The sequence below is a fragment of the Calypte anna genome, chromosome 2 (assembly GCF_003957555.1).
Source record: "Calypte anna isolate BGI_N300 chromosome 2, bCalAnn1_v1.p, whole genome shotgun sequence".
NCBI lineage: Eukaryota > Metazoa > Chordata > Aves > Apodiformes > Trochilidae > Calypte > Calypte anna.
In genome coordinates this window covers 122,628,866-122,763,490 of record NC_044245.1, presented here as the reverse complement: position 1 = coordinate 122,763,490, position 134,625 = coordinate 122,628,866, and the positions used below count along the sequence as shown (strand labels likewise).

At 40.5% G+C, this 134,625-nt stretch overlaps 1 protein-coding gene across 3 annotated transcripts; it reads left to right on the top strand.

Moving 5' to 3' along the window:
• Positions 1-13,248: 13,248 nt before the first annotated feature.
• On the top strand, positions 13,249-102,460 carry ZNF704 (zinc finger protein 704). 3 transcript variants are annotated; one of them, XM_030446005.1, is made up of 9 exons: positions 13,249-13,437; positions 30,829-31,076; positions 79,029-79,132; positions 83,881-84,113; positions 87,520-87,620; positions 89,523-89,784; positions 94,743-94,847; positions 100,306-100,400; positions 102,112-102,460. In XM_030446005.1, the coding sequence occupies exons 2-9, from the start codon at positions 30,850-30,852 to the stop codon at positions 102,221-102,223; spliced, it is 1,239 nt and encodes a 412-aa protein (XP_030301865.1). In that variant the 5' UTR covers positions 13,249-13,437; positions 30,829-30,849; the 3' UTR covers positions 102,224-102,460. The 3 variants fall into 3 exon arrangements, with proteins under 3 accessions (XP_030301865.1, XP_030301863.1, XP_030301864.1); XM_030446003.1 differs by lacking the exon at positions 94,743-94,847 and having other exon boundaries at positions 13,356-13,437; XM_030446004.1 differs by lacking the exon at positions 100,306-100,400 and having other exon boundaries at positions 13,356-13,437; positions 102,112-102,202.
• Positions 102,461-134,625: the final 32,165 nt, after the last annotated feature.

Here is a 134,625-nt window from a genome sequence, read left to right as displayed (position 1 = left end):
CCACTTGGTGTAGTTAAAGAATACAGTAAAGCTGAGACTAATTTGCTGTGAATACTGGTGCACTAGACCACAAGGCTGTGTGTCAGTAGAAAGCTGCACATGACACACAAATTACAGGCTATTTTTTGTTGTCAAACTCAATCCTTCATTCAAATGACTACATTGTCAGAATCCTAATTATTTGTTAGAAATGCTGTAGCTTGTTAAAAAAGGGCATCAAGTCTTTCTCTGTAAAGAGAATGTAAAATGCCATTGCATTACAATTCCAAGCCAGTTGTGAAATATTCCATCATTTAATTTACAGCCTGTTTTTCTCTACACGGGCTCTGAATACAGAATCATCAATTGTTATACAGTATTAGCCCTATGATGGACCATGCACTATTTTTTTTAGCCCCAAATGAATGCCATTAGTTTCTTCCTCATTATATCCTGTTTCTCACAGTTGCTGTCAGGCAAACTGGAAAATCTTGTGGTTTATTCAGTCATCTTACTCTTCGTCAGCAGTGGGAATTTTGGGTGGATTAAGTAACAATCCTTCTGGTTTCATCTAGTGCTACCAGGTTTCACTGACATGTTTTAAAATTCTTCATTACCAAGCAAATGTTCAATGCATGTGCTGTAAGCCACTTCCCTGACTTTAACTCTTAATGAAATTTGAGTTTGATCAGTGGAAAAAGCTGAACAGGCCCAGTTCCTGATGGTGCACATCTACATGAAAACTTGTAGCTTAATAATGCTTCCAGGGAACAAATGCACCAAAATAATACTATTTCTTGCCATTGATGGTATCTTCAGGAAAGGTCAGCATGCCAGAATCAAGATATCTGGAGCGTAATCTGATCTCAAGGACTAGAGCTCTGTATTTTTTTTTATTATTATTATTATTTTTTTTTTTTTTTTTTTTTACCTTGGGTGGAAAATATTAACAGCTGAAAGATGTTTTAGCCACAATGTGACTTATGCTGGAAGCTACATAAACCTGTAAAGTTATTTGACCCCAAGGGAGCACAGCCCAAAACAGGTTTGTGAAAACACAGTAGCAAAGTAGAGTCACAAAGAGTAACAGTAACAAAGTAACAGAGTAGAGTAACTAAGACCAGAGATACACTGTGGGAAAATGTCTGTTTGAATACATAACCAAAAGCCATTTTTTTAACACCTTATAGCAGCATGATTATAGATCTAATTGAGCAAGGTTTGGCCCATCCCTGGAAGCATTCAGGTTGAAGGAGGCTATGAAGAACCTGATCTAGATGCACATGTCCCTGCTCATTGCAGGGGAGGTTGGAGTAGATGACTTTTAAAGGTCCCTTCCAACACAAATCATTCTATGATAAGATTTTAGTACATCTGTTAGCAAGTAATGAGGCAGAGGTAACTTCACATTGTGGGTGGCAGTTAAGACACTGCCTTTAGTGAAACCTTGCCCTAGATTGAACAGCCCAAGGCTACAGTATTTTTCCCATCCAGCATCATGAGCAGCAGGTGGAAGTGATCAGTGGCTCACAGCTCAGCTGATCTGGCACTTGAGAGGAGAGAAGTGACAGCAATTCTCCCAGGGAGGCTGCTACCAGTGCCCATGTTTTTCATGGCTTATTGCAGCCATGTAGCATGACACTGACATAGCTGTCTTGCAAGGTTTTTATGCCACTACCACCACCTTTGGTTTTGTGCTGCTGCTATCAGAATGCACACCACGTACAGCAGTGAAGGCCCCGAGTGATTCACTGGGATTCTTTACTGGGAAACAGTACCTAGAGGACAGAGCAAGTGAAGATCCTGAATGGGACAGATCTTCAAAGAGTGGCCTTTAAGAAATCTCTGAAATACTATGAACAAATTGTATCCTTTGCTGCACACAGACTGGGATTAGAATAGCCAAATACCTTCAGAGGTACCACCATCAAGGTCTATTTGGGGGGAGTGGGGGTGTGCTTAGCATTCCTTAACACTTTCTACTTCTTTTACCTATGTTATGTCTGTACTGGTGGATCTGGTGAACTAAAAGCTCAGAACACTTCTTTTTAGCCCTTTGAGAAAGTCAATTTAGTAAATTTCTTTAGTTTAATAAGGAATTCACCATTTTCTGAAATGGAACCTGCTTTAGAGATGAATTGCTGTTCTCATGGAAAAATTGGAAGTTTACAGTTTGACTCGGTAGCAGCACAAGTCTTTTGGGGTCTATCTGCTTCCAAAGATTTAACTTTTTGGAAGGTTTGTAATTTTCTGTTTAATACATAAAGTAAAACTCTTGATCTCAAGAAATTTTTGGAAAAGAGAAAGAGGCTGATGATCCTTCTTCAAGAAAATTTTAAATATGTCAGTCCAGGATCCTGCTTTATTATACAAGGTTGTGTTATATTCATTGACAGAAGTAATGCAATAAACATCAATATAAGATAATGTTTAGCCACATAGTATTTCTTAATAACATGAATGAAAATAAACCTCATATTGCAAATACTCCTTCAAAAAAGCTGAACTCCTGGTTTAACTTCTTTATTACCACCTGGTTCTATACATTGAAATAAATGAGCAACAAAAGGCCTTGTTTTCATGACAGTTTCTTTAAATGAACACATTTTCATGATTTAGGTAATTATAATGGTGATGCCTTGCTGCAGCTGGAGTAAGAGAAATACACAAATGGAAGATTTTTTTTTTTTACACAGATCACCACACCATCATTACCCATCAGGAAATCTTACTTGTGTGACTGTTTTGCAGTGAGTAGTATAAAACAGGGACAGATTTACTAATAATTATTTTATTTTTAAATGTAAGCTATTCAGAGCCACTGAACTCTGACTGCACTAGAGAACTTCACCTGTTAACTACCTCCATTTCACAAAAGAAATACATCTTAAAACTGGGGAAGTAAGAGATTTAATTCAAATGTTCTAGTAGTCAGAAGTCCCTAGAGAAGACTAGGGACTGCAAAAGTAAAAGAAAGCTTCTCCAAGTGGTAACATACAATGTGGCTCATGCTCATGACCTTAATTGGAAAATTAAAAATTAAGATGATTGATGTCTCTAATATTTCTAGATTTCATTCCATGTATTTTGTGATTACTTCATAAAAAATACGTATCCATCTATTCCTAGTATCTCTCTGAGTGACTCAGACAAAGCTGAGGCATGTGCATGGGGTATGAAGACTAATTTGTTTTATTGCAGTGGAATAAAGAGAAACTTTTATAAGAAAACAATGCTGAACAGATGATTATAGATAAATTATGCCAAATTAAAAAGCATACTTGGCACAAATAGTTCAGTCAGACAAGAGCTAAATGAGGTCTGCACATGTTAAGTGCTAACAGGTGTAGAGATTAATGAAGTCATTGTCATAGAAAAATAAAAGAGGATGCTTATCTGATGTCACCTAAGGTTTTACTGTTGTCCAGTCTCTAATTCTTGTGGCCAAATGAGACATATGGCCACATCAGGACACATAACTGTGACTCCCTTACTTTAAAACCACTGACCTCTTTCTGCTCAATTGAAGAACAATTTCTGTTGATCTTGAATTGGGAGAGAGTTTTCTTTATGAAGAGGGAGATAATACATAGACATATGCAATGTATTCACCCAAAATAAACAAAAGAGTGGGGGCTGCATTCATTAATAAAACCACAAACAGAAGTGGTTTTGTATCTCAAGGAAGCAACATAAGAGGAAAGCAGAGTTTAGAATTTAAACTTGATTTTCAATGGATGGAGAATCAAACAGCAACAGAGAGCAGAACTGCAAAGTATTATCCATTCAAAGGCAAGAACACACATGAAAATTACTACTAAATACACTGTCACAAATGTCTTTGAGATCAGTGAAGAGGTGACATTTAGTGAGATGGCATTGCTCAAAACCCACTAATCTCCATGAGCATACAGAGATTCAAAGCAGACCAGAGAGCAACCCTTTGTTAAGCATAATAAAGAATTTGCTGTATTCAAATGAAGCCACAGCAAAGCAGATGCTTGCCAGTGTTCCAAGGGAGAGGAAAGCTAGGAAATTATAGACCCTTCATCTCAATGTCTGCACTTTGCAAAACAAAGAGTACAACTGAGGAGTAAGCTTGCAAAATGCATGTGCAAAGGAGCATCCTTCTCTGTAATCTACTTGCAGATAACTAGCATGGATAGATGGTGTTGGTTAACTAATATCCTTTTTGAAAGAGCTATGCTGTATTTTAGTCATTAAACTTAAAATTCTCACAATAACAATTAATGTGGCAAGCAGCTCACCTAATGCTGTAGCAGAAGAGGTTAATTCTCCTCTAACATCAGTGTCTGTTGTTCAGTAAGAACTTCATGCTACTGTAGGAAAAAAGTAATCTAGGTCTCAAGTCTCCTAAATCTGGGTTTTGCAGACAGCTGAATTTGTGAGCAGCCAAAGGAGCCAAAACAGACAAACAGAAATAAAATTATACCAATTTTTAACAAGAGTTGTATCAAATACCTTCAGGACACTTACCTGTGTCACACATAATTATGCCAAGCCTCCTCCACAAGCGTGTCATGTCAGTTTGAATACTTCTCCCCTGTCTAAATAAACTGCCTATGAAGAAGAGTTGTGTTGAAGGGAAAATTGCAAGAAAATAAATATTAGAAACACAATTCTCGGTTTAATCAACATTTCTGCTACCATTCACTGCCCTGGGGCTACTTTCCTATTCCTACCTGGTCCTCCTGCCCCTCCACACTCTTCTTTGCTGTCCTTGCCCTATGACTATAACAATCCTCTGCTGTTCCTGTTGCTCCTTCTTTAAGATGTTCCCCGGGGCCACTCACTATCTCTTTGTTTTCTGATTTGAGCCTGTGTTTATCTAAGCAATATGTTCCAAATGACTCAGACAAGGCGGTAGACTTTTGATTAAACTGTAGCTCAAGTGAAACTCATTATCTTGCCATATACACCAGACTTGTGCCCTGTGTTATCGTCTTTTCTCCAAGTATCTTTTAACTCCAAGAGGAGGGAAAGCTTCCAGAACTCGAGCTGGCTTTTCCCTGTGCTTTCCTCTTCCTTCTACCACTCAGCTGCTCCATTGCTCCAACAATACCTGGAGTAGCAATTAATTCATATTTTAAAAAATAATAATTTTTAATGCAAAAATAAATTTGTTCTATAAAAACTGGAAGAGAGCCCTTTGTATTTAGCATAATACTTTTGGTATCCTCAAGATGTTTTGTTGTTTTGGTTTTTTCTATATACACAAATCACAGATAATAATGTAACACTTCTACCAGAGGAAACCAGCAAAAAGCCCCCAACCAAACAGGTTTTGTGTTTCCAAAAAAACAAAAAAAAACAACCAACCAACCATTTAGAAACCAAAAAGCTTAGAAATTCAAGCCAAAATATTACACTTAAAAAAAACCCCAGAACACTAGAAAACACTTCATAATTTAGTTTTTCAATTTTACAGGAACTTCTCCCTCAAAACAAAACCAAAGTCCCAACCACCAGCCAGGGAAATAAATGACATTCAGTATTTGCAATGTAAGTGCTTTTCCTGGGGGATGGAGGGAAGTGCTTCAGTTGAAGTGAACTTGCCACAGCATTAACTTTTCTGAAACTTTTTAATAAGTGTATTTTACCTAAAACCCACAATGTGTTTAATATTCCATGCTTACATTTGTATCATGCCTGCACAGTAACTGCTGGAGCAAAAATTGTCCTAACCCAATTCAAGACATAGGCTCCCAGGTAATTAATTTCAGCTCAGCAATAATGAGGTGTAATTGACCCAAAGCTGGGCCATTTTATGTATTTGGCGATTTCTGGGCTGTTTATTTTTATCATTTTGAAACTTCTTTCCACAGAGGAATCTTACAAAAGCTGTATTTGGGTTTTGGTTTGTTGTTGTTTGAGGGTGGTGTTTTGTTTTGTTTTTGGTTGGTTGTTTTTTTTTTTTTTTTTTTGAAGGAAGCTTAAAGCTTTACTCAAGCTTCCGATATCCGTAATGGGGGCTTTAAGACGTTTATTTATAGCCAAGTGTAAAACTGATTATTCCAGACACCGCAGGGCCGGGCCAGGCCGAGCCAGCAGTGGAACCCGCCCGCCATGGCGAAGGAAACACGCAGTTATTAAACCCTGTCGGGACAGCACCGGTGACTGCCGCGTCCCTCTGCCCCCGGGCCCACTCTTGTTCCGGACCAGTCCGGGACAGTCCCGCTGCCCGCCCCCGCCACATTCCCCTCGGCGCAGCAAGCACCGCCTCCCTCGAGCCCCCCCAACCCCGGTTCTTTCCCTTCCCTTCCCCTCCCGTCCCTTCCCCTCCTCTCCATGTTGCTGCGCAACCAGCGCCCCGCCTGGGGGCGGCCGCCGGGCCCTGCATGGCGAACGGGCGAGCGGGCGAGCAGGGCCGACCCCGCTGACAGGGCCGCACATGTTTACGGGCGGCTCTCTGCCGGCAGGAGGGGAAATCCGAGGCAAAAGCTGAACAGGATCGCTGGCGGGGAGCATGGAGCGGGGGCTGTGGGAGCTCGGAGAGCCCTCCCAACCCGGGGGCAGCCGGGCGGGTGGGGCTGTGTGGGGAGAGCGGCCGGTGGGTCCTCCGGTGCCTGCCGGAGCTCATCTTGGGCGTGACAGGCAAAGGGCAGGTTCCTAGGGGGAAAAATTCTTGTATTGCAAACGAGTCCGCTTAATCCCTGTCTGCCCAGCTCCGGGGCCCGGGGAGGGGGGTGTTGGTGTGCCAGGGTTTTTTTATGGGGGAGAGCAAGAAGAGGTCAACCGGATTTCCCCCTGGAGAACAGGGCAGCTCGTTCCCGAAAGGGAACGGAGGAGAAAAGCAGAACAATTCAGATACGTATTTTTTAATGTAATTTTTTTTCCCAGCTTCTTTTTATTAGGGGAAAAACCATACACTCGTTTTTTCTTAAAACTCGTAAGGAGTTGACTGGAAGGAGCACCTCCGGAGAAAGCTGGATCAGGGATTTTACCTGAAACCAAACCAAAACAGACCCCACCAAAATTAGCTTTAACGAACCATCTTTACTTGCTACAAAATAAGAACGTGCATAACATGGAAAATTGCTCCTACATCTCAAGCTATTGACCTTCCTTTCAGATGATTAATGATAAAAATCTCTGAGGTGTGGGCTATGTTTAAATTATCTGCTAATCTGGTATATCCCTTCAATCTTAGTTGCAGCAGTATTTACTTCAAGAGCCTTAAGAGTTAATGTCTGTGTGGCATGCAAACCAAAAAAATCGAGTTCCGTTCAAAGCAGAGTATTCATGTCAAACATTAAGAATTCATGCTAATAAAATGATACTATCTTAGATGGAAAGATGATTAAATTTTTCTTCATTACTTGATATAGTGGACTAAATAATTTTATTGCTGGTATTGACTGACAGCTATATAGATTTTTTTCTTGGTCCCACAAGATTTACAGTGGAGTTTCCAGGTAGAATTTGAGGTTTGAAGTTCTGTTTTATGTGGTCTTGTAATATTTGTGTTTTACTGAGTGCCTGATCTAATTTGTTTATTTTGAAAGGAACAGCTAGTTACTTTCTTTGTAATTGCAACCTCTGCAAATTCATCAGTTTTCTTGGTATATGTTTAATCTGACTTACATGGTAAATTACACCTAAATTAGGACAGTTAATGAATACACTTACTTAAAATAGTATTGCAATTACAGTCTTTTCTGTAGCCTTCCTTTCATTCTGGTGTCATTTTAGGAGTTGTTCACACACTTTGGTGAGCGCAACTTTGAAATCCCCCCCCCCAAAAAAAACTTCTTTGTGTAAAAAAAACCCCATAACCAACCTATGTATATTATTTCAATTATGTGCCCAAGTATTTGCCTTAGAGAGGCCTGTGTTTTTTTGTGTTTCCACCCTCCATGTAGACTGATTTTAAACTTTTTTCTATCCCCTCTTCGTTAAGAAATAGTGTTTTCTCTTTTTTTCTTGATGGTGAGTCTATGCTCATTAAATAAGAAAATGTTAGGTTTTTTTTTTTTTTTCAAATTCATCCTTTTTTTCAGATTCTTGAATTTGAAAAACAAAACAAAAAAGGAAATTATTGTACGTCATTGTATAAGTACTAGCATAAATCTGAAGAGCTGACCTTTTTTCCTGGGAAACAAAGCCTTCTAAGAGATACAAACATGTAAATTGTGTGAAATACCGACAATAGGAAAAACTTACGGGGAGCGGGGAGGGGTTTTAAAACAGCCATGCAGTTCTGGTTCATGATCATTCTCTCACAGGTCAGGGATGGACCATCTGGAATTCCTTGGAATACCTGCGATATCAATAAGATTATTTGGAACTAGTAAATGTTTCAGAGCAGTAACTGAAAAGTGCAGCGTGTAATGGCTTGATGAAATTTGCAGCTTCATTCCGATGCATGGCTGGCAGTGGAACCTTCTTGGAGCAGGAGGCACAGCCTTGTCTGCAGCGTGGCATTTCACTGCACAGCAACCAGACACAGAAGTGACCTTGTGCTCCCTGCTCCGTTGATGAGTGGGGCGAAGGCACGTCTCAGAAGTGATGATTTTGCTTCCTGAGAAGGGGGTCAGAAGGCTGCCACATCTCCTTTTGAACAGCATCTGGTAGACAATTTGCTGCCTAATATTGCCAATCATTCCCTTGTTCTTGAAGGTGCCTGACTGTCCTCCCAGCTGGAGTGAGAACTTTAGTGATCACTATAAAGCAAAACAAATGCAAAGTTTACAAAGGGGGTGTGGAGGAGGCAGGTCCCCAAATAACGAAGTTGGCAGGGACTCAAATGCTTGGGATTATGAGAGAAGTGGAACACACACATGGTTGGTCCACATGCTGGTTTTAATACTAAAGCTCAAATAAATTTGTTGCACACTAAGTGAAAAGTGAGTGACTACTGGGGCAGCTCATGTTAAAGAAGTGTTGTGACTAAATGCACAGAACATTAAAGGTTTCTTTGCTTCCTATTAATGCTTGAATTTTAAAGTCATCAGTTTGCGAGGAGGTAGGAGCAGAGGGGATTGTGTCTCTAGTGATAAAAAGCCAGCTATTTATGGGCAAGAGGAAAAAATATTCGGAGACTAAAGGCAGCAAATGGAGAAATTTTCTCTTTCCTTTCAGGCACATCAGGAAAAAGGAGGGAAAAAAAAGAGAGAGCTAGCCGAGGCAGGATTCTGGGTGGTCCGACAAAATGCGCACTGCAGTGTATCCACCTGTTCCTGTGAGGAAAACTAAAGCACACCTGTACTTGTTAGCCCTGGCTAGTGCTTGTTGCTGCTTGCAGCTGCATTGCTGCATCCCATGTGTCTGATGGAAGCAGTTCTGGGACCAGCAAGCAAGGTGGTTACATGGTAGTGCCTACCTGAGCATTATGGAAGAATCTCGGCTTTTTGAAGCAAAAGGGACTCAAAGCCCAACTTGGTGGCAGGCAAGCTTTGCCTGCAGTCACAATCACAGTATGAAGTAGCAGCAGCTAAATGGAACAAAATGTCAAGGTGATCTGTAAATATTTATATTAAAATTGAGAGGAGCACTTAACTGAGAGATGGACTGTATAAAATTATTGGAAAATGTATCCTAAGAAAACTCCACACTGACATTAATCAGTGTAGACTAGTTAATGCAGTGCCGGGGAAAGCTATATTACCTTTTTTATGTGTCTAGTGCACAGAACTGAAAAGTTAGGCAATAATTATTCAAGATGAACTGCAAAGCTGTCACTGTAATTCACCTTCACAGATTGTTCTAGAAGAACAACTGGTGGGAAATCTACGTGCTCATATACAATTATAATTCAAATTGTCTCCTGTGTTTTTAAGAGTAAGACAGACTTTTTTTTTTGGAAATACAAACTGATGGCTAAGGTTAGAGGCGAAGGAGCATCTGAAACACTTCTGCTGTGTTGGAGAGCTGTATACACAAAGGGAGTGCAAATGTGCACATTAAGTTTTAATAAGCTAGGAAATCACTGACATGTAAACAGTTGTTATTACAGCCAGAGCCTGTACTTTCATTAGAGACATATTATGCTGTGGTACAATCATGAGGTATCTCTGGTTAGCTAAGTGTTACCATATTACCCCGTATATCACTAGAATTTACTTGATGTCAGAATGTGGCTATGGGCCAGAATTGTTCAGCAGTTCACCCCAGGAGTGCTAAGACTGAGTCTCAGAGAAAAAATGTTGATGGGTGATAGCAGATTATGCCTTCTTTTTTTGACTTTTAAGTGCTTGTGAATGTAATACTGAATGTGATACTGAGAAGGACTGGATCTAGGACTCCCTGGCTGTCCTTAGAAGACTTCCACCATAATTCAGCTTCCCTGGGAAGCACTGAAAGGGCAATATGAGTTCAGCTTCATCTTCATTCATGCTACAAGTCAGACAGACTGTAAGAAATGGAGCAAACAGTCATTTCTGTCTTTTGTTTGCATCAAATATTGTGAGAGAAGTTATTCTTACTACATCTCCAATCTGGCTTGCCTGGGAAGTGCTAGAAATTTTTAACCAATCTGTTGTAGAGTTGTCAACACTGGCTTCTCATTGCATTTGATAACTGAGCAGGAGTAAAATCATTAGCAGCTCAGATCACTAATCAAAAATCAGTGTTCTTCTCTAAACCCTTTCTTAGCATTGCCCTGCCCATTAACCCAGTGAACTCTGGACTGCTATTCCTTTTCCCTTCTGATCCCCAAATTATTTTGACTTCTTTCCCTTGACCAGAATCTGGTTCCACTTGTCCGCTGTCATGCTGCCCACATTTTCCAGGGTTCACCTGCTGTCCTGCTCTGCTTTGAGAGCTGAGGGGCCATGACCCAGCATCATCATGGGGGAGAAGACAATGGAACAACCCCTGGCAGGCAGGCCTGGCATGTTTTATCTCTAAGAATCTGTCTGAGCCTCTCTTCTTTGCTGAGTTGTTAAACTGAGAACAGCTTGATTATTGGTTAACAATCTCTGCTTTTATGTTCACTCATAAAAATCTCAGGGCAAGAGGCATCAAGTTATCTTCCAGTGGGTTCCAGAACTAACTTGACAAAAGGGCTGAATACAGAGTTCAAATAAAGGCAGAAGTGTAAAGTATTGCTGAAGTTAACAGACATGTCTGTGCAACTGTCCTTTTCATCACTGTTTTCCGTTTCTGATTATGTTCTTTCTCCAACTAAAACATACAGACCTTCAAAAACCCTAAGAAAGTCTCTCAGCATTTATCTCAGTATGTGGTAGAGAGAGCATTGGGACCTACAGTAAAGTAATCCCAGTAATTGTGAACACAAGCCATGACAGAAGATCACAATTAGATTTAGGTGGTATTCAAATGATACAAAATATTTTAAGTAATTTTAATGCTAGGAGGTATTATTACCTTGATGTACAAGTATGAAGGAAGTGAGAATACCATTTAAAATCACAGTGGAATTCATGTTCAAGGCAAAACTGAAGCAGAACATTTTGTCAAACCTAAACCTTGTTTCTGAACATTCAGTCTAGGAATAAAAAAAAGCTTTTTTTTTTTTTTTTTTTTTGCTTACACAAACCTAACCTTTCTGCAATATCAGCTTCAAAAATCCGTGACAGATCCGCTAACCAGGTATCAGAATCCTAAATACTCGTGCAGCAGCAGGAAGAAAAGACAGGACACCTCGGGGTGGTGCATACCAGGGGGGTTGACTGCTGCTCTGTTCTGCTGTGAGATGGGCTGGCCCAACATTGCAGTGCAGCTGATCAAAGCTGTGGTAAAATGCCTGGAAATGTCACTTTTAGATGGGTGAGGAAATCAGGCTGAAAGACTTCATATGCTTGAATTTGCCAGCGATTCTTTTGCAGATCTTGTCCAGAGATCCAGAGGCTCTGGGAACCTTGCAAAACTGAATAAAAACAACTGAGTTCTGGGGTTGGGTTGAGAAAACTGAAACAACTGGCACAGTTAAGTATGAAAAGTAACATCATTACTTCTTTAAGAATGGGTTCTGTATCTATAATTTCTCGCCTAGAAAGTGCTGCATGCTACATTCCAAAAGAAATAAATATTATTACTTTTAGACCATGACAAATTAACCTTCACCATGGAGGTGAAGCTTGGCTCCATGCTGGCATGTCATGTGTATGTGTGGCCTGTGGCATCTCTATGAAGTAGAATGTGTGTGGAGAAATGTGAACACTGAAAAGAGAATTACTGTAATTTGTGGAAAAAAAAAAAGCCTTTCAAAAAGAGCATTAAAAGGCAGACTTAAAACTTACTTACAGAGGAAGAGGTTAGGAAAAGCACATACCAATCTTAAGTATAACTCAATCTCAGGAGGTTTTAATAGATGGTAGAGAAACTTCTAATAAATTAAAATGGTGACTGTAATTACTGAAAGCTTGGACACTTTTAATTTAAAAAACTTTTCAGAAAGGCATTTAAAAACTTAAAGCACAGAAGTACTACCATTTAAACTGAAAATTACTTCCCTAACCATCCTAGATAGATTGCTCCACAGGCTGTAGATAGCTCTGCTTCCATTTTTCATCTCAAAAGAAATCCCAGACTCTTCAGCTTTTTTTTCCCTGAAAAGTTCCATGTTTTTCCATTTATGTTTTTTTGGGGGGGAGAGGTGAAATAATCTTATTTCACCCGAGACATCTGGCAGCCCGTCCCGTTTGCCTTTTAAGCAGCCCCGGCCCTCCTGCCATTTAAGCATTTAGACAAACCGCCGGCGGGGGTGCAGCGGCAGGGCCGGACCGGTACCCCGCTTCCCGGGAGTACGGGGCGAGGCAGGTGGGCGGCGGAGACCGGCACCGCGCCGCTCCGCAGGGAATCGCGGCCGCGGGCGGAGGCAGCGCGGCCCCGCGCAGCGCCTGGCGGAGCCGCGGGCGGCGGGAATCCAGTCCGGGTTTTGGTGCCGGGGACCAGCGGCGGTGAGGAAGGGCGAGCGGGAGCGGACCCCGCGCAGTGCCCGACAGCCGGGCCGGGCGGGCAGGCCGGCGGAGAAGGAGGAGGAGGGCGGCGGGAGCAGGTGGGGGAGCGGCGGGGCGGCCGTGCCCGCGGGCCCCCATGGCCGCGGCGCTCCCGCCGCACACACCCACCGCCGCCCCCCGGTGAGCGCCGCCGCCGCCGCCCCTTGGGCTCGGTGCTGCCGCTGCCCGCAGCCGGGGCTGAGCGCGGCGGGAGGCGGGCCGGGCAGGGCCGGGCCGGGCGGGCGGAGGCACCATGCAGGCGCGGCGCTTGGCCAAACGCTCTAGCATGGGCAGTCGGCGGCTGAGCGCGGGGCCGGCAGCCGCGCAGGCGGACGGGGTCCGGCCCCCCAAACCCGAGAGCGCCTGGAGGCCGCCCCGGCGAGAGGGCTCCGCCGCGGCGCTGGAGGAAGAGGACGAAGACGAGGACGTGGTGGTAGAGGTGGAAGAGGAAGAGGAGGAGGAGGAGGCCGGCCTGGAAAGCCCCCCCTCGGCGCTGACCGGCCACGGCAAGGGCCCCCTCCGGGGGAACCTGAAGGTGCGTCCCGGGGAGGGGGAGCACAGGAGTGGGGCGGTGGCGCCAACCGCCCGGCTCGGCTCGCTGCCGGCAGAGGGGCCCGAGCGGGGGTGGGGGGGCGGGCCAGGCCGGCCGGTTCCCGGGCTGGGCCGGGGGAGCGTTGGGGGTGGCCGCCGTGCCCCGCCCCGGGCGGGCTGCCTGCGGCTGGCGGCAGGACTCGGGCTTGTGGCGGGGCGGCCCCCGGGGGCGGCAGTGGTGCTGGCGAGCGGGGGAGGGAGGCGGGGGCGGCCGGGCTCGCGTTCAACAAGTCCCAGATGAGACAGGGGCCCGGTGCGGCCCGCCGGGAGGGCGGGGGTGAGCTGCCTCTGGGGGCTCTGGAGCCCTGGGGTGGAGGGGGCCGGTGCGGGCAGCTGCGCGGCTGAAAGGGGGCGTGGATGGGAAGTCACCCGAAGTAGTTTGGGTATCGGGAATAAAGACTTTCCTGGGCGAAGTCAGGGGTGGTGAAGGGTGTCCGACCCGCGCGTTTGCGCGGAGGTTTTTTTCAAGACTGAAGTGTTGGCCGCCGGGTGTGCGGGTTACGGGGTGCTGCTGGGCAGGGCGGTGGAGGGCTCCTGCCAGGGAAGGTGGACGTCGGATGGAGACCTGGACGAGAGGTTTGCGAAAAGTTTCTGAATGCAGCAGTAGTGCTGTGTAGAGGCCCGATTCAAATCCCATCGAAGTATGCTCGGGCAGTCCTCTGAACTCGGTGCGTTTTGGATCAGCCTGCTGGATGCTTGTGGGCTGAGATCCTGCAGGCTCAGACTTAATTACTTTATCTTGAGAGGTTTTCTGCAATTATTTTTCTCTTGGGATAACCCGGACTAGTAACGTTAAGTCTGTGTGTAGGTCTGTAGTCATGTGATAGGTGTGCGCTAGTTATGGAAAGTAAATGTATATCGAAGCTTAAAGGGTATTCATTTGGATAATTATTATTACCTGAGAAAGGATCAGAGTCGACCTGGTATTAGTGCCATATTACCAATGGGGTTTTTCCTGTATCTATTCCTATAAGAAGGAAAAAAAGGAACTAAAACTGAACAACAAAAGATCCTGAAATAAAAGCAGCAGTCAAAGTACAACTTATCCCCATATTGATTCGGAGCAAATTTGGCAAAGCCTTGACAGGATAAATCTGACCCAGTTAGGTTATTGGACCCTGTTCTTGTAACTAACTGTTCAGTCAGTCTTTCAAAGGCCATAAGATGTGGTTATGGTCTGGCTGGGTCAGACCCATCTGTGCCACTGAAGTGTGACAGGCTTGGATAATATTGTTGTTAAAAAACCTGTTCACACTTGACTTGTAGCTGGAGGATGAAGAGTTACCAGAATGGTGGTCTGGCCTCATATGTATACGCAGTGCATCAAAACTTCAAGGTGTAGAAGAGGCTTAGAGAAACTTTCACTCTGTACTTAATAGGTAAAAAATGTGGAATTCTCAAATGGAGCACAATAATCAGATGGATTATAGAGGTATAATCTGCATATAACATGGGTTATTGGAGTGTACTCTTTGTCAGCAGCATATTTTCAAGTAGTAGATCTTTTATAAAATAAATCAAGGTCGTTGGTATTTCTCTCTTGCATTTAGTACCATGTTTGCCTGTAAGAACATTGTGGTCACATGTCTTTACCTACTTGAAAAATAAGTCTGCCTCATATATGAGATGACTGCAATAATGTGTAGACTACTTTCAGTACATGTAAAATCTCAAGTTATCTGCAGCACTGTAGTTCAGTAACTATGTGCAGGCATTTACTGACTATAGAAGAATAATGACCTGCCTCGGTTTTGCTTTCATTATTTATACTGTTAAGTATTACAAATAAAAAAAAAACTTAATTAAATTTTTAATTTACATTTAATTTTTAATTAACTTTAATTTTTAATTAAAATTAAAACCTGTTAGAATTTAACATTTTTTAAACATTGCCTTTGCTTTTTGTGTATTTCTTTAGAGACTGATAAAAAGGAGTATGTGAAGCTTAATCTAAAGATTCTTCCAAGTAATTTTAAAGCAACAGATTAGATGTGAGAAAAGTGTGCAGTAAGTGAAAGCAGAAGACCAAAAGCAAAACTGCAGGAGTGTAGTAGGGATGGCACGATCAGTAGATCTGTACTGTACTGCAGTGGATTTAATTCACTTCATGGAAACTGATGGCTTTGGTGATCTGGAGAGAAGAGAATGAAGTAGGGTTTATCTGGTATGTGGAGAGCAAGCCTCACTGCAAGCTGCAGAGGTAAGCCAAGTTGCATGTAAACCACTAAAGCACTATGATTGAGGATTTGGGATGGTAATGAACATGGGCTTGTGGTAACTTGTCCTCATGGTGCAATGTTTTCTCTACTGCTATAAATATTAAAGGAGTTAGTGCTTTCTTCTGTTTAGTCCAGCTGAACTGCCACTTCATTTCAAGCCTGTGTTCTGCCCCCAGGTTTAGAATATGGACAGAGGACATTCCTAACCCAGCAAAATATGTGGGCTCTTCCTTTTTTTCAAGCATTATGTTTCCCTGGTCTCTTCCCTTCATCTTATCATAAACATCCATTAAATTATCCATTCTGGATACTGGTGTGTGAGCACTTCTTAGTCTTTTAAACATCTCCAGGAATGGTTATTCTGCCACCTGCCTGGCAGCCTGTTTCAGTGTTTGTTCTTTCAGCAAAGCAGTTTCTTCTAATACCCAGTTTAAACCTCCCCAGGTGCAACTTGACACAATTTCTTCTCATCCCGTCTCTTGATACTAAGAAGAAACCAACACCCACTTCACTACAGCCTCCTTTCAGGTAGTTGTAGAGAGTGATGAGGTGCCCATGTGCCTCCTTTACTCCAGACTAAACAAGCCTAGATCCCTCAGCCACTCCTCACAGGACTTGTGCTCTAGATCCATCACCATCCTTATTGCCCTTCTCTGGACTGGCGCCAGCACCACAGTGTCCTTATAGTGGGGGCTGCAGAACTGAACTCAGTACTCAAGGTGTGATCTCACCACTGCTGAGTACAGAGGCATGATCCCTTCCGAAGTCCTGCTGGTCACACTGATACAAGCCAGGATGCTGTTGGCTTTCTTGGCCACCTGGGCACACTGCTAGCTATTTTTCAGCTGGGTGTTGATCAGCACACCCAGGCCCTTTTCCTCTGGGCAGCTTTCCAGCCACTCTTCCCAAAGCCTGTAGCATTGCACTGGGTTGCGGCCCAATTGCAGTACTTGACACTCTGCCTTGCTGAAGATCATACATTTTGCCTCAGCCTATCAATACAGCCTGTCTGGCTCCTCTGTAGAGCCATCCTACCTTCCAGCATATCAGCACTCCCTCCTAACTTCATGTTGTCTGCAAACTTACTGCACTTGATCCCCTTGTCCTTGATAAAGATACCAAAGAGAACTGGGCCTGTTACTGAGCCCTGGGGAACACTGCTTGTGAGTGGCCACCACCTGGATTTAGCTCCAGTCTGTATCGGCTCCATCTAACTATAGGATCATCTTGGGAAAAGCAAACTTTTTTTTTTTTCTTCTTTTTCCTTGATTAGCAAAGTGCTGTTTAATTTAGCTTTCATGTGTGCATTTATATACATTCATTTTAACAGGCAGTTTGCAAAATGCATACTTGGACTACCAGATTCACTTCATGGTGAAGAGATCTCTAAGACACATTAGGAACTTGCATGCTAACCTAAGAGTAAACTGAAGTGTTCCGTCTCAGACTAGAAATGATAAAGAGGTTCTTATAAATACCACTAGTTAATAGAGCACCAGAACTGATGTTCTGATCTTGAAGTAGGGTCTTGTTAGGGTAGGCTGTATACAGACTCAGAACAAGCATAATCCTGCTCTACCCTCTTCTGCAAAGTTGAAGAGTAACACAAGAGATAAATAATTGATACTAGTAGACTGCGTGGAACAACTAGAGGATGAGATGAAAGGCACATAAACATTTGCAGTTTTGTGTTTTTGTAAGCAGATAAACCAAATTTATTGTTAAATTTCAAACTTTATTCGGTTTCTTAGAGTCTTTGAGTGAAAACCTGGCTAGTCAAGTTGGTGTGGAGGCTGCACAACTAAAGAAAAAAAAAACATAGTAAGGATTACTGGAGGCAGAGCTGGGAGTGGTGAGATTAGAAGACAGTATTTTTTTCCACTTTCCAATAATAAAGAATGAATGGGAATAATTTGCTGAGGATTTTTAATGGTGGGTTTTTTTGTTGTTGTTTTCTATTGGTCACAGATGAAGCATAAGCACTTTGTCCTTAAAAGGAATTGTATTAGAAAAATACTTACTTGCTAGAGTGGTTTTAGTCTAGAAAGAGCTCAGCTGAGAATGGTCAGTTGGCTGCCTTCAGCTGTGCAGAATGTACTGGGGCATGGAGATGTGCTGCTGAGTCTTTATCACAGGATGACTGAGGTGAAAAGGGACTTCTGGAGGTCATCTGATCCAACCTCCCTGCTCAAGCAGGGCCACCTGGAGCTGGCTGCCCAGGACTGTGTCCAGATGAGTTTTGAATTATCTCTGAGGAGCAAGACTTCACAGCCTCTGTGGGCAACCTGTGAGGATTCCAGAGTTGGACCCGATTCTCCAGCTGTGGCCTCACCAGTGCTGAGCAGAGGGGCAGCATCACCTCCCTCAACCCCCTGACAGGACTTTCTCTAATGCAGCCCAGGACACCATTTATCTTCTTTGGCACAAGTGCAAATTGCTGGTTCATGTTTAACTTGGTGTCCATCAGAGCCTTTTCTGAACTTCACATACTGGTGCCTGGGGCTGTACCCTGCCGGGTGCAGGACTTTACATTTTCCCTTGCTGAACTTCATGAGATTTTTTTTTTTTCATCTGAAAACAAAGCACTGAGAAAATGCTTTTCATCATCTGGTAATTAACATTTATAATGTGTCCTATGTCAAGAGCAGATGCAAGGATGATCTGTGCCTTTCCTTTCTGCGTGCTCTTCAGACTTTGCTTCTGACCCAAGGTTACAGAGAAGCCTGCCAGTCCTGCAGAACAGCTTTGAAGTCTTGAGTACTACTCTGTGTTTTTCCAGCTTCTAGACAAGAAATTCCAGTGACATGAGAGCACCAGAAAGATCTTAGCAGACTCTGGGATAGATCTGGGCTTCAAACTGTGCCACTTGGCCATCTCAAAGAGGGGAACTTTGCTGCTTGGGCAGTTGGAAGCATGCTGGTCTTGGCTGGTGTTTGCTCTGTAAACACTGCTGTGAATTGAGCAATGATGCTTTTTTATTTTTTTTCCCTCCTCCGTATTAGAATGCCTACTGGCTTTGTAATACTTTCAAGTGATTTATTGAATTGCTTATTTCTAAAAATAGTGAGCAACCTGACCATTCCCACTGCTTGAGGCCAGCCCAAAGACTGCAGAAGGATGGTAGGTTATGAGAGAAACACTTAGTAGTGTTTTGTGGTTTTATTTACCAAAATTGGAACGGGAATTATAAAGTGACTAAAATAGTGTTCATTAGCTCCTATGGTGATAAGCTTCTATTTCACTAACTTGTGTTGATGTTTTTCACTGTAGTGTGTTGCCAGACAGAGCACGAAGGAATTTGTACCGAACAATCTGTGAGGGGATCACTTTCACTGCTCTGGCACCTTGCCAAACTTTCCAATCCCAAACGATGATTGTGGTGACATTTATCTCATTGTATTAAAAAGTACATGTGTGGGTGGTATTTGTTGTCTGACAACAAAACTAATGAAGACAGGAAACTGAACATATTTCTGTTTCTCAAACTTTAGATAAAAATACACATCTTTTATTGGTGTTTTTACAGTACATAAAGATTCAAACTTCCATAAAATCCTGACCCAGCTGAAGCAGATGAAAAAGTCCTGCTAGTTTAAACAGTTTTGAGTTCAGCCCAATTATGTAACTAGAAGGGTGAATCTGTTAGTCTCCTAAAACCTTTCCATAGAGATCCTAATAATGTTTAAGTGTTGCTGCATACTATGGAAGACTCTTATGATCACTGGACTAAGAGTCAGAGGGAAAGCAAAATGCCTCAAATATTCAGTACAGGAGTTTGAAATTACATAGTTAATAATTTTACCATCTTTAATAAATTCTTTAACATCATGGATAGTATGTTGCATGACCTTAAGATAGGCAGCACAAATATGACAGTCGTAAGAATGTTTACTTAATTTTTTTCTACTGCTTTAACAAAAGTAGATAATGGCTGCCTCATTTTGGGATGTATTTTCACTTCAATATGTGTGACCACCACTGTTCTAGGCAGTTGTCCTTACTTTCTCAGGACAAGAGAGAAATGGTTGGTCTTGCAGGTGCTTCTCTTTCCATGCTGGTAGATCCCACTGCTGGAGCAGCAGCCTTTGCAGCACAGCATGCTTTGTGCCCAGGCACTGGCTGAAACCAGATGGTGTTTGTGAAGCCATGGTGAGATGATTTAATACTTCATCAGTTCCAAAAAGGGTCAAGTATTCCCCTCTCCATCCTTCCTCCCTCTCCCAACCATGTGCTAAGGTACCTTGGGCTTTTGTCAGAATTTGCTGTGTGCTTCTGTGGGCTCCTTCAGTAGCAGTAAACTTGTGCAGTGGAGTCAGTAGACTTTGTAACTTAAGTGAGTGAAGGTGACTCAGAGAAGAGATTGTCAAACACCTTGATAGTGCAGAAGAAAAGATGAGACATCACATTTTGGGCACACAGAGGGAGAAAAGGAAGACGAGGAAGGGACCAAGCCTTCCTCCTTTAGAGGTCAGCAGTCATTTGTCTGATTTGGCTGTGCTTTACTTTGGGGTTGTTCTTCATATTCTTTGAAGGCCCTTCTCCCATGAGATTTGCATCCCTCTACTGGTTTGGTCAAGATCTGAATTTTAAGGAAGAGAAGGTCATGTTTGGCCTCTGCAGGTTTCTAGTAGTATTATTCCATTGTTTCCAGGTATAATGAGATGAAATTCTGTCATACTATTTTTCTGCATAGTCAGATCCAAAAATAAACTCCTTTTTTGGCACCTCTCCCACTCTGAACAGGAAAACTGCTAAATGTTTTTGTCTGTAGCCAAAGGTGGCCAAATGTGTATTTGGAAGAATCTCTTAATTGGCAGCAACACTCCTTGCTTGTTCATCTCCTCTGAAGGAAGAGCTTTCTGCTTCCAGGCTCAAGATCAGTTAGAGGAGATAAGGATCTGTGCTTAGTTCTGATCTTGTAGTATCTCCTGCAGGCTCTTTCCTTCAGGGATCAGCACTGGCGCCTGCAGCTTTCACTCACAACCCCTGTTTCACTCCAGAGTTACAGCAGTTGGAAACATCTGTGAGCTGTCTCAGTTTAATTTATCAGAAATCCCGTCATTAAAACAAACATGTGAAATCTCTTTATTCCCACGATGCTAAGGCAAATGGATTACATTTCCATACTCTCATAAAAGTGATCAAGGATCTGCAGCATCTCATCTCTGTCTGACTGCTTCCAAAGTCAGACAATAGCTTCTGACTTTAGAAATCTCACCCCCTCTCTGTAACTTACTTGCATGAGATCTCGAAAACAAAGCTAATCTGTTTTTCTTCTCAGCAGACATTCTCTAATGTATTATCTCTAGACAGAGGAGGAGGTCTTTCAAATGCAGATAAACTGATCAAGGGTGTCTTGCTGAGGAGCAGTGAGCCAGCATTTCCAAAATGTTCTACCAAGTGTGGGCAGTTTCCCACAGCCTCCTGTATACTTTGATTTTTGAGGGCTCTGCTTGCTTGATGATGAATGAGGTGATAGAAGTAGTGATGGTATTTCTCCCTTCTGCTTCCAACCACTGCCATCTTTACTGATCCCAAACCACCAGCAAATGAAGAAAAAGGAACAAGTGGCACTTCTCTTACATGTTCAGCAATGGTCTTGAAATAGTTGAAACCAACTGCACTTGAACTGTACTTTATTTGTACTTGAACTATACTTTATTTGTACTTGAAATTTGGGAAATACAGGCCAGGTTGATATTTCTGTCCATACACAAGGTTGTTGTGTACAACTTCTTAATGTAGACAGAATAAATAAGAGGGGGGGTAAAGACAGTAGATACTTTTCCACTGGCATCTGGGGCCATCTTTGCATCTCTTAAAAGTAGGAAAAATCACCATTTCAGATAAAATAGATATTCATAGCCATGCCATGGAAAATACCCTGAAGTTGAGGTTTCAGAGCCTTGTCTAGTGCAGTACAAAACACCTGGTTTGATGGTGCTCACTGACTACAACTTGTAATTCCAACCAGTAACATAATAGAAGTAAGAACAAAACAAGTTGAACTTCCCTGCTACCCCCATTAGCATGCTTGTCCTTATCTCTAATTCCATTTTTTTTTAAACCTTGCCATGGATGTCTGGCAAGACCCAAGTGTATCTTCCTCTTCTGTCCTTCAGTGCTCCTCAGCCAGCCCAGGGCACACATTTCCAGTCCCTCTCCTGTTTTCTGCATGGCCACAGCTTGCCCCAGTGGCACCAGGCACTGCTCATCACTCTGCTTTGGCCACAGGAGAGGCAAGGGGAGCACACTGCCTGGCAGGCAGCCTTTCCCCATGCTCAGCCAGGCATGTACATTGCTGAGAGAAAATGGGGTAATTGGTTTAGTTCATTTTAAACTCACTGTTTGTGAAACCAATAAATGGGAAGGCAATTACAGCTGCCCATTCCTGGCCAGCAAAGTCCTTTTTAGCCCGGTGGAGCACCTGAGTGTGAGTGTTTTTAGCAAAGCCTGAAGTGCAGCAACAGAATTGCTGAATGGAAAATGAACCTATTCTTTGCGACTGTGATCCTCCCCTTCTTTTCAAGGCCCCCCTTCCAAACTAACTTCTTAATTTTTAGTTGTTGAGAGTCAGTGTGGTTTTCAGGGGTAGTTTTTTTATTTAAGAAAATGAAATTTGGGCTTAAAGACTTCTACTGAGGTGCTTCTAGAGATGCCATGCCTGGGTACCATTATCTAGTTAAAGCCAGCTAACTGCTGACTGCCTAGAAGGTCCAGAATAGAGAGCATGGAGTTATTTCTTTGAGACTGTGACACTGAAAGCTAATTTTGAAGATGCATGTATTCAATGATTAGTATTAAAACTCAGTAATTCTTACTAATTGGTGTCTGACTATCTTACAAGTCTTGTCACATACTTTTCTGTAAGGAACATACTTTTGTGGAATACAGATGAGAAAGGAAATTGCCATACTTTCACATCTTCAGCCTTTTGTTCATGTGATGGAGAAAAAAATGCTGAAAACATCTCCGAATCATTTCTGTTTAGACCTGAAAATGGAGTATGGCATGGGACATGAATTCCCAGTGTTCCTTGCTGACTCCCCATCATCCCATTAACATCTCTCTGCCCAGTAGTTAGTAACTGGTTAATAACCAGTGCAGAAGTTCAGGTGTCAAGTTCATTGTTGTTTTATTTTGGGTTCAATGGGTGCCTGAATGAGTACTGAATCTCAACTCAAATGTGGGAGTGAAAGTTTCTGTCATTCACTTGGATAGATGCTGTATAATTCAGAAACTCCTTAGGCTGCTGCTGGGATACACTGTTTTTTAGATAAGCTGTAATTAGCCAGGTAAGCACTGATGTACATGTGAGGATGAAGGATGGAAACTTCTTGCTGACTCCAGTTCTTGCTGCCTTACACCATATTGTGAATCTCAGCAACATAAATGTTTAATTTGTATTTTAATATCCAGAAAATAGGTTCTATTGACGGTTTTGTATATTCAGTCAAATGGTGAAGATAGGGACTTTGTCATAGCCTGGTTTAAAATGAATACTACGTTATAGTACATTGATGCATTCTGTATATTGTAAGGAACTCTTACAGTGACCTCAAAATTCATGATCTTCCATATTGTTTGAGAGCAGCAGTTTACAAATGCTGAGAGTGATTAGATTGACATGGTTCATGTGTAATGAGCAACTGCTGGTGAAGCAAGTAATTAAATGCTAAGTATACTCAAAAATGTAATAATACATTGAAATTCAAGGCAGATTATTTCCAAGCATCATTATGAGGATCTGTCTTGTCTCTCTGTGTTCCAGTATGAATAGAGATTTCTGGCAAAATGGAAATTCAATATATTCTTTCCTTCCAGTGAGAGCGCTGTTTTGGGATGGTGAAAATTAGAGCCTTTTTACATTAAAAAACCTCGCTGTCATGGGAACTTTAACTGGAAAGACTATACAAAGCAGTAGGAATAAACCAAAGCCTTTGTCCTTCTGGGGATTTAATTCAAATATTTTTTACTTGCATGTTATCTTGGTAGTAAGTTTGGTGTTTCTCATTGCTGCTTGGTGGATTCCTGACTGCATTGTTTTTCAAAAAAGTGTCTTTAGCCCTGTACCTAGATTTGTATCCTAGCTGTTCAGACTGTCCTGAGAAAAGTCTTGGCAGTTACTGAACTGTTTTGGCTGAACCTTTAAAATGTGGATTATTTTAAATATATGTATTTCATTATTGTTTTCCATTAATACACTAGGCTGAAATAACTGATCCTTTCTTTTGCTTCCCCCATTGAGCTGCATATTTTTTCTGTAGTGGATAAAAAAAAATTTTTAAAGCCTTGCTTAAAAAAGAAATCCTGTGACTTTTATTTTGGCACCAGGTGGAAGATTCATTGCCAATCCGTAACACTTAACATGCTTATATCTCTTTCAGAAAAGAGGTGGTTACAGAGTCAGAATGAAAAAATTGTTTATAAAACACCCAGCAGTTATACAGCAGGTTGGCTGGTGCTAAACCATCTTGTAGCTATTGGTGTTTTTTAAATTGGTGTTAAAAAAGCTTTTTTGATAGAACTAGACCAACTGATTACATAGCAAAGTGTATGGAAATAAAGAGTCTTCATCCTTAGCTGTGTCTTCTTTAACAGCTATATAGTGTTAATATTGTGTGTAGGCCTAGGGACTCACAATCAAGTTTTGTTTGGTTTTTCTTTTTAATCTATTGACAAGGTAATTTTATCCAGAACTGTAGCAGTGTGTTGAGTGGCTGTTGTTGGGGAGGAATTTTTTCGTGAGTGTGGTTTAATTAGCATGTTCCCTTTCCCTCCTACTTCCCCTCAGTCTGGAAAGCAGCCAGTGTGGCTTGTGAGGGATCTTGCTGGATTTGGAATGAAGTGACAGGAGGGGTTGAGTCCAGTTAGGGTGTAGCTGAAGTAAAGGAGCGTAGCTTTACTGGCTGAGGGAGAAGTTTGTACAAAAATGGAAACATGGCAGTGGCATCAGGGTTATTGAGATGAGATGGTCTTTTTTTGGATGCAGTCTGCTTTTGTAAAGACACTTCCCTCCACCCTCGTAAAATATTTTTTTTGTGTTTTATAGAGATGCTTGTATTTGTTGTTGTTGTAAAATGAACTATTTTATCCGTATGAACAAAACAGAATGGCACAGAATAGGCCACAGTTGCAGGATTATGCAATTTACCCAGACCTCTAGGATTCAAACAGTGCATACAGGGGACTTTCTCAGGCATCTAAGTCCTTCTAGAATCCCAGTAGTCAAAGTAAGGAGAAATAATTGTTAGCTGGTGTCCCCCAGAAGATCAGGGAAGTGTGCTGGGCTCTTGGTGCTGTTCTGCTGCCTGACAGAGTGACACAAGCCAAGCCTCTGTTTGCTGCCCTGCTTCTTGGCAGGCAGATGCAATCCACGTGTGGCTGCTTCTTCTTCATCAGCCATAAATTGTTCCAGACTCTGCATGGAGTCCCAGGGTTGCATTGGAGGCAATGCTGTTTGGGAGAGTGAAGCTCTGCACTGGGCAGCTGCCTTCTGTTTGTGCACTTCCATCACATCCAGTGCCTGCTGCCCAACTCTTTGCTGGTAAATCATCCCCTGAGTTGTTTATAAAACCACCAGCTAAGTAGGCTTGGTATGTGGCATGGCAGTTCTTTCAATATTTTTTTCTGTTGCCATCTGTCCATGTAGAACATTACAAAACCTATTAAAAATGGGGTCTGTGCTCCTGGTGTGCCCACCAGGATGCCCAGGTGCTGCACAAAAAAAAAAAAAAAAACCCAGGAAAAAAAAGACTGTAAGTTGGAGTCAGGTTTAACATTTGAATTTATATTTCTATGCATTTGACTCGCATACAGGTAAATCAGGCTAATATTCTTGGGAGTTTACTACATTCCATTGAATAGGAAGCACAAATATGTTAATGCCTATTAACTACTAGCAAACTATTTGAAAATCAATAACTTCAGTTTTTAAGCAGCAGTGCACCAGAAACAAGGGAAGATATTAAAGCCCAGTTAGGTCAGTCAAATATAAGTCTCTGTATTTGCATATAAATATGATAGGTTTTATTCTAGTGTTTGCTGATCCTTGACTTGGCAGTTCAATACCTGAGCTGTGTTTTTGATCAATAATGCTTTTTTGCTGCTCAGGACAAAATCCAAGCTGAAATTTAAATGAGAGTGGAGAAAACTGCTCTTTGACTGCAACGTAAGCATCTCATCAGGATGCTTTTGGGCATTTCAGAAATTGACTGCAGATGAGTTAAGGCCTAAACAATTGAAAAACTTCAGTCCACACATTCTCCGTAAAGAATAGAGGAATATTTCTTTAAATTCCTCAAATTTTGTGTCAATGTTGAGTGTGTTTTAATGTGGGTAGGACTTCCATTGCAACATTTAGTCTTTAATGGGGCCTGTGGAGTTCAGCAACTTAGTTATGAAAAAGTACCACTGAATAAAAGTTTCTATAGGCAAGTTAAGATGTCTTTTGCACTGAAAAAATATTAATACACTGCTGAAAATATTAACTGTGGTAACCATGTAGCTGTCATCTGGAGTATTAAACTTTGTCACTTAATAATAATGAATCAAGCAAGAACTTTAACTTAAAAGTAAACCCCTCAACCTAAGTATGTACTATTGTCTTGCCAACTTCAAAACAGAAACTAAAATGCTTTCCTTTTGTGGTTTACTAAGGTTTCTGCTTAGAAACCAAAGCAAGAAATGGCTTTCAGTTTTTGCATGCAGATTACCAAACTCTCCCTGGCTGAAGCATCTCATGTCTTGGTCTGCCACAGCACTGTGCTGCTGCTGTACTGGTTGAGCCAGGATGTTTGAAACTGAGCAAGGGGAAGACCACTCTGTGACACAACTTTTGCCCTTGAAGAAGTTTGAGGAAATGGTTGTGCTATTAGGTGCTGAAAACTAGGGAGGAGAGTGAGCAGGGGAGACACAGTGGTTGCTGATAAGGAACAAAAGTAAATCTGAAGGGACCTGAGCTCCGGGGGGGAAGGTGTGGGTGATACTGGGCTGTTGTTTCCAAGCAGTAGTTGCATTAAAGGTGCTAATAGTGGCTTGGCCAATGGTGATGGATGCTGTTGAAGACAGCTGAGTATAAATGTGGACAGAAACAGAAGTAGTTTTTAGAATTTGCAGATGGGTTATAACTCTTCTTTCTGTGACTGAACTTCTAAGTGATGTTGTGTGCCTGAGGCCAGGTTGCAAAGAACTCAGATGAAAGTGATCTGAAGGTTGCTAATAGCTTGAGGGTGAAAATATGCAATGAATTGCAATGAAATAACAGTTAGACTATTATAAAATTGCCTGTATGAATGATGATTATTTAAGTGTGTGAAAAAAACTGTACAAGTTTTTATCAGCAGTTGATATTGGAGGCAATCAGGTGGCAAATACAGAGGTATACTGACAAGAAAAGCCAAACCATTAGGGAACAACATGGAGTTTGAGAACAACTGAGGAGAGAGGAAAGCAAGCTATTAGAAATAAATAGAAATACAGTGATGTTACAATGTTAACATCTGGTTGTCTTCGAGACAGGCTGCATCTGTATGGACTAGACTTTCCACAAATTTTTTGCTGAAACATATTATAGGACCACCATGAGCCTCAAAGGGTTTAGAAAAATGTGAAGGATCTTTGAAAAAAAAATTCTGATAGAATATGGCATAACAGTTAACTTACTTGGAAAGATATATTTCAGGCTGTCCATATTATCTCTGAACTGTGAGTGATGGTGAAGCAGATCTTGAAAGCAAAGGAGTCCTGGTAGTTAAACATTGTGCTTGCCATAAAGATAGGAACATGATCAGTCAAGTAATTGTGGCCTTCAGCATTCCCCACATTAAAGTCTGCTTGTGTAGATGGTTGAATTCCCAGCAAAAGACCCTGTACTCTTCCACATCAGTCAGATGTCTGAAGTGGAAGTGGCTCACATAGATGTGGTTAAGTCAAAATAGAAAAAAACTGCCTGTGGAGCAGGAGAAAGCTACCAGAGTGGCTACTGAGGGAAACTCCTGGCTTTCTCTTGTGATCACCTGCTTCTAAAGCAGAAAATATTCTTTATCTGCAGTTGCTCTCAAGGGAAGGTTTAGAAAGAGCTTAGTATTTCCAAACACCTTTTGAAAACTGAGAGGAAGAGGGTTAGTGTAAGCAATGGATTTAGTCTTCTGCTGCTTTCTGGCCATTTGGGCAAAGAGACTGCCTGGCAGGAAGCTGTAACCTGATCACTTGCTTCTGTGTGTTTTGTCATTCCTCACTGCCATACACTTGCATGAGGCAGGCTATTATGGCACATTGGCAAATGAAAACCAAACTGTTGCTTGAATATATTTGAACTGGATGTGAACAATTTCTATATACATATGAATAGATTATCTGGGATCACAGTACAAGTATTCCTATCTTTACATTTTAGGTTTTATTTGTACAGCTTTATTTGTCTGAATCTGCAGCCTTTTGTCATCACTATTTACATCTGTAAAGAAAACTCAATAGAAAGAAAACTCAATAACCTATGGCACAAAACATTTGCTGAAACTGAGTAAAATCTTAGTTCCATAAATTCAGGGGGGAAAAAAAATCCCTTTGGTAAAATATTGGCTTTATTGTGTCAAAAAAATAAAAATCATCCCAATGAATACCGTGTTCAGTCTGGCTTTAGACAGCAGGGAAGGAGGGAGGCTGCCTCTCTCTCTAACAGCTGTGTGGAGCAAAGAAGCAGCTGCTGGGTCCTCTCCCATACATGTGTGGAAACCACCAGCAACCAAACTGGTGAACGGTCTGGAGAACTAGTTCTGTGTGGAGAGGCTGAGGGAATTCAGATTGCTTAGTTTGGAGGCTGAGAGGAGACCTTATTGCTCTCTAAAGCTACCTGAAAGGAGGTTGTAGGGAGGTGGGTGCAGGGCACTTCTCTCAGGTAAATAATGATAGGATTAGGGTAAATGGCTTGAAGTTACACCAGGGGAAGTTGGGCTAGATATTAGGAAGAATTTCTTTACTGAGACAGTAGTTAGGAGCTGGAAGGGGCTGCCCAGGGAGGTGGTGGGATCACTATCCTGGGAAGTATTTAAAAACTGTGTCGTTGAGGCACTTCAGTGTATGCTCTAGTGGACATGATGATACAGATATTGCAACATATATTTAATTTATTTTCTTGAGGGGGTTGTTAACAGTTGGATGTGGTGATCTTAAAGGACTTAGCTGTGACAGTTCTTTGACAATTTTGTGTGGTCACCATAACCCTATCAACTCCCCAGCACCCTACCACTCACAGTGGATTTAGCTGCTCGTGCCCTGCCTGGCACCATCCTCTGCACTGGATAGGGTGCCAGTCCTGGGGAGGGAGAAAAATATGTGTGCAGTGCATGCAATGGAAGATGATATGGCAATGTAGGGAGTGGAATTCAAGTGCTGTATCTATGTCATTTGGGGTTATTTAATTCCTAGGGGTTGGATATTGGAACTTGGCTGTTTTCAGGCTTTTTTTTTTTTCCCCCACTTTAGTGTATCACTTCTAAATCAATTTTGATGAAAATAGAAGGCAACTCAGCATCTGATAAGATCCTTAGGCTATTAGAAAAAGGCTAACTGTAAATCTAAATTTAAAAAAAAACAATAATTAAATCAGAATTAAATTGATGTTGTCTATATGTCTTCTAATTCTGTGTGATCATGTGCTGATATGTCTTCCATGAAAATTTTTTTGGTAATGTGTCATCTGTTTGTGTGTGAAGAAGTGTAAAATGACTGATTCTTTCAACATTTTACGTTCATTAAGTAACAATTCTGGTTTTGTTCATGAAGCAACTGCTAGAACTCCTGTGGAAATGCTAGAATGAGACAATTAAATCATCAATCTTAAGTATTTCTATGTTACCAATAACACATACTTCACAGAAGAAAACAGAAGTACTATGACAAGATTGTCTTTCCTGTGAACTTAAAATAGTTTGCAGCATTTTTATACCTGCCAAAGCTTAGAAGCTGTAAACAAGGAGATTTTTGCAAAAATATATCCACACATATATTCATTAAACTTTTTGGGTAATGAAAAGGAGGAGAAAGCTGGAAGACATTACAGTTAGTTAGCAGTTGAAGCTCTCATAAAGCACAGATACACAGAAATAACTCTGTTAACAGATTCTTCTGGTAGGTAGGGATGTGAGGAAGCTACAGGGCTGAGAGGCTGGAGGGTCTCAGCAGGAGAAGAGGCTTTTGACAGCCCTTGAGATAGGTCTGCCCCAGGAAGCTGAGGAAGCATAGCTGGACACAGAGTGGCATTTCAGAAGAAAAAAGATTGTGGGCCTTGCTTTGCTTGCTGGGCAGGCAGAGTGGTTTGGTTCTGTTGGCTTTTCACCTGCAACCCTGCAATGGTTTGTGTTATAAACACCCCAAGACATTGTATTCCAGAGACGTAGTGTATTTGTTAAGATACCTATTTGGTTAGGAAATCTTTGCTCGTGGGAAGCAGCAGACCTGAAGATCTGGGAAGTGCTGTCGGCCAAAGAAACAACCTGAGACTACCTCTGTGTGTGTGCCCATGTCCCTTGTTCCTGGATGGGCTCCTCACAGAGATTCTGCCAGCATCACTTGCTCCCTTTTGCCTTATGGCAACTGATTTGGATCACAGCAAATTGTATTCAGGCTTATTGAGAAACCCTCTTTACAAATACAGCTATTGAAGAACCCACTAAGTGTCTGTCAGAATCACTTTTTAATTTCACTGTTGTATTTTATCTGGACAAACTGGCTTCTTTCCTGGAATTTTAGGAGGAAGGCAGCTAAGGTTATTTTTGCATAGTTACGAAGCACAAATGTGTGTAAATTACATACATGTTGTATATACTATGGTGTCTGATATTCCAGTTCAAATACCTTTTTGATTTAGCATTAAGATGTAACTGATTGCTTTATCAAATGGACAAGAATGAATTTTGCTGGAATGATTATTTTGCTGGATAGTCTTCAACATTGTTGAGAAATTAATGGCAGTTTCAGAATTTATGAAGGACAAAGAAATGGTAGTCTCTGATTCAAAAAACTAATTAGAAGTAAATGCCTGTGGGTATTGGGTTTCCCCCCCTACATTTTAGGAGAATTAGAGGAAAATGTAATAATTGCTTTCAATTTTACAGGCAGTCAGCATCAAGCGTGAAATGACCTTCCCTGCATTTCAACAGGAGGATGTAAAAAGTGACATCAGTCAAAAACTGCCAGACCAACAGTTTCTCCTGTTCACCACAAAGGAGGAAGATTTAAAAACAGCAGAGACCAAAAAGCCAAACAGAGCTCATGAGTATGAAAAGGAAAACACTCGTTCTGTTTGTCTTCTGGAACAGAAGCGCAAGGTTGTTTCTTCAAATATTGATGTGCCTCCAGCAAGGTAAGGAGAGTTGGGATTTTTTTGGTATCTTTAGCTTTAAACTTTTTTTTTTTTTTTTTTTAATGGGGTATTAGAGGCAAGTTTGGTAAGCTGTACTATGAACTGGTAAGACTAGTATTCATGCCCAAGTAATCCAAAGGCAATTACAACTCCACTGCTTGAAAATTGGAAACACTGGTAGCAGAAGTTGACACCATCTGCAGTGTAGACTTTATATTGCTTTTGCAATGTTTTTTCTGTTAAAACATTCTGCGGCTCAAGCACTCTCAGTAGAGGAAGATTGTTAACCTATCTTAACCCCAAGAAGTAATTTTCTAACTTAGACATAAAATCATCTTACCTGCTAGCAACTAGGTTTTTTAATTTTTCACTGTCATAGCTGCAGTTATGGGAGTGTCCATTTGCTTGTTCTGTGTAGTGAGGATGTAGTATCTTATGTTTTTAGATTCCTGTATAGATAATGTGGTTTATAAAATTAATTAACAGGTAAAAGTGGTGAGAAAATGCCAATACAGGCAAATCATATTTGCACAAAATTGGCATTTGGGGATTTTTGTGTTGCTTTTTAATTTGTTATTTCTTAATGATCTGTTGTGAATGCACAGAAATGTTTGTGTCTTCAGCATACACATCTGGGCACTTACACTTTTGATTATAGACTGACTATAGGATTTTATTTTGAGAAAAATATTTGTTCTTTAATCTGAGATTTGATGTGTATCACAGCAAGAATGTAAAGATTTCTGTGTCTATATTTTTCACTTCCCGATATCTAAGTGGAATAATTGTAAGAGAATGAGAAACTGAGAATTTCATACTGGCTTGTGATTTAAAGAGAAGGGGCTTGAAAATGCAAAGTCTAGAACCTTGAACTTTGGGGAAGGACTTGACTGATTTTAAAGAGAAAGGGAATGACTCCTCTAGGAAATGCTGAATATTACTATAATAGAAACATATCCAGTAATGCTAAACATGGTAAAAAACTGCCGAAAACATTGGGTATGCTGTGTTGCTAGTGCTTTTGCTTCTTGTGGCTCATGATTTTGTGTTGGCATCAGTCTCTCTGCAACGATTTTATTCTTAACCTTTCTGGTAAAATTATTTCTTCATAATGTTCAGTGAAAGACCTTCTGAGATTATAGTGCCACTTTTAAAATATGTAGCCAACTGTATGTTTTGTTGTTTTTTGTTTGTTTGCTTTCTAAAAGCCAACATAAACAAGTAGGTTGAGCCACCTCATCCAGAACAGGATGATTGTTAATTTCCTCTGGCTCTTACAGATGACCTTTGTGAAAACCATAAAGTTCATGAGCATTTTGACAGGATTTTTTCCCCCCCATATATATGTAGTAAAAGGGTTTTCATTAAAAGCTTGAAAATGTTACAATACTTATTTGAAATTTTCACCAGTGGTTGACCCAGTAATAGCCAAGTGCCTTTCTCATTCATCCTTGAGTCTCAGAGCAAATAGAGTAATCAGAAAATTCAAGATCTCAGGAAGTCGTCACCTACTCCAACTTCCTGCTCAAACCATATCCTAGTATTTCCATGTTACAGTTCAGACAGCCAGTGTACAGGCTTTAAGTGCCTTTCTGTATGGCTTCATACAGATACTCCCCTTGAAGTAATTGAGCTTGTCTTTTCTGTAGCTGCAAGATGATCTTGCTTTGGAGAGGTGAAAAATTTTTACCCAACTAGATGCAAAAGGGGATGAATCAACTTCTTTAGTGCCTTCTTAAGACTAATTTTGACACCAGTTGTGAGAACAGGATACTTAACATGCTAGGAAATAAATTAACTTGCAAATTTGTCTTCTAAAAGTGTTTTTTGTTTTTGTATTTCGTTGGGAATAAGGAAACGATCATGCCATATTGTTGCTTGTTTTCAGACATGCAGGTTGGGCTGCATTAGCAGAATGAGAGAATGAAGCAGAAAATAAACCTGGAGTCTAAATTCAGTAGCATGATGAACATCTCAGTCACTGTTGTTTTGCCGACAAGCTTAAGTTTCACTTTAAATCTGGGATGAATTATTTGGCTTTTCGTAGATCTTCCTAAATATAGGTGGTTGTAATCAGGGGGGATGGCTCAGTCTCTCTTTGTCTTCAGCACAATTTGGATTTTAAGTCAAATTCTCTGATGAATTCAGAGAATTTCAGAGTCCTTGCATTTTAAGTTCTGTTTCTGCTTTATAGACCTCTTCCAATCTTTTGTCAAGAAGTGCCCTGGTGGAGTTGAATGTTCCCCAGAGGTGAATTCCTTTCCTTCACCTCCTGGCAGGACTTGTTGGGTTGACTGTCTTCTCATAAGGACATCCATCTGCCTTCTTAGATTTGTTGTATCCAATTGTGAAAGGTCATCTTGAATTAACCAGATGATGTTTCCAAAAGCATGGGAGAAATAAGTCATTTAATATGATCTTCAGTTTCTTATTGTTACACACACTCTCTTCACAGAAAAAAATTTGTTTTGAAGTAGAAAAATGCTATGGAAATGAAGCTTGCTAATTATTTTGCTTTTAAACCTTAATGGAGATGAGAAGGTTACCCATTTCTGATGCCAAAGTAAAGTGTAACATGAAATTTTGCAGTATCCTACTAAAATCAGGGCAATATATGAGTGATCCTGAGACAGAAATTTATCATACTGCAAAATCCTTATTAACAAGGTCATATGAGTATCTCAGTGAGAGCTCTGAAAAAGGGTTTACAAATGAGCTGGTAACCTGGATAAGTATATTTCATTCTGACCACAAAATGTAACAAAGCCCATCCCGTCTTACCTGCTTTTAAGGATCTCAGTGAATAAGAATGAAAATCTTGGTGAGGCACTGTATGCAGAATACAGTAAACACTGGCATAGTAATTGTTACTTCTGAGTCATTTAGCCACAGGGCTTTCATTCTTGCTTATAGACTCCAAAATTTTAAAAATGTAAAAATATCTTAACTGAGTTCCTGGTGATTTGTAGTCATTTGTACTGAAATTACAACAAATGGAGCTGTTGGGCAGGGGCAGGCTGATGGTAGTCTCACAGGCATGTGGAAGAGAATGGGGAAACTAATGGAAATTATGGACACTTCAGAATTTTGTTAGTGAAATCTGGACAGAAAGGGCACATCAAATTAATATAACAAGAGAACATGAACACAAACCTTCCATGCTCAGGCAAGTGAGTAACTCTTGGACTATTAATTAGGCCTAATTAGTCCAGTAATAACACACTCACCTGGAGCATGGGTGGTCTGTGGTCACCTTCTTCTGTTGACGTGTTTGTAGCAAGGACCTGAACGCTCTGGTCTACAAAGAAAGTATCTTAAACATCAAAGTCCTGCTATGTTCAAGGTGCTTCATAGCAGCTCTTTAAAGTCATATTGTCAGGCTAAATGTAGCAGACATTAAACAAGTCTGCTTATTAGTATTAGTATATTAGTGTATTAGTATATTAGTATAGTAGTATATTAGTATATATTAGTATAATATTAGTATATTAAATAAGTCTGCAGGAGAGTTGTAGCATTGAATTTAAATTAATTTTTAAAGTTAATTGTTTACATTTGCTATTTCATCTTGCAGAAATACTGCAGGGTTTTCTCTATATATTATGTGTTGAAATGGAAGTGTCTTAGATTAAAATAGGTGGAGAGCATGACTTTAACTTACTTTTATGTTTTGGAATGCAAAAATGAAACAAATGAATACGTCTTGCTCCTTTCAAATTTCTTCATTTGGTCATTTTGAATAAAATTTATATGAGTTAAATCTTTCAGAAACTCAGATGAGCATAATTGAAACTGTTCAGCTTGATTTGATGAATTATTTGATATAACAAGGAAATGTGAATTTCTTACCCTCTAAAGCTTAAATTTACTGGTAGTTATGGTGCATAAAGTAATGCTGTCTTGGAGAAGAGATCTGACCATTCAACTATAAACTGCAGTTATCTATGAGAATTGAGATTTTACCTGTACAACAGAGGACAGTATGCTTCAGATTGACCTCCAGTTCAGGCATGAGCTATCAAACACAGCCCAGATCTCTAGGATCTGAGTAGTGAAAGGTTGTTTTTCTAAAAAGAATCGTGTCACTGAGGGAGTAATCACCTTGTCTTGTGGGCAGAAAGGAAGCACAGGTTCCAGGTAGCTAAATTTGTGAAGGTCAGATGTAATCAAAGATGATGTCCTCAGTAGGGAGCAGTGTGGAAGTTAACAGAGGTTTTTTGATAATTTGTATTTTCATCATTTACTTATCATAATGCACACTTACTCCCAGATCAAGTCAACAAGAAAGATGAGAAAAAGCCTAAATTGCTGATACAGGGGGTTTGAGTTGTGATGTAGGGACCCAGTACAGGGCAGGCATGTGGGGAGTGGCTTCTGCCTCTTGGAGGTTGGTGATGGAAGGGTGGGAGATGGAGAGCAAGGGTTGAAGTTTCCTTTTTTGAATAAAATGTGAGAATAAATGTCTAGAAATGGTGATGGGGTTAGAGGTCCTTTTAGACAGAAATGTTTTAATTAGGTGTATCTAAAAACCCTTCAAAACTTACATACATTAGTGTCAGAAGTGGTGTCCTTTCTGACGTCCCAGAAAGGAGTAACTGGAAACATCCAAAAGTTTAAAAGAATTAAAGAGTGATACCAGGCAGGCATCACTCCTATCACTCTCATGGGTGGAAGTATTTGAATAGATTTTATTTTGTTAACCTTTTGTTAAATGACCTCAAAATGTTGTGAAATTTGTATTATCCTCTTGCTACTTCATTTTCCTTTTCCCCAGTCCTACTGTACCCTGTCTTCTCTGAAAAAAAGAAATAATTATAAACTTTCTAACTGCCTAACATTTTCTATATTAAGTTTGTGCTCCTAAAGGACAAGCCAAAGCTAAAACCTTAGCTGCTTTAGCACTTCCTATAGTGTGAAAATAGCAATTGTCCATTAAAACCTACTTCCTGTGCCCTTCTGTTTCAGTGACATTTGCCATGACAATACTGTATTAGATTTTACTATCTTCTGTTTCTTTTATATATTAAAAGTCTTGCTCAGTAACTGTGAAATTAATTTTAATTCCTGTACCTATACTTTATCTTCTGATTAGTTTAGAATTCAATGGAAGAAGATACGAAATAAATGAAGTAAATTAAGTGTCTCTAAGAATTCTCTCCCCTGGTGCCTCTTTAGGTCCTTCTAGAATAGCTACAGAAAACTGGAGCAAAATTAGTTGCAGCTGCATTTTCTGCCCATCATTACAAAGAAACAGCATAGGCAGTGCTGCATTTTCATCCCTAAATGATTTTCTTGCCTGGCCTCTCCAGGAACATAGCTCTGGGCAGCCTTCTGGTTAGATGGTGTGTTGTTGATCCATAAGGCCTGCTGGGTGTGATTGATTATGCACCATGCATTTCAGTGGAAACATTTGCATATTTTCGTAGTCAAAACTCTCCAGGAGCCTGACTCCAAGATCAAAAAGCAGTATCTGCCTAACTAAAATATTCTCATTAGGAGGACTCCCCAATCTGCTTGCAGCCTGATGATCAAGTTGTGCTTTTCTGTTTTGCTAGAGGTGGTGTTTATTCCAAGATTGTATTCTATTATTTTTCTCCATCTGTTTTAGAAGGCTCCTCAGTTCTCCTTGGGAGAGCTCCTTTTCTGTATCCCACAAATTTGGCAGAGTGGTTTGATGAGGCAGCTTCAGAGGACATCAACTCATTGGTGGCTTTTGAGGCTTTTTGGTCAAATGGATGAAAACAAAAGGCCAAGAAACCAGGCTGTCCATCAGATTTACCCACTGTAAGCTCTGTGATCCTCCAAGCTCTCTAGCTCTCTCTTCCTTCTAGCCCAATAGCACATTCTTGGGGTGTGAGGTTTTTTCCAAGTTTTTTTCACCACTGTGTATGTTGAGCTTTCATGTTTCTTAAGTTTTATTTTCTATGCACCCATGATAGTTAGAAACTTTGAATGTGGTTGTTTTTCACGTAATGAGAATTACTTCAAGAGTTATTCCCATATTTTAGGGGCTTCTGAAAAAATGTTGGTAGTTGGCTATCCCATGTGATTAAAAGCAGCTTCTCCAAATATCCACACCAGCTAGTTATTTAAGTGGTAAATTCTTGCTTTGTTTTGGTAGACTTCTCTAGTTAAATATGACTGCAGCTTGACTGGATTTCACCCAGGCAGTCACTAGAGCTTGATTTTGTTTATTATTGATGGTAAACTGCTCGGTTATGGCCTATTCCAGAAAGGTGTGCTGCCTTCTAGAATCTGACTGTTAACAGGAAAAAGAGGCTTATCCAATGAGCAATTAGAAAATAGGTCTGCTTGCACATTTTGAAGTAAAAACCTGTATTATTCATTGGTGCTGTTTTCTAATCGTAAATGTTCATTGTGTTCTAGAAGGACTGAATATGTACTTTAAGGTCTAAATGCCTCCATTCTGCCCGCAGCAAGCAAAAGCAGTGTAGCACTTTGAAAAGTATAGGTTAAATTGCAAACGTAACCTCCACAGATAGCTACTGCAGAGCCAAGCCAGAACTCTGAAAGGCACCTTGCTTGTTTAACAGGAATGTGATTTTCCAGATTACTTGCCTGGGTGTGCATAGTGTTTGCTGCCATGTTAGCTGAGCCACCTTCACACAATGCTGAGACAGATGACAGCATTTGTGACAACTTGCAAACTACTGGAATTCACCTTTCAAGTAGTGAGATGGATCAAGTCTCAAGAGTGCCAAGAAACAGAGGACACACTCAGTAGGATTGTCCCATTCTCTGCGGTGTCCAGTGACAGAACAAGGGGTAATGGTCACAAACTGGCACACAAAAGATTTAGCCTGAGTATGAGAAAATACTTCTTTACATTGAGGGTAACAGCACTGGGGAGGTCGTGGAGTCTCTCTCCCTGGAAACATTCAAAACACAGGATATGTTCCTGTGTTATCTGCTCTAGGGGATCCTGCTCTTGCAGTGGGGCTGGACTAGATGATCTCCAGAGGTCCCTTCCAACCCCTGCCATTCTGTGATTCTGTGCAATTCTGTGATATGAATGGTTGAACTTACTGTAAATAAGATAAGATTTCATAGCTGGCTGGTACAGACACAGCATTAGCATTCAGAAGTCCCCGCATCCAGAGAACCACAGCGATATGTTGGATAGGATCATTTGTTGAAAAAGTTGGAACATACCCCTCTGTAGAAAAATTTACTCTGCAAGTGTGCATAACTTATATTGCACTGGACTTCTGTCAGTTCCTCTGTTTCTGTCTGTTGTGTTGTACTGTGTGCATATCTTAGTTTCAAGATACCTCATGCTTAACTGTATTGCTGACATCCCTACAACCATCAGGTCCAATCAGTTGCAGTCTGTAGAGGAACCAGTTGTGTCACTAGCACAGTTTATTCTTTCATCGCCAGTCTTAGATACTCTGGCTGATCTCTCCAGCAGGATTTTTCCAAAATAATACTCTTGTCAAAGTCTTGAGGTATTGTTTTCCCTAGTAATGTTCAAAGTGGAGGGTGTATTATTCTCACGAACAAAGCAAAGTGCTTTTTTCTGTTCTTTATTCATATATTTTGCATTTGATAGTGATTTTTCACACAATTTGGCATAATAGCATTACATGAGCTTGTGGTCTTTGAGCCTGATTTACTAGATTTGACCTTGTGAAGCAGGATAGGATTTAAGAGGAAGGCAACTAGGCTGGTGAAGGGACTCGAGTACAAACCCTATGAGGAGAGGCTGAGGGAGCTGGGTCTGTTCAGCCTGGAGAAGAGGAGGCTCAGAGGAGACCTCATCACTCTCTACAACTACCTGAAAGGAGGGTGTAGCCAGGGGGGGTTTGTCTCTTTTCCCAGGCAACTCTCAGCAAGACAAGAGGGCATGGTCTCAAGTTGTGCCAGGGGAGGTTTAGGTTGGACATTAGAAAGAATTTCTTCACCGAGAGGGTGATCAGGCATTGGAATGGGCTGCCCAGGGAAGTAGTGGATTCTCCGTCCCTGGAGATATTTAAAAAGAGACTGGATGTGGCACTCAGTGCCATAGTCTGGAAACTGCAGCGGTAGTGGATCAAGGGTTGGACTTGATGATCTCTGAGGTCCCTTCCAACCCAGCCAATTCTATGATTCTATGACCTTGCAAGAGGACAGATGAAGCTTACTGCTCATAAATAAGTGGCTTTCTGCTTGGTGGGGCTTTTTGTAGCAAGTGATCATGACATGGGCCTCTTAGTTCATTGTTCCTGGGCTTCCATACTTTTTATCCTGATTTGTAATTTGTACAGTAGAATTAATATTAGGAAAGGGAACTTTCATATCAGCTGATGACTTCAGCCAGTGCTATTGTCCATTTTTTTAACTGCGGACTTGAAATGGCATTCCCAGGAAATGAAATTCCAGTGCAAACTAAAACCACAAGAATTGGATTGTGCAGCTATAGGTGGTAAATGCCAAGTTTTCCTGCAGCCTAACATTGGAGTCTGTATTATTTTAGTTAATTAGTGTTTTCAAAAATTTGTGCTTGTGCATGTATGCATACATACTCTCACAAGTAAGTTTTCCATTCCTCTAGAAAACCCTGTATTTAACACACTGCTGAGAAAGAAGTATTGCTAGTTCTCTTAAAAACTTCTGTCACTATTAGGCAAGACAAAAGGCTAAATAATTTTCTATTTGTGATGAAAGTTGTCAGTGGACAATGATCTCTTTACAAAGCAAATTTCAATGAAACCCTCTAATGTGGCACAGGGGGAAAAATGTGTCCTTAATCCATTAGGCACTGGTTCTCGACGAGCTGCATTCAGTCAGCATCACTGCTATATCTGTTAGCACTGCTGTGAATGCACGGCTTGTTCTCCACTCTTCAGTTCCCTTAAAAAACAGAGTGTAATTTCAAAACACTCTTCAACAGCAGGCAATATTCAGTAAGAGTAATTTCTTTGTCATTTATGTTAGCTGTGGCACACAAAAAAAATTCCTCTTGAAATGCCATCTGTGCTGAGAAAAAGTCAATGGGTACATGGTTTATAACTTGTGTGTCTGTGAAATGTGCAAGAACAGGGTACTGTGTATTAGGCTTCATAGATTACATACATAATGTCCATGTCCATAACTGTAATTTTATTTAAATGCTATAAAATTAAATTACTGTAGTTCATGCAATGGTATTTGGCATTACTGAGGTCAGGCTGACATGAAGTGTACATTTCTGAGAGAAACGTATTGCTGATTGTTACTTGTAAAATATTTTTTTGAAATTTCTCTCTTTCTTTAACATTATCTCCATAAAAATAATAGAATCATAGAATGTTAAGGGTTGGAAGGGACCTCTGGAGATCATCTAGTCCAACCTCCCTGACAAAGCAGGATCACCTAGGGCAGGTCACACAGGAACACATCCAGATGGGTTTTGAAAGTCTTCAGAGAAGGAGACTCCACAACCTCTGTGGGCAGCCTGTTCCAGTGCTCACAGTAAAGAAGTTTCTCATCATGTTGAGGTGAAACTACCTATGTTCTAGTTTAAACCAAATAATCCTTGTCCTATGACTGAGCACCACTGAAAAGAGATTGGCCTCATCCTCTTGACATGCACCCCTCAGATATTTATAGACATTAATAAGATCCCCTCTTTTCTCAAGGCTAAACAGCCCCAGTTCTCTCAATCTTTCTTGATAGGAGAGATGTTAAGTGCTCTCCACTGGACATTCTCCAGTAGATTCTTGTCTGTCTTGAACTGGGGAGCCCAAAGCTGGATACAGTATTCCAGCTGTGGTCTCACCAGGGCAAGGTACAGGGGGAGGAGAACCTCCCTCTATCTGCTGGAGACCCTTCCTAATGCACCCCAGGCTACTATTGGCCCTCTTTGCCACAAGGGCACGTTGCTAACCCATGGAGAATTTACTGTACATTAGGACTCCAATGGAGTCTTTTTCCACGGAGCTGCTTTCCAGCAGAACATGCCCTAATCCATTCTGGTACGTGGTGTTGTTCCTGCCCAGGTACAGGATTCTACATTTGTCCTGACTGAACTTCATGAGGTTCACCTTTGCCCATCTCTCTAGCCTGTCTAGATCAATCACTTTGCATATTTGGGACCAAAAAAAAAAAAAAAAGGTAGCAAGTGTGACTTTTCTCCATTTATAGTAATATGCTTGCATTATATATGCAAGGGTTTTTCAGAGTTTTGATTGTATTCTAAGACAACTACAGTACAAGAAAACTCATCTAGCTCTAGTTTGTTATGTGGTACATAAAATTTATAATCTATTTGTATAGCTGAAAGGCTATTTTTAAGGTGCATTTTATTCTATATGAAAGATTTTCTGATTTTTATTACATGATGATTTGTATGTATCAGCTGTTTTGCCTATGGCTCCTTCAGTTTTTGTGGCAACAGGAACCTTGGCAAAGGATGGAGCACTTAATCACTTTGAAATGTCAATATCTAGATTAGGGTGTGTTTGTAAATTAGATTCTTCTAACAGGTTATTTTGATTTGAATCAGAACAGCAGCTTCTTGTGGTTTCAGTTATCTACATGATTTTAATACAGGCTTCATCTCTTCCCTTTTAGCTCCCTGATCGTTTTTGGAAAATAGTGGAACAGAAGTGTTGCTAGATACAGAAGGTTTGCAATTTTTGATAGGCTGCTAGTCTTTCTAAATAAAATATCCTTTGACTTTCTTATTGTAGAAGCATTCAGTGGCATTGTATTGCACCAAATACATACTGCACATGACCCAGGCAGCCTGGCTTTTGTTCCTTGTTGAAATCCTAGTTCCATGCCCTGCTGAATGGCTCCTTTTTGGAAGCTTGCAAGAGTTAACCTGTTGGGTTCAGTGTATTTTTAATACCTTGCCATGAACAGAAGAGGAGATTCTTAAGGTTGCTTACAGAATCACTGACAAAGATACTAGGTAAAGGTGAGTTTCATACAGATTTATGATGGCGAGGTGCACTCTGTTAATGGGTAGCTGTTGGAACTGGGTTGGAGTTACTTTCAAGGGATCAGGAGAAGTTATTTATTTGGGCCTGGGGGAGAGTGAGTCAGGATCTGGTTGGACTGATTTGCACAGGGATCTATGAAAAGAATGAGGAATGCTGTCCCATTGAGTCACGAGGTCCAGAATGGACCCCCTTACTGTCTGAGAGGGGGTCAGAGAGGAGTCTTGGTACTGCTGAATCCATTCCTAATCTTGGTCAGCAGTTTATACCTAAAGGGTTTAGATTTAGGAGTTTCACTGTAGTGCTTTTATATATAATTATGGGTCTGGCATGATTTGGGATAGCAGCAAACAGAGGTTGATTGGCACTGTTATAATTAGTCACAACATTGGATTATTCTCTAGCAATGCCTAATCAGCAATCAATCATTGTATTATAATCAATACAGAGGTTCAATTAAAGATTTAACAATGTTTCTAAATTAATTTGCATGCACACACACACAGATATAGAGATTAACCTATGTTAAGATAATAGATTTTGGTACCTAAAAATCATTAAGCTGTACAAAAAGAAGTTGCAAGGAAATATACCACCAATTCATCCATGGGGTCAAGTACTAATAAATTAATGTAATTTAATCTTTTTGCCACATCTATGAGTAGGAGCCAACTACTTGCTCTTTCCTATTGGAAAGACCAACTTTCTTCTTGAGATACCGTGCAGCAGCTTGGTGTGATCCCATAGATCTCTGAAGGGCCTTCCCTTCAGAATTGTTATTTATAGATGATTGACAAGATGATTGATTTCAGTCAGTGTTTTTCCACGATGGCTGCAGTTTGAGTCAAGTGATCCTTGGCAGCTTTCAGAGTGGGCTGTGGTCTGAGCAGGAGGGGTCTTGGGTACCTTTCCCAGACAGCAGAATCCAGGGTGTGGTTAGGGAGTGCCTGATCACCCCAGATCACTGTATTTGCTTTAGAACTAGAAGGTACCCAATTGTTTCAACTCACTGCTCCAGTCAGCAAGGTCAGAAAGCACCAGTCTGTGCTCAGTGAACAGAACAGAGGCAGCAGCACCGTCAGTGAATCAGGAGGAAACTGTGTGAAACATGAACTTCTCTCAGTAGTCCCAGCAGAGAAAGTGCATCCTTGTACCAAGTACCTTGATCTTCCATCCATAGAGTAAAAGATTAAATGAGACATTTTTGCTGGAAATATTTAACATTCCCAAACAAATGTGTGTTTACACTTCACATAGAACCAGCATTTAGAAACAATTTCATTCTCATTTTGGGGTAAAACATTCATTGTTAATGGTGGTATAGGTGAAAGTGCATGATAACCACAACTTCAAAATAACCTCCTAGTAGTTGTGGCACCAATACTGCCTGAGTTCAAGCAGAATTTTGGATGATACTTTTGTGATTCTTGGGGTGCCCTACACAGAGACAGGAGTTGGATTTGATGATCCCGATGGGTCACTTCCAACTCAGCAGACTCTATGATTGCTTTGGTGGGAACTGAGGGAGAGCAAGCAACAACAGTATCAAGAGCAAGACTACAATATCAGAATGTTTCTTTTCTTTCATTATACAAAATTATAGGTATCTGAGGGTTATCCCAGGCTCCAGCAGGATACCAGGAGCCCACATCTGTCTGTGCATCTGAGCTGTGTCATCCTATGGAAATAGTTGTCCTCTGCAGTATCAACAGTGGCATACTGCATTGAGGCTGCTACTGTGTTGACACATGAATGTTTTTAGTAATTGCAGTATTCCAGATGGTAAATGGAGTCAATAGCCAATTGATTCTTTTAATAAGTTACTCTTGTATCATAATACTGTTGCTCCCCATTTCATTTGGCTTGTTACCAAAAACTTAATGTCTAGGTTGTTTCTTTACAGACAGAGTGATACTTCCACCAGCAGCAGATGTTCCTTTTTCATGGTCAGCTTTATAATGAAGTAAAGCTTGTGTTTAGGTAGTTCTTTCCTAGGAAAACCCACATTAAAATACTTTGTAGTCTGTTACTTATTTTTGTAAATGAAGGACATTCTTCATCCCATACTGGGGTTCCAAACTTAAGATCCCTGCTGTGTCTGTCTGCTTTTCCTCTTTATCTTAATTTGGATCATTGCTTTTGTCTTTATCATGAATGACTGATTAGCTCCTCCCTTGAAGCTGTGAAGTAAGATTTTTAAAAAGGATTTAGGACTTCCTACTACCCTCCCACCCTCTCCTGCTTATCTTAAGTGTGTGCTTGTGTGACACACTTGAGCACTTAATTCTGATATCCCAAGAAACCTTTCTGAACTAGTGTTTTACTTCTGGTTCCTAGCTAGAGTACTTACAGGTCACAGGAATAATGATAACAGCAATAGTAAAAATGCAATAGTAAAAAAGCCCTTTAAAACATGTCACATAAAAAGGCTTGTGGTTAAAGTTATTTATATTTTGTGGTATATATTTAGGGTGATGTTGACAGAAGTTGAAAGTATTACAAAGGAAGATACATTACTATCTCTTGCTAGTCTCTGAAGGAAATATATGCAGGGGAATGCATCAATTTTGTAATTTTACTGTGTTTTGAACTGAGTAAGAAGCTTGGAGAGAAAATCTATATTTTATGTGTAAGATGGGTCTTATCAAAATAAGCTGGATATGCACTACACTTACAATAAATCGTTAACACTGAGGCAGTACAAAATGAAGCTTTCACATCTTAAATTAAGACATAACATGCAACATTAATAAATATCACTCGTATTGATCCTACAGATAAAAGTTTTGAAATATGTTATAAAGCAAATGTTCTTAGTTATCTTCAAGAGTCTTTTTCTTGGGATTTTTTTTTTTTTTTTTGGCAGTCGGTTGTGCAGACATCCAGACTGTTCACAGTATTAATTGAGTTTCCTGTCATTATTATGGTAGAGGATTTGGAGAGGCAGCATACGTAAAGTAGGGAGATGGATTTAGGAGCCAGGGGGAAAATACAGTTTCTGTGAAAGAAACCATGAGGGGGTCTGTAGGTGTCCCATGTACCAGTGCTGCCCAGCAAAGCTGAGGCTTCCTTCTGCAGGACAAGGATTGAGATCTCAGCAGTTGCTGTCCCTCAGCATCATGGTTGCAGCTGAGGCTCAACAGCAGATGCTGCCCTCATTTCACCTGTAAAATACTTCCTAGCTGGAGGTGACTTCTCAGGTACAGCTGAGGAGACCCCGGCTCCCAGGTAGTTTTTATTGTATGTGTCTGGTAAAACACAGCCCTTGTAAAGGCACTCCAGTTTATCACAGCCCTTCACTGCCATCTGTGCCTTTTGAAGTACTGTTGGCTCTATCGTTAATTGCCTCTCTTTGGCCCTAGAAGTATGGCTTGTCTCCCTGCTATCAAATATATCAGAAACGTGAAAAAAAGGAGATAAAATCTTTTGTCAGACTTCAGTCAGACTTAAGAAGTGAAGACAACTTGGCCTTCTGTGTATCCCTACACTGAGGAGCAAATATTAAACCCTTCTATGTCTTTCTGCCTTTCTTACATGATTTTTTTAAATTAGTTTGTCTGAGCTAAATGTGTCCCTTGATGTCATGGGAACTTAGAGAGCATCTGGCCTAGGTTGCCCTCCTGCTTTGTAAAATCTCCTGTTGACTCACTGTGCTATACAGCCTCCCACCTACTCATCTATTGCTGCATATTCTCTTCCTCCCACATGATCTCCCTGTGCTGTTCCTTCTTTGGGTATGCCTCTGCTCCAGCCATACCTTAAAAACACCAGAGATTCTCTGAACCTCACCTTCTTTCAAATACTTCACATTTTTCACAATTGGGCTTCTATAACCTTCCTTTCAGTACCAGAGAGGAATACAATTTTTCTACCTTTTCAAAAGATACGCTTCCAAATCCTCTGAAATGAGTCTCTCCTTATATTTCTGTGATGTATTCTGTAAACAATGTTTGGGATAAATGGTATTGTGCTGAATTAAGGAATTAAATGGTTAAAAGCTCCTGTTCTAATACTATGCACTGAGTGTGTGCTTGGAAGATATCCAACTAACCTTTTTCTGCCCTACCATGTTAGGAAGGAAGGCTCCTGTGAGCAGTACAAGCTCACGGGGGGGAAGGAGGTAGGTGGGAGAAAGCAAATCTGGCTACCTAAATACATGAACCTTATCATCATTTTTTCACTACTGTTTTTTTGAAGTTACCAGCGTTGGTTATATAAGCTGATTACATCCAATTTTTGTTGGAGGAGGAAAGGGGAACAGTGAAAAATAGTTTGAAGTTCAAAATCTGCTTTGCTTGAGTGGTAAGCATCTTCATTACTGTCATCTAGCCAAAAGTAATAAACTTTCATAAGCGAGGGCAGATGTGTGTACATGTACATATGTTTCTTTACAACACTAAATCACCAACAGGATAATTAAAATTTGCTGGGAATACCTGTGGTGAGGCTACAAACAACATGCACCTTATTTTCCTTATATAAGCAGTGAGAGACAAATTGTTACTGATTTCTGTAAACAGCATGACCTAAAGGAAACACTAGACTTTGAGGAAGCTTATCCTTCTAGTTAAAAAAAAAAACCCAAACAAACCAACAAACAAACAGAAAAAACCTAAACAAACAAAACCAAACAAGCAAAAAAACCACAAGCCAAGTGAAAGGTAGGCAACAAAAAGCCCGGACAACAACGATTAAGAACAGATGGCTGATTTCCCCTGTTACTAAACTAGTTTTGTCAGTATATAGTGCTAAGTCTAATTAGTTGTTTTCTTATTGCATTATTCCTGAGTCCAAAATACACAGTTACTCTTTAGACCATTACAGGAGCCCGTTCATAGGGGTATGGGGAATGTACCTGTTATAGAAATTACATTTTACAGAGTTGAGGGCACCTTGTTTCCTCCCTGCATAGAAGACAAGCCCCTTTTTATGCTACCAGAAATCTTTGTTCATTACTCAGTAAGGCATCTACCTCTATAAGAACTGGAGATGCAGTGAGCAATGCCAAGCTGCACATGCAATAGGCCACTCTTCCTACTAGTGTAGCTCTGCTGAAAAAAATTCTTCTGCTACCATGCATCTTCCCTAATTGTTTAAATTAAATAAGGTCTGACCATCATCTGCAGTACCTATACATAGAAAAGGTTGTGGGTTTTATAAAAGACATTATGGAAAGCTATACTGTGATTGTAAGTATTTATTTCCTCAAAGCATCAAGGGTTGGACTTGATGATATCTGAGGTCTCTTCCAACCCAGCCAATTCTATAATTCTATGATTCTATGATTCTATGTATACATGTACATAGAGTAAATTCTTAAGTTAGAGTTTATCTTGATGGGAAAACTGGATATAATGCTGTCATTACCTCAGAAACCTGTCTTGTTGATCAAGGGAATTGCTGTTGTTTTAGGATGGAAAATCCTAAACATTTAAAAAATATTTGAACAGATTTTAACAACTTTAAACTTGTACCATGTTCTGTTTAAATAATATATTGAATACTTTTCCAAATTCTATCTTTTGAGAGATGCATGACTGAATGTTTTATTTCTGATGTTTTTCCAGATTTCCTGTATCATCATCTATGCCAAGTAATTGCTCATTTATTATTCTGATAGTCTAAATCCTGTTCCCTCAGAGATGTGTTTAGAAGATATGATAGATATTGGCATATTATCATTTATAGAATTGGAACAGCAAAAATACAGGTGGAAGGCTCTCCACAGGTCATATAGGTCTTCACTTGCCCCCCAGCAAGATCAGTTGTGTGTATCCCTTTTGCTAACTGTTTGCTAAATCTGTACCGAAAAGCTGGTAACTATTGACATGTTGTCCTTCAGAAGGGCAGTCAGTTCCAGGATTTCCATATTTTTACTGCTAGAATTTTTTCCAATTACAGCTAAAACCTCCCTCATTGCTTTTACATCCCTTGCTTATTCCCCATGCTTCAGTGGGCACGAAGAGCAGTGGGCACGAAAACCTTTGGATTTTGTTTTTTTGTTTGTTTTCTTCTCCAACATTTTACATAATGGAAGACAGGAGGTAAGGTTGAGGATGGGATGGGAGGGGGCCAGGGATTGATGAGGACTGACACTGATCAGCAGAGGTGCATGGTAACAGAAACCCTGGAGCATGTCCCAAGCAGGAACTGGACACCTGTGGCTTCTGTATTGCCAATGTGGAATTTGTGAATTGTGCCTTTTAAAGCATTGACATTTTCTGTGACTTTATTAGTTCTACCCCCCTGCCTCTGTTCTCCAGTTTTAACACAGGAGGTGAAGTAGTGGTGAAGATCAGAAGAGTTTCACAGCTGGTCAAGCTGAGTACTGCTGTGAGGTTAGTGAGTAGAAAAACTGGGTGGGACTGCTGACATTTTTCATGTGGTAATAGAAGAAACAGGTTCTGAAAACAGAATACAACAGTTGTTTTCTGAGAAAGAGAACACAACATTTTCCACATTAATGTATTGTATGGGCTCAGCATTGGACCCAACCCAATGTGCTGTACTTCGTGAGTGGCTGGGAGCCCAGAAATGCCACTTTAGTTCACTGAAGGACATCACTAGAACTAGTTTAGAGGAGGCAAGGCATATCTGTTGTTTGCTTGTTAAAGCAATGGTCTTATCACTGCTGCTAGCTCTGCAATTTAAATTGTCTGCTTCTTCTGCAGCATCTGCTTCCTTCTGTGCTCCCCAAAATGTACCTAGGCTCCTGACAGTAGAATGACACTGGAGGAGGTAGGGAGGCTTGGTTTGAGGGTTTGGTGCAGCAGGTATAGAGCAAAAGCATTGTTTTGTGCTTTAAAAGAAGAGGGTGGTTGGAAACCATCCATCCATGTGGCTTTGAAACTTGATTACTATTCGTTTGACTAGCGGTGCACTAGATAAGTTTTGATAAATTGCAGTATGCAAGGCAGTGGTGAGGAACTATTAATTTCGTGTAAGTATATATGTATATATAATATTTATAAAATACATTTGCATATCTGTAGAGCCTGGTGAACATTAATTAAAAAGTCAGTGGTTTAGATGAGTCTCAGAGGTCATTTCTATTTTCCCTTTCTGTGGGAACCAGGTTGAAGTTAGACCTGGGGATGGTTAAACAGATGACTCTCTGTTAAAAGTGAATGATATTTTCCTACTGAGTATTTTGAGATGTTTCATCCAGTTGAAGCACATGTCATCCAAAAACTTACCACTCTGAGAACGACTGCTTTGCTAACGACATTTAATACAAATGGCTTCCCTTGTCCATGTGTGTGCACAGCACATCTTAGGGGTGTGCTGTATAAATGAGATTTTGTGCTTTGTAACTGAACTCCATGCATGCACATGGAGATGGCAATTTATTTTCAGCAAAACAAAAATAATTGCTTAGGTGATACCTTCAAATGTTATCAAGTCTGCTTCAACGTATGCAGGATAACAACTGTGCTGACAATAAAAATAAAGCTTAAAACGGTATTTTTATGATTCAGTGCTGTACAGACACTAATATTCTAAAATAACAGACAACAGTAAGCAAAACTGCTTTAAAGATTTGGAAGTGATATAGCAGGAGGAAGTGGCTGCCCAGCAAGGCAGGGGCTATGTCAGGATTAGAAGTGAAGACTTGCTGACTGCCAGCCCTGCCCTCCTCCTACTGACTCCCAACAGCCAGCTACTTTTACTAACTTTTATGCCCATTTATACTTCCCATATGATGTCCGTCACACAGAATCCTGCTTCAAAGTTGAGTTGAAAAATTGCAAAAAAACCTCTGATCCATGTAGAGAAACAAGATCCACCAGGTGCCTCGAGGTGCCAAAGAGTGGGTGTGAGTCCACCTGTGCCTGGTTAGGACAGGCCCCCTATTGGGCATGAGCAAGACCAGGGGGCCAATAAAGGTGGGACACACACCCACAGGCAGCAGCTCAGCTCACTCTGGTGCGAGGTGATGGAGAGGTCAGCAGCTCGTCGAGCCTCTGGAGCAAGAAAGGCTCTTCCCGCTACAGATCCAAACTTAAAGCAAAATGCCTTCTACTTCATATAAAACTTACATCCCCTCTTATAAAAAAAATCTGTGTCACTCCTGCCTCATATGCCTAGTGGCCCTAAAAAAAAAAACAACAAAAAACCAAACAAAACAAAACAAAAAAAACCCCAAGTGCAGTGTTTCTCTGAGATGTTGAAATGGTTTCTTAAAATGTCCCTTTTATATTGAAAACCTTTTCTCTTTGGGTGATTAACTCAGGTCACACAAAATGTGGCTTTAAAGGTGCTGAACATCCAGACTTGCAGGGATGTTTTGCAGTGAGTGAGACCAGCACATGAGTTTGTCAGACTGGGAATATGATGTACTTTCTGAAAATGTAGGGATAAGTGAATTGTCTTGATAACACAACAGAATTGCTAGCCTTGATAGTGGATTTCAACTGTCCATCATGGTACATGTAGCAATTTTCAGTTATTGCCAGTCTGATCAGTCCAGATGAGGTCTGAAACAGCAAATTTTAATAGTAGTCTGGGGACCACTGAGACCAAGAGCTGAGATTGTTGGAGTTTTTTTTCATCTGATTTAAAGCTAATTTTGCTGTCAAGTTTGTCTTCAGAGGAATGTGTTTCACTGCAGTAGAGTTTTAAAAGAAGAATAAAAGCATCAGTTGTTCTTTTTTTGTAGCTTACTGCATGAAGAGCTAAACATCTGTGATACAAGCCCTTACTATCCCTGAAATCTCACTTAACCAAATACAAAAGCAAATAGCAAAAGGCTACATTTTTTGGGTAAGAAAAAACATGTTCATGAGTTTGATCTCTGTAGCTCAGGCCACAGGAATGAGCTGAATGGCTGAACGACAATAGAGGTTTTTTAAGATAGAGTAAGTTGCATTTAGTCACTGCAGATTTTATGAGCATGTAATTTATTTTTTCTTTACTATAACGGATGGCAAAATATGGATTGTTTTTAGAGATGCAGACCTTAAACTGATGAACAGATTTAGGTAAAATAAACAACCTGCTCATTACTCTGGGTTATATCCAGACTCACAAATGTCTGGGGCAAAGTGATTTTATTTGAGAGAGTTTTAAGACAAGTTTAAAAAGGTGGAGTACCTTTTAAACTTTGAGATGAGTTTGTGATTCATGATTTGTTACCAATCACCTATTAAGTAAATTGTGTTGCTAGGAGTGTTGGCACCAAGGAATGGGTGATACTGGAGTTGGAGAAGGAGGCAGTGCCTACAGTGAGTTGCCTGGCTTAGCCATTAGTCCTGCAGCCATTATGCCCAGCTGGACAAAAGCCTGAAAGGTGCAAAGGTATAGCCCCCCAGTCATAGATCTTCTTTAAAAATCAATGTCACAGATTCAGAAGTGGGAAATTATTAGGATGTGTTTTTGGAAGTTGGTTGCAAGGACTTCCTTTGTGTCTTTACACAGGTTGGTCTGCCCTACCAACCACAGTGAGTGCACTGGAGGTCTGAGGTGGTTGGGTCATTGCAACTGAATGAAGGATTAGGTAATTGAGACCCACAGAATTTCATGATGTATACTTTTTATCTTACTGTGCACCCTTATCTTAATGCTAGAGAGAAGGTGAAGAAGAATTTCTGCCTCAACCCTATAAGGGCAGGATAAATTTTTGTGCATGAGGCCATTTCTCAATTGTGCAATAATTTCCAAACTCATCTTACTTTTGGCTTATTCAGATCTTCCTTTGCTGCATCACCAGCTGTGATACATTTGCAAATTTGGTCATGACTTTAAATGTCCACCAAAGAAGCATCTAAGAGAACACTTTGGGTTTTTTGTTTTTTATTTTAGGTTAATTTGATGGAAAATAGCTTCTGGGGGATGTAAAATGGGCTATACAATGTGTGTACGTATTTTGTAAGTATAAATAAATATGTGAGATAGTACTAGAGAAGATGTATATCTATTTTAGTCACTGGTAAAAGTGGCTCCAGAACCAGTAGTTCTGGCCTTGGATTGCCAGTCTCTTGCTGTGCTTCTCTTGTGTTCAGCAAGGCTCTCCCATCACAAGGATCCAGTAGTGTGGAAACACTTAAAAGCGTTATCTCAGTCCCATAAACTCCTCTTTGTTGTTTCACTTAGTGGAAAACTCTGAGTCCAAAGATAACAAAACTGTATTTGAAATGTGACAATTGGCTGTTAGTCAAAGGAAGCAGAGATAAAATGAATTATTATTTAAGTGCATGGTTCAGCTGAAGAAAATGTCATACTTAATGACTGGTCAGAAGTAGCACATTGTTATCCTGCAGTTCTTGTCTGTTGTTTGTTTAGCAGCAAATATTAGATAAAGTTTGGAGTAATGGAGCTCCCCAAAATACAGTATTGCCTTATCATATCAAAACTGGAAAAGCTATATTTAATGCTCTCTTTTTACAGCAGATGCTAGGGACAGGGAGAGCTCAGAAGAGCAGAGTTAGTACTCTCCTGATTATGCCGGGGCTATTTATCTTTAACTGGAGAATAAGCATTTTTAGAACAGATATTAACTTGGATCTATTTTAAAAGTTTTTTTTTCCCCATTTTCTTTTTTTCTTTTTTTTTTTTTTTGTTTTCATTTTCCTTTTTTTCTGTTCTTTTTTCTTTTTTTCTTTTCCCTTTTTTCTTTTTTTTTCTTTTTTTTTCTTTTTTTTTTCTTTCCCTTTTTATTCTTCTTTTTCTTTTCAGAAATACTGACTTAAATAGTAGTCTTGTGAATATTTGTTCAGGACAGCACAAGACCTGGATTTATTTTCCTTTTCTGTTTTTATTTTAAAATGCTTTGTATTTCATAATGCTTCACTGACACATTGAAGAGAAACTGTGTAAGCAAATAAATGAAGGCAGAGAAATGAAGTGGCTGGTGAGGAAGCATGATTTTGCCTTCTCTGGTGGTTTCTGAAATCCAGTGCTAGCCTTGGAGCCCTTCCACTCTGCCCACTGGCATTTCAGTGTCTCTGCTGTTGCCTTCTTGTCTCTCTAAGCTTTGTCCTACAGCTTGCCCATTTGGTTCCCTGGGGATCTCCCTTCCTGTTTTCATCTCTGGATGTGTTTTCTAGCCATCTGGGACCTATATCAGTGGTGAAGGCTCTGTTTTCTGACTTGGTTTTACTTCCAGCACTCACTTGGCACATAATTTTCTCTTTGCCTGTTATCCTTCTGTGTTGTCCAACTCGATTACTTCTGACCATCTTAGCTTTTGAAGTCTTTCTGATCTTTGCATCCTTTATTGCTTATTCTTCATGCACTTCCCTTGTGCTGACCATGTTCCCTGTGGCTTGCACAACCTGATTTCTTCCACAAGCCTTTAGATATTCCTTAAAGTGCCACTTCTGCCTGATATTGCACAACAGATTGACCACCTGTTCCAACTGTTCTTGGGCATGTACCTTCTTTTGAAGCTGCTGTGGTGCATCTGCCCATCTTGCATCTTATGGTTTAGATCCCTGCCTGTGAGAAACTGGCAGTTGTCCTTGGCTCTGATCTTGTGTTATGCAGATCAAAGAAATGTAAATTAATTCATACCATTATGAAAAAGCCACATAAGCGAGTCTTGTATGCAATTATGGGTCTTCTCTGAGGTTTTTTAAACCATCCTTTAAAAAGGTCCAAGTAAGTTATACTTGCTGTGTATATATATATGTATGTGTACGTGTATATATGTATATAGTAGTATTATTAAAAAAATCCCCAGAAAGGATATGTTTTATAACTTCTATGTTATAAAAGTTTTTATTTGTTTTTGTTTTTATATGTTTAATAACTTTTACAGAATTAGATTATTTTAAAAAAACACATTAATGATAAACAATCAAAGTACACCTATCCTTTGACTATCCAAGTGGGAATCATTCTTTGCGTCTCTTGAAAAGAACAGAAATACAAATCATCTCTGTCAATAGAGTTTTTCTATATTGTAACTCTTATTTACATATTTTCTGCTTGGAGAGGCTTATCAAACACTAAGACAAAAATTCTGTGCCATTAGTCAGTAATTGCATTAAGTCTTTATGCTGTGCAGATGGGAAGAATACAAGGAAGAGCTTAGGTAAGGTGGTTTGTTTTTTCTTTTATAAAATTGCAAATCTAAAGTTACTTTTCCTTTTAAGCAGAAGCATTACTGGAGCATATTGTTAGCATCTTCTGGAGCAAAGTAATAACAGACAGAGATGAAAGAATCTGTTGTTTGAGCTAAACTTTCTTTTAGCTTAGCCTTTCTCCAGATTAATTTGAATCATCCCATGGCGGGGGGGGGGGGGAGAGAGAGAAGATAGAGGTTCAAGCTGTTTAACATTATAAAAGTACATACTGAAGGGTATCCTCAAACTGTGGCAGAGGGAAGTCACAGAATTTGGATCTGGAGGCTAATTACCAAAGACTTTGATTCTAAGATGAGAGATTTCCAAGCAATTTTTCATAATGCAGAGTCTGTTTACAAGATTCAAAATCTGCACTTGGATGAGAAAGGATGTTTTGGCTTGTTTTCCTCTCATTTTCTGAAATCTTGAGCAGATCATTGTGCACATGTGTACGTGAGGAGGGTAGGCAGAATTCCTTGGCCTGAAAGGAGGTTCACAGATGAGCTGAAGCATTTATGCAGGTGTTGCTTTACTGCATCCTATGTTTGTATAGGTCCCAGATAAATTCCTCCCTCTGAGGGTATCATGCCTTGTATTACTGTGCTCTCCTCTGATATGAATCTCTATTCATTCATTTGCCACTCATCACAGGGACTTTGAACTACTCCATCAGATAACTCCAGTGGAGGATGCCTGCAATCCTTTGCTTTGGACTTGGTGTTCTATAGTAGTGTTTGCCTGTGCAGTGCAATTGCTGAAGTATGGGTTTGTTGATGTGTTTATGCTTTTCTGGACATATGTGTTTTAGTTTTCTTAATCCCTTATCTGAAAATATATTTGAGGCTTGTATTCATTTGAAATAATATTCATTCATGGAAAAATTACTCCACAGTTCTGTGAGCTATGAAACTCTTCTGTTTTGTTTTTATGTAAGTATCTGAAAAAGGTCCTCATCTGGTCATAACACCACTGTACTAACAGTAAAAATGCTTTGTAAAGTCATAGTCTTGATGTCCCATGTCCTAAAGAAGTCCACTAACCTGAGAGTCTGTCTCTTACCTCTTCTGCATCAAGCAGTTTGTGTCAGGCTGCAGCAGTCCTTCAACCACTCTCCTTGTGTTTGCTAACTGATTCCTTTCTTGCTTTTTCCAAGTGATCTTCAGATATTTATAGCACATTCAAAACACTTTGGTTGTCTTCCTCTCCAAGGTGAGCAGCCATGCCTCCTTGGTGGCTGGAAGGCCCATCCTCTTGCTGTGGTGCAGCTCTTCTCATCTTGGCTTAGGCTGTGTGGTAATGACATCTGAATACATCCTGCTGCCCCACAGCCTTCATAAAGTCAAGTGCACTGCTTCTGTGTCTGGTCTGTGTTTGGTTTCTTCTCATTTGATATTTTTTCTGTGCAACTAAAAAGCTACAAGCTTTTTCTTCATAAGCCTGTTTTAATTCTCTATGTTGCTGTCTGCTAAGCTCTTCAGACAGTCCTGTATGCCATTTTTTACCTCCAAACTGTGAATTTAAATTACTCCTCAGGTCAACAGGCAACATGAAGCCTAGAAAATACAGAAATTTGGAATTATGACTGTAAACCTTCTGCACTCTCACACAGAGCAGAAACCTGGTCCCTTGTTTTTGATCCAGGACTACAAGGCAAGAGGTGATACTGCACATTAAAATGAAATTACTTTGCTTTGGGTATGTTAACTTAGATTGCTTCTTATAAAGGCATTTCCAAGTGGTTAGAAAAAAGTGTATCTAAAGTATCAAAACTGCAGAAAGCATATTTTTGTGTGCTTTATGAGGAATATAGTGATGAGGTTTAAAACTCAGATTGCATTTCTATCATCATATGGGAGTTTATATAGTATGCTCTTATTCAAAGTGAAGAAAGAAACCTGATCTTTGCGTGGGCTGTTTACCAGACCAGTAGATGGTAGGAGACTGAGACTGTTTCCAATTTTGTTTCGTTGAGTGGTATTCTGACTGCCTCAGACAACTGAGCTGTGCTTTCTACTGCCATCAGTAATTTTGTAAACTTCTCCAGTAAAACAATAACTTTTAATTATTGAAGAGCATGAAAAAGATCTAAATGAGCTTCTTAATATTAATACTTATTGCACTTGCTGAAGTTACTAAGCTTGTGGACCTGGGCAAGCATATTCATAAGAGTAAACAAATGGAGCTGCCCTTGCTGTTTATGGACAATTAGGAAAACACCTTGGATTTCTGCAGGTTAGTATCAAAATTATTCTCTCAGCATTTCATTCCCATACATAATTTCCGTCCATGGGCTTTTTTTAACTTGTCTGTTAAATTATCCATTATTAGTAAGTTTTGACTATTCACTTATGTTACATATTTTTGTATCTGTATCTTAGTGTTTGATGGCTAACAAACAGGGTTAGAGAAATGAGAGATTTGGACAACATGGCTATATGAACATTTTCTTTTTCAAACACACCTGTTTGAGACCTGGTTTTGAGAGTGGTTTTGAGAACAAAAGTAATGAAATGCTGGATGAAAATCAAGGAAAAGCATCAAGTAGTCCTTTGGAAAGTAACTGGGTCTTATTCAAAAGCATGTCTCTGATACTTAAGTGGTTTTAGAGCTGGACTGATAAATACGCAGCTTCATTGTCTTCAAAAAAAGAAAGATGAATTTTTTGTGTCTGTGCTGGAGCTGTGACAGATGTACCAGGACAAACCCATGGATGTAGCAGCAGGTCCTCCAGCTGGGTCCCTTCTACCCAGGTATACATGTGTAGAGTGATATTTTTTTGGACAAAGAGATGTGAAAAAGCATCAGAAATCCTGCCTGGGTAGAAGGAGACGAGGAGTGAGTGAGTGTGAGTGTGTGGTTTTGCAAGCATGATGTCATCCTGATTTGCACTGCTAGGGGATGAGCTCATCGGGGAGGAGTCTCTTGCAGATTTACAGCTGTGCCAATTCATCTCTGGTTTGATTAACATTCTCCAAGCTCCCTCCTTGAATTGAACAACAGACGCTGCGTTATGAATTATTTAAAGACCTATGAGAGCTTCTACTAAATAAAATCAAGCATCAGTTCAAAACAAAAGAGGGTGAACTCTCTATTTTGCTTCCACAATGTTGTTTGAAAATGGCCTGTCTACCATTCCCAAAAGGATAAGCAGATTTATTTTTTTTCTCCCCCCAATCCTGCTCCTCAACATTTTTGTGCTATTAGTTTTCAACAATAGCCCTTTTGTGGAAGGTGGGTATGTAGACCTAATATATGTATATATATATGTTTCTTGCTTAGATATGGTATAGCATTGACAAGACTGTATTATTCCACTCTGTTACTGGCTTTTAATTTCTATTAGGAATTTAAATATAAAGCTTGGACTGTCAGAAAAAAAGAAGCATATTCTTGTTTCTAAAAGCCACACCTGGATTTTAAATAATCCATGAAAAAATATCTGAGAACTAAACAGCTTAGCCCTTCATTGTTTTCAGGAAATTCACTATGTTAAATGTGAGAAAGTTAGGCTTTTCCTTAATCAAATGTTTAAAATAATTTTAAATTTCTACCAGCATTGTCAAGGAAGTCAGCCTCCTGAAACTGCTGATGGTCTAGTCTGGGTTTTTTGTGTTGTTTGGGGTTTTTTTCCCCACAGAAATCATGCCATTGTGCAAACAGGTCAGAGCAGCTGGCTGAAAATAAGATGAACTATTAGGGAACTGCTGCTGCTGTACTGTGCCTACTGCATGGGTGTGGACTAGAGGTGTCCACACACAGGGTGGATTTGTATGTTTACAATCACTGAAATTCTCCTCAGGAATGCATTTGGGAGATTTTCCAAAAGATTAAAAGACTAGGTTGAGATATGGGGTGCAAATGGTGAGAGCAGAAATGCACCTCGTATCTCAAAAATACTTTGGGTCCTCTAAGAAGCAGAATGAAGGATAAATGTTTGACATTATTTTGGTTTCTCATAGATAACATGGTACCTTCTTCAGTGCAACACCTTCCTCCTTGAGATGAGGACAGGGCAAATTTCTCTGTTTCTGAAGTCCTGTTTATTGCTCCTGTATGTAATAGCTTTATAACATTATTCATTCCTGATGTAAGATACTTTAGATCTATGTGTCTTAGTTAGCTCCCGTACAGCAAGCAAAACAAATAGAAGGAAATTGGAAACCAAATACAGGCAGAAGTTAAGACACTTGGTTACTCTAATATCACAATGTCCTCTTTTAGCTGTGGGTTTGGGATCTGAAGGGACAGTCTGGCTGAATGCTCTGAAAGTGAACAACCACCTGCATATTTTGCTGGGAGCTAAACACTAAAAGAGCATGTTGCTGGGGGAAGTAATTCAGTTCTAACACCAACCTGGTTTTATCAGCAAGTTCACCAAAAAGTTGCCAAATCATCATTTTCTAAAAATCACAGTGGCTAATTTATTGTATAGAGAATGAGTATTGCAGCACTTCTTCCCTGAAGGGAAAGGAAGAATATTCTATGTATACTGTAGTACACATAGTTTTTTAATAAAAAAAAACCTGCCACTGAAAATGTAGAAGGATGTAGTAAAATTCTTGTAGTCTCTATAACTTCAATAGATGAAGGAAGAGGATGTTTTTTTAACTTGCCAAGAATGTTTTGAAAGCATGAGCAGCACCAGGTGACATCTCCTCAGGACCTGTGCAGTGTTTCAGCTGGGATCCTGCTTGTGCTCCCTGCCCTTCTCTCACTCCTGGAACATTAGGAAAATCTGAAGTAAATCAAGTAGATTTACAGTTTAAGCGCCTTTTTCGTTATAGTCAGTTTTAGCTGCAACAGACAAATTGCTTACCATGTATACCATATATACTTTTAAAATGGTAATCTTTTAATTCCACACCATGAATGGGAGCAGTGCCAAAATACGCTTATTCAGAGGTGAACTCAGAATGCCTTTACCTTTACCAACCCAGCGTGTCCTTCTGAACAGAACCTGTAATGTGAATAAACAGCATTTAGTTTCCAATATTTTACAGCATTTTATGTACAGCTGTGCTCAAGAATGAACTTAATCTTCAAGGCAGCAAGCGATTTTTCATTCAGAGACAAACCCAAAACCAGTACTGCTACCCAAATTTAAAATTGTTGAGACAAAACTACATCTCAGTTTTCTTGAGTTGAAGGTTAATCAATTTCTTTGGGAAGTTGCCTTGAAGTGCTTTTGGGGATGCTTTTGGTTCCAGGAGTAGTGATGGAGGGGGGTCTGTTAGGCATTTTGCTGCTGAATTGGTAGCACCAGTTTCCATGTGTAAAATTGGGACTATTTTACTGCACTTCTGGGTGCAGGTTTCCTGGAAAGAGCTCAATATTGCAGGATAGTAGGGTGTATCAATATTAGGAATGTAGTTAGGAATAAGCTTGTCAGACAACAGCAAGTACCTTGATAACAGTTGTTGATTAGATATAGGAGATTTCCTATTCTGAAAAACTTAGTAAGGATGGGATTTTCCTTTCAGATGGTGGAATGTAAGCAGCTCATGTAAGCTGTCATTATTGTCATACATTAAGAGGCCAGTTGACCTAAAGGTCATTTTATCTTACCCCAAAGGAAGCATCAAGTCAGAGGTGGAGTTGGTTAGACATAAGCATCCAGTGCTGTGTTATACACCGTTAGGTATTTGAGATCCCTGTGTGGTGTGACCTGGGAACTGCCTGAGACCTTACTCTGGGAGCAGCAGTTTATGGCAGAGTGAGATACTGGAACAGGCTGGTGAGACATAGGAACAAGTTGCCCAGGGAAGTTCTGGATGCTTCCTTCCTGGAAGTGTTCAAGGCCAGGTTGGATGGGGCTTGGAGTAGCCTGGTCTTAGTGTAAGGTGTCCCTGCCCATGCAGGGGGGTTGGAATTAGGTGATCTTTAAGGTCACTTCCAACCCAAACCATTCTGTGATTCTGTGATTCTAGCTTTCTATCTCTACATTTCACTTAGTACTGTAGTTCCACAACAGGTTAAGTTGGGATAAGCTTGTGCTACTGTTGGAAGAACTGTTCCTAACCCCTGCCAGAGACATTCCTAGAGATAAATATCCTGAATTATGCTGACTCAGACCATTCCTAAAAGTGAGATCTATATAAAATGCCAAAAGGCTCCATCAGGGTATGGGTTGCTGGGTTTGTGCCTCTGCTCTTTATGTGACAGGCATGGAAATATCTGCCTGCCTTGGCAGGTATCCCACCCTGTCTTGGCTGAAGTCTCATTAAGGGCCTGGGCTTACACATGCTCCAAGAGCAGCTGGCTCAAGAGAGTATTGGAACTGGATGATCTTTAAGGTCCCTTCCAACCCAAACCATTCGATGAGTCTGTGATAGGTTAGGTTGGTACCTAAATTTAGGTAAGCCCACTCTTCACCCTGTTAGTAATGTCTGGTCTCTGTGCTATGCTAATTGCTGAGATGAGGTTTCTGTTGTTGTGACTGCCACACATAAGCCACTTGTGTAAAAAAAAATAATAAATGTCCTAAACTGGAGCTGAATCCCACCCTGTGCCAGCCAGCTTTGCATGTACTTCTCAACAGTACTTTACTTGAGGCTCAGTGTTGTTGAAAGAAGCATTTTAAAAATCCTCAAAAGGCGCATTTTAAAAACACACTTTCTGCTTATGGCAGGAAAGCTTACTGATGCTTTAAAACCAATTTGTTTTAAATTGCAAAAAGGCTTCTGTGAGAGAAGTGCTTCTTGACAGAAATATGTACTTCTTTCTGCAGATCCCATGCAAGCAGCAGCACTGGGTGTTGCACCCGCAATCTCACAGTTCTAGGCATTGAGGTTAAAATGTAAGGTTTGAAGAAGAAGACTTGGGGGGAGTGGTGCTGCTTTCCTGCCAGCCCTGGTAAGGATACAAAATTGGTTTCAGAATTGCAACCAAAAAGTATCCCTCAGTTGTGGCCATTAAGGAAGCAGATGGAAACTACGGATAAGTATGATTGCAAGTGGTTTGTGGGAGAGTGAGAATAATCTGTGTTCTCAACCATAACCTTTTTATTCCCAGGAAATTGAATTAATCTAGCTGGAGGCAATATTTTATTACATTTAAAAATTTAAATACAGGCATGGGTGTCCTAGATTTGTTTCCAAAGCCTTCTGAGTATTTTCATGTTTGCTGTGTTGAAGATCCTGCTGTGACTATAGATGTGGTGGGAGAAGATGGATCTTAGGATGGAAGGAGGAAAGCCACCACTTGGTTTCATGTATTAACAAAATTAATAGAAGGCAGTTTTTAAAATCTCAATTGGGTTTTGATTTCCTGAGGTGTAGCTGAAAACTCCAGGTTCCTACAGATGTACAGTCTTGGCCTGGGAGATAGGGGGTGCAGGTTTGAACTTTCTCCACTGGCATCAGACCTGGTGGCACATCTTCTGGGCCTAATACTGAGCTGTCACTAATGGTGAGCAGTGGCACCATTGTTGGGACCTGTGCTAGCTGATGTGGAGCTGATTTGATGTTATGTATGTATTTATACACGTATACATGTTATATGTAATACAATACCACTTTGTATTTTAATGTGTATTTCTGTTTTGTATTTCAGGAGCTCTCATTTTGAAAACAATTATTTAGGAATTACCTGAAACATCTGTTTCTGTGTAGCTGTTTCTAGTACATTGTTTCTAGAACTGAGTTTTAGATTAATGGGAACATTTTTCCTGGTGTGGAAATGTAAAGCAATTTATCCACTTAGCTATTGCTTAATTCTGCATTTCACTTTCCAAAATAAATAAATTAATAAGATTGAAGCAGTTCCTCACAGTCCCTTTTATAGGGATAAGGTCATAACACAGATGCATTTTAATCCTTTAATAAATGCCAGACATGCATGTTCTGAGTGGATGGATGTTCTGTTTTAGAGAAAAAAAACTGATGAGTTTTTGGTAAGTTTCTTGGCACAAAACTAAATTTTACAGAATTAGACATCTATGACAAGTTAATAAAAAGTAAAGTGTTTTTTTTAACAGACATGTTTTTCATTAGGTAGCCATTTGATTTTTCTAATCTGAGGACTTCTCAAAGCATTTCATGCAGTGCACTGGTGGTACCCTGCTTTTTGTTTGTTTCCATAAAGCTTGAAATAGCCAGTTGTAGATAAAAACATTGATTTTTAGCACATTTGGCATAAAAGCAGCACAGGGAAAAGGATAACTTGCTTAAAGGTGCCAAGCATTTGCAGAAACTTCTTGTCAAGTCTTTTGTGTTCCCTGCTGGGAGTTTCTCCGGTGGAAAATTAATGGAAATTAAATCAAGTAGCAACTCACCAGGGCTGTCAGCTGATTTCTGACTAGAGCAGGTATTTATTTGCTCTTTCCACCAATAACTATATTCCTGTCACCACTATAAATGAATTTTAAAAAGCGTTACATAATCAATTACTATTGCACATTAACAGTCTGTAGTTCAATTTGTTAAACTTGACTTGTCAAATTATGTCTCAAATATAAGAACAAAAAAGCAGCATGTAACTTGATATTTCTGAAGTGTAAATGGGGGGTGGGAGGGAGAAGGAAGGCACCCCTTTTATCATGTCTGCTTTTTCCTTAGTACAGAGGGCTGTGGGCTACTGAAACAAAATTTCAGTTAATGTATTCTCCCAGCAGTCTAACATGGGAAAATAGAATCTTTTAAGAATGCAGAAATCCTCTGGCCTATACACACAGCTTTGCTGTGTCATGTTCTAAGGCATGGCTTGAAGATAAACAATTTTAATCTGATCAAGTAGTAAAATTCACAACTTTCATGGGAAAAAAAGTGGAAAATTGATACTCACTTTAAATTTAGAGTACAGTTGAAATTCTGGCTTCAAGAAATCTTGAAATGTGCATTATTAAAAACTTTTGCTCACAGAAGGTGAAGCTCAAGGGAGCCTTCAGTTAAAAAAAGACAAACATTGACCTCAAAGATTTTGTCCATACAAGTTATTTTTGGGATCAGACTTGACTTGGATCACTGCCAGAAATTATTAGAGAAGGACTCTCTTTCATAGCTGTCTCTCCTAGTTTTTGAAGCAGATACCCTTTCCAGAACTGACATTGTATTAACCTCCAACTCACTCAATGACTCAGACATATCAGATATTTCTATTGCAAACATTTTTCAGTGTTAGAGAACCTATTGCATATACTGCTCATATTGTATTTTGTGAGAACACAGCCCTTGCATGCTAGATTATACTCTCAGCTCTAAGTTGCTTGTTAAATTTTTTTTACAGGCAACTTTTAAAACATTGCTTTTTTTTTTTTCTCAAGTGAGTCTTCTGTGATTTCTTTCTTTTAAAAAAAATAATGGAGAAAGAAACTGCTTATGTTTGAGGAATAAAAAATGAGAACAGGGATCAAAAAACTGAAGGCTGAGCTTTTTAATTACTGCATTCGGATTATCCAAAACCTTGACTGTTCACCATGGCAATGATACTGCAGCCAAGTTGTGCTAGGCTCAGATGCTATCTCAGGTAAAATGTGAAATCAGTTTTACTTGTGCACATCTTTGATTCAAGAGTGATACGTGAGACTGCTGATCACTGTTGTCTGATTGCAACACTGATTGCAACAAGTTTTTTGGTTGTTTTTTTGTTGGCTTTTGTGGGGGAGGTGGGGAGGGAGGGTGGAGGAGAGGGGGTGTGCGGGTGGGGTTTTTTTTTTTAAGTTGCTGACTTAATATTTTCTGAAAAACTGCTCCTTCCAGATTGCTAAGTTTTGTGTCCCATATTACTGGTTATTCCAGAAAAAGAATGCCTGTGAACACAAATGGAACAATACAGTTTTATTTTGGTTTAGATTTCCATTAAATATTTTGGTATTTTTGATAGGTCTTCCACCATATAGTGATCTGGGCAGTTCAAATGACCTCCTCTGAATTTGGATACCAAAATAACATCCATTTGTGGGGGCTGGCAGCATATGGATATGTTCAAACAGCCGTGACACATGTAAATAAGTATTTCAGTTTGTCTCGAGTACCTTGCTTAGGAGTGACTTATGCTTGAGGAAGGTGTGGGTTACAGAAATTGGCTAAAGCTTTTTTTTTTTTTTTTTTTTTTTTTTTTTTTTTTTTTTTTTTGGGTTTTTTTAATATATATTTGACTGTGTTTGCACCTAGCACTGTCCATTTGAAAATCTGTGTCTTCTGATTATTCTTCTTTGACAAGGACATGAATGTTATTTATGTTGTGATTACCCAAACCAGTGGGAGCAGGAGGTAGCAGCTTGCTTTTTCTCCTCCTGGGCTGGGGCCTCTGCTGTGCAGCTCAACCACAAATATGATCTGTCAGCCTGAGTCAGCCTGGAAGCAGAGTTGGGCAAAATAAAATGGTTGAGGATGAAGCTTTTGCTTTTTGACCTTCAGTTGGGTTTGGTTTGGTTTGTTTTTTTGCCAGTTGCCACTACTGCAGTCCCAGTGGCCCAGGACTCCACACTCTGCTCTTCATGAGACAAATACAGCAGTGAGGAGTCACACAAACATAAATCCTTAGAGTTATTTAAAGAACAAACGTAGCCTTTTAAACACAAACTGAAGATGCTGACACGCTTGCCTCTCCTAAGGCAAGCAAAGCCAGCAGAGGAACCCCAGATGGAGGTGTTGTGTAACAGCCTTGATGGTTGGCTGGCTGATGTATCCCTTGTGACAGAGCATCCCTTCAGCACAGCAGTGAGCAGGGAGGGTAGGGAGGAGAGCAGGCATACGGAAACCATCATGGCTGGAATCTGCCCCTGAGTTTATTTTCAGTTCTTCAAAACATGATCCTGATTGCAGACTGAGATGACAAAAAAAAAAAAATAGTCCTAAAACACATGTTACTGTTTTAATAATATTTTTGTTTATGAAGTGTTTTTTGGAGGCTGTGACATTATAGATTTATTTTGGGTGGGGGGAGTGGGGGACAGGTTGGTGTGGTATCTTTGTGGGCTGTCAGTGATCAATACCATCCTATTACATGCAAACCTAGGAGCTGAAGCTGCTGCTGAAGCTGCAGCCGCAAAGATTGTAGCTGTAAGAGTAGCATCTTCTTTCCCTGAAAAAAAAATGAAAGTTTTGGATAATTTAGAAAACTTTTGACATCATCAACAACAGGACAGTAACCTGCAGTGGTCCAGAGTCACGTTTTTCATCAGCAGGCTATCGTTATACATCTGGTGTACTGGGCTTCAGCTTACATGGTTCACTACCAGAGTTTGTTCCTGCCAGGGTGAGAACTTAGCCAAATGCTCTGGCATTAGCAAAAGGAAGAACTGCACAAATTGAAGGTGGCACAGCCTGCTAAGATAAACTTGTGATTCCTTATTCACAGCATGCTGTAAAGAAAGATGCTGGCCTAGATTTGCTCATCTGATAAGATCAGCTGTGCAAACAGCAAAAATCTGTCACATAGAGGATGGAGAGCAATGCCCACTGCACAGGGGAGCTCTTTGCTGGGCAAGTTGACAGATGTGCCTCTGTAGTCACTTGTGTCAGCTAAACCATTCTGGTGGGATTGGGAGGGCAAAGTGGGGCTTTTAAAGGTACAAGGAAGTGGGATGACTAGTGCATTCAGGAAAGCTTCCCTGCCTACATCTTTTCCTTAGTGTCATTTAATAGAAGGACTTTGTGCTGGAGATAAAATAAGGTGAAGAGTACTCTTAACAACCTACAACTTAAAGGGAAGAGAATCAAGGTTGTGTGTGTGAGAAGAGATTGTTGAAGGGAAGTAAGGGAGAAATAATGCAGTTCATCTCTGTAGGAAAGCTAGAAGCTAATGGTGGAGAAGAGGCTGTAGTTAGGCTGTGCTGTCAGCTCCACTGGAAACTTGCAGCTGCACTGCAGTTTTTGGATCTATACTGAGGTGTACAAAGGAGAAAGAAACCATTCAGTTGCCTTAATTTTTCTAGGAGGAAAAAAATTAAATCATAGATATTTTAAAGACAGCTTATTCCTTAAGTAAAAATGATAAATTTTCAAAGCATGGTAATGTTCTGCAAAAGTAATGTTTAGCTGCAGTGCTCCAGATTGCATGAAACATAGTGAATCTTTAGGACAGCAATATAATCTGCCTCTGAAAATGGTCATTTTTTGTGTTGTATTAAAAACTGCTGTCAGGTGTGTGTTGCTTTCAGACAGTGACTCATGGAGAAGTACCTCTTTCTCCATGAAAGCCACATTTCTTGTCTTCAAAGAAGCTAAATGGGGACTCTCAGGAGACCAGTGAGGAGGCTGTGGTTGTCCAGTGCTGCAGAGAGGAGCTGATGAAAGTGGATGTTAAGCAGGCAACCAAACCTTAACTGCCAGCTTCTCACAGGCTGAAGCTACTTATTTTTCCACATCTTTTATTACAAGATGTACTTATTTGTTAACAGTTTTATTTTTTGAATTTTTATTAAATTGTAGCAGGATTTTGCTTTCCCTCCCAGAAATTCTCTTATGGCTGTAGAAAAAGGTGGATCTGCTAGGAGGAATCTGGCATCAAGAAAAAAAGGGGAGTACAGGAAAACCAGAGCAGAGCATCACAAGGCAGAGGAATGAAGATGACAGGGGAGAAGCTGAGAAGGAGAGAATGTTTGAGTTTATGGAAATTATGGACTGTCTGCTAGATGGTATGCAAAGCAGGATGTTTTACATTTGCAGCCCCCATTTGCTGTCCAAGCCTACATTTCTAGTGGGTATAATTTTAAGACTAAAGTAATAACAGAGACTTCCATCCATTCTGAAGAGAGGTGCCATTTGCTGTGTTATCTGTGAAAAGAATTATTTAAATAATTGTAGTGAAATCTTCAAATGTCATTGCTTCTGTGACTATAAATACACTCATTTGTTAGCATGGAGCATTGCACATGCTCAACCACTTCCAGTTTTTTTATATGAAACAAAGAAACCAGCCCCTTAGGCTGGTGCTAATAGTATAAAAATACAGGAAAAAAAGATGTAAAATGCTGTGCATTATTGACTAATAGTGGAAAAGAATCCACTCTCTATATGAGAATAGGAACATAATTGAATTTTGCAATGGCAAATTATACCCTCTTGTCTGTGTTATCTTTGTTAAACAGAAGTAAAAATGAGGTTAGCAGTATCAACCATTATGCAGACACTTTGTAAGTATTCTTTAAGACCTGGGTAATTTTTTATAATGTGCATGTGTGGTCTTAATACTGAATTGCATCTTCCAGGGAACAGTGTGAAAGATGGTGAAGATGGTATCTTCATCACAGTTAAATATTTGCTGTGATCTCTTCAGGTGACTGATACTATTGTTCATGTACTCCTCAGTATCAGGAGTAACTGAAGAAGTGATGGGTTTTTTTGATGTTATGGCAATTTTTGCTTATAATACCAGTTACAGCAGAGTTTTCCTAGGGGAAAAAAGAAAAGGAAAAAAAAAAAAGCAAAGTCTGAGATGTTATTTAGAAATCTACAAGAACAAATGTCATGTAACTGAGTCTGTACAACAGTGTTATGACCTCATAAACAGCTACTAGCACAAATACAGGTATTACCAAGGAGAATGTTTCCATCTGTCATAAGAAACTGTAGAACAAGCTGTACCTAGTACTAGCCAGAGGCTGGGCAGTATGTTCTCAATTCCCTTTGATACCAGCAGGTCCCAGTTCAGTTAGTTTCTTGTAATGAAAAGAAGGGTTAATTTTGGACAAGAGTACTGAAGATGACAGTAGTGTGAAGCCAGATGCATGCTTCTACAACCATGTATTATGTTAGTGGTTTGATTCTTTTTAAGTGCAAAGAATTCAAGTAAGTAGAAATAAATAAATAAACAACAAAACACCTGTACTCACATAGTAAACATTACAGCACAATGAATGTTCAATGTTAAAAGCATCCTGGAAAAAATATTTAGATCAGGAGCACTTCTAAATATTCCCAATAACTCCTTTCAGTTTCAATCCATATAAATAGACCATCTTGTATGCTGGCAGGGTTTTATAAAAAAAATCCAGGCAAATTTCATAAGATTTCCTAATCCATTTTTTTCACACCACTTTTATAAATTTCTGTCATTATTTCATTCAAAGTATAATTATCTATTTTGGTTACCATATCCTGGATGATGTTACAGATGTAGGTAAACTACTTGGAAACAAATGGAAAAGCAATAATTTGCAATTTGGCTGCACCCAGGCTCCCACTGTTCCAGTAGGCTGTAATGGCTGCCCCCAGCTTTTCCTGGGTCCTCTACCAGTTCAAAAGCATTTTATATATTGCCATTTGCAGATTATTAAATATAAATCTTCCCCTGCTCTTAAATTACGTGTTATACTTCCACTTGCTTGACTGTGCAACCTTTATTTTTTCATTATTTGTTATTACCATGTTACAGTCATCTCAGTTACAGGGTAAGTTTCCAACTTCAAGTCCAGTCTGTTCCACCAGGCTTGTTGCATGTATTTTAAATATGTAATCAACATTTTAAAACTATGTTTTTTTTTTCATTGGCATCTCTCCATAAAAGGACAATGCTTTCCCTTCCCTCAAAGAAGAGGCTCAAGGGTGAAAAATCAGAGCTTCAAAATTTCTTGAGGGCTTGTATGACTTCCTGGTGACTTTAAAGAGAAATAAAATGCTTATTTACTTTAAGGTAGATCTGAAGATCTGATCTAGCAAAAATAATATTGCTTAGTATCAGTGAACTATGGCAACTTGTTTAATGAACTTTAATGTTGAATCATGGAACCATAGAACAGTTTGGGTTGGAAGGGACCTTAAATAACATCAAGTTCCAACCCCCTTGCCATGGGCAGGGACACTTCTGACTACACCAGGTTGTTCAAAGCCCCATCCAACATGTCCTTGAACAATTCCAGAGATGGGACATCCATAACTTTTCTGGGCAACCTGTTCCAGCGTCTCACTACCCTCATAGTGAGGAATTTCTATCCAATAGCTAATCTAAATCTACCCTCTTTCAATTTAAAGCCATTACCCCTTATCCTATTGCTACCAGCCCTTCTGAAAAGCCCCTCCCCAGCTTTCTTGCAAGCCCCCATCAGGTGCTGAAAGGATCTCTCTGGAGCCTTCTCTTCTCCAGGTTGCACAACCTGAATTCTCTCAGACTGTCTTCATCAAAGAGGTGCCCTCAGATCATTTTTGTGGCTTGCCTCTGGACCTGATACAATAGTTCCATTTCTGTTCTAGGCTGAGGGCTTCAGAACTGGATGCAGTACTGCTGGTGGGGTCTCACTAGAGCAGAGTAGAGGGGGAGAATCACCTCCCTCAACCTGGCCACACTTCTTTTGATGCAGCCCAGGATGCAGTTGGCTTTCTGACTGCAGGCACACAACACTACCAGCTCATAATGTACTTTTTGCCAGCCAACACCCCCAAGTCCTTTTCCACTGTTCTTAATCCATTCTCCACCTATCCTGTAATTGAGCAAAATTGCCCCAGGATGGTTCAGAGAACAAATGGCTTTGTGTCCTCTTTGTTTCTTAAGAGGCTAAAACCTGTGTGTCCTTACTGAGCCAGGGATCTTCTGGTGCTGTCATTTCTACAGTTCATAATGTCAAGTTCAAATTTCAGTTGTATTTTAACCAAACAACTGAAACCTCTTATCTGTAAATGTGAGATTTTTAAAAAATGGCAAAATCTGCCTGAAAAATTGAAAAGACCTAGGGCAAACAACCAGTGACCTGAAAGGAGATGATGGAGTAGAAATGGATTATACAGTGTAGAGTATATGCGATATGTTTTTACTTACTGCAGAATATATTTTTAATGTAGTGGTATCTCTTTCAGTCTGTAATCTAGCATGGTCTTTCCTAAGACAGAAGGACTTGGTCCTTTTTTAGCTCTTCAACACATCACCAGTTAGTCAGAACATCAGTTTGTCTCCTGAGTAGGCCTGGCTTGGAATTGGTAAAGTCAGTTTCTTGCTACTGGAATAGCCTCTACATCTGTGGTTTATATTATTTATATTTATATTTATATTTATATTTATATTTATATTTATTTATATTTATAAAGTTGGGGCAGCCAGGAGTTACTATCACTTATATCGTGCTGGGTCTCTCACTCACTGAGACATCTTCCAGGAACTCCTGTTCCCTTTTCTTCCTTAGGCATATTGTGAACTCTGGCTTGATAAACATAAAAAGATCTTGGTATAAAGAAAGGCTGAAGTTACTGTATATGTTCGTATCAAAAAGGAAATTTTTAGGAGGGACTCTCATATCAAATGAAGCAGTAATGAGCAAAGATTGCACTTAGAGCTTCTGTTCTCCATGTCCGATCGTATGAAAATAACAGAACAATAAGAAAAGTAACTATATCAAACCTGATAAAAGGTCAAATTAATCTCTTGAATAATTTAACTAGATTGCAGTGCTCCTTATCACAGAACATGAGTGAAGCCCAGACATAAGGACAGTGTAGAGAGGAGGAAGATGATATGGGGAAGACTATCCAGAGCCTTGGTTGATAGAAGATGTATTGGAAGATCACAGCATGGGATATTATACTGGGAATGTCCCAATTGTATTTTCCTTTGACACTGCTGACTACAGAGTGCTGGACCAGATGGTCCACAAAGCTGCATGTCAGTGTTTATGCTTTACTAATATTTGTGCCATATATCCTACTACTAGAAATGTCTGGAAGTGCTGTTGTCTCAGCACTTGAGAAAAATGAAAACTATGAAGGGAAAATCATGAAAATCTGGCCTGTGATTATGTTGGATCTAAAGATCGTGTCAGTCACGTTTGTCACTTTTAATTTAAAGGAAACATTTTTTGTCACTCAAAAGGCTCTGTGGGAGAGAGTTGTGAAAAGGGGGCATCAGATGTGGTAATGTTTGGGTGGGTCTTGACTGCAGGGGCAGGTGAGGGTTGCAAATGGTGCTGCTCTTCAGCAGCAAGCTTTGTGATGGGAACACCGGTTACCTGGAGAGGCAAGCTGTCCTACCTGTTCTCAGTGTTACCAAGTGGCATCAGCTGTCATCTTAGCACATCACAGCACTTTTTGGCATAATTCTTGTTAACATTTGATGAGCTGGGACCTTTGGGGTTTTTTTTAGTTTCCATTCTTCTCTATTCTCAGCATGATAATTTGCATCGTGTTGAGCAGCATTGTAGCAAGTGGTCCAGCTTCTTTCCCTTAAGAATGCATCAGTGCTCAGAAGTGTGAAATTTTCTTTCTGTAAGCTGTACCCTGTTGAAACAATCCCATTTATCAAAGGGAATGTTCCTGTGAACAAGCTGGAACAGTAGCATAAGTTAGAGGCAGGAAAGGGATGAACATGAATATACTGGATAATATTTGGAATAATTGGTCTGTTGCTTCAGGTTCTGTTGAGACTTGGTTTGTAGAGACTGATTGTTCATTGAATCAGCAAGTGGCCTTTAAAGTAGAGGAGAAATCTTCACAGAAAATCATCAAGGTTTTTGGGTGACCATGAGGGAACAACTGTTCTCTGCAGAACTCTGTTATTCCTTTCTGAACTTAATTTTTGCTTTGCACTCATAATCTCTCAAGTGATTATAATTTATTTGATTGCTCTGTTTTGAAGCAGGCTATTTCTATGCCATGTTCCTACTTCAGCTTCTGTCATTGCCCTGAGGGCTCTTCACCAGATAAGTTCTTCTGATACGTCGCAGCTGTTTGAAAAGTAAAAATTATTCATTTTATCAACTTTTTCAATATATAGAATAAATTGTTCTGGTAAACTGCAGCTTATCTCCCAATGTTGAATTTGGCTTGCTTAACTGTTACCATTTATTCAGAGCTTTTAAAAACTGTAGATCCTATCACCAGCCAATAATGAGAGCAATGTTTTACTACCCATTCCCTCCCTCCCCAACCTCCAGCACACTGTATCCTGTGTTTTGTGAATCAGAGAGCAAGATCTAAGGTTCAGACCCATTACAATTTGGGTAGGTTTGAAATTTCAGTTGCTTTTAAGGAAGGCAGGCAAGTTGCTTAAGAAATGAAAAAGGCTTCAATGAAAGAGGCATTTTTCATCTGTTTTGCAGGCTTTGCCTTAAAAAAAACTTCTCTGAGGAGTCTTACAGGGCAAAGTAGTTCTTTCCACTGAGTTGCAGAGGGTATGGTGGCAGACGTGCCTGTGGATGTGTTTGCTGTGGAAAACAGACATCACAGTAATTTGACATCCTTTTTGTTTCTGGTGCATCTCTGCTGGTGCTCCCAGAAGGGGTTTGGTGTGATGGTAACCTGGAGAGCAGCCAGGGGAGCACCGCTCTGTTGTACCCCTGTAGGGAGGAGACGGCACTGGGAAAGGGTGCTCCAGGGGCTCCCTGAGGATGCATCTGGCTTGGGGAGATGTCTGGGGGCTCAGGAAGGGGCAGGGGCAGCAGAAGAAGAGACAGGCAAGGCCCCCATGTATGGAGGAATATGTCAGCTTACCTTTAGAAGCAGATATTGCCTTTTCTGGGTTATTTAAATCTATAAAACTGTTGTAAAAACGTATTATTTTCTGTTAAGTTTTAGTGCTTTTAGTCATAGTGGCTAAAGAATAGATTTCTTACAGAATCCTCTTTTGTGGAGGTGCTGCATGGTCTGCCGCAAGGAAAAATAAAAGGCTTTGAGAAACACAGATACATTGCACACCAATTTCTCTTCACTTCTTCTGCTAAATGTATTTTCTTCTCCAGGATGGTGAGAAACACAATGTGAATATCTCCCATATGATATGACTGATATGCAGAGCCTTTCTGTTGTCTTTAAACCATTACACTCCAGGTAGGAAATCTGTATCTGTGTAACTACTGATGTTTCTTAACAACTTTCCTTGGCCTCTAGCAGACCAGCCAGACTTCCAAAGGTCCTTTGAATAACTGAATCACAAAGTCTTTCAGCTTGGTGCTTTGAACTCGCCTTTGAAGCAGTTGTCTTTTTTCCTTGAGAAATTCAGGGATATATGGTTTTGAGAAGAAAAGGTCCTATATTAGTATAATAAAGATTTTGATGGTAATTTCTAACAGCTGTCAATATCTCCCAAAAAATTCTGGAGTGTAACCAAAACAGCAGAGAGGGACACAAGAAGGACAGTTAACCTGTATATGAACTAATACAGAAATATCACAAAGGTAGGAGTGCTAAAATTTAATTCTGTGTTTGGCCATCATGAGCAAAGGCAGAAATCCCTAGTTTCCAGTTAGTGAATCACATTATTGGGTTCCTGTTTCATATATCAAATGTCAGTTCTCTTTTTAGGTGTTTAGTAATGCTCCTGATTCTGCCCCTCTGCTCTGCTCTGGTGAAACCCTACCTGGAGTTCTGCATCCAGCTCAGGGGCCTGTAACATAGGAAGGACATGGAGCTGAGGGGCAAGTCCAGAGGAGGGCCATGAAGATAATGAGAGAGCTGGAGAACTTGTCTTACGGGGATGGGTTGAAAAGTTGAGGTTTTTCAGCCTGGAGAAGGCTCTGGGGAGACCTTATAATGGCCTTCCAGTACCTTAAGAGAGCCCAAAGCAAAACTGGAAAGGGACTTTTTTACAAGAGCATGGAGTGATAAAATGAGGGAAGACAGTTTTAATCTGAAACAGTGTATTTAGTGGTTTATGTTGCATTGGGCTTTGAGCAACCTGATCTTGTGGGAGGTGTCCCTGCCCCTGCAGGGGGATTTGAACCAGCTGATCTTTAAGGTCCCTTCCAACCCAAACCACTGTATATACATATAATCATATATACATATCATAATCATATATACATATATATATGATTATAGTAACATAATAATTTAATGTAATATTTATCTGACTTCTTGACACCAAAGTTTACATTACAAACACGTAAACTTTGCTTTTCATGTTATTGTGAAAAGTTAAAGCTTTTAACAGTGTTCTCAATACCTTGGATTGGTTGTATGAGTCATTCGCTTTGAAATGTTTTTGTTCTGTCTTTGGCAAGAAAGTTGATTTTTAATCTTCACAATCAACAGCTAAACATAACTGCACCAAGCAAAATCATTTATATATCTCCAGTAATTATTTTGAGTTGTTAGATGGTAACTAAATATTATTGTAATTGTAAGGTGGTTTATGGATTAATAAGATTTTGTTGCACGATACTGTAGATAACTGTTTAAGACAGCAGAGTGGCTGTAGTTACTTTGAATGTCTGGAGTCACAGAAATGTACCTGGCTTTTCTTGTAAATTCCCTGTTAGTATGTTGCCTTTGCCATTAATGATGAATTGAGGGTACCTAAAATCTTTTCATTTTACCTGTAGAAAGAAATTTACGATTGTTATTTCTTTCAGAAATACTTCTGTTATTACTAGTAAGGGTAATAACAATCAGCCTGATACTTAGTTGGAGCTTGGCTATTAAAGAAACGAACAATTTTAGGCTGTCTAGGTCAGGGTTCTGCAGGGATCAAGTGAAACCATTCTCCCTGCTCAGGAAGCAGAGCGATGTGAAGCTGACAGACATCGTGTGCTGGGAAAAGATCTGTCCCCCAGGTCCTTCTGAGTTCTGTTGCCTACGTTTCAGGTGTTTCATTAGAATTTAGTTATTCATGTGTGTTTAGATTTACAAAGGCTTTGGAAATAAAGAATCCAAAACTGCTTGGTCTCAGATGCAGACTATACTGACAAGTATATCTGAATATCTCCAATGTATTTGGAGACTGGAATGTGGTATTGTGAAAAATAAGGGTTTAAAATTGTAGTTTATTGTTTTGTTGAGTGTATCTTTCAATTTAATAATGTTTGCTTGGCCTGTTTGTTAAGGTAGCATCTTGTATCCCGTTGTTTTGAGGTGTGTGTTTAAGCGTACTTATAAGGAAAAAAGTCAGAAAAACAGGAGGAGGGGCCGGCCGCGGGGGCCCGCGAAACAGGGACGTCACGTGACCATTCACCTCAGCAGCAGGATGAAGCCCGCGAAGCAAGAACCAATGCTGGGGGAGCCCGCAAAACGAAAACCAGTGATAAACTGATAAGAGACTAAGGGGAAGAGGTTTACGAAAAGTATAAAAGGACTGGTTTTACCTTATCGAACTTGCGAGCCGGTGGTGAAGCTGCGGCTTCCTGGCTGCCCAGCATGCTGCAGCGTGCTGCTTTACTTAATCTCTCTCAATAAAAAGTTTTACTGCTGAAACATCGAGTCAGCGTTTTTAACAGGTATCAAAGGAAAGAAAAATCTTAATAGCTGGTGTAGGAGATGATCTTCCAACTGATTTATGCTTAATTACACCTCTAACAATATAAGCAAAATTTTTATAGCTTCGGTCTGCAGAAAATCACCTTGGCTATGGTGGATTAAATGGTTTGTGAATAACTGATGTGTAACAAACCAGTTATTTTACCCTCTGATTGTAAATACTGTCAAACAGCTGTGTGCAGGTTCAACTTTCTAGCAGAGAAAGCTAGAAAAGACTTGGGGACTCTTAAGACATCGACTCACATGTGATGCTGACTAAATGCAGATGGCTTAAGTGGTTCCTGTCTTCAGTTTTATGCTTTGCTTCTCTCCTGAAGACTGCTGTTGCGGCAGTGGTGCTGGCTGAGTGATACATGAAATGTGTGTTTTTACATTTATGAGCCAAACTGTAAAAATGTGTTTGAGAGCAGAGTCACATAAGCCAGCACTTGTAGCTGCTGGAATCCTTGTGGCTGGGAAGTATGAGCAAAGTGTTTCCTTGTTTCCTGGATGCAACTGAGGAGCAGTTAAGTAGTAAAAATGACTGTTCAGTTGGATGAGGTAGAAAAAAGCATTCCAGTAATGGCAGAAGTGGGGTGTAGCATGGCTAGATATAGCCAGAGGGGTCTCATGACCATTCCTGTCCTTTGCCTACCTATGGAAACTTTCATCTTAGGCACAGATGCCAATACTGACAGTCACTGTGACATCAGTGACAAAATTATTTGGATCCAGGGTTAGTTTTTCAGAGCAGGACTCTGAGTCAGATAAAGGAAAAAAAAAAAAACAGTGCAGAAGATCTTGAGGTTAAAATTATAGACTATTGGAGGAACTTTGGGATTAGCTGTGAGTCTAGACTCTGACTTCTTGACACCAACGTGGCAAATGCTGCAACTGCTATAGTGTGATTTTGCAATTCTGCAGAGGCCTGGACAGGACCATGTTAGTCCTATCACTGCACACACAGAAGAGCCTTGTGGGCAGGGCTGGAGCTATGAAGACAGACTGAAAGAGTTGGGCTTGTTCAGCCTGGAGAAGAGGAGGCTCTGGGCTGACCTTGTATCAGGCTTCCAGTACCTGAAGGGGACTGCTGAGGACTTTTGTTTACAAGAGTATGAAACTATAACATGAGGGGTAATGGTTTGAAGCCAAAAGAGGGTAAATTTAGAGCAGATATTAGAATAAACTCTTTTCTGTGAGTATGGTGAGACACTGGCATAGGTTGCTCAGGGAAATTGTGGATGCTTTCTCCCTGGAGGTGTTCAAGTTCAGGTGGGTCTAGGACAACTGTCTGCCACTGGGTGGTCATCAGACACCTCTCTACTGCCACCCCACTGCTCGGACAACTGCACAGCGTCCAGCAGGTGGCACACATTCAGCACCATGAGCAGAACTCCCAGGACAGGCGGCTCTGCTCACAGTTCTCTGATTTTTACGAAGAAATCTGTGTATTTAGAGGCGAGCATATGGATCACACAATTTGATACATGAAAAATTAACAATGAGATAAAGGCAACTCAGAGCACCATGAGCAGAGCCACATGCTCCCTAAAGTTCTGTTCACGATGCTGAACAAGCCCCAGCTGCTTGGCTGCCAGTTGTCCTGGTATGAGTTGGTGGTGTAGATCTGTCCAGCAGCCACTTGGCAGCAGCCTCCTGTTCTTTTTTCAGGTCAGGTTGGATGGGGCTTAGAGCAACCTGGTCTAGTAGCAGGTATCCCTGCCAATGTCATGGTAGCTGGAACTAGATGATCTTTAAGGTCCCTCCCAACTTAAACCATTCTATAGTTCTGCAATAAGGCTGATTGCAAACACTAGGAATAAGCTTCTCCATTGAATCAGGAGGCTGTTGTCGTTTTTACCCTCATATGTTGCAGAAGTGCAAATATTGATGGTTCATTCACAGATGGATAAAGGAGTAAGGTCAGTGTAGTCTTGAGGAGTGGACTCCGGAGCAACTGAATGCTTCTCAGAGAGTGGATTTTCATACTGGGATATTAAGTAATCGGAAAATCATCTGGCAGGGTTGGTCTCCAGAAAATGTAGGATCTTAATGTCATCCTGGGTTGTGGTCTTCTGACCCCAAAGTAATTTGGCATTCTTAGTGAAATATTTCTCATCAGGTGAGAGGACCTGGTGGGTGACAGATTCAGGTACTAGCTGGGTATAGCAGATATCCAAGACTTTTCCAGTACTCAATGATGACCACATGTCTGCTGTACTCATTGCTAAAACCTTGGCTGTAGAAAAGGGAGGGTTTCCATACATATAAACACAGCAAGAACCCATCATCAGTGTTTCAATTCCAGGCAGTGATGTGTTGCAAATGACAGTCATGAAAGCTAAGTTGTTGTATGGCATGGGAGGGTGATTTTCAGCATCTGCATGGGTCCTTGCATCAGCCAGAAAGCATCTGTGAACTGTTTCATGGACAAGATTGAGGTTTTCTCTCTAAAAAGTTAGGAGGCTTTGATTTTAGGACTTTTGAGTTAACGAGCCTTCCACCTGATGGGTGACTTGGGATTCTAGAAAGGGGACTGCAACCAGTATGTCCTATTCTTCTTGATGTCTTAACAATCAACAGTTGATGGAGAACAGCAGGTAGTTTGGCTTATGTTTAGCTTTAAATATCTGATCAGTTAAACAGAGCTCCTGGCAAGACAAGAAGGAAATTCCAGAAACCACACAATGCAGAATAGAGGGGGGGAAAGTGTCCTTCTGTAAGAGCAAATTTAACTTCATCTCTAGTAAATGAGGAGAGGGTTTTGGATGATCAGTCATATGCTTGAAAGCAAATGTTTACCAGAAGCTGTCTGCTTTGATTCTAGTGTCCCACAAGAATGGAAAGCAAATGTCTGCTATACCTAGTGGGTTTAGTTGTTTTATTTTGGTACTTTCAGTCTTCAGAAATTGTAAATTGTCAGGAAGAGTGTAACTTTTTTGGGGGGAAAAAGGGATAGTATATACATTTGTACAGACAAAGAAAATCCTGTACTATCTAAAAAAGCCTTGAGAGGCTCCTTGAGAAGTGGGGTCACTGAAACCTGGTTTTTCATGGCACCCACTGTTCTCCAAGTCCTCTCCTCACTCCCCTGGAATGCTGACTGCCCCCCTTTCCCTTATTTCCCCTTCCTCATGCTCTGACTTCGGGTGGATTCCCAGCAAGACCAAGCTAAAGCACTGGCTTGTCCCTCTTCCCACTGTGCCATCCTGCTGGCTCAGGACTTTATCAGACCTGCAAAAATAGCTCTCTCTCTTGTTTTTTTTCCCCCCTGTGCTGATTTTCTTCCAATTTTCTAATTATTTTAGATAATTGGCTTATAATTTGACCAGGAAAAATGTAGAGTCAGTCATTTGGAGAGAGTACAGGAAGGTTAATAGTGTTAAGCAAAAGGAACAAAATAAAAAAAAGATGCCACCCTTAGCTCCAGTTCATAATTGTTTCTCACCCTAGAGTAGCATATGTTATTAATGTTACTAGTAATCTTAGCCTTGTTTTGCGTCTCTGTGTCTTTGTCAAAAGGGAAAAACCACCTTAAATACACACTTAGCTCTAAGGATATGAATGGCTGAAATTCTGGAAAAGAGAAGGAGTCAAACTTATGGAGAGTCACAGTAATCATAACAGTTTTATACAGTGATATATTCTGTTTTCCTACTGCTGTTCCCCTTTATTAGTTCACTTAAAGTAGCCACTTTTTGTGTTCAGGCTGCCAGCAGAACTCTTTCAGTGACTTGTTTTTATTACTATACTGTCCTGGATTAGGGTTTGGGCTGGTACTAGGGAAAAAAAAAACCCGAAACACTAAAAAAAATAAATAAATTAAATACTTGCTTATGTGTTCCTTGCTTCCCATTCCTTGTGTTTCAGAAAATCTTCAGAAGAACTGGACATGGATAAAGTAACAGCAGCCATGGTACTCACCAGTTTGTCCACCAGCCCTTTGGTCCGCAGCCCTCCTGTCCGACCCAATGGTAAGCAGTGCCTGGGCAGGGGCTGGAGGGAGGGGTGCCAGCACCGTGTACCTGGGGCTGGTTTCCAGGAGTTATGGCCATGGTGGAGGACAAAGGGTGAGTGTCTGTATTATGGCAGTGACCTGTGCATGCCATAAGATCATACTGAGCTGTCATAGGATCACAGAACAGTTTCACTTGGAAGGGACTTTTGAAGGTCATCCAGTCCAATCATACTGCAGAGAGCATGGACATCTTCAACTAGATCAGGTTGCTCAGAGTCCCAGCCAACCTCAACTTGAATGTTTCCAGAGATGGGGCATCTACCACATCTCTGAGCAAACTTCTTCAGTGTTTCACCATCGTTCCTGTAAAAAATTTAACATCTTAACATCCCTCTAACATCCAAATAAACCCTCTTCTAGATTAAAACCAATACCTCTTGTCATATTGCCCTGCTAAAAAGTTTGTTGCTATCTTTCTTACAAGCCCCCTTTAAGTACTGAAAGGCCACAATAAGGTTTCTGTGGAGTCTTTTCTTTTTCAGGCTGAACAACCCCAACACTCTCAGCCTGTCTTCATGGGAGAGCTGCTCCAGCTCTGTGATGATTTTTGTGGCCTGTCTCTGGACCTGCTTCAACAGGTCCATGCCTGTCTTGTGCTGAGGGCTCCAGAACTGGACACAGTACTCCAGGTGGGGTCTCACTAGAGCAGAGGGGGAGAATCACTTCCCTCAACCTGGCCACTCTTCTTTTGGTGCAGCCCAGATACAGTTGGTCTTCTGGACTGCAAGCACACATGGGCTGCCAGCTTACATCCTGCTTTTTACTCACCAATACCCCCAAATCCTTTTCCTCAGGGCTGCTCTCAATGCCTTCATCCCCCATCCTGTGTTGATACCGGGGATTTCCCCCACCCAGACACAGGACCTTGTTCTTGGAGTGCAAGGACTAATCAAGGTCTGTGGTGCAGCACTGGCAGAAATGAGAAGAAACCTTTTCCATAACCTTAGAATACATCCAGTTTATGAGACAGAAGATTCCTCCTTTTATAAATGGGAGATGAGGGCTACAGAAGGTCTCCTGACCTCACTGAAATACTGATTTTCCAAACAGCTTATTTGCATTTGCACATATGCAGTAAACATGACAGCCCATGGGAATCAGATGAGTTTTTACTCGCCATGATGAGACAAAGCACCTCCAGATCACAGCCGTTGGCTGAGAGTTTGTGCATTAGCAGTCTGCACAGTGACAGAACTGTTTTTTGCCAACGCAGGGTTAGAGTCTCAATTCCTGTGCCTTTTGTAAAGCTCTGCTGGTCTAACATCAAATCCATAATCCCTTAAAAGACTACACCATTCATGATACAGCAGAAGGCACAAATTAAATAAATCTTAAGAAGTTTGTGGTAATAATGAGACTGCTAATTAAATATAATTAATCTGTGAAATCTGTACTATGAAGTACAATTAATCTATGCAAGCTTGACCAAGAAATTTTTGTGTTGTATTTTAAGGGATAATTTAAATTAGGACCACCTTGTTTCGGGATGTTTCATCATTGTCTGTAGGAGTCTGGCTTTTCTTACTCACTTGTAATTGTTAAATAGACAGTAGATGCCCCTCCTACTGTAAATAATTGGAGGACATTGAGTACTTACCAGATACAAATTAAGGAAATAGTCTTTGCATTTCTTCATGGAAGCAGGGGTGATCCACTGAGTGATGTTCTTAAGTGGAATTAGTATCAAATGTTCCAGATTTAAATATTTTTGAACAAATAGTGTGGGTTTACCATTTATTTCCAGAAAATGTTTTATCCCTTTAATTGGAATTCTAGCCATGCGTGCCCATGGTTCCTGTCTGTGTGCTTTCTGGTGTTGAAAACCAAAAGTACTTATGGAGTACCACTGCTCTGAGGAGCTCTGGGAAACCTCTGACAGTGAAATGCCCAGTGACTGTCCTTCCTCAGGGATGGAGGATGCCAGCCTCCAGGGAAGGCCAATGGAAGGATGAAAACATGCCAAGTCTCTAGTTGCTCAGCTCACAGCTGAAACCACAGATGAAGATGGGTTTGTGCTGATTTGGGGTGGACCATGATGCATCCCCAGCCACGGGGAGCTGCTCTGGTTTGGGACAAGGCAGTATCTGTCACCCTAAACAGCCTGAGCAGAGTATACTTGCCAGGAGCAGCAGTGCACATGAGCTATCAACACGTGTTGATTGGAAAGATCTGTGAAAGAGGCTTTTTTAAATTGCTAATAGGTAAATGGTAGCTGTTAACAGCCTGTGATATTACAGCATGCAGTCAGAGTGCTCTTTGATGTTTCTTCACCTAGCTTGTTTGCTTGTTTCCCAAAATCTGGGAAGACTACCTTGAAAAAGTAATTCATACATTTTCAGTACTCGGAGACAAGATTTTGAAGCTGTTGTTTGGCATCTTCTCCCTAAATACCTTAATTTTCCCTGAGTAAAGACTTACTAAAGACTTCAATAAAAATGCAAAGATTTGATAATTTGAAGTTCATTTGGTGTTGACTGGCTAGGCTCTGATCTTAGTAATATGAATAACAAACATAGTAATAATTAGTTTTTTCTACATCCTTTTCCAAAAAAGGGCAATAAGTAACAGTGTAATTAAAGAAACATTTGTTTAAACAAGTGGAATTTTGCCTAGAAGTACAAAAACAAAAAAACCATTAGTGTTAATATTAAAGTCTGATCTGTGCTGGAATTATGGGATGAGCACCCATGCAAACTGGATCAGAGTTTGGCCCTTGTTGCCCTGCAGCTGAGTAATATTTGGTCTGGTTCTCTTTCACGCAACACCAGCAATGTGAAAAGAGCCCCAAAACAAGAGTAAGTTGCACTTATTTATATTTTAAATTTATTTTTTTACATTGTCAGATTTGTTAGTATTAATGAGAACCAGTGTTTGTTTTTTCCTGTTGTCAACCTCATTCAGCCTTTTCCATCCTACTTTTAAAATGTTCCTGATTTACATCTCTTTCTCAGCAAGGTGAGAAGCTATAAACCTAGAGAATACAAAGTACAACCATAAAATGTGTCAGAAAGCAGTAGTTCAAAGAGTGCTGTTTCCTTTGTTTTTCTGAAGAAATGGAAATTTCAAGCTATGCTAAGGTCATAAGTTGATACCAGATGTACTTTTTGGCTTTGGCACAAGACTCAAGTACAAGTACTTAAAAGAAACAAAAACCACCTCTGTTACAGTCACATGAAGGCTGCAATCATGAACCAAAACACGATGGTTTTATTTGTTAAGTTAATAGCTACCGGAAATGTGTCTGTCATTTTTAGAAGAGGAATTGATGGGGAGAGGGAGAGTTGATCCCATTTGTGCTTTGGGGCCCTGATCAGCAAGTGCGGGGACCTGGCAGCTGCCATTGGAAGGGGGTATTTTTATTCATAGGTTTATATGATGGAGGACTGCATGCTATTTTGTGAGCAGCTGATAATAAAGATTTAAAGGATTTGTCCAAAACCTACTCAATTGGGAGAAGAAAAAGAAAATTAAAAAATCACTGGGTTTGGGTTAAGCTTTTGGTAGCAGGTGGTAGACGTTATTTTCTTGATGATGTCAGTAGTTAAATTTATCTGTAAGAAATTGAGAAAGAATGAAGGAGTGTCTTCTGCAGAACTCTTCAAGGCAGGCACTGGCTTGAAAAGATTCCCATCTAAATAACATTTTCTTGAGATAAGATGTTATTTGCTTGCCAGCTCTAAAGCAGGGTGTTGCCCAATACTCAAGACACCTACAGTGTCATTGGGAAATGCCTGTTAGGGACAAACTGCACCTAAACCATCCCTGTGCATGTGCCCCAAGCCCTGTGAGACACTGAAGACTGAAGCAGAGCACTGGACATGCTCAGGTGATGGCCTGCTGAGCTGCTGGCTTGCATGCTCCTCTCCTGCCAACATCTAATGCCTGAGGACCTCAGCATGTGGATCAGGGCTCAAGCTGTGCCTCAGGCTGCTAATGCAGTGCTCTTGCTCCCACCCACTGCATTGCAGAGTTACCTGTTAGTCTGAGCATCTCCTTACCACCTAATGTCAGGGGAACTGCTGCCATTAGGAGGAGGTTCCCACAGCAAGCAGGTGTGGAGGTGTTCCAGCATCTCTGCACCCCACTTCTGAAAACAGATGCTTAACGATACACCTGTATGAAGACAAAGGGATATCCTTCCAAGGATACATAACCACCTCAAATAGAGATTCATATTAGGCATAAGTGTGTGCACTGGGAGATGATGACAGTTAGGAGGGCAATTATGGTTTTCTTTGGTGTTTTACTTCTGAGATGACAATCATGTTTTTGCAAATCTAATTAGTGTCCTGGGGCTCAGAGTCGATCTCCCCTTCCTGGGACATCTCTTGTTGGCCACATAGTGGCTTGGAGCTTGCTCTGACACCCAATCACAGTCAAGTGTTCCTGTTGAAAGTTGATGATGTATTCATGTGTGAAACATTTGACTGCAGTTCATGCTCCAGAATAGGTTATTTTTCCAAATCCAACAATTTTTTTAGAGAAATACTTTGGTTTTAAAAAAACATATGAAAAATCGCGTGTGGAATATGTAGTTTGTGTGCAGTGGAACAGATGCAGTTGTTCTCTCTACTTTCAGTGCTTTTACTTTCTCTTATTAATGTACAGTTCGTTACCCACATGGCATCCAAGCATTATTTAAATGAGCTGCTTAGCTTTAACACAAAATACTGTTGTAACAATAGCTGTTGTTATTCTTGACAGAATCCCTAAATGGATCTTGGAAAGAAGGAGGATTTGTGCCTTCTAGTACCAGCAGCAGTGGATACTGGAGCTGGAACGCTCCCAGTGACCAGTCCAACCCATCCACCCCATCTCCACCTCTGTCAGCTGATAGCTTCAAAGCTTTTCGGACACCTTCCCAGACAGATGATGGTATTGATGAAGCTGAAACAAGCAACCTTCTCTTTGATGAACCCATTCCTAGGAAGAGAAAGGTTAGCATCGTATTAAATTCCATACCCCTCCCTGGGCAGATACAATGATTGTCGAGTTATTTTGCTGTGAAAAAGGAAGAACTTGCCCAAACAGCTCTGTATGTGTATCCCTCCTTAGCATCCAGTTAACATAGGTACTTACCCTAGTCACTGTCTCATTGAACCTAGTCACCTACTGTACACACATGCTGCCATCAGCACCACATATTTCATGGCAGATGGTGAGGTTCTGCAGAGCCTCCTGCTCAGAAAACATTAGAGTGATTTCCAGAAGGTGTTGCCTCTGGCCATTCAAGGAATTTCTATCCTGCTCTGGCAAATTCTTTGTATGCAGGATGCAACAGGCAGCCTTTACATGTCTTCACAGAAACTGGATATGGCCTTAATACTTCTTGTTCTCTGGAAGTGCTGTTTGTCTGACAGGATGTCAGATACCTTAATACTGTGGAGCTTTCTCTATGCAAACATATGGAGTGAAAAGAGGAGAGAGAGAGAGATAACAAACTTGATGGCTTTTGGTACGTTATTAGTAATGGCCAAATTTATCCTCGTTCAGAATGCAAAAGCAGACTGAATAAAACACAATGTAAAAAAAAAAGTCAAAAAACCCCAAAAAAGCACCATTATGCTAGCAAGTAAGCTTCTCTCGAAGAAAAAGAAAACAAAGAGATGGCACTAGTCCAAGTTTCCTTCTCTTCCAACGCAATAGGACAGATTTTACATAGCAAGATGAAAAAGGGCTTTTTGTAAGAAGAAGAGAAAAACAGAGAACTTATTCTCCTTAGTGACTTTGTTTCTGGCTCAGTCTGAGACAGTTAATTGCTTCATCACCAGCAGGAAGAAGTTTTAATGATTGTTTAAACCTGTTCAGATTCATCCTTCTGCTCCAGAAGTTACTTATTTGCCCACCCACACTGTTCTGCCCTTGTTTGTCGGAGAGGGCTATAAAATAATTGTAATTCTTGTGATTCCTAATAAGGAAAGAAAAATATTTGGGAAGATACGTTTGTTATAATAAGTTAGAGCTGGCTGTAACAGAGATAAATTTGGGGGGCGTGGGACAGAAGTGTGCTGCTTTGCCTTTTATTTCTCAGTTAAAGTTCAGCTTATTAGCATCACTTACTGCTCAGCTGTGATGAGACAGATGTGATTGCAGCTGCATCTTTACTGTTACCCAATTTGTCTTTGATATTTCTATTTATGTACCCACCACAGATCTACTACTCTATCTGTTCTGGTTCACAGGGATTTTGCTCTGTATGGCAAATTTTTACTTTAGGTAAATAATGACATAATGTTGTTTTATAAATCAACTGTGTTACCTTTGGGTTTTTATATTCTTGTCCAAGCATGGTACTTTATCCAAGTACAGCTTTTCAGCTTTAGAAGCTGAAATAAAAATGTTCAGCTTATATTGTCCTTGGGGATGCAAAAATTAGAAGGAATAAACCTGGAAATTGAGTGATCTGTAACCTTACTTTAAAAAGTAAAAGTTTTTTCCAATTCATGTTTGGAAAATATTATGTTAGCAACCACTTCCCTTATTGATTGCTTAAAAGTTTCCACTAATATAGATAGGTTTCACAAAACCATTTATTCTTCATTATTTTCTTAAATAGTCTGACTAGGCAATTTTTTGGCTAGTCAGAAATGGAAGCATGGTGTGTGTTCTGTATTTCTACTGAGCAAGATTTCATTTGCTTATGTTAAAATACATGAGTTTTTCAGAGTCTTAGCATTGATAATAAAGCTAAAACCACAGTGGAGCTAGGAAATTGGTTTTACCATCAAGCTAGAGACTTATGTTAAGCCATTCTATGTCCTTAAAGATGCATATGGCATTTATGATGTCATATCAGAATTCCTAAGAGGTGAAATGAATGATCAGCATGGTCTTCATTTTGTTGCTGTGGTTGGCTGTGGGGTTTTGAGCTCATTGTAGTATTTGCTGTTATATTATAATAGTAAAAAATTATCAGAATTGCTAGATAGATTACATTTTATTTTAGGAAGAAAAGTTCTGTATCTAGTTGAGTATAGCTGTATTATCAGATGAAAAAAAAATACAGAAGTAATTTATATGCAATTCATTCCAAAGCAGAAGATTTTCATTCAAACAGTATGATCAGGTACCTCAAATCTAAAGCCCTCAGCATTTGTACTTTCAAAGAGATGTTAGACTGCCAAGTAACTGTGAGAACATGCTACTTCAATCAACTTGTATTTTGAAAAGCCCATCAGATGCCATTTGTAAAAATTATATTCTAATCACTGTCTTTCTAATCTACTGGCATGCGGTTCCAAAGGGTCCAAACCCAGTCAGCTTTTGTTCAAGACGAAGGAAAGCATGTACTTATCTCTAAGGATGTGCTTGCTTCCTTCTTTTTTCTTTCTTTCTTTAGCTTTGTATGAATATATTAATTTAATCCTACATGTAACTAAAACTGTAGCATAATAATACAATATTTCGAAGGTCTTCCATGTGTTTTCTTTAATAATGTGTTCTGTAATAATAGTGAAAATTATTTTGACACGTACAATTATTTTTTTTTAATTTGAAATTTATAAAGCAGGTTTTATTCTGGGATAAAATTAGCTTTTAAAAAAATCTGCACCATTCTGCAGTATCATTGCTTTTTGTTACCACATACTGTGTTTTAAATTAAGACTGTTCTTCTCCACAGGCTTCAAAATATTGAAGACTGGGCTGGTTAGAGACTTGGCTGTGCTCTAAATCAATGATAATTTAGTTTAGTCCAATGAAGTTATATTAAAGAATATAACAAGAATATTAAAGTGAGATTATACACATACTCTTTTTAAAATGCTGAACACAGCCACAGTCTCACAGTGTCTCATTCTCTTGTGAGGATAATGGCCAGAGCAGCTTCTGAAGGAAATAAAAGCAGATTTTGCCAACTTAGGGTTGAATGTTGTCATTGCAGAAGCAACAGTTTTCTGGCACAGTATTTTGTCTGTGTTGCAAAATTCATGAGCAGAAATATTCAGAAGAGCTTGCTTTAGGAAGAGCTTAATTTAAGAAGATGCCTTGCATTAAGTGAGAAGTCCTCATCAGTTATTCTCTGAAAGACTTCAAAAGCATGTAGGAAGTTTTGATATCATCTGCCTCCTTTACTGGGGAGACAGAAACCAGAACTTCCAAATGGAAAACCATGCCAAGGAGCAGAGAGGTAAAGTTTTGCACAAGCTGCTCCTGTGGCTTTTGACTGGGATTCTGTTAAGTTCAGTAGGATGACACTGTTGACAGAGACTATCACATTATTATAAATTCAGAGTTTGAGGCTCTGAACCTTCAGAGTACTTTATAATTGTAGATCTGTTTTGGATGGCTTGGTTTTCTTTCTGTCCTCCATGCAACTAACGTCACTTGATTTGTAATTTGCAGAACTCCATGAAGGTGATGTTCAAATGTCTGTGGAAAAACTGTGGGAAGGTACTGAGCACAGCTGCAGGGATCCAGAAACACATACGGACCATTCACCTTGGGTAAGAAAGCAGTCTCTTTGGAACTGTAAAGGGTTTGGTATAGAAGGAGAGCAGTCACACTTTGAAGGTGAACTGGGTTGTCCTTGGCTTTTCTGTCTCAAATCCCTAGGTTTCTGAGGAAACTGCAAAGTAGTGCATTGAGATGAACTTATTCCAACAGTGAGGCATTTTCTTTCATGAACTTCACCAGAAGGTCTCATACAGCTCTAAGTCACACAGCACTTCCCTAATGGCAGCACTGTTTGGTGGCATTTACTTCTTATGTGCCATCTGCACATCACACCTAGGCTGATGTAGGTTTCAGGGTCTTGCATGAATAGTTTCCAGCTTTGTTTCACATCAGATCAGGTGTTGTGATGATTCCAAGTCAAATTAACCTCGAAAAAACCTCAAAACATTAAACCTAAGAAAAAGAAACTAAGCTGCAATTCCATGTGTATGTTCCTTGGACTAGAAGCAAAAGCAAATTTATCTTGTATGGCCCAAGCTTGTTTCAGAGACTTAGTTGCAAATAAAATCTCCTGTGCAATTTGCTGAGGGACCTAAATGTCTCATACATAGTTACAGTGGGAACTCATGGTCTTCACCTGTTACATATGTTGGAAATACATCTTGTGTAAGTCTGTGTTACCTGGTGCTTAAAAATTAAAGTGACAATGACAGTATAGTCTGGTGTGAAGCTTAGCAGAGTCTTGCAAAAGTCTTGGCTCTGAAGAGTTGCAGAAAATGTTGCTTTGTCTGCTTTGTCCTGTACATCCTGGGGACATCCTTTTCGTGGCACAGTAGAGGGAAAAGTAAACAGCAGAACTGCTCTGGAGTTTGGAGCTTGCAACTTTGAGGAGTTTTAGTGAGTGTCTGATGGATGGTACTTATGGTAGAGACTTTCAAACTCGCTCAACCCACAGTCTCTCTGTATGTTCTGTTGAGCAAAGTGGTGAAAGGAGCAGAGGTAGATGTATTCAAGCAACCCAGATGAAGAACTGGTTAGGGGCTGGTTTTGGGGTGCATGAATGGAAGTAGAGAGGCCCAGCATTCATGGCTTTTTATGGACATGCAGACAGGAGGATGCATATGGCTCCCAGATTTCCCATATGGGTGATTCAGGAGAAGATACACATGTATGAGCTGTGTGTTACATCTGGATGTGTATGCATGTGCATTATGTGGATTAAACATGTGGATTATGTGTACCAAAGTAGTGGTTTGTTCTGGAGTTTAAGATAACATGTAGCCTACTTCTGCTTTGACTAGGCTGTTTCACTCCTGGCACTTGCACTCAAACACACAGCAGATGGATGGTGCCAGGGGTGCAGGGGCAGTTAAACCTAAACATCTCCTTTTTCAATAAGTCTGCTTCTGGAAAGTACAAGTCCTGTCCTTTCCCTACCTGTGTCTGAGTGAGTTGTATATTGGGACTGTTTTGTAGCAGCTGCTTCTGTTAGGGCCAGGGAAAGTTACAGTGAACCCTGACCATAACTGTATTTGCTCTAAGTAACCCCTGATAACATTACATATTGTTTGTCATAGCATCAGTGAAGTGTATCTTGCCCATGTTTCTTGTGTTTACATACCCTTCTGTGGCTGCTCTGTCATTTCTGAAGTCAAGATTCTTGTTAATTTCAGTAGTTGAGAATGAGAAGCACTAAAGCTGAATCACAGAAGTTAAACATCTACTTCACGGTCAAAAAACTAGTTAAGAATAATACAGAGAGAAAAGAAATCTAATTCCTGATTTCTTTTCCTTCCCTGCAGCCAGAATACTGATAAAGTAAGTAGGGATGAAACTGGGAGTAGTAATTTATTGACAATATGAATATATTTGGTCATGTATCTAGAACTTAAAATTTACCTTGGGGTTCTTGCTTCCATTTAATCAGTCTTTCATTCTTTGTCTTGGTACAGACGTGTAGGAGAGTCTGACTACAGCGATGGAGAGGAGGATTTTTATTACACAGAAATCAGGCTCAACACGGACTCAGTAGCTGATGGCTTAAGCAGTCTTTCCCCAGTCTCTCCATCTCTAGTATCTCCTCCTTCTTTTCCCACCCAAGATGCAATCCGTCCTGAAACTTCCTGTGCCAAAACTGAGGCTAAGTTGATGACACCTCTGAGCCGCTCAGCTCCTACCAACCTCTACCTCGTACACACGGACCATGCTTACCAGGTAACACTGGGGAGAGTGAGCTTCATGGGTTACGCTTATGTGTCATTGATGTATAAAGAAATGTCAGATCCCAATGCAGATTTGGGATTTAAAAAGGTCTAGTTTTAATAGGCTGAACTTTTTTCAGTGCAGCCCAAGGGGTTTGTCTCATTCAAAATTAGATGTCCGCTTCTGAGCTAGTTGGTTGGCTGTACTTCCACTGTAGCTGGTGGGTTTTGGGGTGCTATTTATTCAGCCACACATAGGTACATATTTCAGGTTGAGAAGAGTTGCTTCATGTATCTCACTGCGTACATCAGTCAATTGTCCATTGACCATAAGAAGGCCTCATGGTGATGTGCTCAGATGTGGTCTCCTGCATTGTAAAAATTCTCAATTCAGTCAACCAAATCCCTCCCAGAGTCTTAATTTCACCCCTGCTTGTACTGGATGTGTTTGTAGGCAAGTATCCAAGAGATGCCAGGAACAGTTAGTTTCTTTTATTTGTACACTGTGAGGTGTCAGTTTGCATATGTGAAGCAGAGCAGGAATAATGAAAAGGCATATACAGTGTCCTGCCCTCAAAGGTCCTTAAATGGCAAAAATCCAATCAGATCCAAAAACTTCTAACTAAGTTCAAACAGAAAGCATCAATTTTAAAACTACAGTAAAATATTACATGATTTGGTCTGGAGACCATATGAAAAAGGAAGAATACAGACTTTGAAGACTTGTGGTCCCTGACCTGTTTATGCATTGAAGAATTGAACTCTGTTAAATTTATCTGATGCAGTAACTTTCTTACACAGCACTGTGCAGATGAAACCTTTTTGGTTTGTGTCTGGAGCAGACCCACTAAAAGGGCACAGGTAACCACACAGAATTCATGGGCTTGTTTTAGATTCTTTTGCACAGCAGAAAGCATAGGTGGAAGCTTGGCATCTCAGGTGGGAGCTGCATCAGGTAGATGGATAAAACCAGCTAGGAGGAAGACTTTCTTCTTAGTTGAATTTAAACCTTGCCTCTCACAGAGTGAGGCACTGAGCCAGGCTCCTGAGATGAGTCTCACTTCATTTGGGATTTGCAGTTGTGTCTTCCCTGCAGTTTGGAGTCTCATTTGATACTCTTTTATTAGTAGCCTTTAAGGAAAATGCTTGCCTAAGGAATCTTAGTTCCAACGTTTAAGCTGCTTGAATTGGATTTGAATTGATTTATTCTCAGACTGCAGGTGTCTGAGCCCTGTCTGCTTTTCAATCCTTCATTTCAACAGTAAGGGTGGACACAGTCCACAGTGTTCAAGACTTTCTGATTGGAAGCAGGAGGCAGGGATCTTGCAGGAGCAGTCAGTTTGTCTTTGCAAAGGAGGCAGCCTCTGCGCAGCTGGGTCAGTGGCAACCTGTGCTGGGGGCCCTCTAGCCCAACAAGAAGAGCACTCTCTGGGAGGCAAGGTGGATATTCAAATCTCACTAGAAAGAGGAGGAACTGAGCCCAGGTTTCACTCATAGCATTTAACTGTTCTTGTGACTGTTGTGTAAAAGAGAATAGCAGAGAAGGTAACAACAGCATCTTTAGTACCACCTTTCCTGCACTGTGTTTCCTGCATTTTCCTGGCTGGTGTGAACCATATACAGAATTTCATAAATATATATATATATTTACTTCTGATACAAACATCTTTATCAAAACTAAACCAAAGTACTGAACAGGAATGTAATGATGAAGACAATCTCTCATATAAATGAGAGCATGGAAGTGGAAATAAGTTCACTGGGAGTGAAGAGGCAAAATTCACTGTTCAAGGAACTCAGATAAGGGAAGCCAAATCATATTAATTCCAGCATTCCTGTTAAAAAAGGGGGAAAAATACTGAACCCAAAGCTGGGTCACAGGAATAATAGGTAATCTATTAATTGTAATTTCCTGTATGACTGGGAAATGGTATGTATAATACCTGTAGTAAGAAAGGTGTGAAGGAAAAGTGTTAAGGCAAGTCCAAGTCCTGTATCTCTCCTCTGACCCAGTGCTATGGATGAGGAAAGATTTAGAATAATTGTGGGAAGTATAGCATGTAAAATGAACTGGAGTGGAGGAAGCCCAAAGGGAGATTGTATGCTGGAGCAGTCTTAACATCTTCCTTGCACAGGTTTGCTTTGTAAACAACAAAGAAGCAGTACTGAAGAACAAATCCCTCTGGGTTCAAGGAGAGCATTTGGTCATAAAACATGTAAGCAGTATTTCTGAGGCTAGAGATTAAATTTAGTGTAGGAGAGAGAGCTGGGGAGTCAGGGAGAAGAGCAGAGAGTTATTTTGAAAAGGTTTATTGAATGTTACGGAGTTGAATGAAAAGCTGTAGTTGGGCCTGATCTCATTTTCATTAAATCATTTTGGTGCTAGAAAAATACTATAATAAACTTTGCTGATAACAAAACTTCTGAGCTGTCAGCAGTACAGGGGTTTATATATCATGCTTTGTGACTGGGTGATCTTATGAGTAGTAGGATTTGATTTAATGGTGGAACATACAAAGTCCTGCACCTCAGGAACTAATGAGATTTTTCTGCTATAAACGAGGAAAGTTAGAAAATTACAGGGGGATGAAGCCTATGTTCTTTAATCGAGCACAGAATGACTGCGAGTCAACAACAGGTCTGTGAAGGGAAAAAAAAAAAGTTGTAAGCTTTCTTGGGTAAGAAATACCTAGGAGAGACAGGGAATTTTAATGCCATTTTACAAGACTCCAGGATAACTTCAGCTGGGATCCTGAGTAGAGTCCTGGTCAACCCAGCAAGGATGATGGGCTCCAGTTAGAAGGGGTAGAAAGAAGGTGATCAGAATGAAGAGGGAGGGCAGGGGATGACACGGAAGGACTGAAAGCTCAGTCAGAGAAGTCTTGAGGAGAGGATGGGATTGCTTCCTGGGGAGAAAGTGAGAGGACAAATATGAGAGGGGAAGAGAATGAGCATGTGGTATTTTAGATACAAGGCAAACGCTACCACAAATAAATAATTATAAATTAGCTGTCAATACATTTTGATTGGAAATCAGATTGAACTCTCTAAGCAAAGTGAGACTGGGTATACAAACACTTCAGAACATGGTAATATTATGGTTGCTTATGTTGTAGGAGAGATTTTCTAAAATGTTAGCCTGAAAAGGTGGCTGTGCTTGATGAGCAAAGATGCATGTCAGGGAAACAAATGGGCCAGGGCAGTGACTGTCTAAATCTGACCATGTCTTAGGTAATTATTCAGGTACTGAAAAAACAAAATTGAGCACCATTGTATTTTAGTGGTGCTCAATACATTGTATTTTAGGTGACTGCAAATTACAGCCATTTTCAATTTCTTTTACTTCACATTTCATTGTAAGACTAGTGCTTATGCCTGTAAAATTTAACTATAGAGGAACTATGGTAGGCTCTTTCAGCATCTAGGAGTTCCCTTGTGGATCTTCTTCCAGTACCCTAGGAAGTCACCATGGTGACCTTGTTCTGACCTGGTAATCTGGTGAGATGCTCAGTGAGGCAGTGCTGCCTCACTGCCCACCCCACAACCTCCAGTTCTTTCTGGCAGGAGTGCTGTGGTCATGCACTCCTTCCTGTTTGAAGCAGGCTGTGATGAAGCTCTGCTGGTACCATCTGGAGTTGCCAAATTTTTCTTGCTGCTTTTCAGCGATTTTTTTATATATATATATATTTTATGGAGCTCTGTGTGTCTGTGTGGATTGCCTTGGAGCTGTCAGCAGGCTCAGCCCACAGAGCATCGCTGCCATAGATGGAGGCATTTGGTGGTCTCAGTTGCTTTTCCTTGGAAGCACTCCAGGGGATTGCTTCTGCACTTGTTTACTCTGAAGATGATCTTTAATGGGGACTATCAGGTTGTAGTTTGTCATCACTCCTCGCTGCCTGGTAGCTTCTGGGAAGCACTCTCTTCCCTGAAGCTGTGAGGCAACTTCAGCAGCCTTAAATACACAAACACTGCTCAGATAAATGTATTGCATTGTTGTCAGGCACAGGCAATGGAAAGACAGAGGAAAAAACTCATTTTGAGTAGCACTTCATTTGTAAGTTTAAACCAAGGAGACTTTGGGTTTTAGTTTTTTTTAAAGCTTGAAATCCAAGAGTCAAACTGAGTCTGTGTTTGTGGTGGCTGCTTGCACTCCTGCTAGGCAGGGTAACTGCAGAGGTGTGAGTTTCCTGACTGTAAATTAAATAATGGGATTCAAAAAGAGGCAGGGGAGAATTCCTGAGGGCTCAGAGGCCAGTTAGAAAGCCAAAGAGAAAGCACAAGATGGAAGGCACTCAGTGGTCTGACTTTGGTTTATCAGGCTTACCAGTCAGTAATAAAGGCCAGATAGGAGGAACATAAGAGTTCAAGGGGCCATGAGGTCCTTCAGATATTTGCTTTAGTGTAGACTTTTGAATCCCAAGGATGATTTTCAGACACTTCTTTTTGCTAGGGAAGACTCTTTTAATTGGGATGATTCTTAACACCATTTCTCTGACAAACACAAAACCCTTGTTGATGATTGTAAATCCTGTTGCCAAGAAGCCTCACCAACCAATCTTCAGTTGTTTAAACCAGCTGCCATCAGGTTAAATTCTGCCTTGCTTATCACTGTGGAACAGCTGATTTTTTGCTGCTAACTGGCATTATTTTAAAAGTTATTTGTATATGTATTTTGATTTTGTGTGCTTTTTTATTAGATCTAGCTTTTAAGGCTTTTGGATGGATTCTTGTGAGAGTTATCTTTCTCTGAACAAGGTTTTAAGAACAGTCATATATTAATGTATCCAATTCTTATTGGCTTATCCATGATTATCCCTCTCATAAGGATAAAGTGCTTGTTACCATGTAGGTTTTTTTTCCACTTCTCAAAGTCTCTCTTAGATTTGCAGTTTCAAGGAGTGAAAGATCCCTTGAAATCTTTTGGAAGGGGAATAGTTCTTCTTACTGGAATAATTTTTTCTTTCCACACAGGCTACTCCTCCAGTGAACATTCCAGGGTCAGCAAAATTTACTCCCAATGGCAGTAGCTTTAGCATCTCTTGGCAGTCACCTCCAGTTACCTTCACCGGCATTCCAGTAAGTGAATGACACCACAAAACCAAACAAACACAAAACCCTAATAAGTTTTCAGAACTTTTTGCTTTGTTTCACAGTGTTCCAGAACAGAAGTAAATTTGACATAGCAGGTACTAAAAAAAGACAAATTGAATAGGTGTCTGAGTTTGCCAACTGATTGGCAGATGGCTAAAATGGCTGATTTTAACACTTGCCAGTCTCTCATTCAATAGTTAAATTTTTTCCATCCGTGTCTACAGAGAACTGAATTGATCATATATTTTTTTTTACACTGCTTGTTTACAAAAGAACATTCTGGTAGGGGCAGAGCCTGGCACTATATGGTCGTTTTTGTGCTGCTAAGAGATTTCTTACAAAACTTGATAGAAAATTAGTCTTCCAGGCTAATTGTATTCAAGCAGTAGGGCTGTTACCTAAATGAACTCTGAAGAGGATGCATATTTGAAAGACAACCGAAAGAAACAAAATTATGGGAATGCAAAGTCTGATTCTAGTAAGCTACATATATGTAGTCTCCATTGATAGTAGAAATTTCTGTATTTTTCTCCTGAAAATATGTTCAATACACTATGTTTTACTACATTTGAGGGCTGGAGCACCTCCCCTATGAAGAAGTTGGGGTTGTTCAACCTAGAGGAGGCTCTGAGGTGACCTTATAGCAACCTTCCAATATCTGAAGGGGGCGTACAACAAAGCTGGGGTAGGGATTTTTACATGGGTGTGTAGTGAGAGGACAAGGGGAAATGGCAGGCACAAGGGAGTTGTGGCTGCCCCCTCCTTGGAAGTGTTCAAGGCCAGGTTGGATGGGGCCTTGAGCAGCCTGGAAGGTTATAGTGGAAGGTGTCCCTACCCATGCAGAAGGTGGAATTAGATGATATTTAAGATCCCTTCCAACCCAAACCATTCCATGATTCTATGATCCTAATACATAATGGAATTTGACACATTTTTAATGAAGATGTGTTAGGTGTAAAGTCAACTCTGACCCTTTCTTCAAAGTAGCTGGTATCATAGAATCATAGAACTGGCTGGATTGGAAAGGAATTCTGAGATGATCAAGTCCAACCCTTGGTCCACTACTGCCATGGTTACCAGACCATGGCACTGAGTGCCACATCCTTATGCAAGGCCTAATTTCATAAACAGGATTGCAGAAGTGGGATTTTTTCGTAAACATGGACTTCCAGTAGTCCTAAATGTAACACAGTATAGGTGTGGGTATATACTGTAGGGGGAGTTAAAACCTAGCATGAAGAGTTCAAAGGGATTAGGCTTCTAGTGCCTGGTGTGTTGAATACTGAAAGTAAATGTAAATCATAATTTATGAGTAATGGAATATCTTCTGTGTAATAAATAGAGACAAAATTTAATGTAAGAGTAGCTAATCTTTATTGGAAGGCATTTTTCAGGATAAATTGATATTCTCTAATCATAAAGCTATTTTGATACCATAACATTTCATTTAATATTACACTTTCTTACTTTATGAATCTTTAAAGTGTTTTGTATAAGTCACATTGCTCATCCAAAGAACCTTACAGCTTTTTTCCTTCTGACAGTGGATATTAGACATGGCCATAAGAGATGCTGTATCTCTCCCTTCTCTTCATCAAGTGAATCTCCAAAGCTTCTTACTGTCAACCTTTGGCAAATCTCAGAGATTTACTGCAGAGGCTGTGGCATCCTGCAGGGCTGATAAAAAATGAAAGTGGCTGAATCAATTAAACTGCACTCTGCCAATGAATATTTATTAAATTCCATCAAGGAACAACTAACAGTGAAAGACATCATGCTGGCAGCAATTTGAACGAGAGTGCCTTGACAAGAGTATGCTATCCGTGAAGTTCCTCGAGAATTTGATTTCCCAACAATGGGGTTGATACAGAGTAATTATGAAACTGGCTCCTTTTGTGAAGTAGCACAAATTGGTGCCAGGAGTGTTGGGAATCTAAAAATGCAATTAACCACATTGCAAATCAGACACTTAAGAGGACAGGACTAGACACATATGTGTTTAGTTTATTGTTCGAGCAGCAACGTTGTTCTAAGGCTGTAGAGTTGAGATTTCTCAAAAGAATTTAAGAACTACCAAATCACTTTCTGAGAATTGTGTGGAGATGCCAATGATTTGAGTACAATTTTAAAATAATCCCAGTACAAAAACCTGGGGAAGCAGTGATGATGGCAGAATTATAAACCACTCAGAGAACCATCTTTGCTGCCTTTATATCTCTGTCTAACAGCATTTATAAGGCTATTTAGCAAAAAAAAAAAACCAACAACGCAACCACAAAACCTTCTAGGTTTGCACATATTTGACAATTCTGTCATCAGTGAGATCATTTAGGAATTACAAAGTCTTGTCTGCACCAGAAAATTATGTGCACTGAGGGTGCGCATGCAAAGTAATGTTAAGTAACTGTATATTAGATGAAAGTTCCTTTTTCATGCATCTAAGTAAAAGAGATATTGCCTTATAAAAACAAAGCTCTGCTGATTCCCACCCCTACACTGAGTGTAACTACTTTAGAAAAGCTTTAGGACAATGAACTTTATCCCACTCTTATGAAATTTATTTAAGCCTAGAGTATGCAACAGAACCAGCATACAATAAACTCAAGCACAAGCAACTGTGTATGTCCTTGGTCCCTGAGATCAGATGCATGTCTGTAGTACTCAGTGGAATTTCAGAGAGTAAATCCAAACCATTACTTTCTGCCTGACCCTTAATATTCATTCAAACAGTTTTCTAAAATGGCACTGGGATACTTCTTTGTCCTGGGCAGACCACTGAGTAGTAAAGGATTAGGTACAAATTTGCAAAAGCACCTAGTTCTACACATTTCTTCACATTACTGGTGGTGTTGCAATGGGATGATTCTGTCCTTGACCCATCAGACGGCTGTTGAATCCTGGTTTTGAACAGTCTCCTTTCTAGGCCTATATGTCAGCAGTTAAGCCCATGAGAGAAATGACATTTCAAAATAGTCTTTTGTGGGTTTTTGACACCTTCTTTAAGTGCTTCCCCATTTATTCCTGTGAATGTGGAATTTTGATCACATTAGGCATTTATCTGTAAGTCTTGTAGTCATAAAGGAGAAGAATTAGGGGAACCTCCGAAGTCCTTATAGCCTTATATCCGTCATGAATAATGTTAATTCTTGAGGCAGATGAGAAATAGACTTTTTCTTACCATTGTCCCAAGGTAACTGCAGGTGCAAAGAGAAAAGTTGACTTTTGGCACAACTGTGACTTATTGGTGGGTGCAATTGTCTGCATGAAGCAGAAACGACAGGTTCACATTTGTTCTACCTCTTGACACTGAACTAGGAGAGAAAATAAGGCATACACACAAATTATGCAAGTGGGATGAGCAGCAGTGGAGTCTGTATCTCTTGGTGTACTGGAGGGCTTGTTGTAACGAACATATAGTTCCAGTTTTATGTAATGTAGGATAAAAGTCTTCTTGAATACTGCATGATCTCCTCTGTGTGATACTGATTTTTACCTGCCTGCTCACAGACCCAGAAAGGTTCAACAGGAGAGAAGATCTTTAAGTTTGATAATCTGATGTTTACAAATCACAAGTCTTCTCTGTAAGCGCAGTTTCTCCCAGGAGATGTAGCTGGAAACTTGAGGGCCTCCCTTCAAACAAACACTCTTGTTTCACATTTTAATTCTCTGCTTTAGACAACGCTTCAAACATGAAAAGCCTCCAAGGGATAAGGATTGCCTTCTCAGACCCTCCTTTTAATCTGTTCTTAGTGTCATCTACAAAGGAATACAGCTAGCTGGTATTGTTTAGACTTCCTGCAAAGCATATCAAAATACACTCCAGCTTAACTTCAGTGCATTTTAGCTGCCTTGGTGTGCCAGTCCCTGGAAACCATCATGCAGAGACCCTCTCTGGAGAATGAGAGAGGAGATACAGCCTGCGTGCTGCAATTACAACTCAAGCCTGTTCTCTATTTGGAAGCAATCAGGATAATTGCTTGTAACAGAGGAGACCATCAAAGCACTTTTTGTTCAGTGGTAACCAAGGAATATGTTGCATATCCATTAGTAGTGGTCAATATAAATTTTTTCTGGGTTTCAAATTGCTTAAGAACCCTTGAAGAATTGACTGGAGATCTCTGATTGCTGGTAACAACTGGAAAACAGTGCAGTGTGTGGTGAATGCCAAAGATGAGAAAAGTGTTATTGCTTTGAATTCTGTCTTCAGTGTTTGAGTCATTCCTAGGTAAAGTAGTTGATAAAAGATAGGGAAAAAAGTAGTAGACAATAAGATGCCCTCAATATTCTGAAGAGGTATGACAGAAAGAGGGAGCTAGTGTGGTCTCTGGGTGTATAAAACCTGACATTAGCAGGCAGGGAGAGAGGAAATTGCTTACAAGTTCTGGAGATGTATTTCATATATCAGTAATTGTCTAAACTGATTCACAGTGCAAGATGCACATGCTGTTAAATCAGAAATTTCTGTAGTTACCAGCCAAGCATAAAGGTTGAAAGAGTGTCTGCACTCTGTTACAAGTATTAGTTTTTTGCTGCTGGGGAGTAGCTATAAAATAGCCTTTATATAAAAAAAAAAAATCAAAGCACGTTCAGTAACCTGCTTCAAGTAGGGTCACTTCCCATTCTTCCAGATACTATGAGTCTTCAAAAGGGCAGGATTGAACAGTCATAGCAATACAGGGAACTACCACAGTATCTACATTTCCTAGCTGCAGGAGGCAGTCACTCTGTGCACCAGCTGCCCAAATGAAGCTTGCTATGTTCTGCACATAAGAAGAAGTGGGTGTTCATAATTTTTTTCTGGTGTTTTAGATGTTAAGTGATTGAAGCCTTCACCCAGGATCAAAATAAGACCCTAGCAGTAAATAATTTAGGAATTATTTAAGGCCAAGCTTGATGCCATGTGATTACTCTAATAGTGTTGCCAACCCTATGGCTCATTTGGAAATGTTCAGAAGACCAAACTACACCCTTCACTTATGAACATTCACAAGGAGGACACCTGCTGGAGAGGTTTAAAGTGCAGAATAAAGGAAAATCAGGGAAATAATCCAGTACATCTTATTAGCAGCCTGGATCAGAAGGAGATTGCACTCCCATTAAAACCCCAAAGACCACATAGTAAGTGCACTGCAGCAAACCCCCTTCTCCAAGGCTGTCTCTCCACAAAAAGTGCCAAAACACAGATGGGAGCAACACATGAAATCCCTTTGTTTCATAGGGTGTTATTGGCATTGATCTCAGCACAGGCCAGAGTTTATTTTTCCAGTTATTTTCCCTGCTTAAATTGGAGACAGTTTTCATAACAGCTGTTCAGACTTAAATAAGAATGAATGCATTTTCTGTATTTCCCAAAACCTGCAATGATGCTGATCTGTATTCTGGTTTGCTCTGCCTTCCCATGTATATGTTCTTCATAAGCAGCTTTTTTTGTCTGTATTGACAGGTCTCACCAACTCATAATCGTCCTGCAGGGAGTGGAGAGCAGAAACAGTCCCACACAGTTCTTTCATCACCGCCTAGAGTAGCATTTGGCTTGAGGTATGGGACCATTAGCTCCTGCTGACAGACCAGCAGCCTCAGAATCTGGAGGGCACTTAGTAAATAAGATATCAGTGGCTAAAGAAACAGAAAAACCACCCCACCAACCGTGATTGCAGTTGTCAGGGTGTTTCTTACCAGAACACTTCAGAGTAAGTGTTCTGGACCTGTTTTGTTGATGTTACCATCAAAGGTAAAGTCTGGGGGAGAAATGAGTTGTTGCAAAATGAAAAAAGGCAAACTGTGAAGCCAAACTGCAGGCCTTGTGCCATGAGTGTCTGGAGTTCAGATGCAGATGTAAATTGCCATGGAAAGCAACACTGCCTGGATTCACTGCTCCAGCTGAAGCATCCTGAACTGCGTTACCAGGCTTTGCTTTTTTTCCTTGAAAGGCTGTGCTATCTCATGTGTTCATCACCATTCAGTCAGTGTGGTGTTTGGCTTCAATTGAATTTTAAGAAAGTATATATATGTATATCTCACAACAAATATCTCACAACAAATTAGATCAAAGCAAAGTTTTATATGCCTTGTCTTCTAGACGTAAGCTGCAGTCACTTTCATTAAAACTAACTGATGTTTGACCAGCATCTGCTTTAGAAGTGCTCAAAATGTTATGTTAAAAATCAAACTGTGACACTGAGTTTCTTACAGTATAGAGTCTCCTTGTTTCTCACAGTCTTCAAGGTACCCTATAATGAGACAAAAGGAAGATTTCATGCTTTTCACTTTCTTCCTGACTCTCAGATCATTGCATATGCTACAAACCAAACTTAGAATCTTTCCAGTTCATGAATTGTGCCCGTTAATGAATGCTGAATAATCAAAAAATGTATTGGTGTTCAAGGGAGCAATCACCAGGCAGTTCCCCTGTGTGTCATGCGGTGTGTAATACAGGTACTGAACAGTTCTGTCTGTACAGTTCCTTGATGTGAAGACACCAGTAGAGGTGGCACTGCTGTAGCTAGTGTTGGGTGACCTGTAGCATTGCTCCTCAGATTTGCTGGCCTGCAATGTGTGAAATGAAAAAGTTTCATTTTAGCAGTTACTTTGATCATTTTCTAAACTTGTGAACTTTTGAGTGGGGTTGGAAGATGGAAACCACAACAGTTTTGAAAGCAGATTATTCCTGCTTTGCTGACTTTGGGGACAACGGTGAAGTAACACGCATGAACAAAATGCTGCAAATGAGAGCAAGGGTTAAAACTTTTTTGTTTGGTTTTGTTTTTTTCAATCACTTTGTTTTTCAGTCAATAAGCTCAGAGAAAACCAGGCAGGAGGGACTGTCAAGCTTAGGAGCTGGTAGCTTTTCCCCTCTTTTGTATAGCTGCTGCCTGCTGGTAGTCAAGGTCTGCTGCTCAGAGCTATGCAGAATATTTTTACTGCAGCTCCACAGCAAAGAGGACTCCTGCCTGATGTGACCTGGGCTGGATTGTGGGATAGCTGTGACTGTCTGTCACAGCTTGGCACTTAACATGGCTAAAGTACCATTTATCCTGAGTGGGCTGAAGTCAGTAGTGTATTGTCCTGGGGTCATTCCTGGAGCAGAGGAGCAGGCTCAGCAGGTGCTGCAGAGGGTGTAGAAGCCAGGCAAGGAGAAGGTCAGATCCCTCAGAGCTCTGGAGTCACTGAGATCATTTTCCTGATCTTAGGGTGATAAAGCAAAGCTACGAAAGCATCTCATTAACAAACTTCTCTTTCTCTCTGGCAGGAAGCCTAGAGGAGAGGGGAAAAAGTGTCGGAAGGTCTATGGGATGGAGAACAGAGATATGTGGTGTACTGCCTGCCGATGGAAGAAGGCCTGCCAAAGGTTCATCGACTAAAGATTGAAATTATGCAGAGAATTTGGGGATGGGGGAGGACAACAGCAGACCCAGATTGCTGCAGCTGCACTGTATCACTCCCCATTTTCCCTTCAGTGATGTGGTGTTGGGGGTTTTCGGTTTTTTTGGGTGTTCTTTTTTTAAAAGAGCTTTGTATTTCAAAGTGAAGCACTTGTAGCCAAGGAGAAGCACTAATCAAAACCTGTGTGGAGCAATAGAGAAAAAAAAAAGGCAAAACCAGGAACATACAACAAAGTTCTGTCTTACTAAGTATGGAAACCAGAGCAGCTATTAGTGTTTTTCTGTAAAGGAAAGGAAAAAGTTAAATTTTTGCTAACTCTGTGAGCCACTTGCTCCTTAGGATCATTTTTAACCATTTCAGTCTCTGTGCTGTGAACATCTGTATTTGCTAAACTGAACAATTTTTCTTTTCCTGAAATGAAGATCTCTTTTTGAAAGCTTTCTAATAAACACTTCAGAGTCATATAAGCTACAGTTTTCTCAACAAAAGCTGTACTAGGACTGGAGACTGCTAAATGATTCTCCTGATATGAGTGATCAATGATTATATTTTTGGAAAGGGAATGTGGGGAGGAGTTGGGGTTTTAGTTTGATTTTTTTTTTTATATATAGGAGAAAAGCAAACTCTAAACTTGCAAGAAGAAGTAGCAGTGCTCCTGGAAGATTTTTAAACCAGGAACTGACCAGTGGAGTGGAACAAAGTAATTTAAGTACCAAATTGGATTTTAATCCTCTGGAGGTAGAAAAGCAGGAATGGAAAGTCACCAGCAGAGATTGTTACGAGAAGTTGAGGGGAGAAACCCAGTGATGCTTGATTGAAACCTGTAAGAACATAATGGGGGTCCAGGAGCTTCTCTCACTGCTCTCCCATTTCTGAGGGAGGATGAACAGTTGGACCAGCACATCTATTGCTGCAGGAGGCCTATAAAGAACTGGTAAATGCAGCCACTAGGATTATGTGTAATAGCTATTCAGGGACATGATCCAGCCCAGCAGTTCTGCTCTTGCTTCCTTTTCTTGTATTTGAGAGATTGTTGAGAGATAATGGTTTGCTCGGCTTCCCCCCCCCCCATTAAAATTGCTATGATTTATTTGATATAAAAATAATTTCTACAAAAAAGGAAATACTCCCTTTCTACAACATCATCTTGGAAAAAGAAGAACAACAGCAAAGGAGCAACATATTTATGGTAAAAGTCCATTTCTTAACTAATTTTGATGTATGAATTAACAAGTTTTTCTACTTGCAGTACTTGGATAGATTTGGGTGCTTGACATTCTTTGTCAAAGCATACACTGGAACATGGCAAGCTGGTGTTCTTTCTCAACCTATATTGAATTACTATTAATTAACAATTATTTCAGTGCAAAAATAATTAAGAACTTACTAGGTTATGAATGTATGTGGTTAAACAATACTTGTCTGTTAAAGAAAACAAGGCACCTTAAGAAAAATCAAAGACAAAAAAGCAAGATTTTGCCTAATAGGAGAGGTGTAGAGGCCTACAAATTCCTGGATTTTTTTTCTTTAATACCATTTGAAATTAGACCAGATTTTTTTTTCTGTTAAATTTTTTTTTTCATTGTCTAAGCTGGTTCATTCTCACTGTGACATAAGGAGACTATCTAAAAAGCTTTCTAAAATGTGGTCCAATATTCAGTCAATAGCTCTATCAAACGTGCATTGCTGCTTATGCCTGTGTAAAAGCACAAAGTAACAACACAGCTGTTCAGAATATACACTATGAATTCAGCAAAGTAGTGCTGAGAAATAAAATTTATAATAGGAGCTACCAAAGGTTATCATCTGATTTACTTTGAACAAGTTAATTGGGCAATCAGAGGCCTAATTCAAGCATGCTATTTCTGCAGTTGTTTACAAATTGTGTAATTTACATGCACAAGTAGCAAGATACGGTTGCATGCACATAATTACTTGATTTTTTTGGCCAGTTTTGTTCTTTTAAGTCATTTAAAAAACACAAAAATGAAAACCAGACTCTGAAATCTAGTGAGATGCTGTAATAAGATACATACAGGTGTGTAGGAGTGTGTATATATATATATATATATATAAGACTAGATTTTACATCGTTTTATATATATATATATATATATACATATAAACCGATATGGGGCCCAACAGGGAGTAGAAAGATTGGTGTTTTTATAAATATAGAAACCAAGCACTAAAGGTCAGTGGAGACACAGCCACTGTATTATCTTCTTTCCTCTTACTAAAATGTGGGTCATGGCTTTTCTTTGGATGTTACGGGGTTTTTTTCAGTTTCCTTAGTAAAATACTTCATAGTAATTCACAGTCATTTCATCCTTAAACACTGAGCTTCCTGATGGTGTATTTGCTTTGGTAGAATTTAGGAAATTTGGGACTTTTCCAAGATACTCCTGACAATTTGCCCCCTATTTTTACAAGCACTCCAAGACTTAAATGTAAAGTGTTCCATAATTAATTTGACTGCTGTTAGATGGACAGTATCTGCCTGTATATTTGTTGTTCCCTTCCTTTTACATTTTCCCTTTTTGCTTTGGAGGATTCTTTTGAAAATAATGTATCAGATTGTACATAGTTTCTGTAATGTCATGGCATTGTGAGCACCTTTCCCAAGGGCACTTTATGAATTATTGTAATAAGATTATTCTTTATAAATTTCTGCATGGAAGAATGGTTTTGTTGCTAGACCAGGTAGCCCTCTGGTACAAATTTGATACGGGTTATATACAGGCAAAATAACCCACAACTGATCAAAACAGGATAAAAAATTGATTGTTAACAAAACAGAGGACAGAAGATACTTGATAAATCCTTCCAGGAGAAAGCTAAATTACCAGTATTTTTACACGACCTTTAATCAGCAGTTTTATATTAAATAAGTTTTGCATCTTATGGCTGTGGCATTTTGATTCAAAAGTAGGTACTCCTCGAGTTCCTGTGTCTCAGCCATGGCCAGCTGTAGCGAGAGGACACAACCATTTGGACCTGCATGGAGCATTAACCAGTCGCTTCATGCTTGGAACTCAGATTGCTTCATGTTGCAAGAGCACTTCAGCACCCACCCCGATCCCCTGCGCCCTCCTGATGCCCCCAGCAAGAACAGAAGTGTCAGCAAAGCCTTTCCTGTGTTATCTGAGTGTAATCTGGAATAACCTCTTCCATTTTTCAGTCTCTTGCTTCAGCGTTGCTGTTCTCCTCACATCTGATTGATCTCACACTTCCGCGCTGACCTCTCCGAAAGACTCTGATCTCTTTTTGTTTTCCTGTGGAAGCAGCGGCCTGAGTGCTGTGGTCATTTATCCTTGTTGGTACATGGCATTTTTTCTCTTTTTGGTTTCTCTGTGGGAGGAAGGTCACTGTCTCTAACCTCCTGGTAACCTCCTGGAGAAGTCAGAAAGAACAGCCTGAATGTATCCTGCAGTCTCTGTATGCTACAGGGATTTGGAGGTGGGTTCATCATATATGTCAAAAGACAGAACTTACCCCTGAGATACAAAATTTTTTTTATTTTTTTTAATTTAACCACTTACTTAGTATTGATGCTGGTAACAGAAATTACCAGCATCAGTATCAGAGTGGAGATCCACAGTATAGATCCCAAATGTTTTTCTTCAGGAGTTTTCTTACTGTAACAAAGCTACGTCCCAGTTCCCCATTTACCCCAAAATATCTGGAAAAGGACATAATTTTAGAAGTGGGAAATTTTAATGCCAATTTGTAAAATATGGCTAGGCTCCCACTGCTCCCTTATGAAGATATTGGACATTATAAACTCAGATCATCTTAGTCATAAAATGGTTTCCACCCAGAACAATGTGCCTGATTCTCTAGTGCCTTGCACAAATGTAACAGGATACTTAAGATGCAAAACGAGCAAAAACTCTTCCATTCCAATTTGCAGGTTTACACTATTAACCAATATAAATCATTACCTAGCAGATATCTGTTGTCATGTAAGCCAGACCACTAAGCCCTGCTTGTGTGAATAAGATGGGAAAAATGACTGTCTATTGAATTACTTTTTCCAGGTCCTTAGCCTGGTATGACTGTTAGCCATCTAATCATCTACAAATTCTTTACACCCCTTTTCTATCACTGACATCACTTTCTCCATTCCTCCTCCCCTTCATTTTTTAAGAGAACGACTAGGTAGGCAACACAGCAGGAGGCAAAGCTTTAAACAAAAGCACTTGTAAAACCTTCATTTAAGAATGAACTCCAGCTCCATGCCACATCCCAGATGTCCTTGTCATTGACTTCTTTTTTCATTTTGTTCTGATCCACTGAGTCGGGATGGTTTTCTGTTTCCTGCTATGGTCTGGGACCAGCTAGAGGGGCCCTGCTGAGAATTCAGGGCACAAAAGTGTGGCAATATAAAATGATTACTTTCTTCTCCTGCCTGTAAATACCTTGAAACACCACCTCAGAAGCAGGACATGAAATGAGAAGCTTGCTGATCATGTGCAGAGCCATACGAGGTTGCCAGTGAGGCTGGTTTCTGTTGGTTCAAACTTCAGTCATCTGCTGGAGAAAGTTGTGCTGCACCTTTTCTTAGAAACCTTTTGATAAAGAAGTGTTTGTAAAGTCTTGTCTTGGTCTTACATTCTCACTTTTTTCTATCTTCCTGTAAGGTGGAAGTGGAACTGGGTCCCGTATAGAGTATGGGATTTAGTCTGTGTCAGGATTTTATTCTGGTAGTCCAACTGTGGGTTCTTAAATAAATTGGTAGCCTAACTTCTATTAGAACATAATCATCACATAGATTTTGTTCTAAGTTCAGTAAAGTTTTATGGCACCTGTAGCAAAATGGCTAGAAAATAAGTCATGAGCTAAAATTCATCAAGCTGAGGGTTTAAATACATTCTGTTTCTGCTAGATGTAAGCAGCCCTTGTCTGTATCTTTTTGGAGCTTGAAAAGCTTCAGGCTTGCCAAAAAGCCAGTGTACACCTGTGCTTGATAGTGCCCACATCAACTTTTTTTCCATCTTGAGAAAAGATGGAAGTGAGATCATGCTCTCACTTCTCTCCAAAACTGTTGAGTTTATTCCTCAATATGAAAATCACTAATCATGTTCTTTGTGCTTCACACAGACGATGTTTAGTAACAATCCAGGAAGACCCTGAGAACAGAAATCAGTCTGTTTCTGGTGGCACAAAGGAAAATAAAATATGGATTGCTCCTATGCTTGCTCATACTCACAGCAGGATTTTGTTTGGCCAGTCAGCTGATGAAATGTAAGGGAATGGATAAATTTAGTAACAATCCAGTTTTCTGCTTTTTTTAAACACATCATAACACCAAAAATTTTTTCCTTCCATGTTTGGATTTGTATGTGAAGTCTCTAATATACCCTTGAGAGAAAATATTTTAGCAATAGAAATGCTGTTTCAGCTTTCCTGTTGCTTGGGCACATGCACAATATTATACTAACAAGGTAGGTTTTAAAGATAAATTCTTGATGGGCTGAAGCATTGTAAAATGTTTGAGTCTTAGTGTTTACCATTTGCCAATCCTTTTTAAAAATTAATGTTTGACTTTAGAGTCCTTATCTTGGTATGTTATACCCTGCAGCCATTACTGCATGATGTGTAATGGTCAGATAAATAAAAGCTAATAAAATCTTTGTGAAAAACTGTCTTGGGAAGACAGAAGGAAAAAAAGCAAGCTAGTTAATATGAATTTCCTGAGGGAAACGTAAGAAGGCTGTAAAGGCAGAATCTAGGTTTATTTGAATGGAAGAAGGGTAAGAAATTGATCTTTTTTTCTATTCTAGGTAAAATTCCAAATGCAGGAAGTCACTTCTTGAATTATTAAAATTAGAAGGAAGCACTAATTAGTGAACATGGTCTTACTTAATGTTACGGCCTATGAAGTTCCAAATAGAAAAACCCCAGCATGTTAGGTGATACAAAAATAGAGAAGATGAGCTTGAACCATAACCTATTTATAATATAAATCTATACATTCACATCAGTCTTTTCAGGATCTACTATAAATATAAAACCTTCTTATTTATGTAGTTGGCCAAAGCATACTTTGTCTCTAATTGGATTACTTCTTACCAAATTATTTCAACAAGGAACAAAATCATGTTAGCATGATACCTTGGAGGTGCTGGGTACTCCATTGTGCAAATTGGTGATTCTACCAGAAATTAAAAGAAAACATGCCTCCACATTTGTTTTCCAATATCTTCAAGTATATCAGCTTCTGTAAACCCAAGGTTTTGCTTAACCTTGTTAACTAATATTCTGAAGGAATACATATGGAAATTCTCAACATCTTTATTTGTACACAAATTATTTTTGGTCCATAGTAATGTTTTCCTATCAGATCCTGTCTCCAGGGACTCCATTCTGCCAATTCTCAATTGTTTATAGTGAAGTGAATAAAAATCAGAATCTTCAGTATTAACACCTACAAATGTAAATAGCACATAGCAAATGTAAATTTGTAGTGTCAGTGTTTAGGTGGGAATTAATTCCTACAGTGACCCCAACAAATATTTCAAGGAAGGAGTGCATGTAATCTATGAATTAGTAGGTATGGCTGTGTAGAGGTAGAACTGGCATTCTAACAATAAAACGTAGGCTCAAATTCAAGTTAAACACATCCCTGTGTCTAATTTCATGTGCAGAATTTGTTGATGTGATCTTGTTTCTGAAGTCAGGTAGACCTGACATCAGGCCTTGGCAAGAGCAGATACTCTTCCAGCTTTGTTTGAAATATGCACTTTGTGAGACAATCTATCCTTTTCAGATTTTATGCAATTTATCTTGTATTTTGAAGACCAGATAATTGTAGAGAATTTTAAATTATGATTATTTTTTGCACTGCAGAGGGAAATTGAGAAAGAAGACAAGTTTAATTGTACATTTCAACATGTGAAAGTATTGATTGGGTTTGTAAAAGGTTTCTATTTGCCATTGAGCTCAAAGTTACTTACTTGAGCACATCAGGAAAAAAAAATGCATGAGAAGCAAGTCACAAAATACAAATATATATATATATATATATATAATTCCATCTATATTCCCTGTATGCTTTACACTCCTCCAGGCAACTGGAGGCATAGGAGCTCTGAGTATGTGAGGAAATAAATAAGTTTACTGAAAAACTTCAGGAATTCTGTGCTTTTAAGCCACAAATGATGTTGTCTATGTGTAATTTTTAGTGTTAAAAGTAGACAGTAGCCTTATTAACAAGGTGCAATACTTACCAAGGGCTAAATTATGGAAATGAGTGGTGTGTATTTGTACATCACTGCGAAATGTGCACTCTTTTAAAACTGATTTTTATAGCACTGGGATCTTATTACCTCTCTGAAATTATAATGTTGGTTGAATTTCATAACCATTAGGAAACAGGATTTGGGACTTCCTATGAACCATAGGGAGGAGAGAAGGAATTGTAAATCAATTAGAATAGTGGTGTGTTGTTTTACATGGCAGAAGTAACCTAAAACACCTTTACAAAACTATACAAATTGTGGATTATTGAAAGAAAAAAATACATTGTCCTTGTTTACAGGGATAGTTTAGCCTGAAATTGCCCATGATATCACAGAAATTACTACTTCAGTGCTCAGCATTTGCTTTTTCTCTTGCATTTTATTATTGGCTTTGGTTTGTATTCTGCTTGTGAAGACATTCCTAGATTACCAATACTTGGCTTGAAATTGTATTCCTTTGAAAATTACTTTAAAAACAGATTTCATCATACTGTACAGCCTGCTCCAACTTGTGTGGAGAATTCATGCAAGCAGGTTATATAGGAAAATATTACATTGGGGCTTCATGGTTCAGCTATGGAAAGGGTGTGAACAATCAAACTAAAAGCTTCTCTCACTTATTTCTTCTCTCCATCTGTGCTGTGGAGTCAATCATGTATCTTACATTATTTTCCCATCTCTCTTATTGTTTTTGTCTTATGCTCAGAGTCCAGAATTAACTGAAAACCAAAATGTTTGGTTGTTACTCTGTGTGCCTGACTTGCAACAAAGGGCCAAAAGGCAAACTCCGATTAGTGACACCAGTAGAAGGAAGCTTGAGCCAGTCAGGTGTGACCTGAAACAAAAATTGCTCAGAAATGGATCCCAGTAGGAGGAAAATAGTTTTAAGCCATCAGTTACAGAAGATTTTTGTGGGTTTTTTTTTAAGTTACAGGCCTGATAAAAAGTCTTTTTACACAACTAAGAGCAAAATGCATGGTAACTGCTTGAGCCCTTGAAGCATTTCAGATTCTCTCAGAAGAGTTGCAATTAGTCCCATGAATAAGTGCATTGACTCAGACTGCTCACATGAATGATGGTTGTAGAACCAAGGCACTTGGATTTTCCTCTGTGTGGCTGTTTCCACTGTAATTGAGAGTGTGAAATTGTGAATCTCCCTTTCTGAGTGCTTGGGAAGAGAATTTGCCTGTTTGGCTGTGTGAGAGGGGTGGATATGTAACCAGGCACACGTGCATGGCTCTTGGAAGATGTTGGCTCAGTTTCTAATAACACCAAGGTGGCAGCACTTAGGATGTGTCACTTAGTGACTGATTTAAGAGCTGTTAAGAACATGGTATGCAGTCTGTAATCAATCTGACTGATACCAGACTGGGAAGAAGGAGATTTCCAAGAATGGTGTCCAGGATAGCCAGCCTGCTGTGAAGGGAGTCACCACCCCAGTCCATGTGCTGTCAGCTGGAGCAAATGCTCCATTTGTTGTGTCCAGACTGAGGGAGGTGATTATCTGCATTTATTTGTGACCCGTGGTACAGAAATCTCTTTTGAAGAATTATCTTTCAGAGATTAGAATAAAACTGTTGGAAAACTTTTATGTTAGAGAAGGTCACTGAATATATTACAGTATTGTCAGAGCTCAAGTCAGAAAATGTGATTTCCCTCCTTCCTAAGCCTCAGCTAGCTGGTGGGAGCATGGTCCCATCTGAGCTCTCACAGCCCTATAACCTTAACTCTTTTTCCCCAAGACTTGATGGAACCCAGCAAAGAGCCCTAAAACCTTTTCATTTGCAAGCAACCACCTTTCATTTGCAAGCAACCAAACATTGTCTTTGTTAGTCATGGGGTTTGGGGAATAGTAATTTGTAGTGATGGGAAAAGGGGTAATGATTTTAGGCTGGAAGAGAGTAGGTTTAGGTTAGACATTAGGAAGAAATTCTGTAGTGCAAGGGTGATGAGACACTGGAGCAGGTTGCGCAGGGAAGTTGTGGATGCCTCATCCCTGGAAGTGTTCAAGGCCAGGCTGGATGGGGCTTGGAGTAGCCTGGTCTTAGTGGGAGGTGTCCCTGCCCATGCAGGGGGGTTGGAATTAGGTGATCTTTAAGGTCACTTCCAACCCAAACCATTCTGTGATTCTGTGATTTTAGCTTTCTATCTCTACCTTTCACCTAGTACTGTAGTTCCACAACAGGTTAAGTTGGGATAAGCTTGTGCTACTGTTGGAAGAGCTGTTCCTAACCCCTGCCAGAGACATTCCTAGAGATAAATATCCTGAATTATGCTGACTCAGACCACTCCTAAAAGTGAGATCTATATAAAATGCCAAAAGGCTCCATCAGGGTATGGGTTGCTGGGTTTGTACCTCTGCTCTTGGTGTGACAGGCATGGTAATACTGCTTTTATCCCACCCTGTCTTGGCTGGAGTCTCATTAAGGGCCTGGGCTTGCACATACTCCAAGAGCAGCTGGCTCAAGAGAGCTCCATTAACAGCTGGTTGCTTAGCACTACTAGAACACCAGTAAAACAGCATTGATTTTTATATGACATGGAGTCTGTAGGGGGAAAAAGGAATTAAATCAATAGTCCAACATACAACGAGTCTTAAAACTACATCTTAACTGTGCCATGGTTTTACTAAGCTGATATTGGAGGAGTTAAATGGTGTGAAAAGCAACTTTACTGGGCCTTGCTCTTCCCCTGCCTCCAGGAGCCAGTCTGTCACTCAGGGTAATTACAGGCCATGCAAGGTTTGCTGTGTAAGATAAACCTTGGGATATGCTATCTTTGTATAATATCTCTGGGCCACAGAAAAACAGGGTTTGCTTCTTGGTCAGGCATGGTAGCAAGTAGGAGGGATCCTTGGCTGCTTTTGCTTTTTTGCTAGTGCACTTTTTCAGCCTCTTTTTATTACGGCATCAGCATGATAAAAATGAGAATGCCAGGAAAAAGGTCAAGGCTCATTGGGTAGCTGAAGGAAGAGAACTGTCAGCAGCAATTGCACTACTTTTTTTTTTAAAAAAAAAAAACTCTGAAGAAAGCAAAATTCTTATCATCTGCAGCTCCTTTTATTTCATGTAAGAAAAATATTACCATCATAGAAGAGGGTGAATTTTGCACAAGTTAGGCAGGTGTAGGAAAACCAAGGCCCAATTGCCCAGTTTTTATGAATCCGGGATTTCTAATACACTCTGCTAGCGTAAAACTGCAATGTTTAGATCCTTTTTTGCTCCCTCCAGTCACCAAGGGGAAATATCTGCTCACATATATTTTTCTTCCTTTGTTCCCTATCACTTATTGTGTTAGAAAATATAAAGTAAAATTCTTTTTAAAAAAATATCTTTTTGGAATCAATATTTCAAGAACCGGAGCATTTCCTTTTTCACTTGGTGTAAAATTACTGAGCTTTCATGTGCTCTGCATTGCACTTTATGTATTTTTTTTACTGGTTGGACCATGTGATTTTGAAATACAGAATTATAAAAGTTTTGTTAAATTAGTTTTAACTAGAAATTAACCATTAAACTACAATATTTTTATGAAAATGCAAGTTCCATAAAAATACAGTAAATAAAATATTCAGGTGAGAGAAGTTTTTAATTATATGTTGAGAAATATTAGAGCTTCTGAAATGTTTTACCATTTGGTAAATTCAGTACATGAATGGACAGCATGATTTTAAATGGAATATGGGTAAGCAGGAGCCAAAGTTCCAGGCATTGGACTTGATTATGTGCAAAACCTGCATTAGTTTAATAGATCCAGGTCTTAAAAAAATAAGTATAATCTAGTTTAAAGAAGCATAAGACTATTTAATAAATGTATTAAAATGAAAAGAGCTCACAGAAAAATTGAAATACAATTACCAAAGATGTATTTTTTTCACTACACTAATGCAGTGCTGTGTAGTGGGCAGTCTGAGAGTCCTCTTTTGTCTCTGGAGGGGCTGAACTCATCTAAGTACCAGGCTCCACCAAAAGCCTCATGTGAGTAAATATTTTCCTGCTTTAATCAGTAGCTCTCCAAACTCCTCTGCTTAGAGGCCCACTTCCAGGATGACAGTGGTATTTCCATTGGGTTTTTCCTGACTTCATCCCCTCTAATTTTGGGAACTAGTGTCCTAAAGACAATATTCATGTTCCTAAATGAGCTAATGAAGAACTTGTCTTCCTCTGGTTTTGGTGTTAAACTTACAGCCTTAATACTATTGCATGTAGTTTAGCTTAAGGATTTCTTTAATGCCAGTTTCAGCTCTTTAGACAAAGAACAGCCACTCTACCCCAGCACAGACTCCCTTCAGATCTTGTGGAGTTTATTGAAAAATAAAGACATTTTTTACTTTTACTTTGTCCAAACTCTTTATTCCAAGTCACACCTAGAAAAATGGAAGTCTGCAGTCAGAGAAAACAAAGCACACAGGAGAAAAGAGGGGAGAGAGCCAGAGAGTGATGCTCTCACTTTCTTCCCAGGGTGGCTCCTATCTGGTCTCCCCTCTCCCAGGATGATGAGCTTGTGTCTGCACAGACCATGCACAGCTCTGAATTCCTTGACACCATGGTGGGAAAAATCCCTGTGAAAGTGCTTTGTCAACCTTCCACTTTCAGACATTCTGCTTTTTCATTTCTGTATCCATAGGGAAAAATAAAAGCTAACTTCTCTTCCAGTAGCACACATACAGTCTCACCTTGTCTTGCAAGTGGATTGTCATCCTGCTTTTACTCAAGCTTCAAAAATAATACAAAAATAATTGCAGGGTCTGGGTATTTCTGCATCTTGTAAAGCTGCTGTGTCCTTCCAGGGGTGAACAGAAGTCCCTGGAGGGTGGGATGTGCACTGCCAGTGGCATTCAAGCCATGTGCTTAGCACTGGGGAGCACCATGAAACCTCTGCTGAAGAGAAAGCCTGGATTAATGCTGCCTGTACATCCCAGCACAGAGCAGAGTGCTGCACAGCACTGCTCAGGGCTTGCAATTATGGAAAAATTAGGCTTAAAACCTTTGTGCTAAACACAGGTTGTCTCTGAAAACTCAGTTTGTGTTTGGTGGAGGAGCAGAGTCAGAGCCACACCGAGGTGGCAGTCTGTCAAGCAGCATAAATAACAGTCCTGTTACATGACTAATTTCTCTATGTTCATGTGTGTTTGAAGGAAAGCTTAGAAGGGGAAATTTCTGCATGTAGACGATGCTCCTTTGCAATCCGATTTCATTCTGCCCTCTGGGGGCAGCCTGTGGGCAAGCAGAGCAGATTTAGGTCAGGTTACTTCCACTGCCAGTGATTTGCAAATAGCAAAAAAACACGTTCCTTATTATTAGTAGCTGCTTTTTATCTTCTTTTTCTGAAAAATAAAAGAACACAGAACACCAAAATGCAAGCACCATGCTGCCCTTCACTAAACTCTCATTGACTCCTTGCAGTGCCAGCAGCTGGGGAGGACTCCAGAATTCTGAGGACTTTGGCCATAACTCATCAAAAAGTCTTGGCAATCTATTGCCACTGCAAATCTTGTAATGCTGTATCAGAATCTTACAGACTTGGGCTCTCCAAAATTCCTCTAGGAGTTTTTCTGTTACTTTCTATGAAAAAAAAAAGTGTTAAAATCTTTGTTCTGCATCTGAGTCAGTTCTGCCCACTGAACCAAGAGCACTTCCAAGAGACTTCAGCTTTGCAGGGAGTCAGTACAAGTACTGAGCATGTACTGTCATGCAAGTCCTTGTACAAGTCCTGTACACATTTCCAATCTTTTTCATAAATTAAAAACACATAAGAAATTAGCATGTGTATATATTCATGCCTCAAAGCCTCTGAAAATAATTGAGTTAAAATTCTAAGAAGTATGTGCTTGCACTTGAAGCTTTAAAGAAAGACTACTGAGTTCCTAATTTGCTAATTTTGTGTAACTTTTTCTAAAAATCGAGAAGGAATATTTTTTCCTCAAGTTATTCAAGTAAAGAATACTTTGTTTCTGGTCACTGAGTTTCTGAATGAACAAATCTCTCCCTCTTGCACTCCTAATCACTGTTTGTATGGAAGAAAATATTTTCTGCGCTTTCACTTCCCAGTGAATAATCAATTCACTCCCTACAGGCAATGTTTCTTCACTTAGATTGCAAAATATACTGTGATAAGTTTATTCTCCTCTTTGTGATTCTTACTTTTTTTCTAGCTTCAAAAATGCTTTTGTGTAATTGTCATACAATGATTGCATAAAAATTGCAAAGAATCTAAGTCATATAGTAAGTGTATTAACCACTTTTTTCCCTAAGTAAAAGTTAAGAACATGAAAAAACATGAAGCTGAAGTATCACAAAGTCAGTTTACTGCTGAATGAAATATTTATAGAACATTTGATTAGTGAAAACTAGTAATCTTTGTTAAAGTTACATTTAGTAGCAAACCACTGTATTTTAGTAAGTACAACAGGTCAAAAAGCAATTTTTTTCAGCAGAAGCACAAATGGAAAACTAGATTAAAGTAGATACTTAAAGACAAGGTTTTCTCCTTGTCTTTAAGCCCATCCTGCCTGGTACATTACTGTTGTATGTTCAGGGATGCTCAGGATAATAGATTTTCCTCATGGGAAGAAGCTAGGTTCCAAAGTATTAACTGAAATAAAAGCAAAAGTGAACAAACTTGCAGAATTGCTTGCAGAATTTTCTAAATACTAGCTCAGCTCCTGCCAAAATAAAAGCACTGCTTGCTATTGAGCTAGAATTTCTGCATTTTAAAAGAATGGCATTTTAATCTAGCTGATACACCATAATTAAAACCAGATTTCTATTGGCTTGCTTGTTTGTCTTACAGGGCTTATACTTCTTAATAAACCTCAGAGCAGGGCATGCCAATACTCAGATGGCCATGGTTGGATTGGAATCTCTCTAAATTCCAAAATCTATTATATGTTCTTACAGAAACAAGTGTTTTCAAATGAAATGCTACTTAAAATTACCTCAAAAAAAATCCAAAAAACAGAAGCTCACTCTCTATTTGGGAAATGCCACTGAGTTACCATGAAGTTACTCCCAAGCTGTGTGGTTAGGCAGTCTCCTGTAGGTTTGCCAGGTCACGTTTTTGTTGAAAGCAGATGGTGATTAAACTGCATAGCAAAGAACTGTTCTTTGATCTTTGTAAATGAATGTATATGTACAACTATGCATTTTCAAACAGCTGCAGACAGTATCTTCAGTCAATTCAACTCTTTTCACCCAGGTCAGCAACCCCAAACATCAGGAGCTGAAGGGGCTCCCTTTAGCACATATTTATCTCCTGTCTTGTTTCTGCTCTCCAAAGACCCAATAATGCAGAATGGAGGAGCCCTGAGCTGCAGGGCCTCAGGAGCAGAGAGCCCAAGAGGCTGTGGCCAAGGCAGGGACCTCTGGACACTTTGGGTGCTTTGGGGCACCAGGTTGGGCTCCCAAGCCAAATGTGGCCGAGCAGAGGGATGTGGTACCTGTGCTTACTCTGCTAGAGCTTCTCCTCCTCTGACCCCAGCACCTTTTGCAATTCTGCTCAGCATCTTTCATGCCTGGACCCCACACGGGGTCAGTAGGAGTTCACAGCAACCCTTGAACAAGTTATGCCAAAGAGGAGGCCACTGTAGGATGGGCTTTCAGCTATGACCCTACCCCTTGGGATTGCCCTTTCAGCCACCCTACCAGCTCTGTTTGCTTCTTACCAGAACTGTTCCAAGGTGTCCTGCAAGCAAACCACTTGGGGGGCAGGGAAGATTCCTTGGGGTTGTGGTCTCAGGGCTGAAACCTGCTGCCCCAGATGGTGCACTGCTCAAAACACTCAATCCTTCATCTTAATCACTGTCTGGACATCAGGGCTGGGCTGTGTAAGAGACAAAGGATCAGATTTTTATTATTTATTTTTTTTTAGTGTATCATCTGTTGGAAGGGAATAGGAAAGATGGAAAATGGGTGGTGTCTTGTTCTTGTAGGTGCTGTAATTAAATAAAAGGAAAAGGTATTGCATGCAACATTCTTAAATTTAGGATCATTGCTGTAGTCTGGTCAATGAATCAAGTGTCTTTTTACAGTTTAGCCTATGGGAAGAAAGACCAAAAAAACCCACAGAATAACCCCATATTAATAATACTCTTGCTTTAGAATAAAGCAAGCCTGGACTTAACAACAAAGAAAGATTTTGCTTATATGCAAATGATTTAAATATTTGATACCAGTATGAAGTCAGTAGTATTCTTATCTATCCAGAGATGCACACTCATCTAGATTACATTTAGTTGAAAAATACTTTTGCAATATATATTTGTATTTGGTGGGCTGAGGCCTTTAAGTTTATATTCTTTACAAGAATTAGTATGGAAATTATGTTTTTCCATTTATTGAGCTACTTGACCATTTTCATAATGAATATTTCCAGTATTTCAGAGGGTTTGTTTGTTTTTTTTTAAACACTGCCCTTTTGAGAAGAATGCAGTGCTTTTTTCCATGTTGCTCAATAGAAAAACATATTCCTTCCCAGGGCTCCTACAATGATATCCACCCCAGTGAGTGAACAAAATGGCTTGAGTGCAGGTCTGCAGCAGTCCCCAGCTGCCACATCTGCCATAGCTGTGACCATTTTTATCAGAGCTGCCCCAGGAGGGTTGCACAGAGGTGGCTGTCAGAGTGTTCTGTGGGCAGAACACTCTTTTTGCCAGGATGTGACCTGTGACAGCAGCAAAGCCACTGCTGCATCTCCCTGCATCCTGCAGCTGCCCCTTGGCTCTGGTGTAGCTCTGACTGCAGCCATCAGTGGTCGCTCACTATCACAAAGTTAACTTTTTAAAATGAGAAAGAGCTTCCAACTCTGGCACTAATGGAAATACTGAATACTTAAAATATATATATATACAGTTGGAAAGTATTAAAAAAAAAAAGTTGTTTGTCTTTTTTTTTTTTATATGACTTTTAGCCAAATAGAAGTATTCTGCCTATTACTTCTGTGGATACCTGTTCACCTGTAAATAAACTCATATATTGAGGTTCATGAACCTGAAGAAAAATAATAATAATAAAGACTGTTCACTGGCTATGCGCTTTGCTAGCTGTTGGTTTCTTTGTACATAAGAAGTAAATGTTTAAATGTTGGGTGGGTGGGGGTTTATTATTTAATTGTTGTTCCTCTAAAAAAAAAACTAACAAAAAAAAAACAACTTTTGACTTTGTTTCCTCTTTTCTGAGTTAATACAAAGATTTTCTAACTTTTTACTGCAGAAATGGAAAAATACCTGGTGCTATGTGAATTTGAGTCAAACTGGCCATAGCAGACACACCAGTTAGAATGCACTTTTCCTGTGGCACACAATGTATTTTCTCAGAAGGGACTTTCAAAGAACCATCAGATGTTTACATTTCTTCTTGTTGCCCCAAATATTTTTTGAATATTGAAATAGCTCCCCAAATTAGAGAAAGTCATGATCCATTACTGAGATGACAAATCCTTACATTTGGGTCTCTGACAGCTTTGTACAAATCCCATTTTAGAGATAGTTGAAATATTGGGCTTTCATACTTTGTAATGCTTCAATGTGACAATAACTACACTGTTGCTCTCTAGTCTAACCTCATTGTAGACCTGTAATTTCCTGTTGATGGTTATGTCATGAATTGCACTGGCTTGAATTCAGCCAAATACTGACTGTTCAGCTGAAATATTCTGACTGTTATGATGTCCACAAAGCAGTACTTAAACACACTTGTATTTGACTACCGCGGAGTATGTAAAAATATTCATGTAATAAAACCCTTATGTATTTTCTTTTGCTACTTCTTTATGTGAACTACAGTGCTTCTGCATCCCTGAGTATCAACCAAGAGCTCACATGAGTCAGTGACAGCCCTGGCATCGGCTTCATTTCCAAGCAGGACTGAATTCCTTCCCTTCCATCAGATATTTAGACTCCATAACACGAGCTAAGACACATAGGACAGGAATGAATTTTAAGTTTTGGCCCTATGAGTGCAGCCTTTATTGAGTGATTATGGTTTCTCCCTTCCAGAGGGATATGTGCTATGAAATGAATCTTCCTGATGCATAAAGCTTGCAACATGTTCCTTCTGCTCTTGTCCAGCAGCAGCAGAATAGCCCCCTGTGCACACTAAGGAACACTCCTTAGTGGCAAAGCTTGGTTTGAACAGGATGTGCCTTTTTCATGATAAAGTTGGTGGAGCTACTGCTTTAAACTTGCAAGTTGGAGAGACATTCCTGAAAGAGGGAGTAAATCGTTTTGTTTTGTTTTGTTTTTTAAAAAAAAAAAAGTTACAAACTAGTACCAAGTTCTCACCTTCTAGTTTTGTGAGCTCATATTTAGATTTCCCTTTGGCTAATATATTCTTACTCACTGCTGCACAGCCAACTCCAATAAAAATAGCAAGGCTATTAAATTTAATGAGCAGTTTAATCGTTCTTCTTCTGTTCCCATTTTCCTGCTTTCAGCAACACCTCCTCACCACAAGTATATAGACTTGGTCATCCATCTCCAGTAAAGGAAGATCTCTAAAAATCTCTTTAAAATAAGTTGTTCACTCAGACAGAGGCAAAACAGCTTGGGCAGAGACCCTACCCTGCTGCCCAACCTTGAGTGTCATTGCTATTAGTCAGGCTTGTCCAAACCATCCCTTCCTGAATGCTGGAAGTTTTAATCCCACTGATTCCAGGCACTGCTGGAATGAGCTGTGGTGCTCCTTGGAGCTTCTTGGAGGAGCCTTCACAGCCTCACTCCTGCCAGGCAGGCACCCAGAGCTGTCTGACCTGTACCATTAGAGAGGGCACCCCTACAGCTGATTCCTTCAGATATAAGAAGGAAGGGATTTGAAGTCATGTAATTAGCAAGGAACCGTTTTAGTGGTATTTTAGATTAAATTCCACTAATTAAATGCCACTTTAAAGATATTTATCTCTGCTGTAATTGATGTTTCTGAAGACAGGCAGACGGCCCGTTACAATTCTCTTTAGGCAAACATTCTTTTCTGCTTTTGTACATTAAAGCAAAGGGATTTAATTGTAGCTCAAAATTCAATACTTTCACTCCCCCTCTCCCTCCACCCCTGAACAGGCTTTGTCTCCTTTTAAGCCATTTCTGAAGTTTTAGACGATGACTACTGTAGTTGCATTGGGTTTAGAAATATTTCACACCCTCGGGTACTTCCTTTAGAAAATTTTGAGACAGAATGATTCCTTTTCTGCCATCATCAGTAAGTCCCTCAAACCTCACTTAGCTTTGCTAAAACAATTCACTAAATTCAAATTTGGCCTTCCAGTACTCAGCTGCAAGAAACAGCCTCTTGTTGAAATGTTCTGTGCATTTTGTATTTCAAACACTATCCTTATCTTGTTTTATGCCACCCCTTGAGACCTGATCTCCAAACATGGCATTACAGACTCATTATGGTATTATCTTAACTATTTCCCTGATGTCCTAGTGGAAACATGCTGTATCAAAAGCATTTTTTTTGCAATGAAAATGCCACTTAGAGAAAAATACCACTCTTTCCGTGCCCCTTAATTGAACATATTGTTTTCTAGTTTATTTGATTAAACTGCCAACTTTTTCCTCCCTCTCCCACCCACTCTTTTTTTTCATGATGCCAAGACAAATATTTAGATTATTAAAACTGCCATATTGGTTCAAAGACTGAGCTACATTTCTCTTTTTGGCTACCAAATAAAAACCAAACATTGTTCTAAGATTTCTTTTCCAAATTTCACTTTGGGGAAGAGAAGAAAGAGAAAGGATTTGTACCTTCCTGAATTACATTTTCTGCTTTATCCCCAGATGATATTACCATGAACAGATGTACCTTTTTGTTTTCTTTTCTTTTCTTTTACAACTTTGGGGGAAGGAGAAGAGTTTTCAAACACATTTGTTTCAATGCAAGGCAAATGACAAGGAAATTTCTCATTACTCTTTGTCTCAGCTTTGCCTTGCAGTCACCCTAGTACAGAGTCTGAAACAAGACTTCACTGATTTTTTTTTCCCCAGGTTGTAAAAATAAAACTAAATATAACTTATGGACAGGGAGAGAGGGAGGAACCTCTACCAAGATTTGGGTTAAACAACCAAGCTTGTTTTTAACCCACCTTATGGCATAGCTCCAAGTGTCTTGATCTGATGCTGCAGTTCACCGATCCACCAAACTTTAACTTCATTATCTTTCAGTATTATGTGAACATTCCATTTAGGCTAGAAGCAGAATTACCCCAGACTTTTTAACTCTTAGCTTTGCAGACTTTTTTAGCTTTGCTTCATAATACATCATTTTTAAGATGACAGGAAAAGGGGAAATTACTTCAAGTTGCACCAAGGGAGATTTAGGTTGGATTATCAGGAGAAACTCCTTTACAGAAAGGGTTGTGAAGCACTGGAACAGGCTCCCCAGGGAGGTGATAGAGTCTCCATCCCTGAATGTCTTTAAAAGTTGCCTGGATGTGGTGCCTGGGGACATGGTTTAGTGGTGGGTCATCAGAAATAGGGTAATAGGGTTAAGATGAGGCTGGACTCGATGATCTTGAAGGTCTTTTCCAGTCTGAGTAATTCTATGAGTCCATATTATTATATATGTATGTGTATGATAATATCGGGGGGAAGGAGGTGGTGTTCACATATGTATATACGTATCAGAGACCCTTGTAACAAAATCAGTTTTCAAAATGAGAATAGGTAGAAAATGAGAAAATAAGTAGAAAACAATCTTTTGTAGGAGAGAGCTAATACAAATTAGCTGAATTTGTATTACACACAACTGTTACTGAAATCTTTCCTTCTCACCACTTTTATTGACACGCGGGGGAACCGCAGTCTCCTTTGCAAGACCATTCAGCGGAGGTTCAAACTTATCCCGTCCTGACCTCTTGTGGTAGGAAATGAACCTGCAGTAGCCAAAAAATAGTTGGTAAAAGTCAACACCACGGCGAGGTTGGAGAAATACCGCTGGGCTTGGCCTCCAGGGCCAGGCTGGGAACCCAGAGCACATCCCTGAGAGCCCACACCCTTTTAAATTTCCATTAGATGCTGAGCACACAGAATCTAACATCTGACATGGCACTAAAACACTGTGAATACATCAGTGAAGAAAAGTTCTTAAATTTGAGAAGGATTTATCTAAAAGTTCTTTGCAAAGCTTCAGGAACAGTTTTAGGTGGGAAGCACTAAAGGAACAGAAAACTCCTCATTGATCCATGCAGGTTAGAGCTGTATTTGTATCATTTTATCACCAAGACTGAACGATCTCATATACAAGGCATGGAGCATCCCTCACTTCTTGTGGTCGAGTGCATTTGTTCGATTAATCTGTGGAAGTCCAAGTCTCCTGTCTCACTTCTGATATCCTTCTTGTTGCCCCCTTTCCCACCAGCATGGCATAAGATAGCTGGCACAGTGAGGCTTATATGCTTCACATCTCTGTTATTCACTTCTCTAGGCACTTGTCCCTATCACTCAAATCAATTCACACATTCCATTTAGGCTCCAGAGGATCAGAAAACAAGTCAGTAAGTGGAAAACCAAATATTTTTAATAACATCCTTCAATGCTGACCTCATGTAAGGTCACAGGGAGCAGACACTACTTGCTCTGCTAGGAGTGAACTGTCAAAGCCTGAGGGCTGTGACAAGGAGGACAGGATTAATGGCACTCTCACACTCCAGATGCACCAGACACCCTTTCCTGTTGTTACACCCATGCCTGCCCCATAGACCTGCCTCCTGCTCCCCAGGATACACCTCACCCACTCTCCAGCAGATGCAGGACATCCCCCTACCCTCAGAGCAGCAAGGCTCTCATTAAATGTGCCCACACCAGCAGTCAGTCCCAAGGGTCCTTCCTCAGCAGAAGGAGCAAATTCATTCCTGCAGCCTTGCTCTTCCAGCATCACCAGAAACAGCAGTAGGTACAAAGCAGGCATTCCCAAGGCACTGTCAGAAATGGGATCCTGTCGAGGGTGCCTTCATCTTCCTATGCAGCTGGAACTGCTGCTCAGACACAAACATGAGAGTCCTGCTAGCTACAGCTTTCAAGTCTCACCCCCTCACAGCTAGCAGAAAGCAAGCCACCCCCAGGAATCACCACTGGACATTTTTGAGTCCATCAACACACCTTCTAGCCATCTTAGAGCAGAAACTGGCTCTTGATTTCCACTCTTTATTTTTCTCCTCTTTTCTCTTCCTTGCTCTGGTGGATGTTTGTGTCACTGCTGTTCCCATCATGTCTGAGCTGGGATGTTTGCAAAGGGATGACTCACGTAACCAAGTTTAGCCTGAGCTTTGAGCTAGGACTGACCAGGCTTTCTGAAGTGCTGTAGTGGGGAGGTTTCTATTACAAGATTCCAATGATGTCCTCCTTAGAAAGAGCTGGACCCTTCCTTCTGCTCACAGATCTCTTGGGCTGTGAAAGCAAACAGGATATAGAATGGATGGAAGAAGGAAGGAAAATGTTTTTTACTTCCATGGCTTTGGTGAAAATCTGGAATGCCAAAAAGTGTCCAGAAAATCCCGCTCTCAGGATGCTTCCTTCTTGGGTTCACTCTTTTTGGTTTTAATGTTCACATTTTCTCACAGCGCGGTGGTCAGGAGTTTTGACATTTCAGGATGAATTCACGCCATGTGGCTCACTGCACAGGGTGATTTTCCAAGCCCATCCCATTCCCAAAGTCAGCAGCAAAATGAGAAATCCAATCTCTTTATGAAGATGTTTCATATTTAGAATTGACACTTGATAAAGATGTATCCTGCACTGCTGCAAGACAGGTGGAGGGAGGCAGCCCTGGTGCAGTGGCAGGGCAGGGGAACTAGAAAGCTATCACAGGAAAGCAAGATGAAAGAGGAAGGGAAATGAGGTAAGTGGGTGATAAAATAATTCTGTTGTACAGGGAGAAAGCCTGAAGGATCAAACGATCTCTTCTAGTCGCATTTTATCCTCACTTCTGTTCCTTGCCATTTTCTTCCGCTGCTGTATATTATTATCACCTCTATTATAAAACTTTCTGGTTGCTTCCAATTATCCCCCCTTTAATCTCATGTTAGGCTCTTCCCCTTTGATCCAGTGTAGCACACGCCTTCTTGCCATATGACTGATTGTGTGACTGCTGCATATATATGTAAAAACTTTTTTTTTTTTTTTTTAAACCTTACTTCCCTGCTGTGTCTCCAGTTCAAGTCTACAAAGCCCAGGCAAAGCTGTGTGTACTTCACAAGATCCTTTCTGCTTCCCTCAGTTAGATTCAGCTTCCAGTAAAAATGTTACAAATGGAAAACTGCTTCTAATATTTTCATTTTATTTTTACACTTAAGTTACAGTTATAATTTCATACAATAGAATCATAGAATCATAGAATCATAGAATCATAGAATCCTAGGGGTTGGAAGGGACCTCGAAAGATCATCTAGTCCAACCCCCCCTGCCAGAGCAGGGCCACCTAGAGTACATCGTGCAGGAACGTGTCCAAGCGGGTTTTGAATGTCTCCAGTGAAGGAGACTCCACGACCCCCCTGGGCAGCCTGTTCCAGGGCTCTGTCACCCTTACAGTAAAAAAATTTTTTCGAATATTCAACTTGAACCTCCTATGCTCCAATTTACACCCATTACCCCTTGTCCTGTCACTGGTCATCACTGAGAAAAGCCTAACTCCATCTCCTTGACACTCACTCCTTACATATTTGAAAACATTGATGAGGTCACCCCTCAGTCTCCTTTTCTCCAAACTAAAGAGACCCAGCTCCCTCAGCCTTTCCTCATAAGGGAGATGTTCCACTCCCTTAATCATCTTAGTAGCTCTGCGCTGGACTCTTTCAAGCACTTCCCTGTCCTTCTTGAACTGAGGGGCCCAGAACTGGACACAATACTCCAGGTGCGGCCTCACCAATGCAGAATAGAGGGGGAGGAGAACCTCTCTTGACCTACTAACCACACCCTTTCTAATGCACCCCAGGATGCCATTGGCCTTCTTGGCCACAAGGGCACATTGCTGGCTCATGGTCATCCTCTTGTCTACCAGGACCCCCAGGTCTCTTTCACCTACACTGCTCTCCAGCAGGTCAGCCCCCAACCTATACTGGGACATTGTGTTGTTCTTCCCCAAATGCAAAACTCTACACTTCCCCTTGTTGAACTTCATCATGTTTCTCTCTGCCCAGCTCTCCAGCCTGTCTAAGTCTCTCTGAATGGCAGCACGGCCTTCCGGTGTGTCAGCCACTCCTCCCAGCTTAGTGTCATCAGCAAACTTGCTGAGGGTACACTCTATACCCTCATCCAAGTCGTTGATGAAGATATTGAACAACACCGGTCCCAGTACCGACCCCTGAGGGACTCCACTAGTCACACACCTCCAACCAGATTCTGCCCCATTGACTACAACTCTCTGACTCCTTCCTTTCAACCAGTTCCTGATCCACCTCACTACCTGATCACCAAACCCATACTTGGTCAACTTATCTACAAGGATGCTGTGAGAGACGGTGTCAAATGCTTTACTGAAATCAAGATAAACCACATCTACCGCTCTACCATCATCTATCCACCTAGTAATTTCCTCATAGAAGGCTATGAGGTTAGTCAAACATGATTTACCCTTGATAAAACCATGCTGACTGCTCTTGATGACCCCCATGTCCTTGATATGCCTGGAGATAGTGACAAGAACAAGTTGTTCCATCACCTTTCCAGGGATGGAGGTGAGGCTGACCGGTCTATAGTTACCCAGGTCCTCCTTCTTGCCCTTCTTGTAGACTGGGGTGACATTTGCTATTCTCCAGTCCTCAGGCACCTCTCCTGTTACCCATGACTTACTGAAGATGATGGAGAGTGGCCTAGCAATGACCTCCGCCAGCTCCCTCAGCACCCTTGGATGCATTCCATCTGGACCCATCGACTTATGGATGTCCAGATTACTCAGCTGATCCCTAACCCAATCCTCATCTACTACATCAAATTCCTTATCTATCTTGACTACTTCTGGGGCTAAATGAATCTGGGGCTCATGTGGAAACCCTGCAGGAGTAAAGACAGAGGCAAAGAAGGCGTTCAGCACCTCTGCCTTCTTTATATCCTCTGTCACCAGGGCTCCCATCTCATCCCTTAGTGGGCCAATATTGCCTCTAGCGTTAGTTTTACTAGCTATGTATTTGAAAAAGCCCTTTCTATTATCCTTAACCTGATTTGCAAGGTTAAGTTCCAAGGAGGCCTTAGCTTTCCTAATTGCCTCCCTACATCCTCTGACGACAGTCCTGTATTCCTCCCAAGTGACCAGCCCCCCCTTCCATGATCTGTAGATTTTCCTTTTCCACTTAAGTTTTCCCAGCAGTTCCTTTTTTAACCATGCTGGTCTCCTAGCTCCCTTACTAGATTTCCTAACCATAGGGATGCTCTGATCCTGTGCTTGCAAATAGTGGTCCTTGAATATTGACCAGCTATCTTGAGCCCCTTTATCTTCTAACACCCTGTCCCATGGGATTTCTCTTAACAGTTGATTGAGGAGGCCAAAGTTTGCCCTGTGGAAGTCCAGGGTTTTGGTCCTACTGGGTATTCTGTTCCTTCCACACAGGATCCTGAACTCTACCATCTCATGATCACTGCAGCCAAGGCTGCCATTGACCACCACTTCTTCGACAAGGCCCTCCTTGTTGGTTAGTATAAGATCCAGCAGCGCTCCTCTTCTAGTCAGCTTGTCCACCATCTGCATTAAGAAGTTATCATCAATGCACTGGAGGAACCTCCTAGACTGTGAAAGGCTGGCTGTGTGAGTCAACCAGCAGATATCAGGGTAGTTAAAATCTCCCATGAGGACTAGGGACTGAAGTTGTGAGGCTGCTTTCAGCTGCCTGTAGAAGGCCTCATCAACCTCTTCGCCTTGATCAGGAGGTCTGTAGTAGACCCCCACAACTGTGTCACCCACACCAGCCTGCCCCTTAATTCTTACCCACAGACTTTCAACTTGCCCCTCATCAGCCCCTGCACAATACTCAACACATTCTAGTTGCTCTCTCACATAAAGAGCAACTCCACCACCCCGCTTCCCCGCCCTATCTTTCCGAAAAAGTACATAACCATCCATGGCCACATTCCAGTCATGTGACCTATCCCACCATGTCTCTGTTATCGCTACCAGATCATAACCCTTAGCCCATACACTGACCTCTAACTCTTCTTGCTTATTCCCCATGCTGCGTGCATTAACATACAGACATTTCAGGAAACAAACAGAGCACACTGGTGGGACTAAATCCTTCCTAGACCAACTGCCTTTGGGCCCTGGTTTGTTCTTCTTGTGTTTGTCCCTAACAGACCCAGTTTTCTCCCCTTCCCCCTTCACATCTAGTTTAAAGCTCTCTCAATGAGCCCTGCTAAGTCCTGCCCCAAAAGCCTCTTCCCCCTCTGGGACAGGTGCATCCCACCTGTCACCACCAGGCCAGGTGTCTCATATAGCATCCCATGATCAAAAAAACCAAAACCCTGTCTTTGGCACCAGTCTCTTAGCCACTCATTGACCTGTAGACTCTTCCTATATACCTCCCCACCCATTCTTACAGGAGGGATGGAGGCAAACACTACTTGTGCTCCAGACCCCCTAACTAGCCGTCCCAGGGCCCTGAAGTCACTCTTCATTGCCCTTACATTTCTTGTGATGATTTCATCACTGCCAACCTGAAAAATCAGCAGTGGATAGTAATCAGAGGGACCCACAAGATTAGGGAGTTTCCTTTTAACATCTCTAATCCGAGCCCCAGGGAGGCAGCAGACCTCCCTGTGGGATGGGTCTGATCGACAGATGGGCCCTTCTGTCCCCCTCAGAAGGGAGTCACCCACCACAACTACTCTCCTTTCCTTCTTGATTGAAGAAGTCCTAAGGACACGGGGTGACTGACGAGTCCTAGGTGGTTCACTAGGTGAGTCTACCTCTGTAACTACATTTTCTTGTCCCTGAATTTCCAAGGCCTCATACCTATTCTTCAAGGGCAATTGGGAGGGAGGAGGGGGTCGGGAGGATTTTTTCTTGCCCTTCCGAGGCCGGACCTCCTTCCATTCATTCATGTCTCTTAAGACCTCTCCTTCTGTCTGGTGGCAGGAGGGGTGGGGATCCATCATCTCCTCAACCTCTCCCGTCTGCCCCTGCCTCAGGGTGTGATTCCACCAGTCTATTTCCCTCTCACATTCTCTAATGGATCTCAGTCTCTCAACCTCTTCTGTCAGTTTAACCACCTGCCTGAGGAGATCATTTACTTGCTCACAACGCACACATTCGGTGTCACCGGTTACATTTGATACCAGTGCCAGGCACAGGCATTCACTGCAGCTAGAGACTTGCACTGCTGCATGCCTGCTTGGGAGCTCCATCTGAGTCCCCACATTCTTTTTCACTGTGGTTTTTGTCCGCGTTGTGACCATGATGTATCTATCTACTAGTTGCTCCTGTCTAGCCATGTGCCTGCCCTCTGGAAGCTAGCTGCCGCTCTCTGCTCCGCGCTGCCACGTGCTTACTCCTGCTTTCTTTGCCTGCGCGAACTGCCTCGCAAACTGCCGCGTCCCTTCCTGTTTGCCTGCTCCGGGTCGCTGGCGCTCCCGGAAACCTCTTAAATACCTTCTCTCCGGTGTGTTGGCCGCGCCCTTCACAGCTGATTGGCCTCACCAAAGACCCTCTAGCTGAAAGTTGGGCAGCAGCAGCAGGCTCCCAGCAGCCTTATGAAGCTCTCTAGCTGACTCAGGCTCTTAAATACCTTCTCTCCGGTGTGTTGGCCGCGCCCTTCACAGCCCTTAACAGCTGATTGGCCTCACCAAAGACCCTCCAGCTGAAAGTTGGGCAGCAATAAAAGATCACAAGCTACAGAAGAGGACACCACACCTAATTCTGCCCTTCATTGCAAGGCTAAATTGAGTTCTAAGATTATTTAGTCTGGGGAATAGGAGGCTGAAGGGAGACCTCATTGCTCTCTACAACTACCCCAAAGGAGGTTGTAGTGGGGAGCGTGTTGGCTTCTTTGCCCTAATAAATAATGATAGAATGAGGGAAAATGGCCCAAAGTTGCACCAGAAAAGGTTTAGACTAGATATTAGGAGGAATTTCTTTACTGAGAGAGTAGTCAGACACTGGAATGGGCTGCCCATCAAGACAAGGAGGCAGTGAAGTCTCCATCCCTGGAGGTATTCAAAACACACACAGATGTGGCACTTCAGGACATGCTCTAAATGGGCACAGTGGGTTTTTTCTGGGTTGATGGTTGGACTCAGTAATCTGAGAGGTCTTTGCCAGTCATGACAGCTCTGTGATTCCATTAGAAGAGAGAAATCTGTTACTGGCAGACCCTCGATCTTTACTCTTCTTTTCAACCCAAAAGAACAGACACATTCTCCTGCTTCTCCCTCCCTGCTATCAGCCTCTTCTGTGATCACATCTTGCCTGTCCCTGCAATAACAGGGTTTGACACCAGGGCTGGCAGGGCGGAGATACAGCTGAAGAGGGCTGGCATCTGAGAACCAGCAGAAGTACTCTGAGATGACAAGGAACAGAGCAGAGTCAGTCAGACAGTCAATAGGGAAGATGCTCCTTCTCCAAAGGACAAGCTACTGCTTCCTTCTCTGGTGGGAAACAGGAGGCAAAGCCCAGCTTGGCCCCATCTCTCTGTGGGAAGAAGCTCTCCACTCGTGGGGAAGCATCTTTCTTCCAGAGATGATACCAGGCAAGATCATGCGAATCCCCATTCTCTGTTTTGTCGCTGGGTTTAGATCTTTTTTTGTTTGTTGATTTGGTTTGGTTTTTGTTTTGGGTTTGGTTTTGGGTTTCTTTTGGTTAGTTGGTTTGGTTTGGTTGTTTTTTGTTGTTGTGTTTTTTTTTTCCCCCAGCTGTGATATCATCTTTTGAGTTGCAAGGTAGTCTCATCTTCATTCTGCTTCAAAGGAAACACTGAAGGGATGGATGGTCTGCAGCCAACTGTTTCTCCTAGTGGTTTAAGAAGTGTCAAAAGGTACTGAAACCCAGATAATATTTCATCAGTTTGTGGCATTAATATTTTTAACTAAACCTTTTTATTTGAAGAGGTACATGACAAAAATTTTCTTCCTTCACTTATTCACATGGGCTGAATCCCTCTCAAACAGCTACAATTAGCACCCTCACATCTCAGGCAAAAAAATAGTCACTGAAAGGAGGCATAGGAAGGGGCTAAAAGAGCACCCAAACTCTAGGTCTCCTCCTGATCCATACAAATGTTCCACAAAGCAACACATCTTCAGGAAAAAGCAGGCTCTTATTCTCCAGACTCCTCCATCATTCCTTGATTTCCACATCCACATTTCAAGCTCAAATCTATCACCAACCCTGTCCTGTCTTCACTGTCACTTTCCATATGAAGATGGGAGCTATGGGAGATTTAAAAAGAGTAACAAATTATTTTATTTTGGTTTCCTTCACATGAGTTTTATGCTAATAAGCACTGAAAAAAGGATCTGGAGATATGGGAATGGCAAAATGTATGTAGATTTTTTTGCTTTAAGCACTTGCATATGCCATGTTGCCTCCCTGGAAATAGATGGACCATGGTTGTTTCTTGCATTGCTCTGCCTTCAGATAGATCCACTAGTAATAATGCAAGATGCAGCACCTCATTTGCTAGTATTCTTAGGTCACAACATGACCTTGAGCATCCTCTTACTGCAGCTTTCACAGATTACACTGCAGAAACACAAATAATTTGCAAATGTCATTGAGATAAAAGACAGAGACCTCAAGATCTTGCTACCTCACATGCTTCCCATGCCCTGCTGTCCTTGACACACTGACATGTCTGATGATGCAGCACAGCTTTCCTTTTCTCTACTTAAAATCACAAAAATGGTGAGTTTATTGATGCCCCCCTGTATCCTGCCCTGCCGATTAGTTACGTTTCCCTCTCAGAAATATTCCTCACTTATTGGAAGTTCTGCCATCAATAGCAAGAAACTGGATCTCACTATGCAGAAATGAAAAGCCCTGTGCTGAAACACCTTTTGCAGTGTCAACACCCACTCATCACCTTGTCTTTTTCAACCTTTTCTTTAGTAAGGTGCCATAGTCAGCCTCCTGAAATAAGCACCTCCAGGGCTTATTTTCCGATTTCATGATCCTCCTTTGAACTTGAGCCATCCTGTGCCTTCCAAAAACATTAACAACTGTGGTAAATATATCTGATAAGAGTTCAGAGAAGATTAACATCAGCAACCCAGCAAATGGCTGCAAGTGTTGGAGAGCACTACATGCAGGGAGGATGTAACAGACCATGGAGGCCCTTTAAGATCTCCACAGGGCATCTCCTAGGGAGCATGGATGGGTGCAGTTAGCATGAACTGACTCACAGGGCTGGATTCCCAACTCAAAGACTCCAAAGGCTTCCAGTTTGGAAAGGGACCAGGTTGTTTGCATTGATGATTCAAGTATCTTACGATCCACTTGAAGAAAGGAAGATAGTAATGGATCCTGTTGGATTATTTTTGCTGAGTAGTGTTGTTCTGACTTTCTAGGCTTTAGGAGAGAAATACTATTTAGTATGTTGCTACTGAAATAAAAGTGGTAGCAGTTATGCTAGCAGTTATGTTAGGCTGGTAAGACATGTAACACGTTGTCAGTCTGCTGATTCATGACAAACAAGAAGGCAAATCAATTCCTGGGCTGAATAAAAAGAAACATGGCCAGCAGATCAGGAGAGCTGATTCTGACACCACTCTGGTAAGACCTCACCTGAACTATTGCATCCAGCTCTGGAGCCCTCAATACAGGAAGGACATGGACCTGAGAGAGTAGGTCCACAGGAGGGCTACAAAAATGATCAGGGGGTTGGAACACCTCTCCTGTGAAGACAGGTTGAAGGAGCTGGGATTGTTCAGCCTGGAGAAAAGAATGCTCTGGGGAGACCTAAAGGGGGCCTGCAGGAAGGCTGGAAGTGGACTGCTTGTAAGGGCTTGTAATGATAGGATGAGGGGCTATAGTTTTAAATTAGAGAAAAGTAGATTTAGACTGGATGTTAGAAAAAAAATTCTTTACCATGAGGGTAGTGGAAAAATGGAATAGGTTGTCCAGGGATGTAGTTGAGGCCTCATCCCTGGAGATATTCAATGTGAGGCTTGATGAGGCTCTGAGCAACCTGATCTGGTTGAGGGTGTCCCTGCATACTGACTTGATGACTTTTAGAGGTCCCTTCCAACCCAAATTATTCTATGATTGATTCTATGAAGTTGTGCATGACTTGCCTGGCTGGAGTTAGAAAACGCAGAGCACTGATGAAATATGTGTACAAACCTACTCTTTGTCTGATGGGGTGATGTGTCTGATATTCCCAGAGAGGAGATACAGGAGGAGTAACTTTTGGTGTTGCTCCCTTGAGATCTCTGTTCAGCCTCTCCTGGGGTAGCAGTGCAAAGCAGAAGTGTTCTCACAGGCTGTTCTGGCAGCTCAGATTTCCTGGGGTGTCAGAACTTCATAGGCAGCCTCCTGCTGCCAGAAGCCCAGGGAAATCCCTTCGTGTCCTGCTCTGTTAGGATAAGCTGGACTCCAGACCCTGAGTTGTGGTGTCCCCATCATAAGGGGAGAGAAGTGAACCCCTAGATGCTGAGGTCTGTCTCAAGTTTTGATGTTTTCTCTTCTGATCTTCAGGTGTGATCTGGAGTCTGTGTGGTGCACATTTCACCAGGAATCAGGTTTCAGTGTCATATGGAAGGGCTCTTCTTTTTTTCACAGCCTACAGACTCAAGGCTGTGCTGCATCTGATTAGAAGCTGCTTTCTCTCAGATGCCCACAGCCCATATTTCATCTGGGAGGCCTTCAGAATGCTTCAGATACACAAAGGCTTCTTGGTGAACTGTATCTTAATCACCCAGCAAGCCACATGGCGAACTCTGGTGGGAAGTGAATCCCCCACTGTGCCTAATTAAATCTGCAAAGAGGGTAATGACAAGAAGGGTGCAATTATCCAAGGTGGAAGCTGACCAGGGCCCGGGGCCATGACTCCTCCTGTTATTCCAGGTTACTTCTGGGGGAAGGGAGAGTGCATTGACAACTGCAGTCCCACAGCTCAGAAAGGAGCCTCTGCAGGATATGTTGTTCACCTGCTGACTTCCAGCACCGTGTCAGAGCACGGATATGAAGGCAAAGGGTGAGAAGGATGTGCATGGACTCCAGAGGAAACATTTGCTCTTCATCCAGAGAGACAGGAAGAATTATTAAATCCTAATTGTAGGGATCATAAGTGCAGGTGTCACAGAGAAATTCAGTGCAGCTGTCTTAAGGCATAGACAAAGACAGTAAAATTAGTAAAGTGGTACCTGTGACTGAGGTACAGTCAGCAGTGAGGTTATTAGAACAGGAACTGATATTCCTAATGACTTGCAACAGAAGATGACAATAGTTATCATATTGGGAAAGCTGAGGTATCGAGGACTTCTGCTTCAATTTTACAGTAGCACTTCCCTGCCATTTGGTCTATTTCAAACTGGCTTCTTGGAACTTCTCAACAGTGTCCTTCAACCTCATCCTTCTTCTGAGGTTTCAATTTTATTCTGAGCTGATGAAGAACTTGTGACTGCTGATTTCCTTCTTTTACAACAGAACTGTTCTTCTGCTTGGGCTGCAGATAGCAAGCACTTGGTTACTGGAGGGTAAGATCACCAACAGGAGAGAATCAAGTTGTACATGACATTTCTGTCTAGGAAAACTATGGCAGAGATTAATTCCGTTTATAATAGTAAATATTTGAACACTTTCTTTCCTGATCAAAACTTTAAAGAGTTCTAAGCTTCCTTAACCTATATTAAGGTCTGTAAGTAAGATCATGATTGCCCAATATATTGTTTTACAGTTCCTTTAAAACTTGCACCAAGACACTTTTTATAGAAAAACACAACTATGAAAAAGTCAATATTTTTTTCCTAGAAAAATTAAGTATTTGAGCAGTGAATAAATCATCTTAATTCAAACATCACTTGCTGAAATACACTGGAAACACACTGGATCAGCTTGGTGCAAACCTGGCTGCGTCTAAGCCCTACAACACATTTCTGGGACATGTAATCTGAGATCTTAATCCTTTTTCCTCTGTGTGATGGTTCTTCTTGCCAAGATGGTTTTTGCCTCAGTGCATTTTGTTCTCTTGCTGGAATTGAACATTGCACTAGGAGAACCTTGACT

What these genes read in the sequence shown, in the direction of transcription:
- ZNF704 (XM_030446005.1), top strand. Translation starts at nt 30,850, where the DNA reads ATGACCTTCCCTGCATTTCAACAGGAGGATGTAAAAAGTGACATCAGT. An exon ending in CCCTCCTGTCCGACCCAATG is followed by an intron (nt 79,133 to 83,880) that starts GTAAGCAGTGCC and finishes TATTCTTGACAG; the next exon opens with AATCCCTAAATGGATCTTGG. An exon ending in ATACGGACCATTCACCTTGG is followed by an intron (nt 87,621 to 89,522) that starts GTAAGAAAGCAG and finishes GTCTTGGTACAG; the next exon opens with ACGTGTAGGAGAGTCTGACT.